The sequence below is a fragment of the Oppia nitens genome, unplaced genomic scaffold (assembly GCF_028296485.1).
Source record: "Oppia nitens isolate AA-2021 unplaced genomic scaffold, nextdenovo-longstitch-racon4-pilon3 scaffold26_pilon_pilon_pilon, whole genome shotgun sequence".
Taxonomy (NCBI): Eukaryota; Metazoa; Arthropoda; class Arachnida; order Sarcoptiformes; family Oppiidae; genus Oppia; species Oppia nitens.
In genome coordinates, this window is record NW_026533206.1 from 194,697 (window position 1) to 338,875 (window position 144,179).

Consider the following 144,179-nt stretch of genomic DNA (forward strand, 5'->3'; position numbering starts at 1 on the left):
ACCACCCCCACCATTACTACCACCATTACGACCATAATTATTGCTAAGTTGTCTATAGGATTGTCTAGTTAGTTTATAGTTTATTGAATAAATTTGACTTGATTTTATATCCAATCGTTTAGCACCCGGCTGATAGTTCTGGTAGACTAACTCCCTGGGCGTATGTATGTATAATGTTAGCGATTTACCAAATAATCTATTATTATTACTAAAATATATTATGTATAGACTATCATAGTTAAGTGTATCCAATTTGATCCGGTACATTTTATCATCAGCATTATCATAATCATCATCGATTTGTGATAGCCATTGTGAACTAATTGTCCAGCATAATCTCCATCTACTAATAGCCAATCTATAGGGTGCTAATCGATTGCAACGTTTATCTAGCTGCTTATTATTATTACCTTGAGCAAACATTATACAATGATTATTATTATTATTATCAATATTATTATTATGGGTAGCATTGCCAACATCAGCAAACAATGGTATAACAAATTGCAATTGCTGATACAATGTATACATTGAATTAAATCTATCATAATCAAATATTGATGATAAATTATCATTATTATTATTATTATTATTATTATTATTAGTTAAAAATTTAGCATGCACATCCGATTGAATCATATATTSCTTATCTGTACATATAGTCAATGCCGGTATTTTTGTATTGGATTCAAATCKGACATTAGTATTGGTATCGTAACTGAAATATATTGAACTAATCTGCCATGATTGATATAGAAAACCACCTAGACACATTAGTTGAATTACTAAATTAATCAAGTTTAGTTTCATTATTAGCTAATAGTAATTTTATTATCGTAAAAATTTTTGTATAATTTTTAAAATTKTTATTATTTTTTTTAACAACAATAAAACTATTTTATAACATTAGATATTGATTTAAATATAAAATATTTATTATTGTTTGTTTTGTTTTGAAATGATTTATATAAAAATATTATGTACTAAATGTTGTAAATGTTAACATTTACATAAAATATTTTTTTTTAATTATAATATGTTTTTTATTTAAGTTTATAAGTTTAATAAATTATCATATTTTATTGTTTTCTAGAATTTTCAATTATATAAAAAACTAATAGTTTTTCATTATTATTATTATTATTATTATTACTATTTCAATTAATTTACATTTTAATAATAATAAAAATCATTTTTTGACATTAAATAAAACTAAAAATGTTTTATGTAAATTATATTTTATAATTGTTTGATTAAAATATACTATAAATGTTGATAATATATTATAAACATAATATTACTTAATAAAAAAACAAAYATATAGAAATAAAAACATTTAAATAATATAAAATCAAATTTTATTGATTAAAATTATAATATTTTTATTATAATTATATTTATTTTGATAACAAATAATAATGATTCGTAAAATAATTAGATAAAAATATAAATTAACAAAATATTATTAATAATTTAAGAAATAACTAACGAATTCTAGTTAATATATAAAATTACATTTTAATTAATTAAAATATATTTTTAAACAAAATTAATTAATTAGTTAAAAATTTTCATATTTAACGATTATTAGACATTATTTGACAAAGTAAACAATTTTTGATTATTATTATTATTAGTAGTAGTAGTATTAGTAGATTTTGATAATGATAATTTTAGTTTATAGACTATGCTAAAATTTGGACAATAGTTTACAACTAATCTATTATCGGAAAATTTACCAAAAAATTTTAGCAGTAATTTTGTAACCATTAACAACGATATACCAAAATACAGACTAAGTAGTGAACCAATAAAACACAGRTACTCTTCAAACGTTAGCCGAACGGTTAGCTCGTATTGGGTTTCGGGTTCAGTTGGTGTCCGAATTTGAATGTGATAACCATTAGACAATGAATCGTACGATTCTTTACGATAGTATACGGAATAATAATTTTGAATACATTCATCAATTGATTGACATTGTTCATGACATTTATGTTTAATCAAGGTAACATTTAAATAAAATTGCTGTCCAAATTTTAGCTGGCTACTATTACTACCATAGAAATTACTRCTTAGTGMCGATTGCCATAGATAACGTTCCGGATAAGTTGAATTCAATTGAATCCATTGTCTGATATAACATTGTTGTTGACATTGTAATCTGGTCATCCTAGTCGTACATTGCCAATCGTAAAGTTGTTTATAGGATACTGAGGTACGTTTATAWGTAACATAAGTTGCATAGCTATTGTTCATATGAATATAAAATGCACCCGGCTGATGGCTTCGATAGATTAGCTCCCGGGGCCAGTGTATGTATAATGTTAGTGATTGTTGTTGGAAAATACGTTTATCATATATGTACAGTGCGTATACATTGCTAGACTCAATTGGTCTKGGTGCTAATCTATTTAAATCATCTAGTTCATTATTATTATTATTACCATTATCATCTAGCATTATCAACCATTGTGAACYAATTGTCCAGCATAAATTCATAGTATCAATGGCCACTCTATAGGGTGATATAGTAGTATTGCAACGTTTAGTATATCCATTATTATTATTATTATTATTATGCCAATTGATTGTTGAGTTATTAGTTTACAATAACTAATATTATTAAATGTTTTAAATAGTTTCAATTGTTCCCATAATGTATAGATTTGATTGAATTTCCAATCATCAAATTGATTACTAGTTTCATAACTATTGTTATCATATCTAACATTAAATTTACCAAGTACATTTTTGTCTAATAAATTACCTTTCGATGTACATAAAGTTAGTGCCGGTATTTTAGCATTTAATTCAAATCGGACATTAGTATTGGTATCGTARCTAAAATATATTGAACTAATCTGCCATGATTGATATAGAAAACCACCTAGACACATTAGTTGAATTACTAAATTGATCAAGTTTAGTTTCATTATTATTATTTTAAATTTAATAAAAATAATGTTATTATTTTAACAACAAAAAGTTAATACAACTATTTTAACTATCTAATATAATTTTTATTATAACATTAAATATATTTATATATATATATAAATATTTATATAATTGAAATAATTATATATTTTTTTGCTAACATAACATTAAAAGTTTAATAATAATAATAATGTTAAAATATTAACATAAATATTATTAACTAAATGTTTCAATTGTGCAACATTTACATAAACCTATGGTATATATATAATAATATGGTTTTTTATATTTATGCAAATAATATAATCTATATTATTATAATTTATTTAATCAATATTATACAATATAAGTTTTTATAGATTTTCTTATATATATTTATATATTTAGTGTACAATGTTTTTGTGTAATACAAACATTAAAAATCAATTTTTTTGTGTTTAATTAGTTTTGTTTTATTTGAAATTTTGAATTAATATATTTTTTTATAGTTAATTTACATACAAAACTAATAATTTTTAATATATATATACATCAAATTATTTGCTATTAAAATAATTAATTTTATTTATTTATTTTTATTATAGAACTATTAATAAAAAAACATTAAACTACTATTATTTTATAAAWATAAAATATAATTATTTATTTAAAAAAACAATACAATTAAAATGATTATCATATTTGATATACAGTATTATGTATTTGAAAAACATAACAAAAAGATAAAATAATATTTTTTTTTAATATTGCAAGGGAAGTGGGGTTAYCACGGGTATATTTTTACTGTGAACACTATGAGTATTTACTAAATCGTGATGTAAACCCTACTATTGCTCAAAGATTAAGCCCTTACGTTGCCCTGCACGTACCAGCATTATTACTATAACGGTATGTGGCTTAAGGAGCGAGCGGATCTCCTATCACTGGTTGTGTGCAGAGCTATATGTGTTGATTTGGGTAGTATACAGTCGACCGACTGTTTTAGTCTATGCTGGTCCTTGCATAAACTATCCGTATAATACTACCGTACGGTACTGAACAAATCAGCGTGCCTATTCAGGTTAGTAGGTCTGGACAGGTCAGTGGGCCTACCCTGGTCAGTAGGTCATCCGAGTCACTGGGTCAACCCGGGTCAGTGAACCTAACCTGGTCACTGGGTCAACCCGGGTCACTGGACCTAACCGGGTCACTGTGTCAACCCGGGTCACTGGGTCAACCCGGGTCATTAGGCCTAACCGGGTCACTGGGCCAAACCGGCCACCGGGCCTAACCGGGTCAGTGGGCCTAATTGGGTCACTGGGCCTAATTGGGTCACTGGGCCTAACTGGGTCACTGGGTCAACCGGGTCATTAGGCCTAACCGGGTCAGTGGGCCTAACCGGGTCAGTGGGTCTAACCGGGTCAGTGGGCCTAACCTGTTATAGTCCAATGGTTGGCCAGTTGGTCAGTCTGACAGTAGACTAATGTGTCTAGTCACTTATTACTATATCTGAGCTAACCTATCATTGCGCTTACTTTTGCATACCATATAATAGGTTACCCAATAATAAGGTTTACTCAACGTCGTCACGTGTCAACACTAGTCTTTGGTCGGACCGGTCAGATCCTACCGTGTAGCGGACACAGTACCGGAGTTCCCCTCTAAATAGTATTCGCTTACGTAATTAGTGGTCGACTTCCATCGGCGCGGCGTTCGATAGCTGTCCATTATGTTAACTGTAGCCTGTAGAACCGTTGGGCCTGTAGTGAACCCATATGTGATCCATAATGTCATCCGCGACGTAATCCATGGTTTATTTCCATGACTCAATCCATAATTTTATCCATGATGTAATCGTGGTCAGCTTCCATCAGTATAACATCTATAATGTAATTCATGATGCAATCCAAGTCCACCAGCCGCGACGAGTAAGTAATACACACAAAGTAATATGCAAATACTTTATTTCTTCTTAGAGTCAGTTATACACTGTAGCACTCCAAGAGAACTCTAGGGAGAGAACTCTCGAAAGAGATCTCCAAAGAGAACTCCGAAGAGAACTGATTTGGTGTCTGAGAGACACCTCTATTTATACTAAAGTGTACGTGAGAAATAATCAGGTCGTATGACATTGTTTGTTGGTCATGAGTCAGCTTTAATCCCTGGGCGTAAACTATTCATTTTTCTGTATAACATTTCAATACATTATTTTAACTGTGAAATACAGAGTAAAAATAAAATAAAACTTTGCTTAAAAGTAGGAGTTTACTATTCACTGTTCTGTATAACATTTCAATGCATTATTTTAACAGTGAAATACTAAATAAAAATAAAATAAAACTTTACTTAAAAGTAGGAGTTTACTATTCACTGTTCTATATAACATTTCAATGCATTTTAAGATTGAATTGTAGATTTTAGCATTAAATAAACCTTGGTTTGCAAATATAATTATTTAAATAAAAATAAAACTAAGAGTTGTGTTAAATTCACTTAAGTAATAATTATTATTTTAAAACATTAATCAGTATAATATTGAAATGGCCTTGACTACCTATAACACTATAAATTATATAATTTAATTTTTACACTTTTTAGATTAAAAATCTAATTTATAAACTAATAATTGAATTTTAAATTTTTAAAACATTTTTTGTTGTTTATATTATTATTATAATTATTATTAGTTGATAAATACAAACAATCTTATAATAATATTAGTAATAGTATTAATGATATTATTGTTTTTATTTATGAATTAATTTAGATTTAAATTGAAAATTTTAAATAAGTAATCATAGAAACTATTTTTTTAAWAAAAAAATATAATTAGAATATTAAACAAAATTTTTATACATAAAATTATTGAAATATTTTTTATAAACTATTTATGTATTTATCATATTATTTATTAAGTTATTCAATTTAATTATATAATAACATTTATTACTTAATAATAAAATAATTTTTTATAGTTATTKTACATTAATATTGTTATTAATTTTATTATTATTATTATTAGACAATACAAACAATCTTATATTATATCTATTGTTAATGTTATTTATATTATTATTATTATTAGTAGTAGTAGTAGTAGTAGTAGTAGTAGTAATATTGTTTTTATTCATAATAATTTGCGTTATTAGTTAGCATTGACTTGATTTTTATATAAATATTAGTTGAATATTTAGCAAAAAATTTCACAAAAATATTTGTTAATAAAATTATTGAAAATATTCTCGATTAATTTATAAAATAATTAAAAATTAACCATTAAATAAACATATAATAAAAATATTAATAAATATTAATAGAGATTATTTTATTTATTCAATACATTTAAAAACAWATATTTCATTAATAAACATTAAAAGTATTTATTTCAAAATAAAACATATATAATTAAAACGATTAAATTATTTGAAATATAATATACTTAAAAAAAACACAATAATAAATTTTACTAATAGTGTATTTATGTTGACTATAATAGTAGCATAATAATTAATTAAAAAATTAATTAATAAAATTATTTTTWAAAAAAATTATTTTTTGTTATTTATAAAATTATTTTTTTATTTGTTAATACAAACAATTTTATATTATTATTATTATTAATAGTTGTATTTTTGTTACTATGAACCCCCCCCCCCCCCCCCCCCCCCCCCCCCCCCCCCCCCCCCCCCCCCTTTTTTTTTTTTTTTTTTTTTTTTTTTTTTTTTTTTTTTTTTTTTTTTAAGTTGAGATTGTAATTGAAAATTATTATTAGTAATCATTGACGCGATTTTTACATAAATATTAGTTGAATATTTAGAAAAAAAAATTTACCAAAATATTTGTCAAAAAAATTATTGAAAAACCAAAATACAGACCAAGTAGTGAACCAATAAAACACAGATACTCTTCAAACGWTAGGCGCACTGTTAGCTCGTATAGGGTTTCCGGTTCGGCCGGTATTTTAATATAAATAGGATAATAATTATTATCATGGTAAATTTTCGATTTTTGTCGATGATCTATAGAATAATAATATCGTATACATACCGAAATTTTTTTACATTCATCAAAACAATTGACATTTATTTTGGTTGCATTATAAGTAAATGAGAAAAATTTAAGTTGACCAGTTGAATTTGTTTTAGCTGTATATGATAGCGATGATTGCCATAAATATGTCGATGGATATTGACCTGGATGATCTGCCATAAATTTATTAGTAAAACATTGTTGTTGACATTGTTTGTTGGTCATCCTATCCGAACAGTACTTTCCATGATGACCACCACCACCATTGGTATGTAATTGTTTTGATGACAACGTTGATTGTCTATAGCTAATTACACTTGACTGGCTATTAGTCATATTGATTACTATTGAACCGGGTTTGATAGCTCCGGTAGATTAGCTCACTGGGCGAATGTATATACAATGATAGTGATTGGCCATAAAATCTACTTTTATCTAACAATAACAATGTGTACAGTGATTGTAAATCAATTGTTGTTTCAGCTATTAATCTATAATTTGTATCCGGTTCATTTAGCCATTGTGAACCAATTGTCCAGCATATTGTCATCGAATCAATGGCCACTCTAATTGTTGATATATTATTGCAAAGTTGATTAGTTGCCAGTTTTGTATTAACTGTACAATAGCTTAAATTATCAAACGGTATTATCGATGCTAATTGTTCACTTAATGTAAGCCGGTTAAATTTTAAATGACTAAATCGAGTAAAATTTTTATAATCACCAGTACCATTTATATTTTTTGCAACCATATAACTAATTAAAAATTTAGCATGATCATTTTTGCTTATCATATGCTGTTTATCCGTACACAGTGTCAGTGCCGGTAGTTTTGTATTGGATTCAAATCGGACATTATTATTGGTATCGTAACTGAAATATATTGAACTAATTTCAAACGATTGATATAGAAAACCACCTAGACACATTAGTTGAATTAATAAGTTAACCAAGTTTAATTTCATAATTGTCAGTAGTATTGTTATTTCATTAAGTAATATTTTTTAAACGAATATTTTTAACTTAATAGATATAAATTTGTTATTTTATTAAACAATGATTTTAAAAAAAAAAATATATATTTTAAAACATTTAATATTTCGATCTAAAATATTTGCAAAATATATTTAAAGTATATATATATTTATAATTTTATAAATATTTTACAATATTAATATTGATTATCTAATTATTTCTTAATAAATTTATAAATTTAATTCATTTATTTTTAGTATAGAACTATTAAAAACACATTAAACTACTATTATTTTATTGATAAAAAATATAATTATTTATATCAAAAAAAACAATATAATTATAATGAAATATAATGTACTTGAAAAGCTTTAAACTTTATCTAATTAAAAAAAAATTAAAATACTATTATTTTAATTATTTATTTCAAAAAAAGCAATATATTTAAAATTTATTTGAAAAACATAATAAAAAACAATAATTTATATAATTAAATTTTTAATATTTTATATTAATACATCTAATTTACAAACTATTATAACTAAGTAAAATAGTTGACTTTAATAAATTACTTAAATTGTTTTAAATTTTTAAAAAAATCATTTTTGTTTATTTATTATTATTAATTAATAATACAAAAAATCTTATATTATATGAAGTAGTAGTTATAATATATTGTTTTTATTATTAATAACTTAGATTTAAATTAAAAATTATTATTAGTAATCATTTGATCCGATTTTTAAATAAATATAATTATAATATTAACAAAAAATATTTTTACATAAAATTATTGAATAATTTTAATTATTTATTTATCAAATTATTTATTAAGTTAGTAAATATAATTATACTGACATTTATTACTTAATAATAAAATAATTTTGTTATAGTTATTGTACATTAATATTGTTATTAATTTTATTAGTATTATTATTAGACAATACAAACAATCTTATATTATATCTATTGTTAATGTTATTTATATTATTATTATTAGTAGTAGTAGTAATATTAGTTTTATTCATAATAATTTGCGATATTATTTGATAGTTATTAGTTAGCATTGACTTGATTTTTATATAAATATTAGTTGAATATTTAGCAAAAAATTTTACGAAAATATTTGTCAAAAAAATTATTGAAAAACCAAAATACAGACCAAGTAGTGAACCAATAAAACATACGTATTCTTCAAACGTTAGGCGCACTGTTAGCTCGTATAGGGTTTCCGGTTCCTYAGGTATATTAACAAATATAACATATTTATTACCTTGATAATTTCTAGATTCTTGTCGATAATATAGGGAATAACTATTTCTAATACATTCCCAAATTGTTTTACATTTATCAAAACAATTGCTATTAATTTCGATAATATTATCAATTATTGGTAAAAATTTTAATTGTCCAGTTGAATTATTTTTAAATGAATATATAGATGATTGCCATAAATGAGTCATTGGAAATTCATCTGGATGATTGGCTAATAATTTATTAATAAAACATTGTTTGATGACATTGTTTGTTGGTCATCCTATCCGTACAATAGTTTCCACGATAGCCTTCAATGTTATGTAATTGTTTCGATGACAACGTTGATTGTCTATAGCTAACTACACTTGATTGTCTATCAAACATATTGATTACTATGGAACCTGGTTGATATAGGGAATAACTATTTCTAATACATTCCCAAATTGTTTTACATTTATCAAAGCAATAGTGATTTATTTCGGTAGAATTATAAATAAATGGGAAAAATTTAAGTTGTCCAGTTGAATTTGTTTTAAATGAATTTAGTGATGATTACCATAAATATGTCATTGGAAATTGACCTGGATGATCGGCTACTAGTTTATCAATAAAACATTGTTGTTGACATTGAATGTTGGTCATCCTATCGGAACAGTAGTGTCTACCGCTACCAGCAACACCGGTATGTAATTGTTTTTAATGACAATGTTGTTTGTCTATAGCTGACTACACTTAATTGGCCATATTGGCCATATTGATTACTATGGAACCTGATTGATAGCTCTGGTAGATTAGCTCCCTGGGCGAGTGTACATACAATGATACTGATTTATCATGAAATTTATGTTTATCATACAATAACAATGTGTACAACGATTGTAAGTCAGCTGCCATCACTGTAGTAAATCTATAATTTGCATCCGGTTCATTTAGCCATTGTGAACCAATTGTCCAGCATATATTCAGTCATATCAATGGCCACTCTAATCTGGGATATATTATCGCAACGTTGTTTTTTCAATAAAAAAATTTGATTTACTATTAACTGTACATTAGCTAAACGTATTAAACGATCTAAATTGGGCCAATTGTTCACTTAATTCAAGCTGGCTAAATTTTTATATGATTAAATAGTGTTAAATTTCTATAAATACTACTACCGGTAATACCGCTATGGCTATATACAGTATAAATTTTTGAAAATTTATCATACACATTTTTGTTTAGTATAGCCTGTTTATCCGTACATAGTGTCAGTGCCGGTAGTTTAGTGTTTAATATTAACCACCTAGACACATTAGTTGAATCATGAAATTGACTAGGTTAAGTTTCATTTTGTTATAGTAATCTTAGTTTAAGAATATTTTATTTTTAAAAATAAAATTTTAACTCAATACATATAAAGTTTTATTTTACAAAACAATAATTTATTTACAACAAAAAAATTATTAATATATTATTATACAGTATTTCGAAAATATACTATTTTTATTAATATTTTACAATATTAATATTGATTAAATAATTAGGATACATTAAATTTGTTAATTTTAGTAATTTATTTCTATTCTAGAAATATTAAAAAAAACATTAAAATCCAATTATTTTATTAATAAACAACTTAATTATTTAATTCAGAAAAAAAAAACATAATTATTTAAGCAATATAATTAAAATGATTAAATATTTTATTGTTAATAAATATTTCAAAAAATAATTTTATTAATGTTTTTATATTTTTTTTGTTGCATAATTAGACGTTTACTACATTTAATATTAATTATTAGACTATATCTAAATTATAAGTAATCAATAATAAATAACCATTTTTTATAAATATATTTTTAAATTACTGTAGATTAGTATTGGTATCGTAACTGAAATATATTGAACTAATTTTCAATGATTGATATAGAAAACCACCTAGACACATTAGTTGAATTATGAAATTGACTAGGTTAAGTTTAATTTTTGTTAATATTATTTTTTAATTTATTAAATTAGTATAGTTTAAGAATATTTTTATTTAAATAAAATTTTTAGGTTATATAATTTTATCACTCAACTAATTATTAATATTTAATTATAAGATAATATTTTTATCAAATTTTACACAATATTTATATTAATTATTTAAATAAATATATTTTAAAAATTTCTATAAAAATAATAATTTTTTGCTAAACTTAAAGTTATCTATAAATATAATTATGTTGTTTTTAATATGTTACGCCTATTTATCACACATAGACATATAACAACTCAATAAAGGTTATAAAATAAATTAATTTTTATTGTTATATTAAAATATTTTTATTAAATTTTGAAATATTTTTATTAAATAATTTTGAAATATTTGCTAATAACAATGAACAATAAATCTGAATAATTATTCAAAAAAATAATTATTTAATAAAAAATAAATAAATTAATATAAATAATTAATTAATAAAAATTTTGTTGCTAATTTTATTAGACAATACAAACAATCCTATATTATATTTATTGCCACTGTTATTATTATTATTAGTTGTTGTAGTTGTATAACTAGTATAAGTATTAATAGTTATGTGTTAAAAATAAATATTTATTTGATATTTTAACTTTTATTACAAATTATAATATAATTATGATAAAATAATTTATCTATTATTTTAGATTAATTTTGTTGTTAATTTTATTATTATTATTATGCTTATTATTAGACAATACAAACAATTTTATTTTATTTGTATTGTTACTGTTATTATTATTATTATTATTATTAGTAGTAGTAGTAGTAGTAGTAGTAGTAATAATAGTTTGCGATTTTAAATGAAATTTATTAATTATAATCAATGGACTTATATAAGTCAGATATAATTGATTTGAATTTTTTGATAAATATTTTACCAAAATATTTGTACAAAAAACTAATGAAAAACCAAAATACAGACCAAGTAGTGAACCAATAAAACACAGATACTCTTCAAACGATAGGCGCACTGTTAGCTCGTATAGGGTTTCCGGTTCCTGTGGTATATTAATAAATATAACATATTGATTACCTTGATAATTTCTAGATTCTTGTCGATGATATTTAGTATAACTATTTTGTATACATTCCCAAATTGTTTTACATTTATCAAAACAATAATGATTGATTTCGGTAGCATTATAAATAAATGGGAAAAATTTAAGTTGTCCAGTTGAATTTGTTTTAAATGAATATAGAGATGATTGCCATAAATATGTCATTGGAAATTGACCTGGATGATCGGCTACTAGTTTATCAATAAAACATTTTTGTTGACACTGAATGTTGGTCATCCTATCGGAACAGTAGTGTCCACCACCACTACCACCACCAGCACCGGTATGTAATTGTTTTGATGACAACGTTGATTGTCTATAGCTAACAACACTTGATTGGCTATTAGTCATATTGATAACTATGGAACCGGTTTGATAGCTATGATAGATTAGCTCCCTGGGCGAGTGTATATACAATGATACTGATTGGCCATAAAATCTACTTTTATCTAACAATAACAATGTATACAAATATTGCAAATCAACTGTTGTACCCGTAGTTAACCGATAATTTGCATCCGGTTCATTTAGCCATTGTGAACCAATTGTCCAGCATATATTTATTGAATCAATGGCCACTTTAATCAGTGATATATGATTGCAACGTTGTTTTGTTGCCAACATTGTTTAAACTGTACAATAGGTTAAATTATCAAACGATACCATCATAGTTAACTGTTCACTTAATGAAAGCTGGCTAAATTTTAAATAACTAAATAAGGTTAAATTTTTATAATACCTTGAACCATTTACATATTTGATTGTCGATTGATAAACATTTGAAAATTTAGCATACACATTTTTGGTTATCATATGATGTTTATCCGTACACAGTGTCAGTGCCGGTAGTTTTGTATTGGATTCAAATCGGACATTAGTATTGGTATCGTAACTGAAATATATTGAACTAATTTTCAATGATTGATATAGAAAACCACCTAGACACATTAGTTGAATTATGAAATTAACTAGATTTAGTTTCATTTTTACTATTAATTTATTTAATAATAATATTTAAAAAATATTTTAATATTTCAACTTAATAGATATAAATTTTTATTTTATTAAACAATAATTTTCTAAATATTTATTTTTCATCTACAATATTTGCAAAATAAATTTAAAATGTAGATATATATTATATATATAAATTAATAATATTAATATTTATTATCTAATTATTTGTTATTAAATTTATTTAAATTAATTCATTTTAATTTTTATTATAGAACTATTAAAAAAAACTACTATTATTTTATTGATAAACAAAATAATTAGTTAATTCAAAAAATACAATATAATTAAAATGATTAAAATATATTTGAAATATAATGTACTTGAAAAACTTAATACAAAATTAAAATAATAATTGACTTTTTTAAAAAAAAACTTTTCTGGCTATTTATATAATTATTTTTTATTTGTTAATACAAACAATTTTATATTAGTAGTAATAGTAGTAGTAGTAGTAGTAATATTAGTAGCAGTATTGTTGTTATTATGAATAACTTTAGGTTTTATTTTGAAATTATTAGTAAGTTTTACATAAAAATTAGTTGAATATTTAGCAAAAAATTTTACCAAAATATTTGTTAATAATATTATTGAAAAACCAAAATACAGACCAAGTAGTGAACCAATAAAACACAGATACTCTTCAAACGATAGGCGCACTGTTAGCTCGTATAGGGTTTCCGGTTCAGTGGGTATTTTAATATAAATAGRATAATAATTATCACCATGGTAAGTTTTCGGTTCCTGTCGATGATCTATTGAGTAATAATTTTGAATACATTCCCAAATTGTTTTACATTTATCAAAACAATAGCGATTTATTTTGGTTGCATTATAAGTAAATGAAAAAAATTTAAGTTTTCCAATTGAATTTGTTAATGAATATAGTGATGATTGCCATAAATATGTCGGTGGAAATTGACCTGGATTATCGGCTATAAAATTATCAATAAAACATTGTTGTTGACATTGATTGTTTGTCATCCTATCGGAACAGTACTTTCCATGACCACCACCACCACCAGCACTGGTATGTAATTGTTTCGATGACAACGTTGATTGTCTATAGCTAACTACACTTGACTGGCTATTAGTCATTTTGATTACAAAAGAACCGGGTTGATAGTTACGGTAGATTATCTCCCTGGGCGAGTGTATATACAATGATACTGATTGGTCATAAAATTTACTTTTATCATACAATGCCAATGTATATAATGTTTGAAAGTAATTTGTCGTCCCTGTAATTAATCTATAATTATCATCYGGTTCATTTAGCCATTGTGAACCAATTGTCCAGCATATTTTCATCGTATCAATAGCCACTCTAATTGTTGATATATTACCACAACGTTTAGTTGTTATACGATCGGGATTACTATTAACTATACAATAGCTTAATGTTTCAAACGGTAATATCAATAGTAACTGTTCCCATAATGTAACTTGGTTAAATTTTACCAGATTAAATATAGTTACATTGACTAATCCTCTACTATCGTTAATCAATCTGGTAATCGTATGAATATCTGAAAATTTTGTATACAAATTTTCGGGTATCATATACTGTTTATACGTACACAGTGTCAGTGCCGGTAGTTTTGTATTGGATTCAAATCGGACATTAGTATTGGTATCGTAACTAAAATATATTGAACTAATTTTCAATGATTGATATAGAAAACCACCTAGACAAATTAGTTGAATTATGAAATTAACCAAGTTTACTTTCATAACTAAATTAGTAATATTGGTATTTTATTAAATAAAAATACTTTTAAATTTGTTACTTAATATATATATATATATATATATATATATATATATATATATATTACTAAACAATATTTTTTTACACATTACTATCATATAAGTGCATTAAAATGTTTTATTAACTTTTACACAGTATTTTTATTGATTAATTAATTAATAAACTTTTTTAGATGTTTTATTTTTGCTAAAAAAATCAATTATTTTAATCATAAACAAAATAATTATTTTAATTATTATAGCATTGTAATTGTTTTAGCAATATAATTAATTGAAATAAMTTATTGGAAAAATAYTGTACGCAAAAAACATTTTTGATATAATTATCAATTTTTGGATAAAAATCTAACATTAAATATATTTTATAAAATAAAGTTATAAACTATTATAACTACAGTATATAATAATAGTTRAATTTAACTAATTTTTAATCATTTTTGTTTTTTATATTTGTTATATTTGCAGAAAATAAATAAACTTAAAAATAAATTATTACTWTATTTTATTGTTTTTAAACAATWAAYGATAAATATACTGTTAAAATGTATATAAGTTATAAYATAGGATAAGTTATTACAGTATCAATAATATATTAATAATTTTTATACACATTTAATATATATATATATATATTTAAATAAAATTTAAATTAATATTAATTAAATAGATAATATTTTATAATTTATTTATTATTAAAAAAATATAAAAAATAATATAATAATAAATTTTACTRAAAGTGTATTTATGCTAACTTATTATAATATAATAGCATAATAATTGACTTAAATTAATTAATACAATTATTTTTTAAATGATTAAATAGTRTAAAATTTTTATAACTCCCAGTACCATTTACATTTTTTTGCAACTGTATAATTAATTAAAAAATCTAGCATGATCATTTTTGTTTATCGTATACTGTTTATCTGTATACAATGTTAATGCCGGTAATTTTGTATTGGTATCGTAGCTAAAATATATTGAACTAATTTTCAATCATTGATATAGAAAACCACCTAGACACATTAATTGAATTAATAAATTAACTATGTTTAGTTTCATTTTTATTATTATTTTATTTAATTAAGTTAATAATATTATTTAATTTTTTTTAAATATTTGTAACTAAATAAATATAAGTTTTTATTTTATTAAACAATGATTTTATCAAATATATATTTTAAAACCATTAATATTTTGATCTACAGTATTTACAAAATATATTTTAGATATATATATATATATATATTATTTTAAATCTAATAATATTAATATTGAATATCCAATTATATATTATTAAATTTAATAATTTAATTTATTTTAATTTTTATTATAGAACTATTAAAAAAACATTAAAATACTATTATTCCAATTATTTATATGAAAAAACAATTTAATTAAATTTATATATAATGTACTTAAAAAAACTTTATATTATTAAAACTTTTATATATAAAATCTAATTTATATACTATTCAGGGTTGCAAAAGGTTTTTGATCTATGGGGGGGGGTATAGGGGGTAAAATGTTTTCATATTTTTCGTCGATCTTCACATTATAAATTATAACTATTAATATAATATTTTTATTAAGTTTAACAAAATATTTATATTTAATTATCAGAAAATAATCATTATTTTATTAATTCAATTGATTTTATTTTAGAAGCATTAGAATTATTTTATCAATTTAATTAAAACGATTACATTATTTAAAATATAATGTACTTAAAAWAATATATAATAAAAATATTTTACTAATATTATATTAAAAATTTTGACATGAATTTAAAAAAAACATTTATGTTATTTATATTATATAATTAATTTTTATTTGATAATACAAATAATTTTATATTATTAATATTATTGTTAGTATTATGAATAACTTGAGATTGTATTTGGAAATTATTAGTAATTTTTTGATAAATATAATTTGAATATTTAGCAAAAAATTTTACCAAAATATTTGTTAATACAATTAGTGAAAAACCAAAATACAGACCAAGTAGTGAACCAATAAAACACAGATACTCTTCAAACGTTAGGCGCACTGTTAGCTCGTATAGAGTTTCCGGTTCAGCCGGTATTTTAATATAAATAGGATAATAATTAGTACCATGCTCATTTTTCGACTGCTGTCGATGATCTATTGAATAATAATTTTGAATACATTCCCAAATTGTTTTACATTTATGAAAACAATAGTGATCTATTTGGCTAACATTGTAATCAAATGGGAAAAATTTAACTTGTCCAGTTGAATTTGTTTTATATGAATATAACGATGATTGCCATAAATATGTCGGTGGAAATTGACCTGGATGATCGTCAATGAATTTATCAATAAAACATTGTTGTTGACATTGTTTGTTGGTCATCCTATCGGAACAGTAGTGTCCACCACCACCAGCACTGGTATGTAATTGTTTTGATGACAACGTTGATTGTCTATAGCTAACTACACTTGACTGGCTATTAGTCATTTTGATTACTATGGAACCGGTTTGATAGCTCTGGTAGATTAGCTCCCTGGGCGAGTGTATAGACAATGATAATTGTTGGCCATGAAATTGACTTTTATCATACAATGCCAATGTATACAATGATTGCAAAAAAATTGACGTACCCGTAGTTAATCTATAATTTTCATCTGGTTCATTTAGCCATTGTGAACCAATTGTCCAGCATATATTCATCGAATCAATGGCCACTCTAATTGTTGATATATTATCGCAACGTTGATTTATTATTAGTTTAGGATTACTATTAACTATACAATAGTTTAATTTATAAAATKTTAAACTAGAATCTAACTGTTCCTTTAATGTAACTTGGTTAAATTTTACCAGATTAAATATAGTTAGATTGACTAATCCTCCACTACCATTAAAATATCTGGGTACCGTATGAATATCTGAAAATTTAGCATGCACATTTTTATCAATCATACTCTCTTTAAACGTACACAGTGTTAGTGCCGGTAGTTTTGTATTGGATTCAAATCGGACATTAGTATTGGTATCGTAACTRAAATATATTGAACTAATCTTCAATGATTGATATAGAAAACCACCTAGACACATTAATTGAATTAATAAGTTAAYCAAATTTAGTTTCATAATTTTGTAGTATTATTGTTATTGTTATTTAATTAAATATTTTAATTTAATATATATTTTTAAATTTGTAACTCAATAGATATAAGTGTTTATTTTATTAATTRAATATTTGTATACACATTAACTATATTTAGTTTCATTATTGTCAGTAATATTGTTATTTTATTTGATAATATTTTTAATGTTAATAAACAAAAAAATGTTTTTAATATATGTAACACAATAGATATATGTTTTTATTTTATTAAACAATTATTTTTAAAATATATAGTTGATTTAACAAATTATCTAGGTTTAGTTTCATAATTTTGTAGTATTATTTTTATTTTAAAATTTGTTACTTAATATATTTATTTTACAAAATTACAATATTTTTTCACTTTTTTTTAAATATAAATTTTCAATATTATATTCTACATTATTCACATATAAATGCAATAATATTTTTATACTATTATAATACTATTATAATACTTTTACAAAATATTTTTATTTATTAATTTAGATAATTGATATTAAATATATTTTGTTTTGCAAAAAAAAACAATTATTTTAATCATAAACAAAATAATTATTTTAATTAATATGGCATTATAAGTATTTTATCAATATAATTAATAGAAATAAATTAYTGGAAAAATATTGTACTCTTAAAAAACATAATAATAAYTTTTTAAAATGTTTTTATAATTTTGATATAAWTATCAATTTTTTATGATAAAAATCTAACATTAAATATATTTTATAAAATAAAGTTATAAACTATTATAACTATTATTATAATAATTGAATTTAARTAATTATTAGACATTTTGTTATTTATATTTGTTATTATTATTAATATTATTATTTGATAATACAAACAATTTTATATTATTATTATTATKATTGATAACTTGWGATTGTARTTGAAAATTATTAGTAATCATTGAACCGATTTTTACAAAAATATAATTTGAATATTTAGCTAAAAATTTTACYAAAATATTTGTACAAAAAATTATTGTAAAACCAAAATACAGACCAAGTAGTGAACCAATAAAACACAGATACTCTTCAAACGTTAGTCGGACTGTTAGCTCGTATAGGGTTTCCGGTTCAGCAGGTATTTGAATATTGATAGTATAATAATTACCACCTTGATAATTTTTTGATTCCTGTCGATGATATATGGAATAATAATTTTGAATACATTCCCAAATTGTTTTACATTTATGAAAACAATAGCGATTTATTTGGCTAACATTGTAATCAAGTTTGAAAAATTTAAATTGTCCAGTTGAATTTGTTTTAACTGAATTAAGCGATGATTGCCATAAATATGTCGGTGGAAATTTACCTGGATAATCGGCTAATAATTTTTGAATAAAACAATGTTGTTGACATTGTTTGTTGGTCATCCTATCCGTACAGTAATGTCCACCAATGTTATGCAATTGTTTTGATGATAACTGTGTTTGTCTATAGCTGACTATACTTAATAAATTATTGATCATTTTGATGGCTATAGAACCTGATTGATAGCTCTGGTAGATTAGCTCACTGGGCGAGTGTACATACAATGATAGTGATTGGCCATGAAATCTACTTTTATCGTACAATAACAGTGTGTACAATGCTTGTAAATCAACTGTACCGGGTGATAATTTATAATTATCATCTGGTTCATTTAGCCATTGTGAACCAATTGTCCAGCATATATTTATTGAATCAATGGCCACTCTAATCTGGGATATATTATCGCATTGTTTATTTGTTTCCAGTTTTGTATTAACTGTACATAAGATTAGCGTATCAAACGGTACCATCAAAGCTAACTGTTCACTTAATTTGAGCCGGTTAAATTTTATTGGATTGAATTGTGTTAAATTTTTATAACTCCTGGTACCATTTACAAATTTGCTTACAGTATAAACTTTTGAAAAATTAGCATGCACATTTTTGCTAATCATACGCTGTTTATACGTACATAGTGTTAGTGCCGGTAGTTTTGTATTGGATTCAAATCGGACATTAGTATTGGTATCGTAACTGAAATATATTGAACTAATTTTCAATGATTGATATAGAAAACCACCTAGACACATTAGTTGAATTAATAAGTTAACCAAGTTTAATTTCATAATTATATTTAATTAATTTGTTGTTATATTTGATTACCAAAAAATATATAATTAAATATTTTAGTTAAACTTATTTATTGTTTTGAAAATATTTTTATATTAAAATAATTTCCAGATAAAAATTTTCAATTAATTTATTTGTAATGTACAATGTTTTTTTTTGCTTTATTTTTATTATTWARATAAATAAATTATTAATATTACAATTATTATATACTGTATAAAACTAAGAAATAAATTTTTCTTAATTTATTTATTTAAACATTTAATTAATCAAATAATGTCTTGTTTATATTAAAATAATAGTAAATAATATAATAAATAATAAATATTTAAAAAACACATTAAATTGATTAATAATTTAACTATATTTAGTTGCATGTTTATTTATTTAKTTAATTTTATAACTTTATTGAATATTTAATAYAAAAATATGTATTTTATAAGTTATTGTATTTATATCTTTTAACATTTATTTTAATGTATTTATTTTAATGTAAATACAATTTTTCATTGATTAATTTAATACAATKTATTATAAMYTTTATGATATTATAWTAATTTTATTTATTTTTATMTWATTTWTYATTAATACTAAATATTTAATTAAATAGTTATAATAAGTTTACATTAAAGTAAATTATAAAACTTAATTACATAACAAAAAATWAATTTTTWTTGTCTTTTAAMATCAAAACAAACTWAAAACTAAAATWTTATATTAAAAATTTTAGAAACAATATTAAATAAACTTTCAATAAGTTATAGTTTAATAGTTGTATTTAAATTTTGATATATTTTTAWATAAATATTTTAATRTTTTGCTAATATAAATGTAATAAATAAAATTCWTTTAAAATAAATATTTTTTGTATTATGTATTTATTTAAACACAAATAATTGATTACTTAATGAATTTTATAATTTAATATTTTAAATATATWAATTTTAAGTATTTTTTATAAAAAATAATTTTTCAAAAAATCAATACTAAATTATTRGYATTACGAATTAGTATATGTATAAAAAAATATTGTATTATTGATGATATTGAATAACAAATACAAAAATCTATTAAATTATTGATTATTAAAAAAACAATTATTAAGACATTAATAAAAAAAATCTGTTATTAAATTTTTTTAAGTACAGTACATTCAATTTTATTGAAATAAAATTATTATTAGTATATATATATAAATATATATATATAATTTATATATATAAAATAATTACAATTCTCTTAAATATCATTATTAATAATGATGTTGTTTACTAAATAATAATAATAATTAAAATTTTTATTATTATCAAATAATATATAACTAATTATTAGTTATTTAGCAATAGATATTTCAAATAAATTTTGCACTGTATATATATATATATATATATAATTATTTATATATATATATATATATATATATATATATATATATATATAATGAGATTTATATATTATATAAATAGCATATATCATATTTATTTTGCAAAATAAAAAAGATTGATAAAAATAAAAATATATTTTTAATAACTGTCTAAAAAAAAGTAGTTAAATAATAGTTTTCTATATATATATATATATATATATATATATATATATATATAWATATATATATTAATTAAAAATGAAAATTAACAAGTTCAATTTATTAACATTTTCAATGTGTCTAGGTGGTTTTCTATATCAATCATGGAAAATTAGTACAAAATATTTCAGTTACGATACCAATACTAATGTCCGATTTGAATCGACMKCACTATTGCCAGCTTTGACATTGTGTACACAAAAACAGCGACTAATTAATAATACATTTTACGTAAAATTCTTGAATAACATCACTACAAAAAATTCAAATAATAAATTAGCTAGTAAATTTAATCTAACAAAATTTAACCAGCTAACATTATCCGAACAATTATTATTATTTCAACCAATCAATCAATTAGCTAGCTGCTATGTACAGGCAGCAACTATAGCTAATATATCAGGTGAACAACATTGTGATTGGTTAGTACCGTATAGGATGGCCATTGACAGCCATAGTCTATGCTGGACAATCAATTCCCAGTGGCTAGACGAACCAGCTAGCCAATAYAAAATCAATTCAAATATTAAAGAATCAATATTGTATCTAGTACATATTTTGGATCGTAACCGATTCGGKGATATGTCGATGAAATTTTTCCTGCATTCACCCAGGAAAATTATCTACTATTCCAGCCAAAAAGGTGCACTACGTTTGAATATGAATACATCGAACGTACTTTATGTACGCTACAAACGATCAGTTATGTCCAAGAAAATGTTGCATGCTAAAAAATGTTCGAATAAAATTACCAAGCTAGAATGTCAACGTCATTGTCAAATCGAACAATTTATCCGGGATAAATCTAGTTATCCATCTAGTCTATTATGGCAATCCTGTATTTTTCATCCAAATAAAACTGGTCATCTTAAATTTAGAAATTATTTTCACGATGATAATGATAATAATTCGAATAATTCGAATAACAATAATATTCGAAATTATTGTTCGACTAAATGTTCGAATTTAGTCGAATGTACACAAAATTTCTATTCGATTGACTATCGAACCGATAACCAGAATAATATGTTCGAAAACTTGTTTGCAATTCGTATACAAACCCCCAGCGAACCGGACACTGTCTACGAGCTAACTGTGCGCTTAACCGTTGAAGAGTATCTGTGTTTTATTGGTTCACTGCTTGGACTGTATTTTGGTTTTTCGTTGACATTATGTTCAAAAAATCTGGACAAACTATTTTCGTCGACAAATTTCACTACTACTACTACTAMWAATAATATTACTAAAAATCGAATAACTAACCTGGCTTATTTGGGACCATTTATCAAAAATATAATCAAGGTTGATTTAGTTGCGCAATCAACAAATAAGTCAAAATCAAACAAAAAATTGTTTACACAATCAGACAATCAATTTAATTTATGTCCAAAACATTAAAAAATTTATAGATTTTTTAAGCAATGCTAATATAAAAAATACATATAAAAATAAATTATAAATATTTAGTTTTAACTAATTATAATTATAGATAAAATATTTTTTTTAATTGATTTATTATACTGTACTGTATTTTACTAATAAAAATAATAATACTTATCGATTGAAATGTTTTTTATGAAAAAGTTATTTTATTCATCTAAAGTCATTTATTTGGTCAATAAATAAATATTAATTGAAAAATAACAAATAATTACAATTAAAACAAAAATAAATTTAATTATAATAATAATCGAATAACTATTATACAATTTGTCAAAAAATAATTTAATTAGAAAAAATAAATTATAATAAATAAAAATAATTATTAGTATTTTTTAACATAAATAATTTATTAATAAAATTATATATATATTGTTTATTTTGCAAAAAAAAATGATTTATATATTGATTTTTTAAATAGTAAATAAACTATAAAATAATATTTAATTAAATTATCATTATTATTTTAAATTTTATTTTATTTAAATAAAAGATTTTAATCTATTCTAAATATTTCAAAATAATTTTGAAATTTTTAAAAAATTAATATATAATGTATATGTATTTATATAATGCATAAATTTATACTAAATAATTGATTTAATTTACTATTTTTATATAAACTAAAACAAAAGTCAAGTAACTATAGTAACATTTTATTATTTTATAAACATATTGTCTAAAAAAATTATTTATTTTATATATTTATATMTTTTCAACTATTAAATTATTTATTAACTGTTTTAACTGTAAAACAAAATTTTATATAAGTATAATTATTTACTAATATTATTGTTTTTTAAAAAATTATATTTTAATATATCTATAAAATTAATTTACTAATATATTAATGACTTATGAAAAAATAATATATATATATATATATATAATTTATTTTAAATTTTATTTTCTATTTAATTATCGATTAGACTGCTATTTCTAAATAAACAAAAAACAAATTTAATATTTAATAAACATATAATTTATTATTAATATAAAATACAATATAAAAAATATATATAAATAATAATATATTATATTAAATATTTTTCTAAAGTAATTTGTAATTTATATAATAATGATTATAAATACAATTAATTAATTTGTATAAAAAACTAATAATATATAAGTGAAAATAACATATGTTATATTATAACTTATATACATTTTAACAGTATATTTATCGTTATGTAACTGTAGTTATAAGTGTTTATAACTTTATTTTATTAAATATATTTAATTTTTATTTTATCAAATTTAATATTATTTTTTTTTTTGAGTACAATATTTTTCCAATAATTTATTTCAATAAATTTTATTGGTAAAACAATTACAATGGTATAATAATTAAATCAATTATTTTGTTTATGATTAAAATAATTGATTATTTTAACCAAAAAAAATATCTAAAATTAATTAATCAATAAAAATACTATGTAAAAGTTAATAAAAACATAATAATGCATTTATATGTGAGTAATGTGTAACAAAATATTCATAATTTATTTATTTTTTAAAAAAATAAAAAAATGTTATTTAGTAATATATATATATATATTTATTAAGTAACAAATTTAAAAGTATTTTTATTTAATAACAATAACAAGTAATTTAATAAACTAGTTATAATACTAACAAAAATGAAACTTAACCTAGTTAATTTCATAATTCAACTAATGTGTATACAAATATTTAACTAATAAAATAAACACTTATATCTATTGAGTTAGAAATATACTTTAAATTATTAAAATATTATTAAATAAAATAACAATAATACTTTAAAATTATGAAACTAAATTTGGTTAACCTATTAATTCAATTAATGTGTCTAGGTGGTTTTCTATATCAATCATTGAAAATTAGTTCAATATATTTTAGTTACGATACCAATACTAATGTCCGATTTGAATCCAATACAAAACTACCGGCACTGACACTGTGTACTTTGAAACAGCATATGATATCCGAAAATTTGCAAGCTAAATTTTTAGATATTCATACGGTACCTAGATTAATTAACGGTACTATAGGATATATCAATGTAACTGTATTTAATCTGGTAAAATTTAACCAAGCTACATTAGAGGAACAGTTACCATTGATAATACCGTTTGATACGTTAAGCTATTGTATAGTTAATAGTAATCCTAATAATCGTATAACAGTTAAACGTTGTGGTAATATATCAACAATTAGAGTGGCCATTGGTTTAATGAAAATATGCTGGACTATTGGTTCACAATGGCTAAATGAACCGGATGATAATTATAGATTAATTACAGGTACGACAGATATATTTGAATCATTGTATACATTGGCATTGTATGATAAAAGTAAATTTTTTGGCCAATCAGTATCATTGTATATACACTCGCCCAGGGAGCTAATCTACCGTAACTATCAACCCGGTTCATTTGTAATCAAAATGAGTAATAGCCATTCAAGTGTAATTAGCTATAGACAATCAACGTTGTCATCATCGAAACAATTACATACCAGTGCTGGTGGTAGTGGTCTTGGAAAGTACTGTTCCGATAGGATGACCAACAAACAATGTCAACAACAATGTTTTATTGATAATTTCATAGCCGATAATCCAGGTCAATTTCCACCATCATATATATGGCAATCATCACTATCATATTCATTAACAAATTCATATGGAAAACATAAATTTTTTTCATCTACTTATAATGCAACCAAAATAAATCAGTATTGTTTTGATAAATGTAAAACAATTTGGGAATGTATTCAAAATTATTATTCAATAGATCATCGACAGGAACCGAAAATCTACCATGATAATTTTTATCCTATTTATATTAAAATACCGGCTGAACCGGAAACCCTATACGAGCTAACATTGCGCCTATCGTTTGAAGAGTACGTATGTTTTATTGGTTCACTACTTGGTCTGTATTTTGGTTTTTCATTAGTTTTATTAACAAATATTTTGGTAAAATATTTTGCTAAATATTCAACTAATATTTATGTAAAATTTACTAATAATTTTCAACTAAAATCTCAAGTTATTCAGAATAATAATAATAATAATAATAAATTGTTTGTATTATCAAATAAAAAAATAATTATATAAATATAAAAAAATATTTTTATTAATTAATTTAAGTCAATTATTATTATACTTTAGTATAGTTAGCTTAAAGACAAACTATAGATAAATATTTTTCTAAAATATTAAAATTTTATTTTTAAAAAATTACTAAAATCTCAAGTTATTCGGAATAATAATAATAATAATATAAAATTGTTTGTATTATCAAAATAATAAATGTTAATATTATTATAATTATATCAAAATTATTCGTAAGATATTTTTATTATATTTTATAAGTACATTACTAAAAAATATTAATAAAATTGATAAATATATTCAGTATATTGTATTTATTTTATTAGATTATTATATTAAAAAATAATTTGCTGATATGTTTTTTTTTGTTTTTATGATAACTAGGCTTAACATATAAAAATAAATTAATATAATTAAAATATATTTATATAAATATTCAAAAAAAAAAATTAATTATCAAATGAAAGGTAATAATCTTTATGCCTATATATGATCAATATTTTAGAAAAACTAATTAATCTGATATTTAAATATTTAATATAACATAAATAAAATTACATTATAATATAAAAACATTATTAAAGGCGTTTTTATATAATAAATAGGTGTAAACTATTTTTTAAAAATAATATTTTACAAACAAAAAATAAGTTTATTTACATATATCAGACAATAATGAAAATATATAAATTATTAATATAATTTACAAGTTTATTACTGTTAATCGCTATTGCTTCAACAAACAACTAAATTAATAATTTAATAACAATAAATAAAATAACTATGAAACTAAACCTGATCAATTTATTAATTCAACTAATGTGTCTAGGTGGTTTTCTATATCAATCGTGGCTGATTAGTTCAATATATTTTAGTTACGATACCAATACTAATGTCCGATTTGAATCCAATACAAAACTACCGGCACTGACACTGTGTACTATGAAACAGCATATGATATCAGAAAATTTGCAAGCTAAATTTTTAGATATTTATACGATTACCAGATTAATTAACAATAGTAAAAGATATGTCAATGTWACTGTATTTAATCTTGAAAAATTTAACCAAGTTACATTAAATGAACATTTACCATTGATAGTACCGTTTGATACATTAAGCTATTGTGTAGTTTATAGTAATCCCGATCGTATAACAACTAAACATTGCAATAATATATCAACAATTAGAGTGGCCATTGGCTCAATGAAAATATGCTGGACAATTGGTTCACAATGGACTAAATGAACCAGATACAAATTATAGATTAATTACAGGGACGACAAATTACTTTCAAACATTGTATACGTTGGCATTGTATGATAAAAGTAAATTTTATGGCCAATCATTATCATTGTATGTACACTCGCCCAGTGAGCTAATCTACCAGAACTATCAACCCGGTTCTATTGAAATCAAAATGAGTAACAGCCAGTCAAGTTTAATTAGCTATAGACAATCAACGTTATCATTATCGAAACAATTACATACCGGTGCTGGTGGATATGGAAAGTACTGTACGGATAGGATGACCAACAAACAATGTCAACATGAATGTTTTATTGATAAATTCATAGCCGATAATCCAGGTCAATTTCCACCATCATATTTATGGCAATCATCACTATATTCACTAACACATTCAACTGGACAACTTAAAATTTTCTCATTTACTTATAATACAACCAAAATAAATCAGTATTGTTTTGATAAATGTAAAACAATTTGGGAATGTATTCAAAATTATTATTCAATAGATCATCGACAGCAGTCGAAAAATGAGCATGGTACTAATTATTATCCTATTTATATTAAAATACCGGCTGAACCGGAAACTCTATACGAGCTAACAGTGCGCCTAACGTTTGAAGAGTATCTGTGTTTTATTGGTTCACTACTTGGTCTGTATTTTTTTTCATTAGTTTTATTAACAAATATTTTAGTAAAATTTTTTACTAAATTTTCAAATTATATTTATGTAAAACTTACTAATAATTTTTAATYACAATCTCAAGTTATTCATAATAATAATAATAATATAAAATTGTTTGTATTATCAAATAAAAAATAATTATATAATGTAAATAACAAAAAAAAWGTTTTTTTTTTAAATAAAAGATTTTATTAAATCAATTATTATGCCACTGTATATTATAGTTGACATAAATACAATTTATATTTAATATTAGTGTATTATATAAAAATATTATTTGTAAAATTTATTATTGTGTTTTAATATAACAGTTTTAATTATATTGATAAAATGTTTATCAATAAAATATTAGTAGTTTAATGATTTTTAATAGTTCTATAAGAAAAGTAAATGAAATAAATTAATAAATTTAATAACAAATAATTACATAATCAATATTTTTATTTTAAAATGAATAATAAAATTTTTATTTTTAATATAATATATAAAGTATAATCGTTTTTATAAATATCGTTTACAGATATTGTAGATAAMAAATTATTATATGTTTTAGAATATTTATTTTTGAAAAAAAAATCATTATTTAATAAAATAAAAACTAAAATAATATGTTTTCTTTTTAAAATAATCGTATCTAAAAATAAATTGAATTAAATTAATAAATTTAATAGTTAATATTAATATTATAAAATGTTAATAAAATGATTATATTCGAAATTTTCAAAATACTGTAGAATAAAATATTAAAAAATTATTTTTTTATATTAAAAAGAATTTAGATGATTTCTAAAATAAACTCGAAATAATATTGATAATGAATAATATATAATTGTTTAGAGTGGCCATTGATACGATGACAATATGCTGGACAATTGATTTACAATGGCTAAATGAACCGGATCATAATTATAGATTAACTACAGGTACGACAAGTTTCTTGCAATCATTGTATACATTGGCATTGTATGATAAAAGTAAATTTTATGGCCAATCAGTATCATTGTATGTACACTCGCCCAGGGAGCTAATCTACCAGAGCTATCAAAAATGTTCTATTTTAATCAAAATGAAAAATAGCCAGTCAAGTGTAATTAGCTATAGACAATCAACGTTGTCATCAAAACAATTACATACCGGTGCTGTTGGTGGTCATGGAAAGTACTGTTCCGATAGGATGACCAACATTCAGTGTCAACAAAAATGTTTTATTGATAAATTCATTGTCGATCATCCAGGTCAGCTTCCATCGACATATTTATGGCAATCAACGTTATATTCATATAAAACAAATTCAACTGGACAACTTAAATTTTTCAAATTTGATTACAATGTTAGCCAAATAAATCACTATTGTTTTCATAAATGTCAAACAGTTTGGGGATGTATTCAAAATTATTATTCCATAGATCATCGACAGGAGTCAAAAAATTATCAAGGTAGTAATTATTATACTATCAATATTCAAATACCTGCCGAACCCGAAACCCTATACGAGCTAACAGTGCGCCTATCATTTGAAGAGTATCTATGTTTTATTGGTTCACTACTTGGACTGTATTTTGGTTTTTCATTAGTTTTATTTACAAATATTTTGGTAAAATTTTTTGCTAAATATTCAACTAATATTTTTGTAAAAATCAGTTCAATGATTACTAATAATTTTCAATTGCAATCTCAAGTTATCAATAATAATAATAATAATATAAAATTGTTTGTATTATCAAATAATAATAACAAATATAAATAACAAAAATGATTAGTATTTACTTAAATTCAATTAATAATAGTTTATTACTTTCTTTTATAAAATATATTTAATGTTAGATTTTAATCTAAATAATTGATAATTATATCAAAATTATAAAAACATAAGAAAAATTTATTATTCTGTTTTTTTTTTGAGTACAATTTTTATCAAATAATTTATTTTATATTAATTATATTGATAAAATAATTACAATGATATATTAATTAAAATAATTATTTTATTTATGATTAAATTTGATTGCAAAATAAAATATATTTAATGTCAATTATCTAAATTAATTAATACAATTTTATTGTAAAAGTTAATTTTAAAAAAAATATTATTTCATTTATATATGAATTATTTATAGAAAAAAAAAGTGAAAAAATATTGTTTTTTAAAATAAATGTAACAAATTTACAAATAAAAATATTATTATTTAATGAAATAGCAATAATACTGACAATATATATATATTATCAATAAAATAATAGTAGTTTAATGTGTTTTTAACATTTATATAATAATATTAATAAATTTAATAACAAATAATTAGATAATCAATATTAATATTGTAAAAAGTTAATATATTTATTATATTTAAAATAATATATATATATATATACATTTAAAATTTATTTTGCAAATATTTATTTGATAAAATCATTGTTTAATAAAAATAATAACTTATATCTATTGAGTTACAAATATTAAAATATTCTTTTAAAAAATATTATTTAATAAAATAACAATAATACTAAAAAATATTAATATTTTTTTTGTAAAAGTAAAAAAATATATTGTTCATTAAAATATATATACTAAGTAACAAATTTAAAAGTATTTTAATAAAATAATAATAATACTGTCAATTATGAAATTAAACTTGGTTAATTTAGTAATTCAATTAATGTGTCTAGGTGGTTTTCTATATCAATCATGGCAGATTAGTTCAATATATTTTAGTTACGATACCAATACTAATGTCCGATTTGAATCCAATACAAAACTACCGGCACTGACACTGTGTACGTTCAAAGAGAGTATGATAGCTGCTAAAAATTTGCTGGCTAAATTTACAGATATTCATACGSTAACCAAATATATAAACGGTAGTGGTGGAGGACAGGTCAATGTAACTATATTTAATCGTCGAAAATTTAACCAAGTTACATTAAAGGAACAGTTAGCTTCGATGATTGGACTGGATAAATTAATTCATTGTATAGTTACTAGTAATACTAAACTTAAAACAAAATGCTATCATATATCAACAATTAGAGTGGCCATTGATTCAATAAATATATGCTGGACAATTGGTTCACAATGGTTAGTAAATGATAACCAAAGTGAACCGGATGATTTTAATAGATTAGCACCGTCACCATTTGACTCGTCCACTGTATACAGACTGTATATATATGATAAACGTATTTTCTATCAACAATCACTAACCATGTACGTACACTGGCCCGGGAGCTAATCTATCGGAGCTATCAGCCGGGTGCGTTTCGTATTAATATGAACAATAGTTACGCAACTTATGTTTACTATAAACGAACCTCACTGTCCCAGAAACAGCTTTACGGTTGGCAATGTTCCAATAGGATGACCAGATTGCAATGTCGACAGCAATGTTATATCAATCAATGGATTGAATTGAATTCAACTTATCCGGAACGTTATCTATGGCAATCATCATTAAATAATTTTAATGAAAATAGTAGCCAGCTAAAATTTGGTGAGCAATTTAATTTAAACGATACACTAATTATACATAAATGTCAACAACAATGTAAATCAATTGCTGAATGTTTGCAAAATTATTATTCAATAAACTATCGAAAAGAATCGTACGATTCATTGTCTAATGGTTATCACATTCATATTCGGACACCAACTGAACCGGAAACACAATACGAGCTAACAGTGCGCCTAACGTTTGAAGAGTACGTATGTTTTATTGGTTCACTACTTGGTCTGTATTTTGGTTTTTCGCTAATATTATGTACAAAATTAATTGAAAAATTTTTTGCTAAATTTTCGTCTAATAATAGATTAATTGTAAACTATTGTCCAAATTTTAAAACAAATTATTTTTTTAAATTATTAATTTCAAGGGCTACTACTACTACTACTACTACTACTACTAATAATAATAATAATGAAAAATTGTTTACTTTGTCAAATAATATTAAAAAATCAGTAAAAGTGGAAAATATAAACAAATCAATTAATTTTAGTTGAAATTATTATATTTAAGAAAGTCATCTACATATATATATATATATAWATATATATATATWWATATATATATTACAAAAAATAATTTCAATATTTTTATTTTTTAAATTCAATTTTTCAATTGAAAATCTAATTACTAATTTCTTTAATTAACAATAATATATTTTTTATTTTTAGCTTATTGACTGAATATTTTAGTAAATTTTTTTCTAAATATTCAAATAACAATTATATAAAAATCGCTTCAATCATTACTAATAACTTTCAAATAATATCGAAAATTATTAATAATAATAACAATATTACAACTATTAATATTAATAATATTAATCATAGATATAATATGATTGTTTTTATTGTTTAATACTAATAAAATAAATAACAATATTAATGTACAATAACTTAAAAAATTTATTTATAATTAAGTAATAAATGTCAATATAATTAAATTTAATAACTTAATAAATAATGTACTAAATAACTAAATAATTAAAATATTTCAATAATTTTATGTACAAATATTTTTGTAAATATTCTAATTATATTTATTTTAAAAACCAGTTTAATGATTACTAATAATAATTATCAATTTAAATCTCAAGTTATAAATAATAAATACAAAATAACTACTACTAGTAATTATACTCATAGATTGTATGTATTATTAACTTATAATAATAGAAAATTAAAAATAATTTTAGTAATTTATTAAAGTCAACTATTTTACTTAGCTATGATAGTTTCTAAATTAGATTTTTTAAATCTAAAAGTTTAAAAATTTAATTATATAAATTATATTAAAATAAATTATTTTTTATTAAGTATTTCAAATACATTATAAAAAATATAGTAATCATTTTAGTTAAATTGCTTTTTTGAAATAAATAATTGAAATAAAAGTATTTTAATGTTTTTTATTAATTAGATAAAGTTTAAAGTTTTTCAARTACATTATATATCATTTTAATTATATTAATTTTTTGAATTATATTATTATATTTTGTTTATCAATAAAATAATAGTAGTTTAATAGTTCTATACCTAAAAATAAATGAATTAAATTAATAAATTTAATAACAAATAATTAGATAATCAATATTAATATTGTAAAATATTTATAAAAKTATTATATTTAAAATAATATATATATATAAATATATTTTAAATATATTTTTGCAAATATTGTAGATCAAAATATTAAATGTTTTAATTTATATATTTAAAAAAAATATCAATGTTTAATTAAATAAAAACTTATATTTATATATTGAGTAAATAAATTATTATTAATTAACAATAATAATACTGTAATACTACTGACAATTATGAAACTAAACCTGGTTAATTTCATAATTCAATTAATGTGTCTAGGTGGTTTTCTATATCAATCATGGCAGATTAGTTCAATATATTTCAGTTACGATACCAATACTAATGTCCGATTTGAATCCAATACAAAATTGCCGGCACTGACACTGTGTACTGATAAACAGTATATGATAAGCAAAAATGATCATGCTAAATTTTTAATTGTCTTTAAAGTTGAAAAAAATATTAATGGTACTGGGGGTTATAAAAAATTTATGACACGATTTAGTCATTTAAAATTTAACCGGCTAACATTAAGTAAACAGTTAGCTATGATGGTATCGTTTGATAATTTAAGCTATTGTACAGTTAATACAAAACTGGCAACAAATCAACGTTGCAATCATATATCCAGGACTAGAGTGGCCATTGATTCGATGAATATATGCTGGACAATTGGTTCACAATGGCTAAATGAACCGGATGATAATTATAAATTGACTACAGGGACAACAGTTGATTTGCAAACATTGTACACATTATCATTGTACGATAAAAGTAGATTTTACGGTCAATCAGTATCATTGTATATACACTCGCCCAGAGAGCTAATCTATCGGAGCTATCAAACCGGTTCCATAGTAATCAATATGACTAATAGCCAATCAAGTGTAGTTAGCTATAGACAATCAACGTTGTCGTCAAAACAATTACATACCGGTAGTGGTGGACACTACTGTTCAGATAGGATGACCAACATTCAATGTCAACAACAATGTTACATTGATAAATTATTAGTCGATCATCCAGGTCAATTTCCACCGACATATTTATGGCAATCATCACTTGATTCATTGAAAAATTCAACTGGACAATTTAAAATTTTTCCATTTATTTATAATAACTCTACCGAAATAACTCGCTATTGTTTTCATAAATGTAAAACAATTTGGGAATGTATTAGAAATAGTTATTCCGTATATCATCGACAAGAGTCTAGAAATTATCAAGGTAATTATCAATATATTATATTTATTAATATACCACAGGAACCGGAAACCCTATACGAGCTAACAGTGCGCCTAACGTTTGAAGAGTATCTGTGTTTTATTGGTTCACTACTTGGTCTGTATTTTGGTTTCTCGTTGATTATGTTTACAGAATCTATTGGCAAATTTCTGGCGAAATTTCTTAAAATTAAGTTTATTACCTACAATTTTCAGTTGACAATGCTATCTCCTACTACTACTACTACTACTACTACTACTACTACTACTACTACTACTACTACTACTACTACTACTACTACTACTACTACTACTACTACTACTACTACTAATAATAATAATAATAATAATAATAATAATAATAATAATAATAACAAGTTGTTTACAATGTCTAATAAAATAAATAATTTAATTACAACAACAAGAGTAGTCGTCGACAACAATAAATTTATTGGTAAAAAGTCAATCAATTCAAATACAAACATCGGCTGCGAAACCAAAAACCCTATACGAGCTAACAGTGCGCCTAACGTTTGAAGAGTATCTGTGTTTTATTTGTTTCACTAATTGGACTGTATTTTGGTTTTTCTGTAATTTTTTTGTACAAATATTTTCGTAAAATTTTTATCAAAAATATTCAAATCAATTATATCTGACTTTTATAAGTCCATTGATGATAATTAATAAGTTTCAATCACTAACACAAATTTTTACTACTAATTGTAATAATAATATTAACTACATTAGCCATAAACATAATATAAGATTGTTTGTATTGTCTAATAAAAATAATAATAATACTACTATTAATAATAAAAATAAAATTAATAATAAAAATTAACAAAAAATATTAATGTACTGTAATTTAAAAAATATATTAAAAACTGCTAATTTATTATAAACTAAATAGTTAACATCATTTATAATTTTATCATTTAAATATAGTCTAATAATTAATTTTCAATGTAGTAAACATCTAATTGTGCATGATAATTAATTATATTATATAATATTTTAAAAAATTATAATAAAAATAATAAAACTATTTTTGAATTATTTATTAACAATAAAATATTTAATCATTTTAATTATATTGATTAAATAATTATAATGTTTTTTTTGAATAAAATAATTAAGTTATTTATAAATAAAATAATTGTATTTTAATGTTTTTTTTAATAGTTTTATAATAAAAATAAAATAAATTAAATTAACAAATTTAATGTTACCTAATTAAATAATCAATATTAATATTGTAAAATGTATATATTGCAAATACAGTAAAATAAAATTTTAATAATTTATTACATAATATATGAAAAAATTAGTGTTTTGTAAAATAAGCTATAAATAATAGTACTATAAAAATGAAGTTGAACTTGATCAATTTGTTAATTCAATTAATGTGTCTAGGTGGTTTAATATTATTCTATAATACTACATTATATGCTATTAATATATTAATAGTATTTGTAGTATTAATGTTACAAATAATCTAATTGAGCATCATAATTTAATTATATAGTGTAATGGTTTTTAAAAATAATTAATAACATTATTAAAAATTATTTTGAAATGATTATTAATAATAAAATTTTTTTATTTACTTAATATCAATAAATAGTTATAATACACTCATTTTTAACAAATATTTTAAAATCTATTAAAAAAGTATTTTAATATAACATCAAAATTAAATATATTTTATAAAACTTTTAGTTGTGTTAGTTGTTAGATATGTTTGTATAATAAAAGTTTAAATTTTTTTCAAGTACATTATATAGCAAATAAATTAATCATTTTTAATTATATTGTTTTTTTGAATTAGCTAATTTAATTAGTTTAATGTTTTTTTTATTAATAGTTCTATAATAGAAATAAATGTATAAAATTTAATAACAAATTATTAGATAATTACATAGGAAAAATGAGTATGTTAAATTTACAAATATTTATACACTAACCAAATATATTAACGGTAGTGAAGGATATATATAAAAATATGTTATTAATTTTTTTATTAAGTACAGTACACTTCAATTATTATTGAATTATTGAATTAGTATTGAAATAAAATTATTATTATATATATATAAAAAAATAATTACAATGCTCTTAATACTTATTATGATAATGATTTTGTTGTTTACTAAAAAAATAATAATAATAATAATAATTAAAATTATTTTTATTATCAAATAATTCAACTAATTATTAATTATTAATCAATAGATATTTCAAATAATTTTGCAATAATTATTAATGTTTTATTTAATATATTATAATTTTGTAGTTTAAAACAGTTATTAAATAAAATTAAATCGCAAAATAACTAAACTGTTTAAAATAAAAATATATTTATATTAACTGTATATAAAAAAGCTTATAATATAAGTTTTATATATATATATATATTTGCAAATAAAAATGAAAATTAACAAGATTAATTTATTAACATTTTCAATGTGTCTAGGTGGTTTTCTATATCAATCATGGAAAATTAGTTCAATATATTTTAGTTACGATACCAATACTAATGTCCGATTTGAATCCAATACAAAACTACCGGCACTGACACTGTGTACGTATAAACAGCATATGATTAGGAAAAATGAGTATGCTAAATTTTYAAMTGTTCATACGRTAACCAACTATGTAAATGGTACTAGGTGGTATGAAAATTTAACWCAATTTAGTCACATAAAATTTAACCAGCTTACAYTRAGTGAACAGTTAGCWTCGATGGTGCCGTTTGATAAYMTAACCTATTGTACAGTTAATTGTAAATCAAATTTTTTAACAAAACAACATTGCGATAATATATCCMCGATTAGAGTGGCCATTGATATGATMAAAATATGCTGGACAATTGGTTCACAATGGCTAAATGAACCGGATGCAAATTATAGATTTACTACAGGGACAACAGTTGATTTGCAATCGTTGTACACATTGTTATTGGATGATAAATCTAGATTTTATGGCCAATCCGTATCATTGTATGTACACTCGCCCAGKGAGCTAATCTATCATAGCTATCAAACCGGTTCCATAGTAATCAATATGACTAATAGCCAATCGAGTGTAGTTAGCTATAGACAATCAACGTTGTCGTCAAAACAATTRCATACCGGTGCTGGTGGTGGTGGTGGTGGCGATGGACACTACTGTTCCGATAGGATGACCAACATTCAGTGTCAACAACAATGTTATATTGATAAATTATTAACWGATCATCCTGGTCAATTTCCAATGACATATTTATGGCAATCATCATTAAATTTATCATCTGTAAATTCAACTGGGCAACTTAAAATTTTCCCATTTATTTACAATGCAACCGAAATAAATCTGTATTGTTTTGATAAATGTAAAACAATTTGGGAATGTATACGACATAGTTATTCCCTATATCATCGACAAGAATCAAGAAATTATCAAGGTAATATGTATTCAATATTTATTAATATACCACAGGAACCGGAAACCCTATACGAGCTAACAGTGCGCCTATCGTTTGAAGAGTATCTGTGTTTTATTGGTTCACTACTTGGCCTGTATTTTGGGTTTTCATTGATTTTTTGTACAAATATTTTAGTCAAATATTTGTCWAAATATWCAAATCAATTATATMTGACTTWTATAAGTCCATTGATGATAATTAATAATTTTCATTTACAATCGCAAACWATTACTACAACAACTACTACTACTACTACTACTACTACTACTAATAATAATAATAATAATAATAATAATAATGACAATAGAAATAAAATTMGATTGTTTGTATTGTCTAATAATTATAGTAATATTACTAAAATTAACAACAAAATTAATGTAAAATAATWAAAAAAWTWWTTTTATCATAMTTATATTWTAATATATAATAAATATCAATAATATTTAATAAATATTTATTTTTAACATATAACTACTACTACTACTACCWATACTATTAYATTAGATACTATAATATTAATTKCACAAATAATCTAATTGAGCATGCTAATWTAATTATATAGTGTAATATWTTTAAAATTWATAGATAACATTATTAAAAATATTTTGAACTAATTATTAATAATAAAACTTTTTATTTTCTAAATATCAATTATAATAGTGTTAATACACCYATTAATTCAATAAATATTTCAAAACCTAATAATAAAAATTAATTTTAATATAATATTAAAATTAAATTTATTATATTTTATAAACATTATYGTGTYSTTAGATGTGTATGAATAACAAATAGGCGTAACATATAAAAACAAAATAATAAAAAAATATATTTAAGTTATAGATAATTAAGTTTTTCTAAAAAAAATCAAATATAATAATTTAAATAATTATATTAAAAATTGTGCAAAATTTGATAAAAATATTATGTTTAATAAAATATTAATCATTTATGAATATTTAAGTGATTTTTTTTATTTAACAAAAAATATTCTTAARCTRTAATTATTTAATAAACTAWAAGYTATAATACTTAACAAAAATGAAAATTAACCTAGCTAATTTCATAATTCAACTAATGTGTCTAGGTGGTTTTCTATATCAATCATTGAAAATTAGTTCAATATATTTTAGTTACGATTCAAATACCAGTGTCCGATTAGAGTCAAACACAAAACTACCGGCACTGACACTGTGTACGGATAAACATCATATGATACCCAATGATGATATGTTAACTAAATTTTCAACAGTTTATAGGATAGCCAACTATAATAATAATAACGGTAGTGTAGATGGACGTGGATATAAAAATCTAACTATATTTAATTATGCTAAATTTGATCAGCTTCAATTAGTTGATCAGTTAGCATTGATGTTGCCATTTGATACTATAGCCTATTGTWYWGTTAATAGATATACAAAATCAATAACAAATAAACGTTGCGATAATATATCACTGATTAGAGTGGCTATTGATTCAATAAATATATGCTGGACAATTGGTTCACAATGGCTAAATGAACCGGATACATATTATAGATTTACTACTACTGGGAGGACAGTCGACTTGCAATCATTGTATASRTTGGTATTGTATGATAAATAAGATTTTCTGGCCAATCAGTATCATTGTATGTACACTCGCCCAGGGAGYTAATCTACCAGAGCTATYATCCCGGTTCCATAGTAATCAAAATGACTAGTAATCAGTCAAGTATAGTAAGCTATAGACAAACACAGTTATCATCAAAACAATTACATACCAGTGGTGGTGGTGGTSRTGGAMAKTACTGTTCCGATAGKATGACCAACAAACAGTGTCGACAGCAATGTTTTATTGATAAATACATAGCCGATCATCCAGGTCAATTTCCATCGACATATTTATGGCAATCATCACTATATACATTTAAAACAAATTCAACTGGACAATTTAAATTTCTACCATTAACTTATAATGCAACCAAAATAAATCTCAATTGTTTTCATCAATGTAAAACAATTTGGGAATGTRTTGAAAATTATTATTACATATATCATCGACATGAATCTAAAAATGATCATGGTAATATGTATCCTATATTTATGAAAATACCTGCTGAACCGGAAACCCTATAYGAGCTAACAGTGCGCCTAACGTTTGAAGAGTACGTATGTTTTATTGGTTCACTAYTTGGACTGTATTTTGGTTTTTCATTAGTTTTTTGTACAAATATTTTAGTAAAATATTTGTCAAAATATTCAAATCAATTATATCTCACTTATATAAGTCCATTGATGATAATTAATAAWTTTCATTTACAAACTATTATTACTTCTACTAATAATAATAGTAATAATAAAGACAATGACAATAGAAATAATATAAGATTGTTTKTATTATCYAATAATAATCATTATAATCATTATAAAATTAATGTAAAATAATTTTTAAAAAATCTGTTTAACATATAGTTATATTATAATATATATAATAGAAGTCAAAATATTAAATTTAATTAACTAATTTAATTTTTTTTAAWTAWTTAGAAARTTWTTGGATTTTAATTAAGGTTGTAAATTATAAACACCTTTAATTTCAACTATTTTRTATTTATCAATTTTTATTAAATTTTTACTAAATAATTATATTTTTTTTAAAAAAAATATAAATATCMTAATTAATATTGTTACACCCATTATTTCAACAAATATTTTTAAAAACCAGTCCAAACCAAATGGTGATGGCTATCATTCCCGTAGGGGATGTCTAGCCAATTGCAAGACTATGAAAACTATGCATTTATTGGGTGTCTATCCGTCCGACTATTTGGCTTACGATAGGAATCTGGATATTAATTTTGGGAAACTGTATATTGACTATAATTTAGATGATGAGAACCAGTACACTAAGATTAACTCCCAGTGCCTGGACTGGTGTAGCCAATCGCCCGATTGTCTAAACTATTACTATAATCTAGTATTTAAACTAAATATTATTTTTTAAATATTATAAAAAATTTATAAATCAGTTCATATCAAACAACATATGTTAGATAAATATTATAAAAATATACGAATATATAGAGTTATTTAAGTACAGGTTAACATACAGGAATATAATATTTAATATACAGGAAAATACAGGTGAAAATAATATATTTTATACTATTATACAGGTTTACTAATAAATTGGGTGGTCAGTCTAATAGTGATACCAATTACCCGAACCGTACACACAATTTAATAATAATGTATCCATCGATGCCTACCGTAACCTATAGACAGTCACCTAAACTATATTTGACTGAATTTTTGTGTCTATTGGCCAGCATATCGAGTCTATGGTTTGGCCTATCAATGATGTTGACCATTGAAACCGGCTTTAAATTTGTTGTCAATAGATTTGTTAGTATTAAAATAAAACCAAAATTAATTATCAATAATAATAATAATAACAATCTTAATACTAATAATATTAATGATATTAAAAATATTAATAAAATTAATAATATTAATAACAATAGTATTGATAATGAATCAGTTTTTACATTGGTTTCTATCTAATATTTTTTTCTATAATTTTTTTAATAAATATTTTATTAGATTTAATTAGATTTAATACTTAACTTTAAGTAAATAATAGATAAAACGTTGTATTTGATATTAAAATAAGTTTATTGTTTATGTGTTATTATTATTGAAAAAACTGTTAAAAATAAATCAATAAATGTTAAGATAGTTAAGATATAATAATTTTATTTAAATAATTAATAAAAACTTTTATCGATTGATGTAATATTATTTCAAGTTAATTATGTTTTTGTTAATTACCTAATAATATTAAAGATTTTAATAAAAACATAACAATGTTTATCAATAGTCAACTTTAATTAACTTATTATTATTATTATTCAGCATATTGTAATAGTAGAAATATCTTTAATATAAAGTTAAAAAATAAAATAAAATACAATTTACTTATAAAATAAGTAAATATACAAATAAAATATAAAACCAATATTTTTTAAAAAAAATTTTGAACGACTAACTTATATTTAGAAATAAATAATTTACCAAAAAAAAAAAATAATGATAATATCAAACAAATGCTGTTMAAAAATATATAAATAATTATATAAATAAAAAAATTTAAAAAAATTAATGCATTTTTTATTTAAAAAAAATAATTTTCTATTTTTTTAAACAATCAAATTTAGTCTTAACAGTTTAATTTTAAGATATAATAAATTTTAAGTTACTTTATTATTCAATCATGCTAAATATATATATATATATATATATATATATATATRCTTAATGTATCAAGATACAATTAAGTTTTATTTAGCATTTGATTTATTTAGTCACAATGATTATCACTATTGCAGTGTCGGTTAAACCAGTTTTTCTTGCAATCATTATCGCTAAGACATAGCTTATGGTTGGCCGGTAGGCACCGGTAGTCGCGGCACTTGAAATAAACACCYAAATGATAGCAATTGATATCGTCATAGCATTCAGCGTTGAGGCCACCGGCCGGGTATGACCCGGTTATCTGGCAATAGCCATGATGGCAGTGGTAGCTATCATGGCCRACCCGACATTCATCATCATATCTACATGGTATGTCGGCCCTTACCACTACTACTACAATAGATACCATTAGTACTAATACAAGCACTGGTATGTTTGAAATTAATTTATAATTTGATAAATTTGTGTACATTTTGTATGTGTGTGTTTTACTAGTAGTAATACTTTTGTAAATTAATAAAATTAATTAATACAACTAATTAAATATATACACACACACACACAATGTTTTCATACAATTATATTATTTTTTACAACAACAACAATAAATACTTTAATGTTGTTTTATAAAAAAAATTATTTAACTAAAATTTATAGATAAGTTTACTAGTATAGTTATTTGAATTGAATTGAAAATACTAATGATAAAAAAATAATAATAATAATGTATTTATTATATATTCAATATTTTTCTAAAAGTTATGTATATTAAGTTTTTTGAAAATATTTATATATTAATCATGATTATTAATTATTTTTTTAATTKTTGCTAAATATTTTTGTTTYGATTGCACCGGTAGCTGKCAATGCTAAATATGACATTCATGATGGTATGTCTACTTTTATTACTACTACTACAATAGATACAAGTATTATTATTATTATTATTAGTAGTAGTAGTATTAATGGCACCTGGATGCTAATGGTAATTTTATAATATGATAATAATTATACAATCATTTTGTGTATATATWTTTTTAATTAAAATGATTAAAATTTATGAAATTTTAAAACTATAGAATTGATTTTTATGATAAATTAATTTTTTCTTTAAAAAAAATAATTATTTACTAAATTAAAATCAACTAATTATTATTAATAATAATTTAAATGTTAACTTAATGTTGTTAAGTTTCTAAGCATTTATTTGTATTTTTTTTTTTAATAAAGTTATGCTAGCAATAAATATTTATCTATTAATGATGATTATTGATTTTTAAAAATTAAATTATCAAATATTCAAACTATTTATTAATTTGCAATTTAATATTTAATGTTTTTTTATAATACATAAAAATTAGCTAGTATAATAGAAAAAATTTAATAATTAATATTCAACTTTATTTAAATACAAGTTTAAAAATGTAAAAATGTTATCTATATATATATATATATAGTTAATCTCCCATACAAACACGTTTTTTAAACCTAGATTAATTGTACTCTAAATTATCATCATTAATATATAAATATTTATTGCTAGCATAACTTTATAAAAAATAAATTATAAATAAATGTCTAGATACTTAACAAAATTAAATTAACATTTAAGTTATTAATAATAATAATAATAATTAGTAGATTTTAATTAGCAAATAATTAGAGATTTTTTTAAAGAAAAAATTAATTTATCATAAAATTTAATTATAAATATAGAAAAATATTTTTTTTAAAAAGTTTAATTGTTAATAATAATTTCAAAATATTTTAAAATGCTGATGATATATAAATATATATATATATAAATACAGTACAATATACTGTATATATTTATCAATTTTATATTTTTAGTAAATAATTAATTTTATGTTACTATTGTTTTTCCACCCATTATTAATGGGAAAATATTTCAAAATCTTCTAATTAAATATAAAAAATTAATGATTATTATTATTGTTATATAATATATAAAAATAATTTGCTGATATTTTTATTTGTGCATGTATTGATAAATAGGCGTAACTTATTAAAAAAATACAATATAATTAAAATATATTTATATAAACCATTCATAGAAATAATTAATTGCTTAATAAATTGTAATAAACCTAAATGCTATGATAAATGTTTTTTTTTTTGAAAAAATCTAATTAAATATGATATTTAATATATCATTAATAATATTACATAATAATAATAATAATAATATGAAAAACATTATTAAAGGCGTTTTTATATATAATAAATAGATGTAAACTATTTTATCAAAAAAAAAACAAAAAATATTTTACAAACAAAAAAAAGTTTATCTAAAATATTATAATTTATTAAACATATTATTCAATAAACATTATAGCATTAGGTTTAACATATATATATATATTATAACTAATACAGTATATTATATAAAAATAATAAAAAATCTTAAACTATAATTATTTTAATAAACTAGAAATAATACTACGAAACAAAATGAAATTAAACTTGATCAATTTCATAATTCAACTAATGTGTCTAGGTGGTTTTCTATATCAATCATGGCAGATTAGTTCAATATATTTTAGTTACGATACCAATACTACCGTACGATTGGAAACAACAACAAAACTACCTGGGCTAACACTATGTACTGATAAACAATATATGATTGGCAACAAAAATGATCTTGATAGATTTTCAATTATAACAATGTTACCAAATGGTTCAGGTGGTGGTGGTTATCAAAATCTATCAACATTTAATCTATTGAAATTTAATCATCAATTTTCAACATTTGTGTTAAAATTAGCAATTTTTATTTGATAATCTTATGTATTGTTTGGTTAATTTAGATCCTAAATCTATGATAAATCAACGTTGCGATAATATATCCATAGTTAGAGTGGCCATTGACTCGATTAATATATGCTGGACAATTGGTACACAATGGTTAGATGAACCGGATGAAAAATTTTTGCTCGGAAAATTTTCTCAAATGCAAAAATTTTCAATTTTGCAACAATCATTTTCAATTTTTATTTAAAGCAATGTTATTTCTATGCCAATCATTAACAATGTATTATTGAGCTCAGGTAGGTTTTAGGGACAGGCTATCAATGGTGTCTATACATCTAAAATGATTAATAGACAGTCAACTATAGTTAGCTATCGTCAAACAACATTGTCATCAAAACAAATACAAAACTATTTTGGACACTATTGTTTTAAAATTTTCAATTTTTATTTACAACAATGTATAATTGATAGTACTTTAAGCGATTATCCAGGTCAATTTCCATTGACAAATCTATGGCAATCATCACTGTATACAATTAATAATTCAACTAGACACTTTAGATTTTTACCTTTTTAATTACACCAATACCACCAATCAAATAATACACAATTATTGTTTTCATCAATGTAAATTTTCAATTTGTATTAAAATTATTTAAATATATATATATTTTTCGAAAAGTTTAGTCGAATTAATGTGTCATTGGTAATTCACATATTTTACATATTAATTATGTAGTATTTGTATAAACAAATTAAGTCTCATTCAAATTACGTTTGTAAATATCTTTTAAATTAGTAAAAGACTTGGTCTGTATTTTGGTTTTTCTGTAATTATTATATAAAAATAATAATTATCTTAAACTATAATTATTTTAATAAACTAGAAATAATACAATGATAACTAAAAATGAAATTAAATTTAATAATATTCATAATTCAAATAATGTGTCTAGGTGGTTTATACATATCAATATAAGATTAGTTCAATATATTTTAGTTACGATAATAAAATAATAATGTAATAATGGAAACAACAACAAAACTAATAATAATAATATGTACTGATAAAATATATGATTAATAACAAAAATGATCATGATAGATTTTCAATTATAACAATGTTACCAATAAATGGTTCAGGAGGTGGTTATCAAAATCTATCAACATTTAATCTATTGAAATTTAATCACCAACTAACATTATGGGAACAGTTAGCTATGAYRATACCGTTTGATAATCTTATATATTGTTTAGTTAATTTAGATCCTAAATCTATGATAAATCAACTATTTATAATATATCGTAATATTAACTTCAAATAATACGATTAATATATCTGGATAAATTTTTACACAATATTTTAGATGAACCGGATGCAAATTATAGGCTAACTAATATGGATACAACAGCGGGGACAGTTGACTATTTGCAACAATCATTGTATACGTTGACAGTCAATGATAAAACAAGATTTCCTGGCCAATCATTAACAATGTATATACACTCGCCCAGTGAGTTAATCTACCAGAGCTATCATCCAGGTGCCATCGAAATACGTATGTATAATAGCCAGTCAACTGTAGTTAGCTATCGTCAAACAACATTGTCGTCAAAACAATTACAAAACTATAGTAGTGGTGGACACTATTGTACGGATAGGATGACCAACAAACAATGTCGACAACAATGTTTAATTAATAAATCGATAGCCGATTATCCAGGCCAATTTCCATTGTCGAACAAAACCACAATCATCACTGTATACAATTACTAATTCAACTAGATACTTTAAATTTTTACCATTTAATTACACCAATACCACCAATCAAATAATACATAAAAATTGTTTTGATAAATGTAAAACAGTTAGGGAATGTATACAAAATTATTATTTTCTATATCATCATCCATTAGAAACTATAAAAACTTATCATGGTAATTATCATACTATACATATTCAAATACCTCAGGAACCGGAAACCCTATACGAGCTAACAGTGCGCCTAACCGTTGAAGAGTATCTATGTTTTATTGGTTCACTACTTGGTCTGTATTTTGGTTTTTCTGTAATCTTATTGAAAAATATTTTTGAAAATTTTTTTACAAAATATTCAATCGATAATTATCTACGAATCGGTTGGTCAATGATAACTAATACTAATTTTCAATTACTATTTAATAATATTTATAATAAAAATAAAATAACTACTGTTAATAATACTAATAATATAAGTTTGTTTATATTATCAACTAATAATAATAATAATAATAATAATAATAATAATAATAATATTTCTACTAATTAATTAAAGTTTACTGTATTATGATACTAGTAGTTTATATATATATTATTTTACCATAATTTATTTAAAAATTTAAATATATAAATATATAGTTTTTAAATATTCAATTAAAGTATAACTTTTTATGCAATCATTAATATTGATAAACATTGTTWKGTTTTTATTAAAATAAAAATTAATATTTTAATAAACAAAAAAGAACAATTTATAATATTATTCGTAATTAAATTGAAATAATATTACATTTATCGATAAATCCCGGTGTACCGACTATCCCATTGAACGTGGCTATCATTCCCATAGGGGATGTATAGCTCAATGTAAGTCCAGAAGTTTAGAATTAGGTTCTACCGAACAATTAGGTGTCTATCCGTTTAATTAATTATTTAATAAAATTATTATCTTAAATATCTTAACATTTATTGATTAATTTTATATAACAGTTTTTTTCAATAATACTGTAATAACACATAAACAATAAAATTATTTTAATTATTAAATATAACTTTTTATCTAAATAATAATAATAATAATAATAATAAACTCTTTATTTATACACGAATTGTATTCAACTAATGCTGATCTACCATACAACCGTGTTTTATATAAGAATTTATTTGTGCTCCTGTATTATATATAGCCTTTAAAGCATTAAATGTCGCACTAAACATTGCTACCTCCAGGGACGCGAACCCACGACCCTTCGATCTTGGGCTCGATTCCCTACGCCTCAACCCACTACACCACAGGCGGCTATCAAATAAAAAATAATATGATTAAATTAATATTAATAATAATTTATTTTAATATTTTAACACAAAATTAGCATATTTATTAAAATTAAGTAGTAACTTAAATTTAAATAATTATTTTTTTACATTGCTGTTATTTTTGATAATAAAATATAACATTTGCAAAAAATGAGCATAAATAATTTTTTATGTAAATTTTTAAGCATAAAACATATACAATATATAAATATAATATTTTTTATATATAATATTTAATACATATAAAATATGTATATTTATATACAATATATATATAATATAAATATTATATAAATATAAAATTGTATAAAATTTTGTATAGATTTTATATATAAAATAATAATAATATATAATAAATATTAAAATAAATATTAAAATAAAATATTAAAATAAATATTATAATAAATATATTAATAATTACAATATTGTATATTTTGTTATATCTTAAATAATAAATTTTAGTATTATTATTTTTTTGTATATAAAATAATAATAATAATACAATGATTAGTATTAAAAATCTAAATGCAAAATTGATAATTAAATTATCATGCACAATTGGTTGTTTGGTACATTTGATTCAAGTTATTCAACTGTATTTAATGTAYGAAATAGTAACCGATATTAACTATGAATGGCAATCATMGATACAGTTGCCTGCGRTTAGTCTATGTATGGATAAATCAAAGCTATTCAGGAACAGGGAGTCTATACCGGAAACAATAGTGAATGACATKAATTTGTGGATCAATACAAATATGACAATTGATGAACAATTTAGCCGATTGTTGACACCCCAGGAGATACTGATTATTGGTGATAACAATCCCGAATGTTTAGTACGAAAATCATTGTATTTTAYGRCTAATAATACTAGTCGTAATAGAAAAGTCAGGGAACAGGAGCTGATTGRATGCAATAATATATCTGAAATTAGATACGGTTTGGAATGGKATGCCTATTGTCTGACATTGTTTGGCCAGTTAGCTGATGATRATGATAATGGTGGCCAACAATCAGTTAGCGACGACAATAGCAGCCGATACATTGTTTCAAACCGACCGGCCAAACATCCAACTGCCGAAAAACAGGCATTAGTAGGACGGGGGGGGGGGGGGGGGGGGGGGGGGGGGGGGGGGGGGGGGGGGGGGGGGGGGGGGGGGGGGGGGGGGGGGGGGGGGGGGGGGGGGGGGGGGGGGGGGGGGGGGGGGGGGGGGGGGGGGGGGGGGGGGGGGGGGGGGGGGGGGGGGGGGGGGGGGGGGGGGGGGGGGGGGGGGGGGGGGGGGGGGGGGGGGGGGGGGGGGGGGGGGTTCTAATCTATCGCTTGTAAAAAGTACAGATCTGGCCGTACATATACATCCGGGTAATAGACGATTGGAAASTACCSTAAATCCCGATTCACAGACAATTGAAMTAAAATATTTGACAACAATTRTCAAATATCGGCAAACAATTGTCMAACTATTGCCKGYACCCTATAGATCCCGGTGTACYGACTATCCCATTGAACGTGGCTATCATTCCCATAGKGGWTGTATAGCTCAATGTAAGTCCCAGAAGTTTAYYGAWCAATTWGGTGTCTATCCGTCYGACTATTTAGCTTATAATAGGAAACTGGATCTAATGTTTGATAATAGTCAAGCTGTTGATGATGATGATGATGATGATGACAATCATACTATACTCAATGATATACAACTGTACGACCAGATTAACTACCAGTGCCTGGACTGGTGTACACAATCGCCAGATTGTCTAAACAATTTCTACAGTCTAGTAAATAAATTAGAGGATGGCCTACAATCACAGTCAACTGGGGATCAGGTGGCTAGTCATACAACATCGACAACAACAACAACAACAACAAACAGGACAMTGGATTTTACAGTAGACTTTCCATTGATGCCTACCGTAACCTATCGACAATCGGCTAAACTTTGTTTAACTGAATTTCTATGTCTAATGGCTAGTCTGGTTAGTCTATGGTTTGGCCTATCGGTGATCATTATATGCGAAACYGGTTACGATTTTCTGGTCAAACAAACTAAACAAATCAAACAAAATTATTTCGCTAAAAATACACAAAATTTGAAAATTAAAAATATTGTTTATAAAATTAGTTACCATAAGTAAACAGATAAATAATCTTTATAAAATTTTTTGATTAATTAATTGATATAACCATTTTGATAACCATAAACTAATAATTGATACCTTTTTATRCAATCAATTAATATTGATAATAACATTGTTGTKTTTTTATAAAAATTAATTATTTAATAAACAAAAAACAAATCTATAATATTATTYGTAATTAAAAAAAAACATAATTAACTTCAAATAGTACTACATTTATCGATAAAWGTTTTAATTAATTATTTTAATAAAATTATTATCTCATAAATATCTTAACATTTATTGWTTTATTTTATTTAACTGTTTTTGTTCAATAATGATAATTATTATAACACATAAACAATAAAATTATTTTATTTAACAAATACAACTTTTTATCTATTATTTATTTATTAAAGTTAAGTATTAAAGTTAATTAAATATAATAAAATTATTTATTTAAAAAAAACAAAATTTCAAWAYATTTATTAGATAGAAACCAATGTYGAAAMTGATGTTTTATCAATACTATTGTCATTAATGTATTATTATTATTAGTATTAGGATTGTTGTCATTATTATTATTGATAATTAATTTAGGTTTTATTTTAATACTAACAAAATTATTGACAACAAATTTAAGGCCGGTTTCAATGGTCAACGTCATTGATAGGCCAAACCATAGACTCGATACGCTGGCCATTAGACACAGGAATTCAGTCAAATATAGTTTAGGTGACTGTCTATAGGTTACGGTAGGCATAGTTGGATACAATATCATTAAATTGTGTGTACGGTTCGGGTAATTGGTATAACCATTATTATTAGTAGTAGTAGTTTTGTCTAACATATGTTTTCCGACTGATTGTAGTTTAAATACTAGATTATAGTAATAGTTTAAACAATCGGGCGATTGGCTACACCAGTCCAGGCACTGGGAGTTGATCTCAGCATACAGTTCCTCATCATCTAAATTATAGTCAGCATCCAGTTTCTCGAACCTAATATCCAGATTCCTATCGTAAGCCAAATAGTCGGACGGATAGACACCTAATAGGCGCTGAGTTTTACTAGTCCTACAATTGGCCAGACATCCCCTACGGGAATGATAGCCATCACCATTATTACGTTTGGACTGATAGTCCAAACACATGGATCTGTACGGTAGGGGTAACAGTTGGACAATGGTTTGCTGATACTCTAGTTCTGTCCAATTGTAGYTMAWTATGTCTAGACTATTGTAGCCAACAGTTGTTATAGTTTCCAATCGTCTACTATCTGGATGTATAGTCAACTCTAGTTCACTGATGGATGTCATAAACTGWTGGTTAAACATAACAGTAACCATTGGTCCTTCATTGGCCCTATTAATTGGTTTGTCAATAATTATATGACTGTCCACCACATGTGATGACTGGCCAAACAATGTTATACAATAATCTTGTAAACCGATAGCATAGCTAATCGATGATATATTAGCGCATCCTATCATCATATTATGTCTATTACTACTACWACTGTTTGATTGTGTCCATTGATTTTCGGCCGACCGATACTCACGTGGTTTACGTACMGTACAGTTATCGCTTGGTATCAACTCATCGGGTGTCCGTAGTAACCGAAACTGTCTACTAATAGTCATATTATTATTATTATTATCACTACTACTACTACTACTACTACTACTAGTAGTAGTAGTAGTAGTATTGATCAACTTGGGGTCATCCATATAGGCTGTCCTAAATAATTTGGATTTATCCAGACATAGACTAATAGCTGGCAATCGTATGGATGATTGCCATTCATAGTTAACATCAGTTATAATTTCATACATTAAATATAGTCTAATCAATGACGATAAATGTATTAAACAGCCAATTGTGCATGATAATTTTATTAAATGATCAGGTTGCTTGATTAATTTCAWAATTGACAACATTTTTATTTAGATTGTATACAGACAGTATATATATATGTAGATATATGCACATAGTATATACATATGTATATAATACTAATCAYAATAAATATAAAAACATAATTAAATAAAATAAAATTAATATTTAATAATAATAAAAACCATCATCAACAAAAATACAATATTAAAATCAATTAATTTTATTGATTGCACTATAATTAAAATAATTTATAAATAAAACAATTTTATGCAATAGTACTGTATATATATATAKATATAAWAAAAACAGTTATTAATGTAAAAATTATTAAATCAATGAGCGGTTAAATTGTTTACATGTTTTGTTACTTATTATTATATATTGTTTTGTTTTACTAACAGTTATATATATATAAAAAAAAATAATTATTATTTTTATTTTGTAACATTTTTACATTAATTAGAAACATATTATTGAAACAAATTGTAAACAAAATTATAAAAATACAATAAAATATTACTATTATTTTTTTATATTAAATTTAATGATGTTAAACACTATTATTATTATTACTATTAGTATTTTATGTTTTAGTATTTTATGTAAAAAATTATTTTTAAAAAATTATTTACAAAACTATACTTATTGACAAAATTTTAATTAATAAATAAATTAAATATAACAATTTATTAATATATATATATATATATTTAATAATAGTAGCATGAGAAAAAAATATTAATATTTTTATTTTTATAAAATTTCATTTAAAACTAATTAATTCAATAATAAACTAAAATAATGATTTATTTAAAAAAAATATTTTATTTATAAATCTAATTAAAATACTTTAAAATTATTGATAATTTATTTAATATTAAAAAAATATTTTTATATAACAAAATAGCTGTTATGAAAACTTACTATTATATGACTTAAATTTAAATACTAATATTTTTACATTGTTGTTATTTTTTGATTATTTATTATTATTATGAATTATTTTTTATGCATATTTTTTATGCATATTTTTTTAAGTATAAAGCATATATAATATATATTCAATATAATATTTTAGATATATAATATAAACTTTATATAAATATAAAATAAAATTTTTTATATATTTTATAATATAAATATAATGAAAATAATAATAATAATAATAATATTAATAATTTTTAATAAAATATAGTATGGCCTATAACTAATTTTTGTTATTTTAAATTTTATGTATTTATCTATAAAAATATTATTATTATTATAGATATTTAATAAATTTCTAAAATCAAACAATTGATTACACAAAATATTTATTATTAATCTAATTATTTTTTTAATATAAAAATAATAATAATAATAATAATATAAAATATAATCATTTTACAGAAACTGTTTATTTTTATAAAAATAATTAAATACTAAATTGATGTTAAATTATCTATAATATTAATTTTACATATATGTGTGAATTAATTAAAAGTAATATAAATAAGTTAATATATGATTGAATTAATTATAATAAAAAATACAATATAGTAAWATAACAAACAAGTTGTTATAGAAACTAGGTTATTTCTTTCAAAAAAATAAATAAATAAATAATTTAACTAATAATTAGAATATTTATTAATATTTATTTATGAATTATATTTAAATAAATTATATTTGTATTATAGTTAGTTTTTGTTTTTAATAAATAATAAAAATATATATATATATATATATATATCAAAATTATAATTATTCAATAATAAGTATTTTATATTAGACTTACAATCAGTACCAGTATATACAGTATATAATTTTTTTTTAATAATAATAATAGTAATAAATTATAATATTATTGTTAATAATCTAATTTTTTTATCTGTCTATTGTATTGTATATTATGTTTATCATAATTATACTGTATATAYTAAATAATAAAAATTGGATATCATTTTTATTTTATTTTAATAGTTTATATAATTGTTTTTCCAAAAAAAATTTTTATATAAATAAAATGATTATTAGTATTARAAATCTAAATGCAAAATTGATAATTAAATATTATATAAAATATTATAATAAATATATTATATAAAATATTATAATAAATATTTTAATAAATATATTAATAATTACAATATTGTACATTTGTGATAGTTAATTTTGTTATATCTTAAATAATAAATTTTAGTGTTATTATTTTTTTAGAAAATAAAATTTAGATAATTATTTATTTTGTATATAAAATAATACTACAATGATTATTAGTATTAAAAATATAAATGCAAAATTGATAATTAAATTATCATGCACAATTGGTTGTCTGGTACATTTGATACAAGTTATTCAAYTRTATTTRATGTAYGAAATCGTAACCGATATTAACTATGAATGGCAATCAACGATACAGTTGCCAGCGRTTAGTCTATGTATGGAAAAGMGACASTTATTCAGGAACAGGGAGTCTATACCGGAATCGATGAAAACAAATGGCTATGAATGGGATTTATKGATCAATACAAATATGACTATTGGTCAGCAATTTAGTCAATTATGGACACCCGAGGATATCTGATGACGACTGGCAAMGATAACWATCCTAAATGTTTAGTACGAAAATCATTGTATTTTATGACTACTACTACTACTACTACTACTACTACTAGTAGTAGTAGTAGTAGTAGTAGTAGTAGTAATAGAAATGTTAGGAAACAATTGGATGACATAATGATTGATTGCAATAATATATCGATAATTAAATACGGTATGGATAGCTATTTCTATTGTTTGACATTGTTTGGCCAGTTAGCTGATGATGATRATGWYAACGGCCAACAATCAGATAGTAGTGGCAGTACWAGCAGTAGCCGATACACTGTTACAAACCGACCGGCCAAACATGCRAACAGAGAMAWACTGGAATTAGTCAGACTGTCGCWTAATCTGACGCTTATGGATACAGATTTGACTGTATATATACATCCCGGTTATAGGCGATTGAAAGTCAACTKTATATCCAGGCGCTCAGTCAATTGAAYTAAAATATTGGACAACAAMTGTCGAATATCAGCAAACRGTTGTCCAACTATTGCCCGCACCCTACAGATCCCGRTGTATCGACTATCCCGTTGAACGTGGCTATCATTCCCATAGGGGATGTATAGCCMAATGTAAGACCCAGAAGTTTACCGAACTATTAGGTRTCTATCCGTACGACTATTTAGCCTATAATAGGAAACTGGATCTAATGTTTGATAATAGCACTGATGATAATKATGATGATGATGATGCTGACTATGATGTACTACTGAAACAACGACAACAACTGTACGACCAGATTAACTACCAGTGCCTGGACTGGTGTACACAATCGCCWGATTGTCGAAACGATTACTACAATCTGGTTAATAAACTACAGGATCGCCTACTATCAGAGTTAACTGATGATGATGTGGTTATAAATTCAACACTTATAACAAACAGTACACTAAGTTTTATAGTAMTGTTCCCAACAATGCCTACCGTAACCTATCGACAATCGGCTAAACTTTCTTTAACTGAATTCCTCTGTCTAATGGCTAGTCTGGTTAGTCTATGGTATGGCCTATCGGTAATTATTATCTGCGAAACCGGTTACGATTTTCTGGTCAAACAAACTAAACTATTCAAACAAAATTATTTCACTAAAAATACACAAAATCAGAAAATTAAAAATATAAATAAAATTATTTATAAAATTAGTTACCATAAGTAAACTATAAATGTTTTTTTTATTAATTAATTTATAAATATATATTAAGAATTTATTTAAAATAATTAAAATTTATTATAATAATATTTGAATGTTTTTTTTATTAAATAATTTTTATTTATATATTAATTATGTATAAACATTTTGATTTTAATTAAAAAACATTTTTGTGTGATTAGTTTTATCTATTATTTTTAGTTTTATTATATTTTAATTTTAAATAAATCAATATAGAAAATAACAAATAAGTTGTTATAGAAACTAGTTTATTAAAAATAAATTAATTTAACTCAAAATYWGCATATTTATAATMTTAWGTTATATAATTAATTTTATTTTAAATAAACARATATTTTTTTAGATGTTTTCTATAATATAAATATTTATTTCATTGTAATATATTATTATTAAGTTATTACGAAAATTAATACGAAAATTATTAATAAAACTAATATTAATCATAAAATTTATTACAATAACTAAACTAAATCATTAAAATGTTTTTTTGATTTATATATACTGTATATTTTAATAATATTTTTAAAATAAAAAATAAATAATTATAATTAAATTGTTTAATTTATATATTGGTTATGTATAATCATGATTTTAGTTTTAAAAATGTTATGTCAATTTTTTTTATTATTATTATTATATTTAATAAATATATAACAATTTATTGATTAATAAAAATTATCTTTATTAAAACAAATATTTTTTAGACTATGTTTTCTATAATATCAATATAAAAACTATTAATATATTATATAATGTATCAATGTAAATATTTATTTTATTGTAATATATTATTATAAAGTTATATACAGTATATATATATATATATATATATATATATAAATATATGATTTAATTATTAGAAAAMATATATCTKAAAATAACAAACAAGTTGTTATAGAAACTAGGTTATTTWTTGAAAAAAAATAATTTAACTAAAAAATTTGCATATTTATAATATTAAGTTTTTTTTGCTACAAACATAATATAAAGTATATATATTAATAAAAATAATAATAAATATATTAATAAATTAATGATACTATTGTTAATAATGTATTTTATTTTGTTTATTGTATATATTTTTTTAATTGCATCATAATTGTATATTTTGTTTATATATACAATATATATATACTGTATAGAAATAAATATTAGATAATAAAGTTGGATATAATTTTTTATTAAAAATTTTTTTTTTCCAATAATTTATATAAATACAATGATAATTAGTATTAAAAATCTAAATGCAAAATTGATAATTAAATTATCATGCACAATTGGTTGTTTGATACATTTAATACAAATTATTCAATTGTATTTGATGTACGAAATCGTAACCGATATTAACTATGAATGGCAATCATCTGTACAGTTGCCTGCGATTAGTCTATGTATGGATAAGCAACTGTTATTCAGGAACAGGGAGTCTATACCGGAAACACCAACACCAACATCAACAACAACTGTCGATGACTTGGTTTTATGGATCAATACAAATATGACAATTGGTCAGCAATTTCAGCAATTATGGACACCCGTGGAACTCCTGATGATGACTGGCAAAGATGATGACAATCCTGAATGTTTAGTACGAAAATCATTGTATTTTATGACTACTACTACTACTACTAGTAGTAGTAGTAGTAGTAGTAGTAGTAGTAATAGAAAAGTTAGGAAACAAAAAGATGATGACATAATGATTGATTGCAATAATATATCGATGATTAGCTACGGTATTGATTGGGATCTCTATTGTTTGACATTGTTTGGCCAGTTAGCTGATGGCGGCCAACAATCGGATGGAGGAATCGGCAGTAGTAGTAGTAGTAGTAGTAGTATGAGTAGCCGATACACTGTTTCAAACCGACCGGCCAAACATACAAACACTGAACAATTGGCATTAGTTAAACTGAAATCTACAAATCCATTGCTTATGGATACAGATCTGACTGTATATATACGTCCCGGTTATAGACGATTGGAAACAACTGTATATCCAGGCKCACAGTCAATTGAACTAAAATATTTAAAAACAACTGTCGAATATCAGCAATCGGTTGTCCAACTATTGCCCGCACCCTACAGATCCCGGTGTATCGACTATCCCGTTGAACGTGGCTATCATTCCCATAGGGGATGTATAGCCAAATGTAAGACCCAGAAGTTTACCGAACTATTAGGTGTCTATCCTTCAGACTATTTAGCCTACAATAGTAGGAAACTAATAGATCTAATGTTTGATAATAGTACTGATGATGATGTTATTGATGAACAACAACAACTGTACGACCAGATTAACTACCAGTGCCTGGACTGGTGTACACAATCGCCTGATTGTCGAAACGATTACTACAATCTGGTTGATAAACTACAGGATGGCCCCCTACAGTCCCTACAGTCGACTAATGATGTGCTATTAAATTCAACACTTATAACAAACAGGACAATGGATTTTATAGTACTGTTCCCAACTATGCCTACCGTAACCTATCGACAATCGGCTAAACTTTGTTTAACTGAATTTCTATGTCTAATGGCTAGTCTAGTGAGTCTATGGTTTGGTCTATCGGTAATGGTTATCGGCGAAACCGGTTACGATTTTCTGGTCAAACAAACTAAACTATTCAAACAAAATTATTTTACTAAAAATACACAAAATCAGAAAATTAAAAATATTAAAAATATTTATAAAATTAGTTACCATAAGTAAACTATAAATAATCTTTTTAAAGTTTTTTGATTAAATAATTAATTTATATTTATAATTAATAAATTATTTGAAATAATTAAAATTTATTATAATTATATTCTAATGTTTTTTTTTAATTAAACTACAAATATATATATATATATTATTATAATTAAATTTTAATGTTTTATTTTGTTAAATGATTTTTATTTTTGAAATATATATATATAATAGTTATGTATAAACATGTTTATTTTAATTAAACAACTTTTTTGTGTGATTTTTTTTTAAAAATATAGAAAATWACAAACAAGTTGTTATAGAAACTARSTTATTWTAAAAAATAATCATTTAACTCAAAATTAGCATATTTATAATATTAAGTTATWACTAATTTCTATATTTTTATTATTGTCAAAATTTTTTTAATAATAAAATTTTAACATATAGTAAATAAAATCATTAAATTATAATACAATAATTTATATTCGGCTACAAACAGTAAATAAATATATTAATATAATTAAAAAAATAATAATAAATTTATTAATAAATTATGATAAATATATTTRTTAATAATGTATTTTAGTTTGTCTATTGTATATACTGTATATATATATTTATTAACATAATTGTATATTTTATTTATAGCAATATATATATATTTATATTAGATAATAAAGTTAGATATCATTTTTTTTTAAAAAAAAAATATATATAATTAAKATATTTAGAAATAGTTTTCACTAATTTTATAAATACAATGATATTAATTAGTATTAAAAATCTAAATGCAAAATTGATAATTAAATTATCATGCACAATTGGCTGTTTGGTACATTTAATACAAATTATTCAATTGTATTTAATGTACGAAATAGTAACCGATATTAACTATGAATGGCAATCATCGGTACAGTTGCCTGCGATTAGCCTATGTATGGATAAGTCTAAGCTATTCAGGAACAGGGAGTCTATACCGGAAACAATAACAACTGTCGATGACTTGGATTTGTGGATCAATACAAATATGACAATTGATGAACAATTTCGCCAATTGTTAACACCCGATGAGATACTGATGATTGGCAACGATAACAGTCCTAAATGTTTAGTAAGAAAATCATTGTATTTTATGACTACTACTASTARTAGTAGTAGTAGTAATAGAAATGTTAGGAAACAAGMGGATRASMTAATGATTGATTGCAWTAATATATCGATGATTAGCTACGGTATCGATTGGGATACCTATTGTYTGACATTGTTTGGCCAGTTAGCTGCTGATGATAATAATGRCRGCCAACAATCAGATAGCCAGTCGATACATTGTTTCAAACAGACCGGCCAAACATTCAAACAGAGAWCAACTGGCATTAGTAGAACTGTCGSTTAATCTATCGCTTATGTATACAAATCTGTATGTAMTCATACATCCGGGTWATAGACGATTGGAAACTATACTATATCCGGGCTCACAGWTAATTSAAMTAAAATATTCGGAAACTGATGTCGAATATCAGCAATCGGTTGTCCAACTATTGCCCGCACCCTACAGATCCCGGTGTATCGACTATCYCATTGAACGTGGCTATCATTCCCRTAGGGGWTGTATAGCCCAATGTAAGTCMCAAAAGTTTATCCAGCTATTAGGTGTCTATCCTGTCGAATATTTAGCCTACAATAGGAATCTGGATCTAATGTTTGATAATATTACTRATGATGATGATGATGATGATGATGATGCTGATATACTAGTKAAACARCGACTMCAKCGACAACAACTGTACGACCAGATTAACTACCAGTGCCTGGACTGGTGTACACAATCGCCWGATTGTCGAAACGATTACTACAATCTGGTTGATAAACTACAGGATGGCCTACAGTCMCAGTCGACTGATRRTSTGGTTAGACATTTACCACTAACAACAATGCAAACAACAAACAGGACACTGGATTTTACAGTAGACTTTCCATTGATGCCTACCGTAACCTATCGACAATCGGCTAAACTTTGTTTAACTGAATTTCTATGTCTAATGGCTAGTCTAGTGAGTCTATGGTTTGGCCTATCGGTTATGATTATCAGTGAAACGAGTTATGATTTTATTGTCAAATTTATCCGAAAAACTAAACAAAATAATACGATTATTATTAATAAAAATAATATTAATCATAAAATTTATTACAATAATTAAACTATATTTTTGTAATAAAACTTAATTAAATTATTTAATTTCTATATATTAGTTATGTATAATCATGTTTTTTTTAATTTAATTTAATTTATTTTTTTTATTTAAAATATTCATGTGAATTTTAATTATTATTATATTTAATAAATATTAACAATTGATTGCTTAATAAAAAATTAAAAAAGTTTTCTTTAATAAACATATTTTGTTAGATGTTTTCTATTATATCAAAAAATAATCAATATTAATATGTTATATGTAATTTATCAATGTAAATATTTATTTTATTGTAATTTATATATATATACATATGATTTAATTATTAGAAAACAATATAGAAAATAACAAACAAGTTGTTATAGAAACTAGGTTATTTTTGAATAATTTTTTTTGTGCACATAAATAATTATTTAACTAAAATAAAATATTTTTTGTATTATTTATTAAATGTTTTATATATTATAATTTTTAATAAATAAATTATCTTAAATGCTAATTAAATAAATTGTAATATACAGTCCAATAATAGTTTACACTAGAAATACAATATAAATATTAATATTAAAATATATAAATATTTATATTGTATTGCAAAAAAATTTATTAATTATATAATAAAACTTATATTAAGTTAAATTTTTTTGTCTATAATATTATTTTTTTAATTATTATTATTATTACATAAAATAAATTATTAAACAAATAAAAATAATAATTCTAACAATTTTGTTTTATTATAATTTAACTAGCTTACACAACTTTAAACAGTATAAATTAATTATTTAAAAAAACTTGTAAAATAGTGAAAAAAAATAAATTACTAATTAAATCTAAACTTACTAAATAATAAATTAAATAAAAATAATAAATTATTTAAAAAAAAACAATAAACAAACTATTGATTTTAATTTAATAATTTAATTTATTATTAATAATACAATTATATTGATTTTTTGTTTTTGTTAGTATTTATATTTATGAATTACATTATTATATTTATATTTATTATTATTATTACTATKATTACAATTATTATTAACATTTTTAATGAAAAACTTTCCAAACATTTGAGTATTTTTCATAAACATTATGACATTTTSATAGCCTGTTTGCATGATTAACATCAATGATAGGCCAAACCATAGRCTCAATARGCTGGCCATTAAACAGAGRAATTCCGWAAAATATAGTTTCGGTARCTGTCTATAGGTTATGGTTGGCATCGACGGRTAGAGTATCATAAAAAATTGTGTCCTATTGTCTATTAGTTGATAATTGGCATCATTAGCWCCATTAGCTCTACTACTACTACCGGGTACTACATTAGTGGCTGACGACTTGGACTCCCATTTSCCATACTGTAGCTTATGTACCAAATTATAGTAATCGGTGCGACAGTCGGGCGATTGTGCTGTACACCAGTCCTGRCAGTCGGTGTCAATCTGTTGGTATAGGTGCTTATCATCAGCATCGACATCATCGTCATCATAAWGTTTAGCAAACTTRACAGTCAGGTTCCGATTGTAGGCTAAATAATCTGAGGGATAGATAGCTAATAGTTTCWRAAACATCCGGGTCTTACACTGGGCTAGACATCCCTGTAGTGAATGATAGCCTCTGTCCTGGAAATAGTCAGTACAACGGGAACGATAGGGTCGGGGCAACAGTCGGACAACTGTTTGCTGATACTCGATGGCTGTAAAGTCGTATTTCATGTCCAGTGTATTGAAGCCGACACTTGTAGGTGTTTCCAGTTGCCGATGGCCGGGATGTATGTGTACTATCAGATCCGTACCCATCGATACATTGTATAGCATTGCCAGATAGTCGGCACTACCCACATGTTTAGCCGGTTTATTATCCATAGTATACAGACTGTCTGGTTGTCCATCAAATAGTTGTTGTCGACTACCAAACAATGTCAGACAATAATACTCGGATCCGATACCGTATCTTAACTGAGATATATTACTACATCCGATCAGATCCTGTTCCTCTAATTTAATACCAGTCCTATTATTATTATTATTATTATTATTACTATTAGTAGTTTGTTGTGTAAAATAYTGTGATTTTCGTACAAAACACTTGTTGTCACCAATCAGTTCATCTAATGTTAATAATGCCTGAAATTGTTGATCGATAGTCATRTTTGAATTSATCCACATTTCCAGCTCATCCATAGTAGTAGTAGTGKTGTTGTTGTTGGCCTATATTGACGGCTATCCCTTAATAACTTAGATTTATCCAGACATAGACTAATAGCTGGCAATCGTATGGATGATTGCCATTCATAGTTAACATCAGTTATGATTTCATACATTAAATATAGTCTAAAAATTTGTATTAAATGTACAATAAAACCAATTGTGCATGATAACTTTATTATATGTTTAGCTGTCAAATTTTTACTGATAATTGAAAACATTTTTTTTTAATAAATTTAATTAAAACTTTTTAATATGATTTTTTTTAAATATATATATATATTCTATATATATAAAAAATGTTTTTGTTTTTGTTTAAAAAATTAAAATTTTTCAAATGTATTGCTAACTATACTATTAAATATTACACTGATTTAAGTAATAAAAAACAATGAAAATTTCATTATAAAGTTTAATACAATTTATTAAATTAACATTTTATGATAATTTATTTTTTTATAGTATTATTATAATATACTTTTAGTCCTATCATAAGTTTTAATATATATATATATATATATTTACATATAAAACATTTAATAAATATAGTACAACAACTTTTAATATTTTAATTAAATAATTATTTATGTGCATAAAATAAATATAAAATAAATTAGGGTTTAAAAATAACCTTGTTTCTATAACAACATTGTTTGTTATTTTCTCTATTGTTTTTATTTAAATAATTAAAACATATATTCACCTAATATTATATTGATTACATATATATTACATATATATATATATTACATAATACTGTATATTGTAATAGTTTTTTGTTTGATATTTGTGTTTATATAATATATATGTTTATTGAATAAAATAATAATAATAATTGAAAATTTACACTAAATATAACATAAAAACGATAATTAAATTTTATATATTTTTTTAAATTTAAAATTTAATTTTTATGATAATAATAATTATTATTTATTTGTTAATAATGTTTAATTATTTAATTAATATTTATTATTTGTTATAAATTAAGATTATGTTTTTTTTAAAAATGTCTAAAAAATATTTTAGTTTCTATAACAACTATTATTTTATAATTTTCAATTACCGGTAGTTCAAAAAATTAATAAAAAAGATTAAAATAAAATAAGATTATATAAAACTTTTTTAAAAATTGTAAAAATATTTTATTATTTTAAATTTTTTAAATTTAACAACATATTCAATAGTCTATTTGTTGGAAAAAAATGTAGTTTATTTTTTAATTAAAATTATTATTGAATATTTACTATAAAATTAGAACTAAAGTTATAATTTTTTAATTATTTGTATATTAATTAATATATTAATTGTTAAATTTTTCATGAACACTATTTACTTTTTATTTAGTAAAATATTATTAAAATTTAAGTTAGTAATATTCGTAATAATAATACTGTAGTAAACTAATAAATAGTTAAATAAATATTTGATATTTGAAATAAATAAAAAATCAATAATCATGATTAATATACTAAAATTTTCTAAATTATAAAAAAATTATACTAGCATAACTTAGAAAAATATATTGCATACACAACATGTAAACTATTTTATTTTAAGTAGTATTTTCAACTTAATATTAAATAAATATTGTACACAGTATATAAGCAAGCTCAATTAATTTTTAATTTTTAGTAAAGAGTAATTTTCTATATTTTTTTTGTTTGTTTGATTTTAATTTAAATWAAATTGTTTTAAACATAGTTTTAGTAATTTATTAATAATAATATTAATAAAACACACACACACACACAAAATGTATACAAATTTATCATATTTGAAATTAATTTCTAGCATACCAGTGCTTGTATTAGTACTAATGGTATCTATTGTAGTAGTAGTGGTAAGGGCCGACATACCATGTAGATATGATGATGAATGTCAGGTCGGCACCGATAGCTACCGGTGCCAACATGGCTATTGCCAGATAACCGGGTCATACCCGGGTGGTGACAGCGCTGAATGCTATGACGATATCAATTGCTATCATTTAGGTGTTTACTTCAAGTGCCGCAACTACCGGTGCCTACCGGCCAACCATAAGCTATGTCTAAGCGATAATGATTGCAAGAAAAATTGGTTTCACCGACACTGTAGTCATAATCATTGTAGACATCATCATCATTAGACAATTAATAATACAATAAATACTAATTAATTAAGAAAAATTATCTTCATACTTTAATTATATATTTTTWAAAATTTGTATTTTGTTTTAAAAATTAAAAATGAACTTTTTTTTGCTTTCAAATTGATTGTAATGTAAAAATAAATATATTACATTAGTAAATTAAATTTTTAAATTATCTATATTTATAAAAGTAAGAATATTTAGTATATTATAATAATTTAAATGTATTTATTTACTGTATTACTACAAAATAAAAATTTATTTTCAATTATATAAAGTTTTTAATGTATAAAAAACATAAATTTTTAAAAATCAATTTACATTTATAATATATTAATAAATATGTAGCAATAAAAATAATTGCTATTTTATATATATATATTAATATATATTAAAATATATAATTATTAATATTGCTAAACAAATATTTTATTTYTATATATATGTAAATAATAGAGATATATAATAAATCAAAATATATTTTATTTATTTATTTATATTACAATATAATTAAATAAACAAAAAAAATATTTTATTTACACAAAAAAAGTAATTAATTTCTTAGTATACTATATATTAGAAACAAAAATCATTTTTTTTTGTTTCTGAAAATTTTTAGTTTATTAATATATATAAAATTAAACTATTAAACAATGTTGATTACTAAAATTAACTTGGTAAAATATCTAACAAAATTAGCATGTACAATTGGCTGTATTGTACATTTAGCTAATATTATTATCTTATATCTTGATTACGAAATAATCAGTGATGTTAGCTATGAATGGATACCMCAGACAATAGATTTGCCGGCATTGACACTGTGTTTGAATAAATGTCAACAATTTAATGATAAAATTGGCGACAATTTTCCAGACATTGGGGAACAGGAGGACAATCAGGAATTGGATGAAAAAATGTATAAGCAATTAGTCGACTGGTTTAATACCAATATGACAATTAGTGAACAATTCAATTCAATGGTTAGACCCGATGAACTACTTGGCCATAAATGTCTAGTACGTAAACCACTGTATTTCAAAACTAATAGTGATTACCGATTAGAGGACAGGTATGTCCGATGCGATAGACTATCGCCTATTGTCTATTCGATTGATTCATATTCCTATTGTATAACATTGTTCGGGCAATTCAGTGATGAACCTATTAGCCGGTATACTATACAAAACAAACCGGCCAAACGTTCAACAGTTGACTAYYTGTTAACCCTTACGAATACATCACTGGGCGATGAACTGACAGTACACTTGCATTCGAGGGACAGGCGTCTGGAAAATCCGGAATTGAAAAATTTCATTAATCTAAACATCAATTATCGGGAAATTATATTCGAATACAGGAAAACTGTTGTCAGTCTACTACCCGGACCGTATAAGACCCGGTGCATTAACTACCGGCACCATCACCATCACCACCATCATAAAAACTATCAAGGTACTAATCAAGGTTATCATTCACACCTAGGTTGTCTAGCCCAATGTAAAGTACCGAAACTAATCCAACTGACCAATAGATATCCGGATGATTATCTAGCGTACGACCAGAATCTAACTGTCCTATTTAATAATTACCAAGATTACTATAATAATTATAATAAAACATTTCAGGATAGTATCAATCAGATTAGTATCCAATGCACCGATTGGTGCAGTCAGTCGCCCGATTGTTATCAGGAATCCTATGACTTTATACACGTACAACACGACGGGGAATGGCCTACAGTCAGCGGTCACGTGACCACAAACAACAACAACACTAATCAAACCCAGACTATTAGCGTCCGATTTCCGTCGAGTCCGACAAAAATCTATAGACAAACACCTAAATTATATTTTGTCGAATTTCTCTGTCTAATAGCCAGTATTGTTAGCCTATGGTTCGGCTTTTCCGTAATGTTTATATCGGACTCCGGGTTCGCTCTAATGGTTAATATGAGTAAATATTGGCGACCACTGTATGATTGTAGTAATTATTGTTGTAAATGTAATAATGCTAATAATAATAATAATAATAATAAGGTTAAAACTAAAATTATTTTTGTTAACAATCGTAATAGAATTTTTAATTATAAAATATAATATACTGTATAATTAAATGTTGGAATAAATAGTAATAGTTTTTTTTAATTATTAGTTTTTAGTTAAATTATAAAAAATAATAATTTGAATTTTTTAAATTATTTATTTTAATAATTTTAAATGGTTATTATTAAATAAATATTAAATTTTTAAAAATAATTTGTTTTATTTATTTATTATTATAACATATTTATTTAAAACTTATTTATAAAGTTTACAGTAAACAATTTATTTATTTTTTTTGAAAAATAACTAATATTAATAACATTTTTTAAAAAAATAATTTTACTAATTATTCAGATATATAACAATGTTTTGTTAATTGATATATAATAATAAATTAAAATAAACTTAACTAAAAGTCTATTAATATTCATTAAACTATTTTTGTCTTCTAAATAATTAAATATTAGTGACTATATTTTTAGTATTTATTATAAAACTAAAACTATAAAATCTTATTTAATGTAAATTTCTTATTTTATTAGATATTGTAAACAATTTGTTGCTATTATTATTATTATTATTAGTTAGCGTTGTAAAATGAAAATTATTGGTAATAAATTGTATATTTAGAAATTTTCCCAGAAACATGCCAATAGATTTTGTACAAATAATCAATGAAAAACCAAAATACAGACCAAGTAGTGAACCAATAAAACATACGTACTCTTCAAACGATAGGCGCACTGTTAGCTCGTAAAGGGTTTCCGGTTCTACCGGTGCTTTAATTAAGATCACGTGTTGTCTATTCATTGATGATGATGTAGTAGATGGCGATTGATCTGAATCTTGTCGATAGTTTATTGAGAAATAATTTTTAATACATTTGTCAACATTTTCACAATGTTTAGCGCATTCATCAATTAATTCGGTATCATTATGATAATGATTATTGATTTTTAGCCGGCTTATATTTATATTATTATTATTATTATTTAAATTGTACATGCTAGATTGCCATAGATAACGATTAGGGTAGGTCAAATTATCCCGGATCCATTCATCAATATAGCATTGCTTGAGACACTGGTTGTTGGACATACTATCCGAACATTTTGATGGTCGTCCACCATAACCATTGAGCTGTTTATAGGATACTGATGTACGCTTATAGCTTATATAGCTTATCATGGTATTATTCATTGTTAATCTCAGTGTACCTGGCTGATAATCTTCATAGACTAACTCACTGGGCGATAGTATACTAAGTTTTAGGGTTTTACTGGAAAATCTAGTTTTATCAAATATTAACAAACCGTACAAATAATCCAATTCAATTGTCCCCGATTCTAACGTATATAATCTATCCGGCTCATTCAGCCACTGTGAGCCAATTGTCCAGCATATGTGTGTCAAACCAATGGCCAGCCTATACGGTACTAGACTATTACATGGTTGATTAGCTTGTTTATTTGTACGGCCGCTATGTTTGATAACATTACAGTAAATAATTGTATCTAATGGTCTAATCAATTGTAATTGTTCCCCTAATGTATAGGCCTGATTTAATTTACTATAATCTATGTTGGTGGTATCATTTTTATAATCTAGTTGTTGTCGATGATTGTCCGTAAACATCACTAAACATTTGCACCTTATTATCCGTACACAGTGTCAATGCCGGCAAATATACAGCCGTTACAAATTTAACCATAGTATTTGAATCGTAACTAAAATATATTGAACTAATTTTCCATGATTGATATAGAAAACCACCTAGACACATTAGTTGAATTATGAAATTTATTAAGTTTAGTTTCATTTTTTTTAAAAAAAGTATTATTTATTGTTTTATGATTTAATTATACTTTTAAGTATTTTTTTAATAAAAACAACTTTTATTTATATTTTTTAGCTAATAATAATAATAATAATAATAATTGATTTTGTAATTATATTATTTACAACATAAAAAGCATTAAAATTATATATTGATATATAATATTTTGCAATAGTAGTATTGATTTTTTTTTTGTTAATAATCGTAAAACAATTATTTAAAAAAAAAACATTTAAAATAATTATTTTTTATAATTAAAAATAATTAGCTAAAATATTTAATAGTGCACAATTTTTTTTTAATTAATACTTAATGTAAAAACTAATGATTAAATGTAATAATTAGTTTATATTATTTAGTAAACAACATCATTATTTAAATAAAATAGCAATAAATCAATATTTTATCAATATTTATTATCAAAAAWATATATAAATAACAATTATTATATATAATTTCCAACATACTAAACATTAATAATAAAATATTGATATATTACTAGACTAAATATATATATTATTACTACATTACTGTATATTACTATAATACATATATAACTAGTTATCAAAAAATTAAAATATTAATATATTTTATTGATATATRTAACTATGAAAACAGTTTTGTTAGTTTATTATTATTATTATAATTATTAGTACTAATTAATTTAATTAWTTTAATTTTTATTTTAAAAWCTAYGATATTATTTTACATTYATCACAAATTTTTWAAAAATATTTTATTTTATGATTTTATTTAATGTAAATTTCTTATTATATTAGACATTGTAAACAACTTATTATTATTATTATTAGTTKTAKTAGTAGTAGTAGTARTAGTAGTAGGAGCTAGCATTGTCAACTGAAAATTKWAGGTAATAAATTKWATTTTTAGAAATTTTGCCAGAAATTTKCCAATAGATTTTGTACACATAATCAATGAGAAACCAAAATACAGTCCAAGTAGTGAACCAATAAAACATACGTACTCTTCAAACGTTAGGCGCACTGTTAGCTCGTAYWGGGTTTCCGGTTCTAYCGGTGCTTTAATTATCAAAAAGTGTTGACTATTCATCGATGATTTAGTAGTTAGCAATTGATCTGATTCTTGTCGATAGTCTATTGAGAAATAATTTTTAATACATTCGTCCACTGGTTGACAATGTTTAGCACATCGACTAATTAGTTSATTATCATTATAATGTAAATTATTGAATTTTAGCTGGCTTATATTTGTTAATTTATAGATGGATGATTGCCATAGATAACGATCAGGGTAGGTCAAATTCACCCGGATCCATTCATCAATATAGCATTGCTGGCGACACTGGTTGTTGGTCATCCTATCGGAACATTTTGATGGTCGTCCACCATAACCATTGAGCTGCCTGTAGGACACTGATGTACGCTTATAGCTTATATAGCTCATCCAGTTATTATTCATATTTAATTCATATGTACCTGCTTGTTGATAATCATGATAGACTAGCTCACTGGTCGAATGTAGACTAATTTTTAGCATTTTATTTGAAAATCTAGTTTTATTAAATATTAATAGACTGTACAAAACAACCAAATCAACTGTTTCAGCTTTATTAGCTAACATATATAAATGTTACGCAACTTATATTTTATTATTATTTGTAATATTATTTATTATTTTAATACAATTGTAAATGTTGTACGCATGGTATGTACAACATATATATTTTTATTATTGTATATTTTAATATAAAAGTAATTGTAATATTATGACATATTGTCATTAGTATGGGTTTCAATGTTTTAATCAGTTAATAGAGTTTATATTTAATTGTAATTTAAGATTTGTTATTGTTAATAATAAATAATTGTTATTTTTGGGGAAATATTTTGTTTATTTTATTAATATTAATTAATGTTTTTAAGAATATTTTTATAGATTTAAAGATATGGCAAGAAACCGTGTTTTTTCTAACACATGGTGGAGGTTTGTGGTCGGTTCCTGTCCTCCCGTACCGAGCGAGTGGCCATATAGAGGTATATTTAATTTATTCCTAATTAATGGGAAGGGAAGTTGGGAAGTAATGGGAAGATTAATAATAATCTAAATACAATGAGTAAATACTAATGTCCATATAATAGTGTAATCCAAACGAATTTAAAAATTAATATTTAAAATTTTTATACAATTTTATTTGTGAAATATGTTATCAGGATTGATTTAATATAAGTTTATATTTAAATAAAATGATTAAAAATAATAATCATTAATAAATAATAAGGTTATGAGTATAAATATAAAGTAAAATGTGTAATAAAATTATTTTAATTAATATTATGTAAAGATAAATTATGATTAATATTATATAATATCTATTATTAAGTAATTGAGTAATTGTGTTTTAAACTAAAAATAATGCGTAATTTAATTAAATATTATATTATTATGTGTGAAAAATAATTTTCAATGTAATATAATCTAAAATATTTTGAAATAATTTAATATTTAATCAGTAATATGATAAATATGCTATTTTTAAATTATAAATTAAAAACATTTATATGATTATTTAATTAAATTTTATAATATAAATCTAAAATATGATAATAAATTTAATACACATAATTAATATTATGAATAGTTTATTAAAATATAAACAGAAAAATTTATTTATAAAAAAAAATTTAAAGTAGATTTAAAGTGAATTTTGAAACAGTATGAGATAATTATTGATATCTAGTTAAAGTATTTAAATAAAAAATGATATATATATTCAGAATATTATTTTTATTAATATTTAAGTAAAATTGTTAGATATTTTATATTAGTTTGATAATAAAATAAAAGTATATAAATATTAGATATTGTATTTATAAGTAATATCATTATTTAATTTTATTATTTTAAAAGAAAATAGTAAATATAGGCGAAATTATTAAAATATGATATATATATATTCGTAATTTAAGATTTTATTTAAAAATAAGTTGATGTCAATATATTTTATTCATTTAAATAAATTATTGAATATACAGTTATATGAAATATAATATTAAAAATTAAGTTTAATACAATTGTGTTTTATTATATTATATATATTTTTAGTTTAAGTAATTATAAAAAAACTACAAAATAGTTTTAAATTCATGCAAAAATAATTTAATTAATTAATTGATATATAAAATTTAACTATTACAGAAAATTAGATTATTTGTGAAAATGTATAGAGATTAATAAAGAAAATAAAAATATAAATTATATAATTATTTTAATATTATATTAAGTTAAGATTTTATAAAAAGACAAATATATACAGTAAATGTAATATAAAACTGTAAAAAAATATTAATAATGCATTAAATGGTATAAATTACTAAAAATTTAATAAAATCTTGTTATGAAAGTTATATAAGTGTCAATGAACTTTAATTTAAATATTGAGTTACTTATTAAATAATTAATAAGCATTTTTATTATATATTTTAAATGATATATTCAAAATAAATACTTGATTTTATATTTATTTTTAAGGTTGTGTCAATATCATAATTAATCACATATTATTAACAATATAAATATGTTAACTTAAGTGTATTTAAATGTGTTAAATTGTATTATGAAAATAAAAAAATTAACTAATTATAATTAACAAGTTATAAATATTATGTGTTGAAAAATAAGTTAATTTTAAACTCAATAAATGGTATATATTATATATTATGTTATAAAAATATTATAATAAAAAAAATTGTAAAATTAATTGTTGTTAAAAATGTAATGCAATTGCAATGTATTGATAAATGTACATTTATATTAATGTTTTATGTATTGATATATGTTTTATTAAGTGTTTTTAAAATTAAATTAATGAAAATAATTTATGATTACCCCACATTTGGGCCATGTTATATTGGCCGGGTTTATTAAATAAATTTTTAATAAAAAGTACTTTTCCCCTAATTTGATATTTACCGGTAAATAGTTTTATTGTTAAACAATTTGATATAATTTGTGCACATTTGTTGATTCTATTGAAAAATGATATAATTCATTTGTATTTTTATTGATAACCGGTTATCTCATTGATGTTATTGTGGATAATTTTGATATTATCTTTTTAATATGAATATTCATTGAAAAAAATATTTAAATGAAAGTTATTATTCCCCTTGTTGATTTTATTATTTAATACTGTTGAGTATTAAATTGGTGATTTTTATTTGCACATTTTTCTATGAAATTTTGATTATTCAATTTTTATTGATAATAATTTGATGTTTATTATGTATTTTGAACTTTTTAATTAAAATGTACATGTACAATTTTGAAATAATTTGATGATTAAATGAAATACAGTACTGTAATAATTTTGGGAAATATTGATGAATGGGGAATTTTATAATTAAGGAATAATTTATTTTTAAGGGGAGTTATAAATATGAAAATGAACTTTGCTTAATTTAATAATTTAAATTAAGTTGACTATTATTTTTAAATAAAAAATGTGTTATTATTCAGTTATGTAAAGATATTACTGAGACATAAATTATTTAATTTTTAATAATGATAAACTGATAATTATACTGATAAATGATTTCAATTTATTAGCGGTGTAAATAAATTGAAACAATATTATAGGAAATAAATGTTTAAAAAAAACATTTTTAAATAATATGTGTTATGATTTAAATATATGTATGACATATGATATCTATAACATTAAAATTTAAAATAATCAATTTATAATAATATATATTATATATTGATAAATTATAATAATTAAATTTTTTTAAATAACAAATATTATTATGTTTATTTTATAAAAATTTCTAATTATAGTTTTAGTATYAGTTACTGTTTAATTAATTTAAAAAAAACTAGGATTGAWTAWTATATTAWTAATAATATAAATATTACATTWTATTTATGTTATTATTTAWGATCATWAWTGTAATTAATTTTATGAAATATTTTTGAWATATATTAATATTKATAATTATGATAATAYAATTATTTGTTCAAATATATTTAATTTCTATCTAATTARTYTAAATTTTAAATTAGTTTATAWTTTATATAATAATAATTATAATAATATTTTTTAATAGTTAATTAAGTTAATAATGATTATTAATACAAAAAATCTGATATCAAAGTAAAATATTATAAAATATTTATAAAAAATATTTTAACCTTGAGAAATATTAAAAAATTGTATTTTATTTATTTTGGTAAACAGTTTATTCTGTTGAAAATTATTAWAGTAATAATTTGATTAATTATTATTAATCAATATAGTTTTAATTATATATAGTTTTAAATTCAATAATTATAAATTGTTTGCTGAAATAAATATTGCTTTATGYATTAAATTTTATTAWTATTTTTATTATTTTAATTTATGTAATGTTAWRATTGTATTTTTATATTAATATTGTTWYAAAAAACTAAAAAGTTAAAAAATAAGAAAAAAAAATATTTAATTGTTTTTGTACTTGTATAGAGTATATTTGTTAAAAATTATTAATATCATTTTGTATTCATTAAAAAATTATACAAAATATATCATATTGTTATATAAATCATAGATAATAGTAAGTGTTGTAACTGATAATTTGTTATATTTTTTATTTTATATATATTGTCAAGATAAAAATTATGTTTAATTATTGATTATGTAATAATTAGTAATTACATTTCAATTGTGTACAGTAATTGTTTTAAATTGTAAACTKTTTAAATTTTATTTAATATTTAACATAAAATTTGTTCAAAATAACCTTGTTAATTTATAAATTTGTCTTTTAAAAATTGTTAAATGAGTGTAATTTTATAAATATAAATATATAATTAATGCTTGTATTCTAATGGTTTTATTATTTGTAAACTTATGATTTTATAAAATTATGTTATTTTTCAAAATGTTATTAAATCTATTTTAGTGTTAAACATTTATATATTTTTAATTATTATGTTAATCATAATTTAATTATTTATTAATTTTTATTGTTATATAAATGTTTATTATAATTATATTGATAATGTTTTTATTATTTTATATTATTTATATTAACTTGTTAATGGAGATAATTTGTAAAACATATATATTTATTTATAAATATTATAATTTAAATATTTTATTCAAATGATATTGTTATATAGTATTTACAGTAAAGGTATTTTTTATATTGATAAATATATTTCAAATATTTGTATTTTTAATTAATTTTATTAATTGTAAAACATATTTACATTATAAATTTGTTATTTAAATAATTTATTTTAAAGTTTTAATATTAATTATATTATATTATTTTTGTATTAAATGTTATTTCAAATAATGTTTGGGGAAGGGAAGTGTTACGCAACTTATATTTTATTATTATTTGTAATATTATTTATTATTTTAATACAATTGTAAATGTTGTACGCATGGTATGTACAACATATATATTTTTATTATTGTATATTTTAATATAAAAGTAATTGTAATATTATGACATATTGTCATTAGTATGGGTTTCAATGTTTTAATCAGTTAATAGAGTTTATATTTAATTGTAATTTAAGATTTGTTATTGTTAATAATAAATAATTGTTATTTTTGGGGAAATATTTTGTTTATTTTATTAATATTAATTAATGTTTTTAAGAATATTTTTATAGATTTAAAGATATGGCAAGAAAAAAAGTTTTTTGTAACATAAATTATCCGGCTCATTCAGCCACTGTGATGAAATTGTCCAGCATATATGTGCCAAACCAATGCCCTGCCTATACGGTACTAGACTATTACATGGCTGATTAGCTTGTTTATCTGTACTGCCRCTAAGATTKATAACATTACAGTAAATAATTGTATCCAATGGTACCAACAATTGTAATTGTTCACCTARTGTATAGGCCTGGTTTAATTTAGTATAATCTATGTTGGTGGTATSATTTTTATAATCATACCCCATCCTCCCGCCGCTAGCATCTCTAGTTGTTGTCGATGATTGTCCGTAAACATCACTAAACATTTGCACCTTATTATCCGTACACAGTGTCAATGCCGGCAAATATACAGCCGTTACAAATTTAACCATAGTATTTGAATCGTAACTAAAATATATTGAACTAATTTTCCATGATTGATATAGAAAACCACCTAGACACATTAATTGAATTATGAAATTACAAATGTTTAGTTTCATAGTTATATTGTATAGTTATATATASTTATTTGATATTTTTAATAATTTATATTTAAAAAAAAATTTAAATTATWTTAGTTATATTTTAATTAGTTACACATTTTAATTTCACAAAAACAAACAATATTTGTTGACCTTAAATTATAATGAAAATTGTTTTTTTTGTGAAATTATTAAATGAAAATGTTTATTTTATATAATAAATAAATTAATAAACTTATATTCATAATTAATTCAATGACGTATAAATTGTACTAGTTGAATTAACAAATTAATCAATGTTAATTTTATTTTTTTATAAAAGTATTATTTCATGTTTTATAAATTAATTATACTTTTAAGTATAAAAACAACTTTGTGTTATATTTTTTTAGCTACTAATAACAATTGATTTTGTAATTATATTATATACAACATAAATAGTATTAAACATATATATATATATATATATATATATATATATATATATATATATATATATATATATATATATAATTATAGAATAAACTAAATTCAATAAAAAATATTTTCCAATAATATTATTGATTTTTTACAATATTAATCGTAAAACAATTACTTTTTAAGAAAAAAAACAATAAATAAAAATAATTATCTAAAATAATTAATATTTTAACTATTTTTTTAAATACTTAATGTAAAAAACTAGTACTAGATTTATATAATTATTTTCTATATTTTTTTAATAAATAATATCATTAGTGCATCAATAACATTGTAATTATTTTTATTAAATTATATTAATTAATGTATACTGAATGAAAAACAAATTACAATTAATCAATATTTTAATAATATATTTTTTATAAATAATAATAATTATTATATATACAGTATATATAATTTGCAATATACTAAACATTAATAATAAAATTATTATTAAAATTATAAAAATATATATCATTTTATTTGTTAATAATAAATTAAGAAATTCTATTATTTTTAAATTAAATAATTTATCATTATCAATTAATTTTATAAAAAGCTTATTTTATAATTTTGACTGTTAATAGTTGACTAGAGTTTTTTTTTGAAAAAAATAAAATAATAAATAAATAAATTTTAATTTAAAACATTATTATCAAAACGTAAAAACAAATAATTGGTCTGAAAGTAAAATCACATTATTTTCAATTGAATTTTATTGTATAATATTATTGTAATAATTGATCAATGAAAACAATTGCAATATTTTATTTGTTTTTGAAAATTAAATTAGATTAATTAGTCTAATAAAATATAAATAATTATAATATTATTCTTTTAAACTAAGTATAAATAACAATAGAAAAATTTGTTAATTATTAAACATAAATTTGATTATTTATTAGGAAACTTTTTAAATTTTATTTAATGTAAATTTTTTATTTTATTAGACATTGTTGACAACTTGTTATTATTATTATTATTATTATTATTATTATTAGTAGTAGTAGTAGTAGTAGTAGTAGTAGTAGTAGTAATAGTAGTAGGAGCTAGCATTGTTAACTGAATATAGTAGTTAATAAATTTAATTTTTAAAAAACCAAAATATTTGTTAATAAAATTAGTGAAAAACCAAAATACAGACCAAGTAGTGAACCAATAAAACATACGTACTCTTCAAACGATAGGCGCACTGTTAGCTCGTATAGGGTTTCCGGTTCTACCGGTGCTTTAATTATGATCTGGTGTTGACTATTCATTGATGATGTAGTAGTTAGCGATTGATGTGATTCTTGTCGATAGTTTACGGAGAAATAATTTTTAATACATTCATCCAATTTTTTACATTGATTAGTTGACTAATTAGTTTATAATCAGTATAATGTAAATTATTGAATTTTAGCTTGCTTATATTATTAGTTAAATTGTACATAGATGATTGCCATAGATATGGATTAGGGTAGGTCATATTCTCATGTATCCAATTATCTATATAACATTGTTGGCGACACTGTTTGTTGGTTATCATATCCCAACATTTTGATGGTCGTCCACCATAACCATTGAGCTGCCTGTAGAACACTGTTGTACGCTTATAGTTTATATAACTTACCCAGGTATATATGGTAAGTGTACCTGGCTGATAATCTTCATAGACTAACTCCCTGGGCGACAGTATACTAATCGTTAGGGTTTTACTGGAAAATCTAGTTTCATCCAATATAAACAAACTGTACGAATAATCCAAGTCAACTGTCCCCGATTCTATCGTATATAATTTATCCGGCTCATTCAGCCACTATGAGCCTGATGTCCAGCATAACTGTGTTGAACCAATGGCCAGCCTATAGCGTAGTAATCTATTGCATGGCTGATGAGCTATTGAACTACCATGGTCACTTTGTTTTATAACATTACATTGGATAATGCTATTTAATGGTACAATCAATTGTAATTGTTCCTTGAGTGTATAGACCTGGTTTAATTTCCAATAAATTATGTAGGTAACATTTTTATAATCATACCCCCTCCCGCTATCATCTCTAGTTGTCGATGATGGTCGTCGGCTGTGAACATCTCTAAAACATTTTTACCTTATCTTTCGTACACAGTGTAAGTGCCGGTAGATTTAGAGCCGTTACAAAATTCAACATTAGTATTTAAATCATAGCTAAAATATATTGAACTAATCTGCCATGATTGATATAGAAAACCACCTAGACACATTAGTTGAATCAATAAATTAATCAAATTTAATTTCATATTATTAGGTATTATTTATGTGTTTTATATAAATTTACTAAACGTTTCAATTATTTTTATAATAATATGAATTAAAAGAATTTAAAAATTATTTATAACATAGAAAAAACATTAAAATTTAATATATATTATTATAGTATAAAATGAATTTAATAAAATATTATGAAATAGTATTTTTTATTTATTTTTTTAATATTCATAAAATAAGTTTTTTGAAAAAACATTTAAGATAATAAATTTAATAAATAGAAATAATTATCTAAAATGATTAATATTACACAATTTTTAAAAAATACTTAATGTAAAAACTATTTTTATATTTTTTAGTATACAATATCATTATTTTATTAAAATTGAATTTTAATTGTTTTATTTAATTAAATTTATTAAATAATATCTTGAATGAAAAACATATTACAATAAATCAATATTTATTATGAAAAAAATATAATAATTATTAAAATAATTAGCTTAAAAAATTGAAATTATAATAAATAAGTTTCGACATTATAAACATTATTAATAAAATATACTTTTATTAATTATTTAAATTTAAAAAATTTATTATTTTATTTGTTAATAAATAAATTAATTAATTTTATTATTTTTAAATTAATTAATTTATAATTATCAATATTGTTAATATATAATATAATTTATAATTAATTTTCAAAGATTGATATAGAAAATCAGCCTTGATACATTAGTTAAATAACAAAATAAACTAGATATCAAAAAATTAAAATATATTTTATTTTTAAATATAAATATTACTATGACAACAAGATATTATTTTACATTTATAACAAATTTGTTTAAATATTTTTTTTTGAAAACTAATTTAGATTACTCAGTCTAATAAAATATAAATAGTTATAATATTATTTTTAAATCAAATTTTAAATAACCATATAAAAATTATTGATTATAAAACATAAATTAGATTTTATTTAATGAAAATTTTATTAGACATTGTAAATAACTTATTATTATTATTAGAAGTAGTAGTAGTAGTAGAGGCTAGCATTGTCAACTTAAAATTGTTGGTAATAAATTGAATTTTTAGAAATTTTCCCAAAAACATGCCAATAGATTTTGTACACATAATCAATGAGAAACCAAAATACAGACCAAGTAGTGAACCAATAAAACATACGTACTCTTCAAACGTTAGGCGCACTGTTAGCTCGTATAGGGTTTCCGGTTCTACCGGTGCTTTAATTATGATCTGGTGTTGACTATTCATTGATGATTTTGTAGTTAGCGTTGGATCTGAATATTGTCTATAGTTTATTGAAAAATAATTTCTAATACATTCGTCCACTGGTTGACAATGTTTAGCGCATCGACTGATTAGTTGATTATCATTATAATGTAAATTATTGAATTTTAGCTTGCTTATATTATTTAGCTTGTACATTGATGATTGCCATAGATAACGATTAGGGTATGTTGAATTATCCTTGATCCATTCATCAATATAACATTGCTGTCGACACTGTTTGTTGGTCATCCTATCCGAACATTTTGATTGTCGTCCACCATAACCATTGAGCTGTTTATAGGACATTGATGTACGCTTATAGCTTATATAACTTATCCAGGTATTATTCATATTTAATCTCAATGTACCTGGCTGATAATAATCATAGACTAACTCCCTTGGCGTGTGTACACTAAGTGTTAAGGTTTTATTGGGAAATCTAGTTTTATTAAATATTAATAGACTGTACAAAACATTTAGGTCGACTGTAACTGTACCTGTTGTTAGCCTATATAGATTATCCGGTTCATTCAGCCATTGTGAGCCAATTGTCCAGCATATCTGTACACTGCCAATGGCCAGCCTATAGGGTACTAAGCTATAGCAGGGCTGATGATTAACACTACCGTTAAGTTTGATAACATTACAATGGCATAGGCTATCAAATGGTTCAGTTAATTGTAATTGCTCCCACATGGTAAATATCTGGTTTAATTTCTGATAATTTATGTAGGTAACATTTTTATAGCTACCACCACCGCTACCATCTCTAATAGTCCATGTTTCCAACATGCTAGTAAATTTATAATGATAATGATGGTGAACATCTCTAAACATTTTCCACTTATTATTAGTATTATCCGTACACAGTGTCAGTGCCGGCAAATTTATTGTCGACGATTCAAATCGTACGTTAGTATTGGTATCGTAACTGAAATATATTGAATTAATTTTCAATGATTGATATAGAAAACCACCTAGACACATTAGTTGAAATTATTAAATTACAAATGTTTAATTTCATAGTTAGTTACTGTATATATTTAATGGTTAATAGGTTTATATTTATTTTATTTTAATAATTACACATTTTTTTAATTATAAAAATTATTTTTTCATATGAAATATAAAGAAAATTGAGTTTTTTTCTGTTTATATTATATGTATAAAATATTTTTAATCTTGTATATATTGATTATAAATTTTTATTTTAATATATTCTTAATGGTATAAATAATTTTAATGCAGTTAGTAATGTTTTTTTTTATTTTTTTAAATGCAAATGTTAATTTATTTTATTATATTATAAATTATTCAAAATCTTAAATATTGTATATTTTATTTTGTTATGCTATGACATTGATTTGTTATATTATTACTAATAAAATAATATATTAATAAATTTTAAATATTAGTTTATTAACTAGTAAATACTAATTAATTAGTTAAAGTTATTTTAGTTTATTATCTTTATATTTTAGTTTTATTTTAATTTGTTACACATTTTAATCATAAAAAATTATTTGTTGACATTAAATAAAATGAATATTTTTTTATTTTTGTGTAAATATTAAATGTAATGTTATAATATAACTAATATATATATAAAATTTATGCAATAAATAAATTAATAAACTTATATTCATAATTAATTCAATGACGTATAAAAAATTATTTTAAACTTATATTTTAATTTATTGTTAATATAATTTGAATACAGTTTTTATGTATTGCTATAATATTGATTTGTTATTTTATAACTAATAAAAAATCTTTTAATAAATTAAAATATTAGTTTGAAATATAACTTTAATAATAATTTAGTAAATACTAATTAATTTACTATTAAATTAAAATATTTTAGTTTATAAATTATAACAACAATAATAATAACATTATTCAAAAACAATGTATTTATTTTAATTTATTAACAAATTGTTTTCATCATCGATAGGCTAATAGTAGTAATAGTAATCAATTGTTTACTATGTTTGTAAATGCTATTAATTTACGTATAATTAAAAAATAAGATTCAAAAACCACTTTTGTTTTTATTTTATTTTTGTTGAAACCTAGACTTTAGAAAAATTAAACACTTTTTAGCACAAGTTTAATGTTTATAAATTAATTATATATATATATAATATATAGAAATTTATTGATAAAATAATAATGCACATTTATAATTTATAACAAATAAAATTAATTAAATAATTATTATGTTTAAAAATAAGTATTTTATTTTATAAAATTTTAATAATTCTAATGGTTTTTTTTAATTTTAATATAAGTAGATTGTTTGCTTACGTTTTTTTCTGTAAATAAATATATTTAATTAAAACAATGTTTTTGCAATGTCAACAATTAATTTTCATGATTAAATATGTAAATTAATATAATAAATAAATAAAAAAAAACTATTATTTAGATTAGTTTTTATTTCTAATATACAGTTGATGTATATATAGTTATATAATTTTAGAAAAATTTTAGAAAACATTTAATATAATTTATTAAACTATTAAACAATAGACTAATATAGAAATTTTTTTATTTTAAAGATATATATATATATTATATATATATATACAGTATATATATATATCTTACAAGTTATATATTAATACAACTATTAAACATAAATAAAAATAAATATGAAATTAAACTTAATCAATTTGTTAATTCAACTAATGTGTCTAGGTAGTTTTCTATATCAATCATGGAAAATTAGTTCAATATATTTTAGCTACGATACCAATACCAGTGTCCGATTTGAATCGGCATCAAAATTACCAGCACTTACACTGTGTACGGATTATAAGGCAAAACTGTTTAGAGATGTTCAACAACAACAACAACAATTTGATTCAAAATTTACGAAAATTTTCAAGACTACTAGTAATGGTACAAAAAAAATCAAAAATTACTTAGATTTCCATAAATTAAACCAGGTATTTACATTGTGGGAACAATTGCAATTAATTGAACCATTGGATAACATTAGCCATTGTAATGTTATCAAATCAAATGTTGATAGTTTACAAAAATATCATACCTGTAGTAATATAGTACCCTATAGGGTGGCCATTAGTGTTGTATCTATGTGCTGGACAATTAGTTCACAATGGTTAAATGAACCTGATAGATTATATAGGTTAAATACTACTACTACTATAGGGACAGTTGACTTGGGTGCTATGTACAGTTTGTCTATATTGGATAAAATGATGTTTCCCAGTAAATCGCTAACATTGACTGTACACTCGCCCAGGGAGTTAGTCTATCAATATTATCATCAGCCAGGTACAGTTAAACTAAATATGAATAATACTTGGATAACCTACATAAGATATAAGCCTACAGCACTGTCCTACAGACAGCTCAATGGTTATGGTGGACGACCATCAAAATGTTCGGATAGGATGACCAACAAACAGTGTCGCCAGCAATGTTATATTGATGAATGGATCAAGGATAATTTAACATACCCTAATCGTTATCTATGGCAATCCAGCATGTACAATTTATCAAATATAAGCAAGCTAAAATTTGACAATAATAATCCTTATAATAATGATAACGAATTATTAAGCGGATGCTCTAAACATTGTCAACACGTGGATGAATGTGTTAAAAATTATTATTCAATTAACTATCGACAAGATTCCTATCAATCGTTAMCAGATTTATCAGCGATAAATAGGCGACATATGATTGTAGTTAAAGCACCGGTAGAACCGGAAACCCTATACGAGCTAACAGTGCGCCTAACGTTTGAAGAGTACGTATGTTTTATTGGTTCACTACTTGGTCTGTATTTTGGTTTCTCATTGATTATGTGTACAAAATCTATTGGCATGTTTTTGGGAAAATTTCTAAAAATACAATTTATTACCAACATTCAGTTGACAATGCTAGCTAATTATAATAATATTAATTACAAAAACAATAACAAGTTGTTTACAATGTCTAATAAAATGAGAAATTTTTATTAAATAATTAACTTATAAGTTCTATAACTTGTGTTCAAAAAATTCATAATTAATTKTAATTCAATAACAATGTAATAACTATTAATTTATTCATCAATTGTTTTAAAAAATTAATGTATAGTTATTTTAGTTTAAATAAATTATTTTAATTTTAATTACATATATTTTTAACTTTTATATTATAATTTCTAAATAGTTATATGTTATTTAAATAAATAAAAATTATATATTATTTTTTTTGTGTAAATCTAATATTAAAATTAAAAAATTGATAAATTTTTTTATATATATATAATTAAATAAAATTATTTTTATTGCATTTATTTTCAAAAAAAACTTGAAAAGTTTTGTTTACTGAAATCTATAATGGCTTTTTGAGTCTGTCTGTCTGTCTGTCTGTCTGTAGCATTTTTTTTGCGAATTTTGAAATTCTGATTTCAGATTCGGTTAGAGGACTACTAATAATGAATTGAAAAGTTGCATCAAAATTTTGATATCTCTTCGGGAACATAAAAAAAATGGCGGCCAAAATTAAGAAATTTTTAAGAAATTTTTTTTAGGTATAGATTTGTATAAAGCATCAAAAACAAGCATAAGAAATATGCATTAAAATTTTGATATCTCTTCGGGAACAGAAAAAATGGCGGATTTGAGAAATATTTTCATGAAATCACCTTTATTTTTACTGTTTTAGATACAAATATTGACTTATATAATAAACTGAGCATATTGTATAAAAATATTGCGTCAACATTAATATTGAGTCAACATTAATATTGCATCAATATTTGATAAATATAAATAAAGTGAAAATATTATTTAACGTCTCAGTTCTAGTAGAGCCATCGAATAGACAACATGTAAGTAAATTAATAATTAAATTATATATTTAAATTATATTTATAATTATTTAATAAAATTTATTTTTATTTTCTGTTTGTTATTTTAATAACTACGTCAACATTAATATTGCGTCATTATTTAATATTGTGTCAACATTATTATTGCGTCAACATTTAATATTGCGTCACTAATAAATATTGCGTCATTATTTAATATTGAGTCAACATTATTAATGCGTCACTATTTAATATTGCGTCAACATTTAATATTGCGTCACTATTTAATATTGCGTCAACATTTAATATTGCGTCAACATTTAATATTGCGTCACTATTTAATATTGCGTCAACATTTAATATTGCGTCACTATTTAATATTGCGTCAACATTTAATATTGCGTCAACATTTAATATTGCGTCATTATTTAATATTGCGTCATTATTTAATATTGAATCAACATTATTATTGCGTCACTATTTAATATTGCGTCAACATTTAATATTGCATCAACATTTAATATTGCGTTACATTTAATATTGCATCACTATTTAATATTGAGTCAACATTATTATTGCGTCACTATTTAATATTGCGTCAATATTTAATATTGCGTCACTATTTAATATTGCGTCATTATTTAATATTGCGTCATTATTTAATATTGAAGAAACATTATTATTGCGTCACTATTTAATATTGCGTCAACATTTAATATTGCGTCAACATTTAATATTGCGTCATTATTTAATATTGCGTCATTATTTAATATTGAATCAACATTATTATTGCGTCACTATTTAATATTGCGTCAACATTTAATATTGCATCAACATTTAATATTGCGTTACATTTAATATTGCATCACTATTTAATATTGAGTCAACATTATTATTGCGTCACTATTTAATATTGCGTCAATATTTAATATTGCGTCACTATTTAATATTGCGTCATTATTTAATATTGCGTCATTATTTAATATTGAAGCAACATTATTATTGCGTCACTATTTAATATTGCGTCAACATTTAATATTGCGTCAACATTTAATATTGCGTCAACATTTAATATTGCGTCATTATTTAATATTGAATCAACATTATTATTGCGTCACTATTCAATATTGCGTCAACATTTAATATTGCGTTACATTTAATATTGCATCACTATTTAATATTGAGTCAACATTATTATTGCGTCACTATTTAATATTGCGTCAATATTTAATATTGCGTCACTATTTAATATTGCGTCATTATTTAATATTGCGTCATTATTTAATATTGAAGCAACATTATTATTGCGTCACTATTTAATATTGAGTCAACATTATTATTGCGTCACTATTTAATATTGCGTCAACATTTAATATTGCGTAATTATTTAATATTTTGTCAACATTTAATATTGCGTCAACATTTAATATTGTGTCAACATTTAATATTATAAATAAAGAGAAATTATTATTTCAAGTCTCATTTCGAGTTGAGCCGTCAAAGAGACAACATGTAAGTCTTACTTATTTTATTATTACACTTAATAATTAATATTATATTTAAAATAATTATTAAAAATTACTATTATTTGTTATTTCATTAAACTGATAATAGTGTCAACATTAATATTGCCTCAACATTAATATTGCGTCAACATTAATATTGCGTCAACATTAATATTGGATCATTGTATAATATTGAATCAACATTAATATTGCGTCTACATTAATATTGGATCATTGTATAATATTGAATCAACATTCAATATTATTATAAATAAAGTGAAATTATTATTTCAAGTTTCATTTCGAGTTGAGCCGTCAAAGAGACAACATGTAAGTCTTACTTATTTTAATTATTAAAAATTACTTTTATTTGTTATTTCATTAAACTGATGTGTCAACATTAATATTGCGTCAACTTTAATATTGCATCAACATTAATATTGCGTCAACATTAATATTGGATCATTGTTTAATATTGCATCAACATTCAATATTATTATAAATAAAGTGAAATTATTATTTCAAGTCTCAGTTCGAGTTGTGCCGTCAAAGAGACAACATGTAAGTCTTTCTTATTTTAATATTACAGTTAATAATTAATATTATACTTAAAATAATTATTAAAAATTACTTTTATTTGTTATTTCATTAAACTGATAATAGTGTCAACATTAATATTGCGTCAACATTAATATTGGATCATTGTATAATATTGAATCAACATTAATATTGCGTCTACATTAATATTGGATCATTGTATAATATTGAATCAACATTCAATATTATTATAAATAAAGTGAAATTATTATTTCAAGTCTCATTTCGAGTTGAGCCGTCAAAGAGACAACATGTAAGTCTTACTTAATTTAATATTACAGTTAATAATTAATATTATACTTAAAATAATTATTAAAAATTACTTTTATTTGTTATTTCATTAAACTGATAAGTGTCAACATTAATATTGCGTCAACATTAATATTGCATCAACATTAATATTGCGTCAACATTTAATATTGCGTCAAAGTTTAATATTGTATCAACATTTACTATTGTGTCAACAGTTAATATTGTGTCAACATTTAATATTGCGTCAACATTTAATATTATAAATAAAGAGAAATTATTATTTCAAGTCTCAGTTCGAGTTGTGCCGTCAAAGAGACAACATGTAAGTCTTTCTTATTTTAATATTACAGTTAATAATTAATATTATACTTAAAATAATTATTAAAAATTACTTTTATTTGTTATTTCATTAAACTGATAATAGTGTCAACATTAATATTGCGTCAACATTAATATTGGATCATTGTATAATATTGAATCAACATTAATATTGCGTTTACATTAATATTGGATCATTGTATAATATTGAATCAACATTCAATATTATTATAAATAAAGTGAAATTATTATTTCAAGTCTCATTTCGAGTTGAGCCGTCAAAGAGACAACATGTAAGTCTTACTTATTTTAATATTACAGTTAATAATTAATATTATACTTAAAATAATTATCAAAAATTACTTTTATTTGTTATTTCATTAAACTGATAAGTGTCAACATTAATATTGCGTCAACATTAATATTGCATCAACATTAATATTGCGTCAACATTTAATATTGCGTCAACGTTTAATATTGTATCAACATTTACTATTGTGTCAACATTTAATATTGTGTCAACATTTAATATTGCGTCAACATTTAATATTATAAATAAAGAGAAATTATTATTTCAAGTCTCATTTCGAGTTGAGCCGTCAAAGAGACAACATGTAAGTCTTACTTATTTTATTATTACACTTAATAATTAATATTATATTTAAAATAATTATTAAAAATTACTATTATTTGTTATTTCATTAAACTGATAATAGTGTCAACATTAATATTGCGTCAACATTAATATTGGATCATTGTATAATATTGAATCAACATTAATATTGCGTTTACATTAATATTGGATCATTGTATAATATTGAATCAACATTCAATATTATTATAAATAAAGTGAAATTATTATTTCAAGTCTCATTTCGAGTTGAGCCGTCAAAGAGACAACATGTAAGTCTTACTTATTTTAATATTACAGTTAATAATTAATATTATACTTAAAATAATTATCAAAAATTACTTTTATTTGTTATTTCATTAAACTGATAAGTGTCAACATTAATATTGCGTCAACATTAATATTGCATCAACATTAATATTGCGTCAACATTTAATATTGCGTCAACGTTTAATATTGTATCAACATTTACTATTGTGTCAACATTTAATATTGTGTCAACATTTAATATTGCGTCAACATTTAATATTATAAATAAAGAGAAATTATTATTTCAAGTCTCATTTCGAGTTGAGCCGTCAAAGAGACAACATGTAAGTCTTACTTATTTTATTATTACACTTAATAATTAATATTATATTTAAAATAATTATTAAAAATTACTATTATTTGTTATTTCATTAAACTGATAATAGTGTCAACATTAATATTGCGTCAACATTAATATTGGATCATTGTATAATATTGAATCAACATTAATATTGCGTCTACATTAATATTGGATCATTGTATAATATTGAATCAACATTCAATATTATTATAAATAAAGTGAAATTATTATTTCAAGTCTCATTTCGAGTTGAGCCGTCAAAGAGACAACATGTAAGTCTTACTTATTTTAATATTACAGTTAATAATTAATATTATATTTAAAATAATTATTAAAAATTACTTTTATTTGTTATTTCACTAAACTGATGTGTCAACATTAATATTGCGTCAACTTTAATATTGCATCAACATTAATATTGCGTCAACATTAATATTGGATCATTGTTTAATATTGCATCAACATTCAATATTATTATAAATAAAGTGAAATTATTATTTCAAGTCTCAGTTCGAGTTGAGCCGTCAAAGAGAAAACATGTAAGTAAAGCTTATTTTATTATTAGTGTTAATAATTAATATTATATTTAAAATAATTATTATCTGCTATTTGTTTTATTTATTTGTTTATTAATTATTGCGAAAATAATAATATTGCGTCACTAATTTATAGTGGGTTTACATTAATATTGCGTCAACATTAATATTGCGTCTCTATTTAATGTTGCGACAATATTAATATTAACATTTAATATTATCTATAAAGTTATTTTGACTTTTTCTTATACATAATATATTTATTTTATATTAAAATATTTAAAGTTAATTACAAATAAATATTTTAGTAGATTCAAAATCATGTCTGATTCTGAAAACGAAGATTACTTAGATTCGAAAAAGCGAAAAAATCAGCTGATAGACAGAGAATAGCTGATAAAAGACTTAAAGATAAAGAATCACGTGATCGTGAAAAAGAAGCCGACAAACAAAGAAAAGCTGATAAACGTCTAAAAGATAAAGAATCACGTGATCGTGAAAAAGAAGCCGACAAACAAAGAAAAGCTGATAAACGTCTCAAAGATAAAGAATCACGTGATCGTGAAAAAGAAGCCGACAAACAAAGAAAAGCTGATAAACGTCTAAAAGATAAAGAATCACGTGATCGTGAAAAAGAAGCCGACAAACAAAGAAAAGCTGATAAACGTCTCAAAGATAAAGAATCACGTGATCGTGAAAAAGAAGCCGAAAAACATAGAAAAGCTGAAAAACGTTTCAAAGATAAAGAATTTCGTGATCGTGAAAAAGTAGCCGACAAACATAGAAAAGCTGATAAACGACTTCAAAATAAAAAGACACGTGATCTTGAAAAAGAAGTCAAAAAACTAATTAAAGTAAAAAATCAAAATAATTCTAATTTTAAGAAATTTGAAGATGCAAAGCTATTAGGTCCTACTGAAATCTGTTCGTGTTGTGGATGTTTATGGTTTATCACACAAATTCGTTCTTTCAACATAGTTAACTTCACAAAATTGAATGACAATGAGAAAGCACAAATCGATTTCTTTAATTTAAAAGAAAATTGTCATTTTTGCAATACATGTTATCAAGATATATTAAAGTCTAAAATTCCTCGATTATCTTTATCTCATGGACTGATGTTTCCAGAAATACCAGAATGTCTTAATAGTCTCAATGATTTAGAAGAAAGAATGGTGTCCGCAAGAATAATATTTGAAACAATATTACATTTACCAAAAGGTGGACAGTATAAAATGAAAGGAAATGTAGTTAACGTTCCAGTAGATCCAAATGCAATGCTTCCATTATTACCAAGAATTGACGATGAATTGCACATTATAAGAGTACAATTAAAAAGACGTATTAATGATCCACCTCGATTGGATAACAAAGACTTGTATAAAACTGTTAGACCACACGAATTAAAGCAAGCACTTAATTTTTTAATTAAACAAAGTGCCTATATAAATGCTGGTGTTAAACTAAAACATGACTGGTATAAACGATTTCCCAAAGAGTTTTCTCAAATAAATGAATCAGAAGAAGATAAACTAACTAATAATATTATTAATGATGACGATGATATTGTTGGATGTTTAGATACACTTTTGGATAGTGATGATCCACAAGTTGGAGTAGCATATGCTCCTGGAGAAGGAAAAAAGCCTTTAAATATTTTGATTGACATTAATGCTGCATCGTTGGCTTTTCCTAAGCTTTTTGCTGGCCAAGAGCGTCCGTTAATTACTAAAACTATGAAATTTTCAGTAGCAGATTACGCAAAATCAGAATTAAGAAGACATGATCGCCGTTGTGCTGAAAATATTCCTTATCTTTTTTTTACATTTAAACGAAAGCAATGGAATGAGGCTATAAGTGCTACAAATATTTTTAAAAGAAAAATAAAAGGACAAGCGGAATGGTCAGTTAATGATGCGTTGGACAGCACAAAAGTTAATAAAGCTATTGCATCAGACAAGGCATTTAAAAGCATGTCCAAACTTAGGACAAGTCCTTCTTATTGGGAACAAAAGCGTGACGAAACCATAGCAATGATAAGGCAACTTGGATTGCCAACTTTATTTTTCACTTTATCCGCAGCCGAATCATCTTGGGATGAACTACTTGTAATTTTAAGTAAAGTTTTAAATAATATGTCAATAACATTAGAAGAAGCAAATAATCTTCAAAGAGACGAAAAGTTATCATTAATAAGACGTGATCCTGTGACGTCAAGCAGATATTTTGAACACAGATATCGAAATTTTTTCAATCTAATTATAAAACCTGGAGTAGCATTTGGAAATAAACGTGTTATCGAAAGTTATTATAGAGTTGAATTTCAACATAGAGGTTCGCCGCATATACACGGTCTTCTTTGGCTATCTGATGCACCAAAATATGACAAAAATAATGATAAAAGCAATGATGATGTTATTAATTTTATTGATGAAATCACATCAACATCTACAACAGCTTATTACGAAACGGATGATGAAGAAGATACACAATGCGTTGATGAGGATACAACAAATCTCATTAATACGGTGCAAATACATCGACATAAAGATAATTGTCTTAAAGTAAAGAACACGTGTCGTTATCGATTTCCTATGCCGCCAATGGATGAAACAAAAATATTAAAACCATTGGATGAAAATGTTTTAGATAAAGACCAAAAAAAACATAAAGACAACTGTAGTTCTATTCAAAAATTAATACAATCATTTGATGAAAAAGAAAACAAAAATATAATTAACTATATGTCTTTTGACGATTTTCTTAAAATGACCAAATTGTCATATACCGATTACATTGATGCCATCAGATCTTCAATCAAACGCGAAGAAATATTTTTAAAACGTTTACCTAATGCAGTCAATATCAACGCATATAATCAAATTTGGCTTAAATTATGGAGGGCTAATATAGATATACAATATTGTCTACATCCATATGCTTGTGTTAAATATTTATGTGCCTATATAAGTAAATCTATGCGTGGGATGTCGTTGTTATTAAAGCAAGCATCAGAAGAAGCAAAGAAAGGTAATAAAACAATTCAAGAACAAGTACGACATTTAGCCAACACTTTAGTTAATGGAACAGAAATATCAGCTCAAGAAGCGGTATATCACGCTTTAAGTATGGATATTTCTCGAATGTCAAGAGTAACAATGTTTATAAATAATGGCCCACCAAATGAAAGATTTCAAATGTTGAAATCCCGTAAAGATTTAGAAGAACTGCCAGGTGACTCAAAAGATATATCAATTAAGGGTCTTTTAGATCATTATATGGCGAGACCAGTGATAATTGATATAGTTAATAATTTGTGTTTAGCTGAATTTGCTGCGTCATATAATTATTGCAAATCAATATCTTCTAAATTACTCGAATCAAATAAAATTGACTTTGACTTCGACGATGAAGAAACTAACGATGAAAGCGATATAAAAACTTCATTACCAAACATTATAATTCTTCAAAATAATATGGGATTTATGAAAAAAAGACAAAAAATGAAAATCATTCGCTACAAAAAATATAATAAACAAAATGATTCGAATAATTATTATCGTTCAATGGTAATGTTGTTTTTTCCTTGGATTGATGAAGAAAAAGATCTTAAAGATGACAAATGCAAAGATTTATATGAATCTAATATCGATACAATTAAAGCAAATTTGAAACTATTTGATCCACAATTATTAGAAACTGAATTATTTAACGCCATTAATGCTAATGATAAAGAAAACGATGCAAACGATATAAATGAAAATTCTAATGATGAAATTTCAAAAGATCATGAAATTTTAAATATTAGATCACCTATTGCTAATATTTTTGATGAAACAGACGAATCAAAAGAAAGCACATCCAAATCTTATATTGATAAAATCACTGTTCCAAAAATAATAGATGAAGATGAGTATAGAAAAATGATGAGATCATTAAATATTGAGCAACGCAACATTACAATGGATATTCTACATCGATTTAAAACAGGCAAAACGCCATTTAATATAATATTAATGGGATCTGCTGGTGTTGGTAAAAGTCATGTGCTTAAATGCATTTATCAGTCAATAATTCGCTTTATAAACACAATACAAGGAACAGATTTGGATTCAATCAAAATATTGATAACTGCATACACGGGAAAAGCAGCATGGAATGTTGATGGAATAACATTACATGCAGCATTAGCTTTTCCACATCAGCAAATATCTGGTGGAAATTTGAATAAATTGTCTGCCGATACTTCAAATACAATGCGCTGTAAATTAAAAGATTTAAAACTATTAGTTATAGACGAAATAAGTCTTTGCAGTAATAAAATATTTAACTGGATCGACAAAAGACTAAAAGAAATATTTCAAAATACTTTACCATTCGGTGGAATTTCCATACTATTAATTGGAGATCTTCATCAAGCAAAACCAGTTGGTGGTGGATGGCCATTTAAAGAAGCAAAAGATGGATATAACGCTATAATCGGTCCTTATTTATGGAGAAAATTCAAATCATATGAATTATCAATAGTGATGAGACAAAAAAATGACATTTATTTTGTTGATTGTTTGAATAGACTTGCAAATGCTGCATTAATTGAAAATGACATTAAATTACTTAAGTCTCGATTTAATGTGGACGATTCTTGCAAAAATAAATCAGTTTGTCTATATTATACTAATAATGAAGTTGCATTGCATAATACAAAAGCGATCGAAGATAAAGTGGGTGAATTACTTAGTAATAAAGCTATTGATGACATAAGAGGATACCGGGATATAAATGAGAGACAAAAAATTATTGACAAAATTGAAAAATTGACATATCAGGATACAAATGGCTTAATGAACAATATAAGTTTCAAAATAGGATTAAAATACATGATTACATGTAATGTTGATGTCTCTGATGGTTTATTTAATGGTGCATTTGGGACATTAATGAGAATTGATAAAGACAAATATACATCAAATATCAATACAATATGGTTACAATTTCCTAAAAATTCTGGATTAGAAATTCGCCGAAAGTACATGGAATATATTAAACAAAATTTTATTCCAAACAATTGGACACCAATAGAACCAATAAAAAAAGATTTCCAAATGGGTGGCTTTCTTAATGTTCACGTAACACGTTTACAATTTCCACTTGTGTGTTGTGAATCCATGACAATACATAAAAGTCAAGGATCAACATTTGAACAAGTTATTGTTAATTTAACAAAACATTTACCTCGAGAGTTAATTTATACAGCATGTTCTCGAGTTACATCAATTAATGGATTATACCTGGATGGAGATTTTAAATTAATTGAAAATCTAAAGCCAAGACAAAGTGATATGGAAATTTTCAATGAAATACAAAGATTACAATCAGAAGCAAGACTTCAAATGATAATTAAACCTTTAGAATGCTCAATACGAAAAGATTATGCTATTACTTATTTAAATGTTCAGTCAATCAGAAAAAACATTTTAGATTTACAATATGATGACAACATATTGGCATCTGATTTGTTAATTTTAGTGGAGACACGGTCAAAATGTCAATACAACTTATTACCTAATATTGGACAAATGTCAGCAATAAGTCATGTTTACTCTGAAAATTCTACAATTGCAATTGGAGGCGTTGCAATATATGCTAAAAACTCTAACAACGTATCAGCTATATGCTCATTAATTGATAGCAATGAAAAATCTAATTGGCATTATGAAATCTCTTGTGTCAAATTTAATAATATTGCAGTTGTTGGAGTTTATTTATCATCTCGTCTTCCATTTGATACACTCAAAAGTTTACTAAACAACATTGAAAATAAGACATCTAATTTTGTTCATATAATACTATGTGGCGATTTCAATATAGATTACTGTTCGAAAAACGGACAGACATTACTTAATTTAACTATGAAAACATTTAATTTGAGATCATTAATACCAGAAAATGTCTTTACAACTAATTATCGAAGTCAAATTGATTATATTTTTACAAATAATTGGAATGATAAAATTTATCAATATGACTTTTATGGTAGCTATCATATACCATTTTGGATTGATGTTTCCATTGACGTATCTATAACTGACATAAGTTCTCAATCAAGTGACTCATCAACTAAACAAGAAAATGATTTGATAAAGCCATTAGCAAAACAAAGCAAAATTTCTGAAACAATGTCAGAAATTCTTTTAGATGACATTAAAGAGTCTTCAGTTACAATTACAAAACTATCTCAAGAAACAATTCAAGATTATTTGAAAGTGAAAGATTCAAAAGTATCTGCTAAAAAGTTATCACAAGAAGATATAGAAAAGTACACGCAATTACAAGATCATCAAATTTCAAATATTTGGCTTTCAAAGACATACAACAATTATCTACATGAAGATCTTATAACAAGTGATTTACGATTACTTGATGGATCAGAAAACAATGGATGGCTAAACGATTCTCTAATTACAAATGGAATGGCTGTTATTTTTAACAATCAAGCTAATAATAATAACTTACTTAATTTTCAAACTTCTTATCGTTTTCAACAAAATTATCCATATTTAAAACCTAAGTATTATTTCACTAATGTTGGACAAGAATTACACCAGATTGTTAACACTGGTAACCATTGGATTTACATCAATGTTCAATATACATCATCAACAACAATTACATGTAATGTTTATGATTCGGTTAACACATTAACTGTTAGCGAATTAATTGTACGCGTCGCAAGTGCACATATAAGACAACTCGACATAACACCTCAATTAAAATATCAATTTTGGCGAGTAACAAAACAGCCAAATTCTAATGATTGTGGTGTTTATGCTTTAATGAATATGGCATTAAATATTTCTGGTATTAATCCAAGTTCAATAAGACAAACTGAAAATAGTTTCAATTTGCGTCAAAGATTACAAAGATGGTATGAATCTGGACAAATTTCATTGCCAATTACTCGAAATACCGAAGCAAAATCCAAATACATAACAATACCAACTCTACATTGTTTGTGTTCGAAAACATTTAATAATAATATGATTCGCTGTACACAATGTGGTGAAAGATTTCATCAAAATTGTCAGCAGGATAATAACACAACACAAAGCAATTTTGTTTGCACAAAATGTGTTGAACCAAATCAAGATATTTACGATGTATTGTAAATCATAAATCTATATATAACTATTATATCCTTTTTTAAATATACTTTTGTATTTAATATTTGATGTTTAAAATAAAATTAAAATTTTATATAAATGTGGTTTATTTTTTATAAATGACAATTAATTTGCGAACATAATATTTTATACCGTCAAGTTTTTTTTCTGATAATGCTTTCTAGCATTCTTAACTGGTTTTATTTTGTTAGTTATATGTCTTGTTTTATCATATTATATATAAATTATATTATGTCGTTTAACTGTATCGTTGCTATTAATATGTTTTTTTTAATATATATATTTGTCTAATTTAGCTTAACACCAATGACAATTTAAAAGTTTATTTCAAATCTAATATATATATATATATATATATATTTGTAATTTAATAATCGATAATTATTTTGCTAAGTTATAGAATATTATTATTTTGTTGTTTGTTAAAATACATTTATAAATTTTAATATTTTATTTTTAATTATTTTTTTATTATTAACGTTAGTTAATTGATTGCCATACTATTTAACAGTCCCCACAATAATTAAACGTTAGACAAATATTTTTGTTGGCTGCTATCGATTATCATTATATCCAATAAAATTGTCGATTATTTCTCTCTCTCTCTCTCTCTCTCTCTCTCTCTCATAGTCTCTAGACTTTCACAATAATTTATTTTTATAAAAACCATTATAAATATGGTATTAGCGAATAAAGTGAATGAATGAATTCAGACGAGAGATGGGAGAGAGAGAGAGAGAGAGAGATAAAGATAAAAATTATGATTAATTGTTATATTGGCTATGAATTTATAGATAGATAGACATATCATATATATATTTATATATATATGAGTGAACAACAAAAAAATTACTAAATGAAACACACTTGAGATAAATTGTTCACAAATATGTACTCAATATATATAGACATATATACTGTATATAAGCATTATCTGTCAATTTGATGACAATTATTAATTATTATTTTCAGATATTTATATACAACAAAACTTTTTTTTTATTATATATCATATTATATACTGTACTATAAATATACGATTAAAATTTGATATAACATAAACTTTGCTTTTCCAAAAAAAAATAATCATCAATTTATGGTTTATTACCTTTAAATTTAATATATCACTCATCCTATATATTGATATATATTTTGGTGGCTCATGATCTAGAGTTTATATACAGTATATGTGTTTCAATATTTCAATAAAATAATTGCTTAACAATATATTATATCCCAGTTTTTTAAAACTATAATAAAAATTATATTGAATACCTTAAGTATACATATATTGTTATATTTAAATTATATTAACTATTATTTTAATTATTATCTATCAGTGCTCGTCTCCGAGCGATGACGCTATAATGTTATCGTCGACGTGCGGCACATCCCTGCGGGCCAGCTCACAGTCGCCTCCCGTGTCGTTGTCGCCGACCGAAGCCATCACCAGTGGTTGCGGTGGCAGTGATTTGACAACAAATACAACATTGATAGACAACTGTCTGKATAGTAGTTGTCCGGAGTCGTCGTCGACGTTGTGCGGTATCAAACACACGACTAACTGTCCATTTATGACAACACTGTCTATTGCGGGAACGGGAACACTAGTAGGTCACCAACAAAAAGGCATATTAAAGCACAATAAATGGTCGTCCAATACTAGGGGAGAGGGAGCCGGACAATGTCCACAGGTTTGATTATAATAATAATTCAATTATAAATAATTGTTTATTTTTTAATTACTGTAAATATAAATTGAATAAAAATAAAATTAAAAAAAATAAATTTAAAAAATACTAATTGTATTTAGATTATATATATACAGTAAATAGATATCATAGTACAGTATACTTCAAATAATATAGTATATACTTTAAATAATCATTAAAAATATAATTATTACAGTATTTTTTCAAAACAATATTTTTTAGGTTCAAAAGTGTTGCTGCAATTCGTGTCATTACACAACAAGAGTACCGGAGCTACGATATGACCCAATCGGTGTCGAGTCCTGTGACGGCTATGATAATGACACGTAAAACTCGGGGGTTTGTCGTCGTCGATGTTGTTATTGTTTTAGATATATATAGACATTGTTGGGCACAATGGAGGGCTAAACACAGCTAAAATCAATTTCCTTTTTTTTATTTGTTTAAAACAATATTTTTGACTTTTTTAAGATACATTATTAACCAATTATTAAGTTATATGTTATATTACTTTCAATTTAATTTATCCAATAATTTTGATAAAAATATGTCGATTGTTAAAACATAAATTTAATTTTATATATATCGTATATATTTTTTAACTATACTGTAATGTCAACAATAATAATTTTGATAAACAATTTAAAAAATTTTTAAATAAAAAATTATTCAGATATTTTGTATATTTTTTAAAAAAAATATTATATAAATTGCTGGTTAATTATTTCTAAAAATTTTCAATTATAAATGTATAAAATTTTATTTAATTAAAAATTATTCAATTGTCTTATAAAATTATATAATTTTTTAGAATTTAAATAATAATTATGATTATAAAAAAAAAGTTTATTGACTCTCTCTCTCTCTCTTTCTCTCTCTCTCTCTCTCTCTCTATTAATAGTTAAATATCTATTTTATGATTTGTTATATATTTTATTGATATTTTCAATATTTATTTTTATATTTATTTTTTTTAAATTATTAACTTCGATCGTGGTTAGCACAGATTACAGCTTACACACACACACACACACACACTCACACAGAACACACAGAGAGATGAGAGAGAGAGTATATATATATATATATATATATATATATATATAGAGAGAGAGAGAGATATATATATATATATATATATATATATATATATATATATATATATGTAAAACTTTTAGTCCGCAAACTCCAAGAATATTCTGTACTTCCATATGATTATTACAGGGCATTGAATGGCAAAACCAGAGTTTCCTTCACACACATACACACAAACATAACTGTCCTTATCATCAGTAAGTGTCTCTTTGAACACACATAGACATAGACATACCAGTAGTTGTATTGCTGTCAAATCTGTATCTCTATTCGCTATATTGTTACTATCGTTTATATTTATATATATACAGTATATATATTTATATTGATATATTATAAATCGTAAAGTTTTTTTTGCGTTATGTTTTGGTAGTATTTATATAGTATTTTGATTGTTAAAGTTAATAATAGCACCGACACATGTTTTTTTGGTGCCATCATGTGTGTGAAAACTATATGTGTATGTGTGTGTAGGTGTCAATGTGTCTTATATTGAGTCTCATACAAACTGTTATACCGTATCTCTCATCTCTCAACTAAAATTCAATAAAACAACTGTTATATAATATATATATAGACAGTATATGTGTGTTATTTGCTAAACTTGTGTCGATAGTAATAGAAATAAATATATATATATAATCGTTGAATTAACTGTCGATATATGTTTTGATTTACACAAATAGCAAAAAAATATATATATTTAATCATTTGTTTACTCTATATTTATATGTGTGTGTGAAAGTGTATTACCTTTATATGTTAAGGTATTAGTTTTATACTGTTTGCTTATAATTGTATTTTTTTTTGGGWCTTTTAAAATCAAACAGTTTTTTCTCATTAACGACTGTGTGAAACAAAACAAAAATTAATTAAATTACAAATTACTGTCGGTGTTTGCATTCAATTTGGTTTTGTTTGAAATAAAAAATATATAGGTATAAAGTTTAATGAATTATTTCATATATATACTGTATAATATACAGTGTATATATTGTAAAAAATWTATATATATAATGTTGTAACTATAAAATGTGGKTATAATATATAATAAGTTAATMTGTTTTAATAATTCAACAGTTTTAATTGCATAATATTAATATATTGTTATTATTATATATATATATATTTATATAATTTTATTGTTATGAATAACTAAAAACTTGTATTCAATTTTAAAAAAACACATTTCTATAATAATAATAATATCATAACAAATAATGTCATTATTATTTATGTGCTTAATTGCATCCATTGTGTTTGTTCATTGCATAGAAAATTATATCAGGGTAAGTTATTATTTGATTTTATTTATTATAAATGTATAAATTTATATTTATAATAGCATAGATAATAATGTATTACTATTAATATATTTATAATATAACACATACACATACATACAATGAATAGGCCATATGTAACCAAAAACACAACAGTGCATATAATAATCTCTATTGACTTATCATTTATATTCCGTTCCCATCCCGACACCCATCCATCCCTATCACTACTATCCCTGTATATCAATGACACACTATACTCCAACTCTCAATGCAATTATGTTTGTTTAAAATATTGAATCACTAAACAGAAATTAAAATTGATTTTTTTTTGGTAATATATATATATATATATATATATATTCTATAGTATCTAAAAAAAGCATAGTTAGATATTATTGATATAAATTCATTTAAATTTAATATAAACCAACTTTATATATATAACATTTCATTAATTTTTAGTATTATATAGAGTTTTTTTATATTAGTTTATATTACTGGATGATACTTGAAATTTAAAATAAAATTTATATATATATATTTTATTTTAAAATTATATAAACTAAACTTTTAAATAGTATTTTTTTATTATTTTTAGACACACACTTAAAAAATTCATATATTAAACAGAAATTAAAATTGATATAAAATCAAAAAAATATTTTTATTTAATAATAATAACCAGTTAAGAATGCTAGAAAGCATTATCAGAAAAAAAACTTGACGGTATAAAATATTATGTTCGCAAATTAATTGTCATTTATAAGTAAACCACATTTATATAAAATTTTAATTTTAATTTTATTTTAAACATCAAATATTAAATACAAAAGTATATTTAAAATAAGGATATAATAAATGTTATATATAGATTTATGGTTTACAATACATCGTAAATATCTTGATTTGGTTCAACACATTTTGTGCAAACAAAATTGCTTTGTGTTGTGTTATTATCCTGCTGACAATTTTGATGAAATCTTTCACCACATTGTGTACAGCGAATCATATTATTATTAAATGTTTTCGAACACAAACAATGTAGAGTTGGTATTGTTATGTATTTGGATTTGGCTTCGGTATTTCGTGTAATTGGCAATGAAATTTGTCCTGATTCATACCATCTTTGTAATCTTTGACGCAAATTGAAACTATTTTCAGTTAGTCTTATTGAACTTGGATTAATACCAGAAATATTTAATGCCATATTCATTAAAGCATAAACACCACAATCATTAGAATTTGGCTGTTTTGTTACTCGCCAAAATTGATATTTTAATTGAGGTGTTATGTCGAGTTGTCTTATATGTGCACTTGCGACGCGTACAATTAATTCGCTTACAGATAATGCGTTAACCGAATCATAAACATTACATGTAATTGTTGTTGATGATGTATATTGAATATTGATGTAAATCCAATGATTACCAGTGTTAACAATATGGTGTAATTCTTGTCCAACATTAGTGAAATAATACTTAGGTTTTAAATATAGATAATTTTGTTGAAAACGATAAGAAGTTTGAAAATTAAGTAAGTTATTATTATTTGCTTGATTGCTAAAAATGACAGCCATTCCATTTGTAATTAGAGAATCGTTTAGCCATCCACTGTTTTCTGATCCATCAAGTAATCCTAAATCACTTGTTACAAGATCTTCATGTAGATAAGTATTTTTTGCCTTTGAAAGCCAAATATTATTTGGTAATTGATGATCTTGTAATTGCGTGTGCTTTTCTATATCTTCTTGTGATAGTCTTAAAGCAGTTATTTTAGAATCTTTCACTTTTAAATAATCTTCAATTGTTTCTTGAGATAATTTAGTTAGTACAACTGAAGATTCTTTAATATCATCTAATCGGTTGTCTTTAAATGTAGCAGCAAAATGACTTTGTTGTGATATTGGTTTTAATGTATTATTAAGATCGTTTTCTTCATTATTTGATGAGTAACTTGATTGAGAACTAACGTCAGTAACACATTCGCTATCGCAAACATCAATCCAAAATGGTATGTGATAGCTTCCATAAAAGTCATACTGATAAATTTTATCATTTTTATTACTTGTAAAAATATAATCAATTTGATTTCTATAATTAGTTGTAACTATATCATCTGATATTAAATATGTCCAATTATATGTTTTATTAGTTAAATTAACTAATGTTTGTCCGCTTTTAGTAGAATAATCAACATTGAAATCGCCACATATTATAATATGTTGAAAATTTGATGTCTTATTAGAAATGTTATTAAGTATATTTTTGAGAGTATCAAATGGAAGACCAGATGATAAATACACACCAACAACTGCAATGTTATAAAATTTGACAAAAGAGATTTCATAATGCCAAGTGGGTTTGTCATTACTATCCATGACAGAGCAAACAAATGCTGCATTAATAGACTTCTTAGCATATATAGCAACGCCTCCATTTGCAATTGTAGAATTTTCTAAGTAAACATGGCTTATAGCTGACAGTTCACCAATATTAGGTAATAAATTGTATTGACTTTTTATTCTTGTTTCTACTAAAATTAGCAAATCAGATGCCAATATGTTGTCATCACTTTGTAAATCTAAATGATTTTTTCTAAATGACTGAACATTTAAGTAAGTAATTGAATAATCATTTTGTACTGATAGAGATAAAGGTTTAATTAATAATTGAAGTTTTGCTTCAGTTTGTAATCTTTGTATTTCATTGAAGATTTCTCTATCACTTTGTTTTGGCTTCAAATTTTCAATTAATTTAAAATCTCCATCCAAGTATAATCCATTAATTGATGTTACTCGAGAACATGCAGTATAAATTAATTCTCGAGGCAAATGTTTAGTTAAATTAACAATAACTCGTTCAAATGTTGACCCCTGACTTTTATGTATTGTCATAGCTTCACAACACACTAATGGAAACTGTGTACGAGTTACGTTTACATTAAGAAATCCACCAATTTGAAAATCTTTCTTTATTGGTACAATCGGTGTCCAAGTCTCTGGAATAAAATTTAGTTTAATATATTCTTTGTACTTTCGGCGAATTTCAAATCCAGAATTTTTTGGAAATTGTATCCATATTGTTTTAATATTTGCAGTATATTTATCTTTATCTATTCTCATTAAAGTACCATAAGCTCCATTAAATAAACCATCAGAGACATCAACATTGCATGTAATCATATATTTTAATCCAATTTTAAAATTTATATTACTCATTAACCCATTTGTATCTTGATATGTCATTTTTTCAATTTTTTCAATAATTTTTTGTCTGTCACTTATATTTTTATATCCTTTTATATCATCAATAGCTTTATTATCAATTAATTCGCCAACTTTTTCTTCGACTGCTTTTGAATTATGTAATGCTACCTCATTATTAGTATAATATAAACAAACTGATTCATTTTTGAAAGAATCTTTAACATTATAGCGAGATTTAAGTAAATTGATGTCACTTTCAGTTAAGGCAGATTTTGCAAGTCTATTCAAACAATCAACAAAATCAATGTCATTTTTTTGTCTCATCACTATTGATAATTCATATGATCTGAATTCTCTCCATAAATAAGGACCGATTATTGCGTTATATCCATCTTTTGATTCTTTAAATGGCCACCCACCACCAACTGGTTTTGCTTGATGAAGATCTCCAATCAACAGTATTGAAATTCCACCAAATGGCAATGTATTTTGAAATATTTCTTTTAGTCTTTTGTCGATCCAATTAAATATTTTATTACTGCAAAGACTTATTTCGTCTATAACTAATAGTTTTAAATCTTTTAGTTTACAGCGCATTGTATTTGATGTATCGGCAGACAATTTATTCAAATTTCCACCAGATATCTGTTGATGGGGAAAAGCTAACGCAGCATGTAATGTTATTCCATCAACATTCCATGCTGCTTTTCCAGTGTATGCTGTTATCAATATTTTAATTGAATCCAAATTTGTTCCAGGTATAGTGTTTATAAAACGAAGTAATGATTGATAAATACATTTGAGCACATGGCTTTTACCAACTCCAGCGGATCCCATTAATATTATATTAAATGGAATTTTTCCCGTTTTAAAGCGATGTAGAATATCCATAGTAATGTTGCGTTGTTCTATATTTAATGATCTCATCATTTTTCTATATTCTTCTTCATCAATTATTTTTGGAACAGATATCCTTTCAATATAAGATTTGGATATGTTTTCATTTGACTTGTCAGATTCATCAAAAATGTTAGCAATAGGAGATCTAATATTTAAAATTTCATGTTCTTTAGAAATTTCTTCTTCCTTAGAATTTTCATTTATATCGTTTTCATCATTTTCTTTTTCATTATCATTGATGGCGTCAAATAATTCTGTTTCTAATAATTGTGGATCAAATAGTTTTAAATTTTCTTTTATTATTTCGATATTGGATTCGTATAATTCTTTGCATTTGTCTTCTTGAAGATCATTTTCTTCATCATTCCAATGAAAAAACAACATTACCATTGAACGATAATAATTAATTGGATCATTTTGTTTATTATATTTTTTGTAGCGAATGATTTTCATTTTTTGTCTTTTTTTCATAAATCCCATTTTATTATCAAGGACTATAATATTTGGCAATGAACTTTTGACATCACTTTCCTCGTTAGATTCATCATCGTCAAAGTCAATTTTATCTGATTCGAGAATTTTTGAAGATATTGACTTGCAATAGTTATATGATGCTGCAAATTCAGCTAAACACAAATTATTTACTCGATCAATAATAACTGGTCTTGCCATATAATGATCTATAAGTCCTTTTATTGATATATCTTTCGAATCACTTGGCAATTCTTCTAAATCTTTTCGGGATTTCAATATTTGAAATCTTTCATTTGGGGGGCCATTATTAATAAATATTGTAACTCTTGACATTCGAGAAATATCCATACTCAATGCGTGATAAACAGCTTCTTGAGCCGATATTTCTGTTCCATTAACTAAAGTGTTGGCTAAATGACGTACTTGTTCTTGAATTGTTTTGTTTCCTTTCTTTGCTTCTTCTGATGCTTGTTTTAATAATAGCGACATTCCACGCATAGATTTACTTATATAGGCACATAGATATTTAACACACGCATATGGATGAAGGCAATATTGTATATCAATATTAGCACGCCATAATTTAAACCAAATTAGATTGTATGCGTTAATATTAACCGCATTTGGTTGACGTTTTAAAAATATCTCTTCGCGTTTGATAGAAGATCTGATGGCATCAATATAATCTGAATGTGACAATTTGGTCATTTTAAGAAAATCGTCAAATGACATATAATTAACAATATTTTTGTTTTCTTTTTCATCAAATGAATTTAACAATTTTTGAATAGAATCAAAGTTGTCTTTATGTTTCTTTTTGTCTTTATCTAAAACATTTTCATCCAATGGTTTCAATATTTTTGTTTTATTCATTGGCGGCATAGGAAATCGATAACGACACGTATTCTTTACTTTAAGACAATTTTCTTTATGTCGATGTATTTGCAACGAATTAATAAGATTTGTTGTGTCTTCATCAACACATTGTGTATCTTCTTCGTCATCTGTATCATAATATGCTGTTGTTGATGTCGATGTGATTTCATCAATAAAGTTTATTACATCTACTTCGCTGTTAACATTATTTTTATCATATTTTGGGGCATCAGATAACCAAAGAAGTCCGTGAATGTGTGGCGAACCTCTATGTTGAAATTCAACACGATAATAACTTTCGATAACACGTTTATTTCCAAAAGCTACTCCAGGTTTTATTATTAGATTGAAAAAATTTCGATATCTGTGTTCAAAATATCTGCTTGAAGTCACTGGGTCTCGCCTTATTAATAATAACTTTTCTTCTCTTTGAAGATTGTTAGCTTCTTCTAATGTTAATGACATATTATTTAAAACTTTGCTTAAAATAACCAGTAGTTCATCCCAAGATGATTCAGCAGCGGATAAAGTAAAAAATAAAGTAGGCAATCCAAGTTGTCGTATCATTGCTATGGTTTCGTCACGTTTTTGTTCCCAATAAGATGGACTTGTTCTAAGTTTCGACATGCTTTTAAATGCCTTGTCTGATGCAATAGCTTGATTAACTTTAGTGCTGTCTAGCGCATCATTAACTGACCATTCAGATTGTCCTTTTATTTTTCGTTTAAAAATATTTGTTGCACTTATAGCCTCATTCCATTGTTTTCGTTTAAATGTAAAAAAAAGATATGGAATATTTTCAGCACATCGGCGATCATATCTTCTTAATTCTGATTTTGCGAAATCTGCGACTGAAAATCGCATAGTTTTGGTAATTAATGGGCGTTCTTGTCCGGCAAATAGTTTAGGAAATGCCAATGAAGCTGCATTAATATCAATCAAAATATTTAAAGGCTTTTTTCCTTCCCCAGGAGCGTATGCTACTCCAACTTGTGGATCTTCACTATCCCAAAGAGTATCTAAGCATCCAACATTATCAGATTCGTCATCATTAATGATAGCAGTCTTTGTGTCTTCTTCTAATTCATTTATTTGAGAAAAGTCTTTGGGAAATCGTTTATACCAGTCTTGTTTTAGTTTAACACCAGCATTTATATAGGCACTTTGTTTAATCAAAAAATTAAGTGCTATCTTTAACTCGTGAGGTCTAACAGTTTTATACAAGTCTTTGTTATCTAATCGTGAAGGATCACTTATTCGTCTTTTTAATTGTACTCTTATAATGTGCAATTCATCGTCAATTCTTGGCAATAATGGAAGCATTGAATTTGGATCTACTGGAACGTTTACAACGTTTCCTTTCATTTTATACTGACCACCTCTTGGTAAATGTAATATTGTTTCGAATATTATTCGTGCGGACACCATCCTTTCTTCTAAGTCATTAAGACTATTAAGACATTCTGGTATTTCTGGAAACATCAATCCATGAGATAAAGATAATCGAGGAATTTTTGCTTTTAATATGTCTTGATAACAGGTATTGCAAAATTGACAATTTTCTTTTAAATTAAAGAAATCGATTTGTGTTTTCTCATTGTCATTCAATTTTATGAAATTAATAATGTTAATAGGACGAATTTGAGTTTTAAACCATAAACATCCACAACAAGAACAGATTTCTGTCGGACCATATAACTTTGCTTCTTCAAATTTTTTGATATTTGTATGATTTTGTTTTATTTCTTTAATTTGTTTTTTAACATCTTTTTCACGATCACGTGTCTCTTTATCTTTAAAACGTTTATCAGCCATTCTTTGTTTATTGGCTTCTCTTTCACGATCACGTGTTTCTTTATCTTTAAGACGTTTTTCAGCCATCCTTTGTTTATTGGCTTCTTTTTCACGATCACGTGTTTCTTTATCTTTTAGACGTTTTTTCCTTTGTTTATTGGCTTCTTTTTCACGATCACGTGTTTCTTTTTCTTTAAGACGTTTTTCAGCCATCCTTAATTTATTTGCTTCTTTTTCACGATCACGTGTTTCTTTATCTTTAAGACGTTTTTCAGCCATCCTTACTTTATTTGCTTCTTTTTCACGATCACGTGATTTTTTATCTTTAAGACGTTTTTCAGCAATTCTTTTTTTATCTGCCGAATTTTTTCGCTTTTTTTTAACGACATCTTCGTTTCCTGAATCAGACATGATTTTTTATCTAAAAAATATTTATTTGAAATTAATTGTTTTAATGTGACCAAATATTTAATGTTGACGCAATTAATAATTTAGCACAAAAAACAAAAATTAAATATTTATTTAAATATTATTTTATTAGCACTAATTCACTGTAATTATAAAATTAATTAGACTTACATGTTGTCTCTTCGATGTCTCGACTCGAACTGAAAATTGAAATTAATTTTTCTCTATTTATAGTGATATTAAATGTTGACGCAATATTTAACGTTGACCCAATATTTAATGTTGACCAAATATTTAATGTTGACGTAATTAATTATTTAACAAACAAAACAAAAATTAAATATTTAAATATTATTATATTAGCACTTATTCACTGTAATTATAAAATAAATTAGACTTACATGTTGTCTCTTCGATGTCTCGACGAACTGAAAATTGAAATTAATTTTTGTCTCTATTTATAGTGATATTAAATGTTGACGCAATATTTAACGTTGACCCAATATTTAAACCTCTATTTATAGTGATATTATTTAATGTTGACCCAAATTTAATGTTATTTAATGTTGACCAAATATTTAATGTTGACGTAATTAATTATTTAACAAACAAAACAAAAATTAAATATTTAAATATTATTATATTAGCACTTATTCACTGTAATTATAAAATAAATTAGACTTACATGTTGTCTCTTCGGTGTATCGACTCGAACTGAAAATTGAAATTAATTTTTGTCTATTTATAGTGATATTAAATGTTGACGCAATATTTAATGTTGACGTAATATTAATGTTGACGTAATTAATTATTTAACACAAAACAAAAATTAAATATTCATTTAAATATTATTATATTAGCACTTATTCACTGTAATTATAAAATAAATTATACTTACATGTTGTCTCTTCGATGTCTCGACTCGAACTGAAAATTGAAATTAATTTTTGTCTCTATTTATAGTGATATTAAATGTTGACGCAATATTTAACGTTGACCCAATATTTAATGTTGACGTAATTAATTATTTAACACAAAACAAAAATTAAATATTTATTTAAATATTATTATATTAGCACTTATTCACTGTAATTATAAAATAAATTAGACTTACATGTTGTCTCTTCGGTGTCTCGACTCGAACTGAAAATTGAAATTAATTTTTGTCTATTTATAGTGATATTAAATGTTGACGCAATATTTAATGTTGACGTAATATTAATGTTGACGTAATTAATTATTTAACACAAAACAAAAATTAAATATTCATTTAAATATTATTATATTAGCACTTATTCACTGTAATTATAAAATAAATTATACTTACATGTTGTCTCTTCGATGTCTCGACTCGAACTGAAAATTGAAATTAATTTTTGTCTCTATTTATAGTGATATTAAATGTTGACGCAATATTTAACGTTGACCCAATATTTAATGTTGACCAAATATTTAATGTTGACGTAATTAATTATTTAACACAAAACAAAAATTAAATATTTATTTAAATATTATTATATTAGCACTTATTCACTGTAATTATAAAATAAATTAGACTTACATGTTGACTCAATAATTATTTATATAATATAAATGTTGACTCAATAATTATTTATATAATATAAATGTTCTATTTATAATTATTTCTCAATAATTATTTATAATATAAATGTTGACTCAATAATTTATATAATATAAATGTTGACTCAATAATATAAATGTTGACTCAATAATTATTTATATAATATAAATGTTGACTCAATAATTATTTATATAATATAAATGTTGACTCAATAATTATTTATATAATATAAATGTTGACTCAATAATTTATATAATATATATATATAAATGTTGACTCAATAATTATTTATATAATATAAATGTTGACTCAATAATTATTTATATAATATAAATGTTGACTCAATAATTATTTATATAATATAAATGTTGACTCAATAATTATTTATATAATATAAATGTTGACTCAATAATTATTTATATAATATAAATGTTGACTCAATAATTATTTATATAATATAAATGTTATCAATAATTATTTATATATTATAAATGTTGACTCAATAATTATTTATATATATAAATGTTGACTCAATAATTATTTATATAATATAAATGTTGACTCAATAATTTTTATATAATATAAATATTGACTCAATATTATTTATATATTATAAATATATAATATAAATGTTATATCAATAATTATTTATATAATTATATAAATATTGACTCAATAATTATTTATATATTATAAATATGACTCAATAATTATATATAATATAAATGTTGACTCAATAATTATTTATATATTATAAATGTTGACTCAATAATTATTTATATATTATAAATGTTGACTCAATAATTATTTATATATTATAAATGTTGACTCAATAAATATAATATTATGTTGACTCAATATATATATTATAAATGTTGACTCAATAATTATTTATATAATATAAATATTGACTCAATAATTATTTATATAATATAAATATTGACTCAATAATTATTTATATATTATAAATGTTGACTCAATAATTATTTATATATTATAAATGTTGACTCAATAATTATTTATATAATATAATAATTATTTATATAATATAAATGTTGACTCAATAATTATTTATATAAATCAATAATTATTTATATAATATAATATTGACTATTTATATAATTATATATAATTATAAATGTTGACAATCATATAAATATTGATTTATATATTGACTCAATAAATATAAATAATTGACTCAATAATTATTTATATATTATAAATATTGACTCAATAATTAATTATTTATATATATATAAATATTGACTCAATAATTATTTATATAATAAATATTTATAATTATTTATATATTATAAATATTGACTCAATAATTATTGACTATAATTATTTATATATTATAAATATTGACTCAATAATTATTTATATATTATAAAATTGACTCAATAATTATTTATATATTATAAATATTGACTCAATAATTATTTATATATTATAAATATTGACTCAATAATTATTTATATATTATAAATATTACTCAATAATTATTTATATATATATAATATAAATTGACTCAATAATTATTTATATATATAAATATTGACTCAATAATTATTTATATATTATAAATATTGACTCAATATTATTTATATATTATAAATATTGACTCAATAATTATTTATATATTATAAATATTGACTCAATAATTATTTATATATTATAAATATTGACTCAATAATTATTTATATATTATTATTTATATATTATAAATATTGACTTATATATTATAAATATTGACTCAATATATTTATATATTATAAATATTGACTCAATAATTATTATATATATTATAAATATTGACTCAATAATTATTTATATATTATAAATATTGACTCAATAATTATTTATATATTATAAATATTGACTCAATAATTATTTATATATTATAAATATTGACTCAATAATTATTTATATATTATAAATATTGACTCAATAATTATTTATATATTATAAATATTGACTCAATAATTATTTATATATTATAAATATTGACTCAATAATTATTTATATATTATTTATATATTATAAATATTGACTCAATAATTATTTATATATTATAAATAACTATAATTATTTATATAATATAAATATTGACTCAATAATTATTTATATAATAAATATTGACTCAATAATTATTTATATAATATAAATTGACTCAATAAATATTTATATAATATAAATATTGACTCAATAATTATTTATATATTATAAATGTTGACTCAATAATTATTTATATATTATAAATATTGACTCAATAATTATTTATATAATATAAATATTGACTCAATAATTATTTATATATTATAAATATTAAGTATAACAAAATGAACAGGTAAAATCATACTTTTGCCGCCATTATTATTTAAAATAAAATAATAATTTTGATCTATTATATCTTATTTTTGATGCTCTTCTTTGATAGAATTCTAAACGTTAAAATTTTTACCTAATTTTTTACTTTACTTTGGCCGCCATTTTCTCTATGTTCCCGAAGAGATATCAAAATTTTAATGCATATTTTTATGCTTACTTTTGATGCTCTATTCAAATCTATACTTCAAATCTATACTTAAAAAAATTTTCTTAAAATTTTCTTTACTTTGGCCGCCATTTTGTCTATGTTCCCGAAGAGATATCAAAATTTTAATGCAACTTTTCAATACATTATTAGTAGTCCTCTAACCGAATCTGAAGTCAGAATTTCAAAATTCGCAAAAAAAAAAAAATGCACACACACACACACACACACACACACACACACAAAAAAGGCTCGTATAGATTTCAGAAAACAAAACTTTTCAAGTTTTTTCAAGGGAAAAAATAAATTCCCACCAATTTTCAATAAAATTAATGTTAATATTTTAAACATTATATTAAAATGTGTTAGTTATGTGCTTTAAAAATAATAATTATGATATTAAATAAATATTACATAAATAAAGTTGGGGCACTCCACAAAGGAAAAAAAGTTCCCTAATAAATTCCCACCAATTTTCAAAAAAATAATTAAATATATTTTATTTTTTAGCTCTTTATAAATGAATATATATATTATTTCATATTAAAATTCGAAAACAAATTTTTAGCATAAATTTTAAAATAATTATATTTTAATATTTTTAAACTTTTTATTAAAATTTGTTAGTTATGGTTGAATATGAAGTACTATCTAAAAAAATATTCTTAAATTAGTTATTTAGTTATTTAATAATTATTTCTCACATTATTATTAAGACGTTATAATAAACACTATATCACTAAGTACTATAATACTAAGATAAAGTACTATATCATTAATTTTATAATCAATTTTATAACTAAATAATTGTATTTTTAATTAATTATCATAATTATAGTTATATATTTATGCATTTCTTTATTTTTTATATTTTTGTAAAAATGAATATTTTAGACAACATTTTGAGTATTGAGAATTAAGTTGGGAATATTTTTATTAGTTAATTTATAGATAATTTAGTTGAAATTTATTAAGAATTTATAAGGAATTAATGAGAATATAGTGGGAATTTATAAGAAATTAGTGGGAATTTAGAATCTATATTAAAATGTGTTAGTTATGGTTCAATTTAAAATACTATAATAAGATATATTCTTAAATTAAATTAATTATTTAGAACTAATTAATAATTATTTCTGACAATTTTATTTTTCTTATTATTATTAAAACGTTATAATAAATACAGTACTATATCATTAATTTTTTAATTGATAACTATTTTTTTAAAACAATAATATTTTTATTTAATAATTATTATTATAATAGTTGTATATATATATTTATGCAATTCTTAATATTTAGAAAATATTTTGAGTATTGAGAAATTAAGCTGAGAATATTTTTATTAGTTAATTTATTGGGAATTTATAGGGAATTTTTTTGGGAATTTAGAGAATTTATTGGGAATTTATAGGGAATTTACAGGGAATTTATAGTGAATTTAGTGTGAATTTAGTGGGAATTTAGTGGGAATTTATTGGGAATTTATTGGGAATTTAATGGGAATTTACTCAAAATTGGCAAAAATTGTCGTCTAAAAATGCAATAAAAAATGTTCACCCCACCCTATACCCCCCCCCCAAGCTTTTTCGAAAATTTTGCCATTTTACCTCCCCCTATACCCCCCCTGAAATCGAAAACCTTTAGCAACCCTGATATATATATATATTGTATTTATATATAGTAAAAATATTGATAACCTAACAAACTAAAAAACAATAGTTATAATACTAACAAACAAAAATCTAGAAATAAATTAAAATGATTTATTTATTTAAACGRTATATCATATACCTATATGATATATGATAATTATAAACATTTTATTGTTGGTATTATACAGTATTTACTTTATAAGTTATATATATATAATAATATATATTTTTAGAATGGATTTTGAGTATTAATTATTGATTTATTATTATTTTTGTTGAGTTTTTTTTATATGTAAGCCATTCATCACTACTACTACTAAGTAAAAGTCCACCAAAAGAAACGGCAATTTATTGTATAGTTATATATAAAAACTGTTTTACTTATAGTAGTACTGTATATATAACGGTATATATTATATACTATATAAGTGTTTGTGTCGTTTAATAGGCAAGTGATTAAACTATAGTTTTTTTTTTGTTGATCACTGCATTCATTGTGTTGTRTGTGTGTGTGTGTGTGTGTGTGTGTGTGTGTTTAGAGAGAGAGAGAGAGAGAGAGAGAGAGAGAGAGAGAGCTGAGTTAACTATGCTCTTTAACAATAGTAATACACTTTTTATGGTTATCCATCTCTAGGATTTCCACCTCTCTCCTCTCTCTCTCTCTCTCTCTCTTATTAAATGCATACCCTTACTATATATACATTAACTACCAGTGCATGATATCATCCAAGTAGTGACCGATCATTAATCAATCGATCATTTGTCAAATTGCGGACTAATTTCCAGTTTGTTGTCCAGTATTTTCTGTTAGCATCAGCTCTATCTCTCTCTCTCTCTCTCTCTCTCTCTCTCTCTTTTCTCTCTTTCTTTYTCAACCCATTCTCATAGATATACAGAGTATTTGTTTGTGTCTATCAATTAATATAACTGTCGTTCCCGTTATCTGTCTATTCAATTGAATATAAATATATAAGGATATGGAGAGAGAGAGAGAGAGAGAGAGAGAGAGAGAGAGAGAGAGATGACTGAAATACCAAAAAATACAAAGCWMTGTCAAAACTTCCGGCGCTTATAATMCTTTAATTTGATGGCCARCTATTGCTTGCTTGAGCTGAGATAGAGGTTAGCGCACATTTAGCTATGTTAGAAACACACACAYACWCACACATACCATCCACTGTCTAACATMTAATWTYATATATATTCTGACTGACAGCACATTACACACCATACCATAYCATAACTAACTATRCCATCACTTATAGAGCATATGGAGYACARGATCGTTGTGACAGTAATACTGACAWCAATATTGTCACAAATGTTTAACCAATTCATGGGTKACGGCGTYGGCGGCCATCRCCTCCTACTACAACAGGTCATGGCCTATGACTTACAGGAACTGCCGCTAAGTCCTAGACAAGTGACAACCAAATACGGTATACTCCGKGGTGTTATCATACCATTGAGGACATCATCACCRCCRCCGTCATCATCAGTGCCACCGTTATCGTCATCATCATCGCAATCATTGMCAACACTCGCACCTGTRGAAGCATTTTTAGGTGTTGCCTATGCGGCGCCACCACTAAAAACCTTAAGATTTATGCCACCGGTAACACTATCCAAATGGAAAGGTGTACGACTGGCCACCCGATTCTCTCCTGTATGTATGCAACGCATACCAGACGTACGCAATATAACCGAAGCCCTGAGGACGATGTCGGCTACACGTGTCGACTATATCCGTCGGTTACAACCATTTGTGGCCAACCAGAGTGAGGATTGTCTCTATCTGAACATCTATATACCGCACACACCTACGATATCAGGTCAGTCAGTCAGCTCTCATTCATTCATACATTACATTCCCTCCAATAGACATTTGGCTATCGATTTAATGCGTTTAATGCATACAATTGCTAAATATTATTATTATTATTAGATAAGGCATACATAATCTATAACTACTATATATATATTGTCAGCCAAGAGGCTGACAATTAGATTAAATGATGGTTTGATTTAATATTAATTATAACGATTACATGTAGTGATTCAGTTGAGGGACAAAACGTTACTCAAGGGTGGAAAGGGATGTGATGTCTCTATATTCGGTGTGACTGTCTGTATGTGAGTGATACAGTCGACATCTGGTCGACAATTCCCCGACCGCGAAGACCAGCGTCTATACGGCGCGGACGAATATGAACGTTTGCCAACTTGTACGGCCAAATGAACGGTCTGTGAACGCATGAAACGAATCCATCCGCTGATGGATTGATGGGCGGCGTTGAGAATCTGTTCATAATGCGATGACTTCGGTGTTGTCTTGATTGATGGCGATATGTGACCAAACGATTTGATGACGTGAACGACATGTCGTTACGTCTACTATCGGGAGTCACACGTGAATGATGTGACGCTTTCTGATGCGCCGTTTGTTTTGAACAATTTCTTGTCGTATATGAATATGTATGATATATCGACGTTTACATCGTTGTCTACGTCTTGAGAGGTGGTGTCGGCGATTTCTCGTCCATTAGTGATAGTGTCTATCGCCCGATAGATGTCGAGGACAGTAGGTGTCACAATAGGACGATATGTTACGGTTGTAGATTCGGGTTTAGGTGTCGACCGAATCGGTTGTGAGATTTGAACACAAATCGTGATGTCTTTGTATGTTGAGCTGTCCGATGACGAGCTTTCGGTGATAGTGTCCGTTGATTGACCGGCATCGCCGTCAGTGTGGTAATGCAGAGCCGAAGCGATGAGACGCTCCTTTTCGATGGCTCCGATGGTGAGTAACGTGGTTATGCGGTGCCACTCCTTTATTGAGTCTTTGGCTGCATAAGGAATCGATGCCGTGGATGGTATGCGTTTGAGTGTCATGTCGTTATTACGAGCGACCGATAAGTGCGGTAAAACTGGACCGTCGGTTGTGCGAAACCGTGAGACCCGTGCGGCGACGGTCTCATTGTGGTGGCCGCTTACGTCTTCGTCCGCGCTGTCTTCGGTGTTTGTCGTATTGATAACGTTGCGGATGACACGTTTGCTACGAAGTGAGGCCCGTATGCGCTCAGCACGTGTTGGGCACCTCGTACTGTATCTGTACGGCATTTTCGATGATTCACGGTTTTTGTCGATGAAATCAACTACAGTAATGCGTTATCCTGCCGACTGCGCCAATAATGTCAGCCAAGAGGCCGACAATTAGATTAAATGATGGTTTGATTTAATATTAATTATAACGATTACATGTAGTGATTCAGTTGAGGGACAAAACGTTACTCAAGGGTGGAAAGGGATGTGATGTCTCTATATTCGGTGTGACTGTCTGTATGTGAGTGATACAGTCGACATCTGGTCGACAATATATATATATATATATTGGTATAAATTTTTATATGAATATATAGTGTATGCACTGCATAAGCTTATATACCATTTTATCATACATAAGCCACAACAACAACAAATTGATCATGTTTTCGCTATATTTGCAATAACTATATATATATATATAAACAATCTAATAATATAAATAATAATAATATAAATATTTCTATACATATATGCAATTTAAATAAATAWATATATAAATACAAACATACAGTATATTATWCATAGATTTATAAATATAAGCAATCTTTGCTTTTTTATTATCATTTTGCTTATTCAATCAATTTTCAATACTAACTATCCTTATATATGGTATTATAAAATTGTTGTTGCAATAAAAATATATATATATATATATTGTTGTATTTTCAGAGTAATAATAATAATAATATAAAATAACCTAACATTTCTTTAGATAAATATTATTTTTTTAAAACATCTTATAAAATGTATTCAACAACAAAAAATATACAAATATATGAAATATTGAAATATGTATTTATTTTTCTATTGATATTATAAATATTATTAATATTTTTTAGGAAATATATATCTATMTMTCTTTTTTAGGTTTATATAATATATAATTTTTATGTTAAGTTTATGTAAATGTTTGCTGCAATATATCTCTTACTACTCACAATAATGTTGTTATGAAAAATCAACTTAAATATTATATGTTTAATACCACCAAATATTATATATATATATATTGATATTTTTGTTGTTGTGTTAATATAYAGTATACTATATGTCTGTGTATTTGTTGTAATGTTTGTTTGAAAATATATGCATATTTTATACCTATTATAACCTAAACTCACTATAATACTGTATATACTGTATATATTAAAACTTAAAATATACATTAATATTAATATTTTACTATATTTGTAAATATTTGTAAATATATATATTATTTGTTAATACTAGTATTTACTGTGTGTGTGTACTGTACTTATGGTAGACACCAAATGTTTGAACAAAATTTTTAAACAAAATTTCTAATGATGATATCAAAATATTTATAAAAAAAACAGTACAGTATATTATATTTAAATTTATTTCATATTTATATATTACAGATATATTTGACATTTAAAATATTATAATATTTTAATCTATTTTTTTGTTATCTCATACAATATTTTAAGCTTTTATTTGCATATAATTACATTTATCTGTAAACTGATAGTCCARTAGTAGAGCACATAATACACACACATTTACTATATAGTAATCATTGATATACTGTATCAGTAAATATAGAAAATAGTAGAAATAAAATGGTTTTTATTCATTATATATATATCAGAGAATATATACTTTAATATACTRTTAAATTATTCATTATTTTTATCGATTTCTGTTTTTCCTAATGTAAGAAATCCTCTCATTTTGTTTTGTTTTAYTTTRWATGTTATATAAGTTTTGTATCRTTTATTCAATATTATGTAAAACARAGAGAGAGAGAGAGAGAGAGAGAGAGAGAGAGAGAGAGAGAGAGAGAGAGAGAGAGAGAGAGAGAGAGAGAGAGAGAGAGAGAGAGAGAGAGAGAGAGAGAGAGAGAGAGAGAGAGAGAGAGAGAGAGAGAGAGAGAGAGAGAGAGAGAGAGAGAGAGAGAGAGATTTATTTAAATTGTTGCTCATTATTTAGATTTTTTTCAAATATACATTATATATACAATATATATAGATATATATATATATATATATTGTAAACTATTGAGTGAACAAATCAATGAGTTTGTAGACTATTTTATGTGAATAACTTTTATTGTTTTTTTTGTTTGTTAAATAAAACAAATAATATATATATATATAATTTATATAATATAGACATTTTACATTAAATTTTTTCAATTATTATTTTATATTTCCTATAAGTATAATTTATATATATATATATTTAAAGTATATATGCATATATAGAATAATAATTTATATCTTAGTAGTGGTTTTTAAATCTAGTAAATTAAATTTAAATATTATTATTATTATTTTAGTATAATTTTCTAAATGGTAATTTTCATATATWTATATAGTCTAAATTACTTTATTAAATATRTAAAGTTTATTTAGTATATATAGTAATTTTATTTATATATATATATTGATTTGATGATAAAATTGCATTTGGTAATACTATAATAATATAATAATAGGAGTATTTTATTTTTTGTAATTTAAAAAAAATGTATTTATAAATAATTTTTATAATCATATATTAAGTCTGTAATAACATTAGTATGTGTATGTGTGTCGATATGTATAACAATATGTGTATACAATATATACTTGTATTTGTTTTATTTATTTTTTGGATTACAATATTGTGTTTGTGTTTTAAAATGAAAGTTTTTGGTTTATTTAATATCTTTAAAAACTAAATTTTATATAATATATTGTATATATATTTATATAGACTAAAAGTTTATAGATATAGAGTATATATATATATATATCTTGTTTTTCCCAAAACAATTGATAAATGATTGAGAAGTGATGTCTCATACACTTTCCTACTCAATAATATCAGTCTATATTTGATATGATATGTTATTGCACTCAATGATTGGTATATATATTTTTTCGGCCMTAAACTTAAATGTATAGTAATGTATTTTATATATATCTATGTATACAGTATATATATATATATATATATATATAAACTTTTATATACAATACATTACACCAATACTTATGGATAGCATTTTTTGTAAAGATATAAACATTTATCTCTCATCTATCAATTTGTTGCAAACTTATTGGGATTTATTTTTTGATACTTGTTTTACGATTTCTATATTATTATTATTTTTATTATATACTCTACAACTATTGATATTTTTCTATGACTATTACTAATTGAATACAGTATAATATTTTTAATAGAAATTTTTTGATGTACGAAAATTTAGTGACCAAATTAGTGGATAAATGATTTATAAAACAAAAATATTTTTTAAAAAAATAATTAAATATAAATTTAAGAGTTTCAAATCAAACTGTGTGTGTGTGTTAGGGACTGTTGTTATAATTTACAAAAATAAAAAATAATAGACAATAATCACACATTTTTTACAGTTAGAAATAATATTATTTTATACAGTGTTATATATATATATATATTAAAATAATATAATATAACAACATGTAATAGATATATATTATTATTATCATTAATATTTATATAATTAATTCGGATTTATAGTTGGCTGAGAATTGATATTTAAATATCTTTAATATATATATATATACAGTATATATATAATTTAAATATTAAAATAATAATATTATAATTTAATAATACATATAATTTTACTAATTTTTTATTTTCATAAATTTTTGGATTATATAAAAGTTTAATATAAATATAATGTTAAGAAATTAATGATTATATAATGTTAATTTATAAATGTTATTTTGAATAGTTTATTTTGAATATATATATATATATATATATATAAATAACATAAATCTAACATAAATATGAAATTGTTTTTAAAACAAATATTATATATTTAATTTATGTTTAAAAACATATAATTTATTTTAAWAAAAAAAAATAAATTAAGATATAATTTATTGTAATAAACTAGAAAATAATCCATTAAATATAATTATATCATAATTTTTATTGATTAAAAACTGAATTTTTATTTTACAAATTTCAAAAAGTTATATACACTATAAAATAAATTAAAACTATCAATTATACTTTTTTGTATTACTTTTAATAATACTGTATTATTATAAACTAAATTATTGTAAAAAGATTTTTAAAAATAGTATTCTCGTATTTATTAATATATGAAAACAATTTATTAATAGTTTTATAATATAATGTACTTCTATTAGTACATTATATTATCTCAGATGATAATTGTTAATATTGTTGAATGACATTAGTATTGTTATTGTGTGTATATTATGTATAATAATAATAATAATAATAAAAAATGTGTGTCACGATTGTTGTGTCAAAAATAATAGGGAAAGTCATCTTAAATCAGTTAATATATAAAAATAGCTAATAGATAGTAGTGATTGATTGACAGTCTCTATTTATCAGTATAATCTATARTACACTTTATATGCAACTGTATCTGAAAGCTAACAGTGCCCTCATATCATACCAAACACACCATTTATATGATTATATCATATAATATATATATATAGTATATATATGTTGTATAGATGATTGWGTAGTTTGAATATACAATAGTTTTAATATATAGTATTATAATATGTATTAATATTATTATTATTAAACAAATCATAAGTTAAATGTGATTTTGTTATTATTATTATTTTGTTRTTCATTCATAAGCAAATGTTTTTAATATGATCTGTACATTGATAAGGAAAACGTGTTACAGATATTCATACAGTGTATATACTGAATATACATATCTATTGAAAACCTTTAATATCTCTGTCAAAACCATTATGGCTTGAAATATATGGATATATATTATATGTGTATTATAAATATGATTTCATCATTAATATTATAATAAAATAGCGATAAGAGATATTCAATGTATATTCAATCAGCGATTTACATGATATTTAYTATATATTTATGATATATATGTTAACTTATATCATATACAGTTTATTTTATATTAATACTATATAAAAGTATTAGTGTAGATATATCTGTGATTATTAAGTATATTTGTGACTGATATTAATAATTATAATAATAAGATAATAATTTATRTRWTTATCTAACATATGATTAKTCCTTACAAATAAAAAATATTATACTAAATCTAGGGTTAAAATAATTTTTTTTGTTAWTMKATWTTATTGAATCATTAAATATAGTATTTTTTGTAAATTGATTGATTGCCAATTACTATTAAATTTAAAATAAATCTACAAAAAAAAYTACATTTAATTAAAAATTAGTAAATATTTTTTGATAAAAACAAATATTTAAAAAATATTAATCACAAACATATGATATACTGTATTATTCATTTAATATATATAAATTTTTAATTATTTTGTATATAATAATATTAAAATTATTAAATTTAATGTTAATTGAATGAGTGTATAAAGCACAGTGTATATAAAATTTATTGATATTTTTATTATTTTAAGATCTTTATCTATATACCAGTAGATAACAAAATAAAATATATAATATTTTACATTATATACTAAATTTTTGTAATAATAACATAATCTTAAGACATGGTTATTGATTTACAATATATCATATATATTGAAAAAGTATATAAATTTATATATTTTTTTATAAATAATATATAAGTGTATTGTGTTATATTGTTATCGGCTTTTGTTTTTATTTGCTGTTAAGCTAATGAACGAAACGTCAAAAAAAAATAATAGAAATGACATAATATATACATACAAATAATAATTCCCATACAATCTGTAAARTACTTYACGTATKTTTCAATACGTATCTTAATTTTARACTTCAAAATCTCTCTCTCTCTCTCTCTCTCTCTCTCTCTCTCTCTGTCTGTCTGTCTRTCTMTCTMTCTCTCTCTCTCTTTCCATTTACACACACAAACATAGACTCACTCACTATTTAGTGGTCACAACAAAGCTGTACACCATTTTTCATCCAAACCTTTCYWACAATAAAAATAACATAAACACTCAAAACAAGTGGAAAATTGTGGATTTAACTGCAAATRTCATTCTCTCTCTCTCTCTCTCTCTCTCTCTCTCTCTCTCTCTCTCTCTCTTTCTTTCTTTCTTGACCATCATWTMTAAGCTGGCATTTATTCAATACASACTGTAAACAATTGTATGGACAAACCAATAGATATATTGAGAGAGAGAGAGAGAGAGAGAGAGAGAGAGAGAGAGAGAGAGAGAGAGAGAGAGAGAGAGAGAGCACAAATGCAATAACATATTARGCATAAAACTTTTGGYATACACTTTAGGTCAATGTTTTTGTGTGCACTTAATCTCCAGAAAAACATTATTATTATTATATTATAGATGAGAGAGAGAGAGAGAGAGAGAGAGAGAGAGAGAGAGAGAGAGAGAGAGAGAGAGAGAGAGAAGTATACTATTTTCTCCATTTATTTAACGAATAGAAAAAAACAGAAATAAATAAAAGAAATCTATAAATAATTATATAATACTCATAATAAATGCAAGTCATTAGTGATGTTTGCCATTAGATTTTGACTAAACGCTATCCATATTTATTATTATAAYAAWAATACCATTTTTTTGCTTTCTTATTATTTATGTATATWTATATAATRTATATACAGTATATTCATATGTAWGTAATCTTTTATATTTATAGGTCAATGACTATTGAATTATTAATWATAAATACAAACCTAAATAAATCTAAATATCTAATGAATATATTTTATASATTTCTWTAATATTTATGGYAATTATGAGTTCCAGCCATTAACTGGACTTACATAACAATTGTTCAACAATTATTAAAAATTACAATTTATATATAAAAATTATATACATTATATATAATTTGATCTTTAAAATATTTTTATTAATTATTACATTACATAATAAACTATAGTTATAAATAAGATTATTAATAATATATAATTTWTTACTYAATTAACTATTAATTTATTGATTCATTGAATTATCCATTTTATTATAAAATTTAATGATAACAAACCAGTAAAATAAAWTTTWTTATAACATCACTAGTTGTAKTGATAATACTGTATATAWTGAGTAACAAAATTATCATAACTAATTGAATAGGCATTCATTTAGATTTTTATTTTTTTTTGTATATATAATTWTGACTATTTTATYAATAATAATACTACAGTAAACTTATTATTATTATTAGMAGTATTGATAAATACTKAATATATATATATATATTAAACTGTTTATATGAAAATATTTTTGCATAAATTATTCAACTCAATAGTGTCGTTGAACTAAATTATATAACTTTTTTCTCTCTCTCTCTCTCTCTCTCTCTCTCTCTCTCTCTCTCTCTCTCTCTCTCTCTCTCTCTCTCTYTCTTTCTTTTTTCTATTTCTTTTTGAAGTTTTATTTTAATGATTATTCATTCATTAAATACATTGATTAGAAAAAAATACATTTTGTTAATGTTGTTTGAGACGAGAGAAAGAGAGAGAAAAAAATTCAATATTTGCTTAATTGATTTCAACATAAACTATAGTTTAACACTAAGAGTCTATACTAYTGGAAAATAGTTASTTAAGGTTACTATAAATGGATATATGGATGATTTGGTTGGATAGGGAGTAGGGGGTAATGGTATAACTTTAATATAWAATATAAATAGAGAGAGAGAGAGAGAGAGAGAGAGAGGTTTTTTATAATATTTATTATCCAAAAACTTTTCAATACAAATTTTATGTGTATTTTTAATCTCTGCTTTAAATTTATTATTTAGTTATTTTTTGACTAACATTTAKAAACTTTCTATAAAAACTCTAGAGTTAAATGTATAGGAAAATAAAAAACATTTATTACTATAAGACAAGTTTATACTGTATAACACAAATAATATATATATATATATATAAAATAAAAACAWAAAAAATCAATAACTTATTGAAAAATAGTGTTTTGTTGTTGTTGTTTATGTTTTTTGTTTTTGATTCAATACATTCAATGTTTAATTTTTACTGAGATTTTTATTAACAGTTAYTATTATATATATTTTATTTTTTAATTCCCTATTGAAATTTSGTGTTATATAACTAACAATATATAATATATATAAATATATATAAATAAAAATAAGTTATAAATTTATATTGAATTATATAATTTATAGTAAATTAAATTAAATCAAATTTTGTCTCAAGTGTTAAATACTGTGTGTTTGAGTGCAGTTTTTTAATATTTATTTTATCAATAAAATACAGTTTTATATATACAGAGTTATCAATTGTTTATTAAATTAAATTATCTATAATACACTTTTTTCTCACTATTTATTTATAATTATATTTATTATTATATTTTTACAGTATATTCAGGATATCACATTATAASATATATATTATACACTTTTATAGTTGTAATTAAATAAATAACAGGGTACTATTAAATATATCAAATTTATTTACTAATTTTATTTATTTATTATTTTTTTATACTAGTCTAATACAAATTAATACTTAATATATTTTTTAGAGTACAGAGTATTAAATTTTTCAACTAATAGTAGAAATTTTTGTTTTGTAATATTRTTATTATTAAAAAATTTCTAAATCTAAATTTGGATTAACTATATATTATTTATTAGATTAGAAAATGTTTTGTCAATAAAAATATTTAATTTGATATTTATTATATATATATAAAGTTTGTTTGTTTTTTCCTTTTATATCAATATATATAGTTGTTAGTATTTATTACCAAGATTAATTTATATGACCTCATAGTCTATTTTTTATTTTTTATTGTATTACAACTATTTTCTTTATATGATTTATATTTTTTTCTAATAAGATTGATATTATTAAATGACATACTGCACACACACACAAACACATACATACTCATTCACTCACTCACTCACTCACTCACTCACTCWCTCTCTCTCTCTCTCTCTCTCTCTCTCTCTCTCTCTCTTTCTATTCAATTGGATAGCCAGAGGCTAATAACGATTTCAGATAAATATACTATACTATATATATATATATATAACTAATATAAGTAATAAAATGTATATACAGTATAAATATATTAAATATAATTTATAGATATATTCTGTATTTTATTATTACTATATTAATATATGATATAAAATATTTTTTTTCGGCGCATAAAACTGTATATAAAGGAGTTTTCAAATTTTTTTTATCACTATTTGCATAACAAATTAAAAATTACTTAAAAAATTTATATATTATTTTGAATTTTTCAATTATTTTTTATGTATAAACATATATATTAAGACATTTTTTTGTGTAAGTATCATCAATATTAATATTATGATTAGTTTATAATCTTTGATAATTTTATTATGAAAAATGAAAAATTTATGGGAAATATTTTTTATTATGATTATATCATATTATTTTGATATAACTTTTTTTTAGTTATAATGTGATAGAAATTTTAAGAAAAAAATTTTGAACCTTATATTTAAATATTTTATTTGATTTTAACAAATGTATKGTACATATGTACATAAAGATTTTTATTAGATTTTTTTGTTGAAAACTTTTTTTTAAATATATATAAAAAAATTTATTTGTCAATTGAATGCAATTTATTTTGGGGCATATAATTTAATATAATATTTTTTATATTATTATTATTAAATAATGTTTATGACATGTTTCACGGTTTATAGCTATATATTGTATTATATCATATTATAAATTTAMAAAAAAAATTAACAATTCATTAGAAATTATGTGAATTTTAATTTCAATAATAGATTTATTTGTATCTATTATTATGTAATATTTCTATTATGAAATAATATTTTAGTTTTTTTTATAGTAAATACTTTATTTAACCAAATATTATATTCAGTATTTTTTATATCTATTGTATGTGTATTTTATTATTTTTTTGTTACTCTTATTATTATTAAAAAAAATTATTATAAATGAGAAAAAAATGGTTGCAATTATGTATATATAAATCTATCCTATTGTTATACTATCATATTTTTTTTGTGGTTATAATATATGCATTTGATATATAGATTTGATGTATATTTCATATAACAAAAAAACAATTTACGATTATTTATTATAATATTCTGTGAATAATATATTATAATAATAATAATAATTTATGATATTTTTATTTAAGATATAAAAAACTGGTGCTGAATAAAAATACAAATAAAATAAAAACGTTTTTTTCAGATTGAAATTAATTATCATTTATAATTGATTTTCTTATTTTGCATTTTATATATATAATATATATATATATATATATATATTCATCTTATATAATGTATGTTTAATCTTATATACGTTTTTCTATATATTATTACAACGATTTTCATTTTGTTTGCTTAGAGAGAGAGAGAGAGAGAGAGAGAGAGAGAGAGAGAAACAATCAAAGAAATGCATTTATTTTTTTGTTTTTGTTTCTCCAGAAAATTTATATTATATGCAAATGTCTTAATTTAAAATTACTATTTAAATAATAAGATAATATATATATAATGATAATATCGGGGATTAAACATTTTTAATTAGTATTAGTGCAGTGGAAAAATTTTAATAATATTATTATTTTTATGTATTAAATGCTTAAATCTAAATGATTAAATAAATAAATAAATAGTATATATTTATAGTAAGTATTTATTATTGTTATTATATATAAAGTTATATAAAAATTATTTAAATATTTATTATCTATGATTTTTAATTTATTAATATTATGAATATGAGTTTTATTATTATTTTATTTATTTTTTAATTTAAGAATATTAAAAATAGTATTACCGTCATTATTAACTTATATTTTATCAAATAATCTTATATTTATTAAGAATTTTGATTTTTTAATGGTATAATTTTACAATATATTAATATTATAATAAAGTACTTTGAAATTAAAAGCTTTAAACTTTAAAAAGTTATTTAGTATACTATAATATAAAATTTTTCAAACAATAAATACTATATAATAATAATTAATTAAATTGTTGCACAAAATTTATGGTATACAGTTTATTATATTGTTTAAACTTTATATATATACTGTACATAATTTACTATAAAATAATATTAATATRTAAAAAGATACACTTATTGAATACACACACACAATGTATTGTTTATGTTTGTTATATAATATACTGAATATAATACTGTATGTAATATATATTAAGTAAACACTAAAATATAATAATATTTTTTTAAAAGTGAAGATTAATCTCAGCTTTTAATTTTTATAATACAGTATTATATATATTGATATATATTAAACAAATAAGCCTTTTATTTAATATTCAATATACTGTTAATATATATATAATTTTTTGTTGAGTACCTATTATTTTCAGTACAATCACACAATTCAAAGAGGATTTTCGTCAATAACAACAACAAAACGCTTTGTGTTTTAGTATAAAAACTATTTATATATATCATATATATATATATATATATATATATATATTAAAACCGTTGATTGAAAGCTTATACTTTAATTATTTTTCTCACACATTATTATTATTATTATTGTAGATATAGACAGTCACCCRCTCTCTAACTATACAGTACTGTATATAATGTACTTATTATATGAGATGATGATGAAAATGTCTATAAATTATTGAGTGCTGAGTGGGTAAGTAAGTGAGTGCTGAGTGGGTGAGTAAGTGAGTGACTGACTGTGAGTGAGATAATGATTGTGTTTTGTATGGTATGGTATGTGTACTGTCAGAGACAGACAACCAATTGAACGGATAGTATTGGTATAGTATTACTATATATTGTTTTTAATGAAATGAGTGACAAAAGTGTTTTAACAAAAAAAAAATATTTATCCATAAAATAATAATTTATTGATTAAATTATTAATGAAATTTTTGTTGTTAATACACTGCATATATGTATTAACTATGTATTAGTATTTCTATAACGTATGAAAAGTTTTTTATAATTTAATTTAATTTTCTAATTTTTCTAATTATTATTTAACTATTTGTAACACTTAGAACAAAATTTTTATCATTATCAATATATTTATTATTTTAACAAAATTAATTTAGATTATTTAGTTTAGATATTTGCGAAAATACAAAAAGATATTTATTTATTTATTTTTATTGAAAAACCAGTTAACACCCAGTTATGTATATTTTGTGTGTATATATTAATTATTATTATTATTAGTTGCTGTCAAATAGCAAATAGCCGCTGATTAAGAGGATTCACTGGAGTAAAGTGTGATGAAAAATATWWTATATATATATATATATCAGTGATTAAGATATACAGTATATGACAGTCTATAAACTACAAGATATGTCATATAAATTAGAGGTCGGAATCGGAGCATATTTTAGAAACCGGAACCGTTTAACATTAACCGAACCGTAGTTACGTCACATAGTTATAAAAAAAATATCTAAATTTTATTTTTATATAAAAACATTCAGTCGAATAATTAGATAAAAGTATAAATTAATGTAATAATAGTAACAAGTTTTAATAATAATAATAATAATTTATATTATAGTTTATGATAATTATAACATAAAATAATTTTAATGACAGAAACATTTAATTAGTAAACGCTTTTATCACAACTGAAACCCTTACGAAAATAGAACAGTATTTTAAAACCTAAACCGAAATTTAGGAACCGAACCGATCTATCCGTTGAGTTCCGATCTCTAATATAAATAATATATATATACCGTATATATATATATATATATATATATATATATATATATATATATATATATAAAAAAATGCWTTTAACAAAGTTGTCAACATTTATTTTATATATATATCTTTTAATTAATTTTCTCTCCCATTGAGATTAAAAACTACATTATTTGTTAGTGTAATACATAAATAATTTACTGAAATTACTAGATTAGACTATATTTTTTTTTTATTATTGCAATTGTGTTYAAATTTTTTTATTTTTAAAATAATAATTTTATATTAAAAAACATATTTTTAAAATTTGTAAATTTATTTGTTATTGTTATGTATTTAATAATTAATTAAATTAATGCATAAACAGAATATTCTGTATTAATAAATATATAGWTAAATAATATAATTCAATATATAAATGTTTGATTMATTATATTTGATTTGTTGTTGAGATTTACTGAAACTCTCTCTCTCTCTCTCTCTCTCTCTCTCTCTCTCTCTCTCTCTCTCTCTCTCTCTCTCTCTCTCTCTCTCTCTCTCTCACACACACACACACACACACTCACTCTCCTATTATCACACAATGTATTATATTTCAATTGACATTTTATACTGTATTTGTGTTATACARTATATATAAAGTTTAGTAGATAAGCATATATTTTACTGTATACCAGAATATTCCAGTATATATATACTGTATATAAAGTGTAAATAGTATCCAATAGTAAACAGTATACTGTATACTGGGAACCGGTAGATAGTTTATACAAACAAAAGAGTGCATTTTGTTRTGTATGTATATATATATGTGTATTTGAATCAATTTTGTTATTTAATTTGCAAACATAAAAGGCTTATTCCCTTTTATTAGGGTTTTCTTTCTAATACCCAAAACCATAGATTCAATGTTTCTCTTTTAAAAAAATAATTCTAAGACTGTTTACTATACAATATATATTGATAAAACTSTATATAGATTTAGTACTACATGTATCGTATTATATGAATGTCTCAAAGTTATTATTATTTTGTGTTTGGCATATATATACTGTTATTCAATTCATATATATATACTCACAAACACACACATCAATAAAAAACAAATTTTATTCATTYATTGTATTAATAGTATAAAAAACTAAKAGAGAGAGAGAGAGAGAGGGAGAGGGAGAGAGAGAGAGAGAGAGAGAAGGGAGGGAGAGAGAGATTTCAATCAATACTTCACATATATATATATATACTTTATTTAGATATTTATATACAGTATATATTATATAAGAAAAGTAAAAATGCAATAAAAATAAACTTAAGTTTTATTTAGACTACCATTTATTGTTTGACTATACTATACGTGTATATATAATATATAAGGAATTGTAAGGAATTTCTAACAATATATTTACATAAATTTGTTTTTTATATGATATACCATATATTTACATAGCGGTATAAACTTCTATATACTAACTAACTAATATATACAATCTATACAAATAATATATAATATTTAAATAAAAAGATATATAAAGTTTATTATTACAAACTATCTATCTTTTAAAGTATTAATGAAAAGTTGTAAACAACTTATTATTATATAGTAGTTAATATTTTTTGTTAATAACTTAATAAATGATATATATATATATTATTTAGATGCTAACTAATAAAATGCTAACTATATATTGATTTGCATAATGTTATTAAGTATTATAATAACGGGTGGTTTTCTTATTGCATTTAAATTACAATATAAATTATATATATATATATTAAAGACAACAATGTATTGTAGTATTGTTTKTKTAATTTACGTTATCTACCAAATAATRTATTAAMTTATTGTATAWTATTATATATTTTGGTTTGTTTGTTATAAAACAACTTACAGTGTATACCAATATTATAAAGTATAAATAACAAACTTAAAGCCTTACTATACTTTATTATACAATTATACAATAGATACTATACAATATATATATACACTATACTGTATATAACAATTCATATGTTTGTATCGTTTWGTTTAATCATTTAATTTACTTCATTAATGAGGAACAGTATAGGAGAGTGTATGGGAGTGAGTGAGTAAAGAGAGAGAGAGAGAGAGAGAGAGAGAGAGAGAGAGAGAGAGAGAGAGAGAGAGAGAGAGAAAGAGAGAGAGAGAGAGCAAATTCAAAGAGACTATACATAAATCTTACTCAAACACATACACACAAAATATATACATACATATACTGTATATATATATATATATATATATATATTTACTGTATAGACAAACACACACACACACACTTAGCATATCTAGTTTACTGTTCATTTAATCAAATATAATGCAATTTTATATTTTTATGACTACAATTTCTATGGGCTAAATAAAAAAATAAATTTATTTTTCATATTATTTATGTAAACATTTTCAAAATTCATGTCATTTTTAATATAAGTTTGAATTATTATTTATGTTTTTTCTTTTTATCTCTTTTATCTCAATACAAACAAAAAATATTGTACACAATTTTGTGGCTTATATTTTATCTGTGTGTATGTTTGTGTGAGTGTGTGTGTATGTATGAGTGTGWGTGTGTGTGTGTGTGTACTGTATTTTTTAAGTGTTTTGTTTGAATAGCAACTGTTTGAATGAATATTTTTCCCCTTTTATATTCATATAAAGCAATGAATATATAGTGGTATTTAATTTCTATAAAATAAAATGCAAAAAATTTTCTGTTTAATTTAATTTATATTATACTCAATTTTTTGTCTGTTTATCTTATTTTGTTTATCTATTTAACATTAAATTGTTACTAAAGTTTCATATATATATATATATATTAAGTTTTTTATTTTACTTTAGACTAATAATAATAATAATAATAAAGTCAAGGAAATTTTATTAATATTTTTTTATAATAATAATAATAAATAACTTTTATATTATTTGTAAAATATATCAAATAAAATTTGATCARTATATTTCTTACTTATAAAAGTTATAACATTTAATATTTACTTTATTATTATTTTTTGACAATAATCAATAAATACTGGGGTCAGACATATATAAGTTAACTATAAATATAATAATACTAATAATAATTGAGATCAATGTGTGACCCGAGAGTTTGTCATAAATATCTATATTATATATTTTTATATGTTATTTATATTGTCTATATATATAAAAAAAGTTAGAGAATTTCATTGATTACTTATAACAATATATTATATGTGTATAAAACCAATATTTTATAGCATATATATATATAAATTATACTGTATGTAGCAATTGATACCAATTTCAATAGATGGCTATATATAAAAATACTACTATTAATAAATAGTGTGGCAATTGTTAGAGTTATAAAATTTAAGTATTGTTAATATTATTTATTTCTACCTTTATTTTTTTATTACAACTTTTTGTTGTTGTTATTGTTATTATGTTTGTACTGTATTTATATCAGTGATAGAGTGAGTGAAAGAGGAAAGAGAGAGAGAGAGAGAGAGAGAGATTGTTCTTAACAATACCATATGGTGTGTAACTGAATATAAAATAGACGTAAATTTTCATTTGTTTTTTAAAAAAAATTATAGATAAGTTTCTCTTTAGGTATTTTATATTTTTGGCTATTGTTGTTGTTGTTGGTTAGGCCCATAAAAATAAATTACAACATTTTTACTGTTTATCTATCTATCAATACAGTAGATACTATATATATATATATATAACTTACATCAAGTTTTTATAGTAGTCTCTCTCGGTTTCTCTCTCTCACTCGATAGCAATGTGTAACATATATATAACAATAATATATATAAATAAAATAAAAAACAAAACAAAACACAATTTTCTAAATAACATTACTTTTACATTTACAATTGCATATGCAATGTGTGTAATGTATGTATATATGTGTGTATATGTTTACAATCAAAGTTATTTTACTATTACTAATACTAAAAATAAATGCCAACCGATTTTGATTGCATTGTTAGTGGTTTTCCTGTCGATTACTACAACTACTACTCCCAAACCCAACCAAAACATATAATGCAGATGTGGTGCTCTTAAAGTTGTTTATATTATTACTATATATATGCAGACATTAATATCAATTGTTGAGATTATTAAGACAATACACAGTATAGTATAATATAGTAAAATACAATTTTTTGTTGTAGATTATCAGTTTACAATTTATTATATTATAGAGTTTACGTAACAAAATGTTTGCAAACAAAATYATTTTTGTTTATTTAATAATTTCGTAAATTATTATAATTAATKATTTTGTTGTTGTTGTTATTATWATTATAAAAGTAATTAAATATAAAARTGATATCACTSTAAATATGCTTTTAGTAAATATTATTAAATTTTTAATATATAATCAATTATTTTAAGAAATTTATGTACATTTTTCTATATATAAATATATATACAGTAAAGTGTCATTTAAGGGGCAAATAATTTGATATTTTTAATAWATTATTGTAAATTATTTTCATATATTAATATAAAATAATATATTCTTATATTAAATTTTTAGAGACTATAATTAAAACGTTATGTTATTATAAATGACATTTTAAAAAACAAATTTATTATTAATAATTTTAATATACGCTATATATATATAATAATTAAGTTGCAAATTTTTAATTGTAAAAAAATTAATATTTTATATGATATGATAAACAGTGAATAGTAACTAAATAACAGACTATAGTATAATAAGTAATATTTGCATAACATTAGGACAAAAATTTTATTAAAAATATATTTGTTATATAAGTGACAATTTTCACTGAAAAACGCAAATCTCATATGAATTAATTTATTTTGTATTTACAAAATAATTTTTATAAATGTTTATAATAGTGTTTATAGTAAGCTATATATAAGTGATTTAAAATTGAATTAAAATTATTAATATAAATTATTCACAYATACTTTTAACATTAAATGTTTAATATATTTACATATATATAAACTGCATTTAGTAAATAACTAAATATTTAATGACAATAGACTTAATTTTAAACTTATTAGTACTATAATTATCAACTTATTATTATTATTATTTATTAGTATATTAATAGTGACTATATTAACAATAATAATAGTATGAGTTTTAGTAAAATTTAAGTTTAAATAAATTTCAATTAGACATAAAATATAGTATATTTTTACTYCAAGTAATTAACRAAATTAAWTTTYAAGTGCTCTTCAWAACAACAAATAGCAGCAAATTTCACTAAATATATTTACATTTAGATTTATATATATATATATATAGTGTTTCATATATTAAATTTACTATTAAAACATACTGTATATACAGTTAGTTGTTTTTAATAACAATTATATACGGTATAAATTTAATTATCAAAATAGCACTCATTAGTTATTAAGTCTATTTATAAATATTTTTTTATTTTGTATGAAAAAGTTGTGTGTATTACTTAATAAATATACAGTATATGATTAACATATTTTTATGAAGTTTTATTTATATTGATATATACTGTATGTAAACTAATTTATAAAAAGAGGTATTTTTGTATGCAGTGTACTGTCTAACATATTGTGTATAAATTAATTATATATATATATATATATATAAATTAAACTAGTTAATTTAATTAAATAAATTAGTAACAATTGTACTGTATTTAATAATAAATTTATGGTATTTATTTTACATATGTGCGTACATATAATTTTTTTATAAAACTAAAACTTTCAACTAAATTATCATTATTATTATTATTATAAAATTTGCTTAATACTTAAGGAGTATATTTTAATTCAATTTTTGTTTGTTGTATAAAGTTTTTTTTGTCATTTATGATAATTTAATTTGTTGTTTTATAATTGATAAAAAATTTTTAATAGTGTTATTAAGTTTGTTAGGATATCTAAATAATATTAAAGTTTTTTTTTCAAATTATTGCATGAATTACCCGGTAATTAGAAATATATATTTATATAAATTTCAATGATATGATATTTTAAAGATATTGTGATTAACAAAAAAATTAATTTATTATTAGTAATAATTTTATTTGTATTATATAATACAGTTTATTATCAAATAATATCAAGTGATAAATCAATTACAGTATATATTTATTTGATTATTAGTGTCAGTCTATAGATTACATACATTTTATATACTGAAACATATTGTTATTATTGCAGAGCATAGCAWTATTTAGTGAAACATAAAATAATAGATTTATAATAATAATAATTAATAATAATAATAATCTAATAATATTTTATTACAACAATAATGTGTTAATGGGTTTATTATAATTAATTAGATTTATCATGTGCATTTTATTATTATTTGATCTCAATTCTAAAGAGTCTATAGTTTTTTTTATTAATAAATTTAATTAATATAAAAATATATTGTTTTATTTCGTTTTTGTTTTGTTTTCAGTCAAAATTAAACTTTAATAAATACTTATAAGTATAATAATTTTTTTTATAAAATTTTTTTTAATTTTTTTTAATTAAAGTATAGTGTTGATTTAATATTTTATATATATAWAGTGTAGTGTATGTTTTTAATGTATTATTATATTTATAATATAAAAGTTTTTTGGATTTTTATCAAAAGTCATCAATTTTTAAAGGGTTTCTTTTTTTTGGCAAATAATAATATTTTTAAAAATGTAATTTAATATAATGATTGTGTGTGTGTTTTTTGTTTTATTTGTAATTTTCAAATATTATTATTATTACYATTTTTTATAAMGYTGTTGATTATTGTTTGCATTAAAAATTTATTGTATTTTACAGTATTTACTGTATATATAAATAATAAATTATAATTTTATTCACTGGTTATTGTTGTTATATTTAACTTTCCAACAATTCAAAACTTATTGCATAATCAAGTGGTATAAAATAAATTTCTATGGCTTCAAAAAAATCATTGACTACTAATACTACTACTAATCATATCCTACTGTATATAAATTTATAACATATATAACGAATATATATATATATATATATAGTAAACAAATATTCAACGATTTATACGATGTGTTATATAATAATATATACTATAATCTAAAGTTTATATATACAGTATATATCTAACGAAACGTTTATTCAATTGCTTTAAAAAATATATGCAATTTAATGTAAAAAACTTATCTTTTTGTTGTTGTGATGATCTCTCTCTCTCTCTCTCTCTCTCTCTCTCTCTCTCTCTCTCTCTCTCTCTCTCTCTCTCTCTCTCTTATATTTATATATATATATATATTTATTATATATATATATAAATATATATTACTACATAGCTTTAGAAATGTAAATTAAGTACCGAAATAGTCAAAAAAATATATTTATTTATTTTCGTAGCAATCAATAAGCAAAAAACATTTGATTTATAAAACTTTTTTTTGGAGATATTTTTATTTAATGATTATTTTTTTGAATTTGAATTATTTATATGTTATACAGTATATGGTATTCTAGTAAATACCGTATTAGTATTAGTAATACTACAGTATTATAGTAGTCAATTATTAGGAGATATGCTTTTAAATACTGTACAATTATTTACATTGTTGTCAACTGTCTAAATGGTTTTTTAGAGAGATATACTAAATAATATATTTTATAATAAATAATATAATTTATAATAATATTTATTATATAAGTTGTAATGTTTTACAGAATTATTATAATTATTTAATAAGAATAATTATGTATTGAATTAATTCATACATTATCTTTAAAAAGACTAACTGATAATTTAAAAATTTATATATTATATTTGGTAACACTAGATTTATATATAAATATATATATGTTATGCAGCACTTATTTGTATGAATGACAGATAATGTTTAAAAGATTTAATTTATTATTAAAGTAATAAATTATAATATATTAACTGTTAGTTTATTAATACAGTATTAATAATAGTAAACACAGATACATATAAATGTTATGCATTTTGCATACAATTGTTAAAAAATAGTGTATAATATTTATTTTTTGAGAATTTTATTATTAAAAAATATAAAACTATTTTTCCGTAATTTAATAAATTTGCATATATTGTTGGTATTAAATATTATATTATATTTTATCAACAACAAAATTATTCAAAATTAAATTAAAAGATTATCAGTATTGATATTAGATTGTATTAATTTATTTTTAATATAAAGGGGTTAGGAATATTTATTAACTTAATTTTAAGTATTTTTTATTGCAATTTACTCAGTTATTAAAAATTAAAATTTATATTTTTTTATTCAATTTTTTTTATTTATTTTTTAATAAAAAATCCTTTATTTGTCTGATATTTTTTTAATAATTTTGATTTATAGTACTTTTTTATTCTTATTTATATTAGAAAAATAGTAAAATTCTTGAATATTGATTTACTTTATATATAATGTATATATATATATATACATAATATATATTTTAGGATAAATTATAGATATTATGTTATCGTTGAAAATATTAAATTAATTTTTAAAGAAAAATTAGTATATCTTTTTAAATCTAAATTAATAAATAAAATAAGAAATAAATAAATGAATATTTTTAATGTCATTCAATTTTATTTATTATTATTATTATTAAATATTCTATATTTTTAATATACTGTATTGTATATAAAAATATATACTTAAGTTAAAAATATATTTTATGGCTTTCAATATATTTTAGATAGAAATTTGAGATATACTATAAAGTGTACTGTACGGTATAATTTAATACATTATTATTTTTTGAAATGCTATAAATAATAATATAATACTGTATATGCTAAATATTACAAATTATCTATAAATACATAATAATAATTGAGTACAATATGCAATGCATATAAATTATATATATTGATATATATATATATATTAATATTAAAGTTAATAAAATAATTTTTAAAAATTTAATGCTTTTTATGTCAAGCAGTTTAATCATGATATTTAGTTTACATAAGTTATTATAAAATATTTATATTTAGAATTTAATCTGAATATATTAAATGTTTTTTCATATATTTTTTGACTATAATTTTCAACGATTTATTATATGGTTTAAGTCAATGAATAACACAAAAAAAACTCTCGATTGAATATAACTATAAATCATATGTTTTATGATTACTTTATGGCATTTTTGTTTAGAAATTTTTATACAATATAATACAATACACAAACTTATTTAAATAATTCTAAGTTTTAATTATATTTAAATTATAAAAAATGTATATACAGTTTGTAAAAATTAATTTGTCAATTTTAATTATTTATACTAGAAATTAATTTAATTAAATAAATAATTATTTAATTTTATTATTCATTAATTATCATATTTTACAATGTGCTTTTTTTACTTATTTATAATTTTATTTTAAAAATTGCTTCAATAATTGTTTATAGAAATCATAAATATTAACATTTATGTAACAATAATAATAATAAAATTTTATAATTAATTATAAAAAACAATTTATCTTTATAATCTTTGTTATACTTTATAAAATTTATTATACTGATGATAAATATTTTTATTTTTAATACTTATATATTAAATATTAATTTTTAGATTTATTTTTAAAATTTATATTATCATTTAATATAATCTTAGTAATACAATTAATTTTTAATAATAAAATTTTATAATAATTTATATACTTTCAATAACATATATCAGTAATTATAAAATAAATTAAATTATTTGAAAAACTTAAAAAATTTACACATATTTGATTTTTTTGTTAAAAAATAGATTATTAAATTGAAATTCATTAAACTCATAAACCCATATATAATCGCATTTATATTTTTGTATTATAAAATTTAGTGAATATTTTTTATGTATTATTTTTTGGTACATGATATTCAGTACACATATATATATTTATATTTATATGAATATAAATGTAAAATAGCTTATTATTTTTTATTTGACCATTTTGATGTGAAAAAAATATAAAAATTACAAAAAAATGCATTATATATTTTAAAGTTTATAAATAAAGACAATGTTTTTCAAACATTTTTTATAGACAATTAARCAATTTATGTGCATTAGTTATATGTATATACTGTAAATTTTGTATTCATATTGTATATACTGTATATTGTGTACTATATATATAAAACAATATATTTTTTATATATATTTAAATTCATATATTATGTATATGTGTGTAATATAATAATGAAATTTAGGTTATGATTTTTTTTTTAAATTTAAAATTTATATTGAAAAACGTGTGTAAGTGTTATRTATATATATATATTWTTTATGTGAAACCATTATGTTGCTTGTTATTAGTATTATTATTATTATGTATTATATATATATATAGAATATATATATATATAAGTTATTTGTGAAAAACATAATATTTTTTTCACATAATATACACATACACTATACAGTTATTTTTTATTTTATTTTTTTGAAATACAATTCTGTYATATAATAAAAACTTCTCRTATTTGTTATACWCTTTTTGGATMAAAAAAAGTSTAGTGTTGTGTATCTCTTATATAATATATATAAACTTATATAACAATATTTTGATAGCTTTTTATGTTTGCTTTTAAATGCCATATAAACTAAAGTAAAGTATATGTAAGTAAACAGTTTTGTTCACAGAATATTCTATATATACATATATATATATATATATATATATATATATATATATCTAAAGTACAATATATCCCTACATAATGTTTGTACTTATATTCAACCAGTATTTTATATATATGTGTGTGTGATGGTTATTTTTCTAACATATAAAAACTATATATATATATATATATATATTATAATTTTTTGGTTGTATAAAAAARTCGTATTGTRTTGACACAGACACACATATAATTTATATTTAAGGATACATTATATATAAAAGATAAGTTATAAACAAATATATTTATATATAAAAAACTGTATATAKRTATATAMATTTTGTTAAGTCTAAAAAATAGATATYATTGACACTTATATATAGTATATTTTTTATCATTTTATATACATTTACAGTTTATATAATAAATAATGGAGTTTTATAATATCAAATATATATATATATTTTATATATATAATGGTATATATAATATATGCAATTTATTTGTGTGTATATATCTCATTATATATATAGATTTCAATAATATATATATATATATATATATATATTTAGTTTTTTATTATAAATATATACTAGTAGATTTATATTATTTCCAGGGTTGCGCATGGGGGTGTAAGTATAAGTCAATCTTACCCCCTTTAGATCTTGATTTCTAGATTTTACGCAACCCTGGCTATTTCAATGCATAGATTTTATTTATATACAATACGGTACTGTAATTAGTTTATTATTAGGCAAATTTTTTCACAATTTATATTTATAATTATATTAGTATTACTATTAATAAGTTATATTTTCTAAGCAAACAAACACAAAATCCTAATCAATTTATTTATTATACTCAATGTRATATATTCAATATATATATATACTGTGTATTTATACAATATTTATCTAATATAATAAYAGTGAAAATAATATTTATATATATATTGTATATATATATATTTATATGTGCAAAATATAATAATATACAATACTGTATAWAATTTATTTTGTGTGTATGATATKATATTATGATGATATTTGTCATCAAATATTAAAGTGATTTTTATATCATATACTATATATTTTTTTTRCCTTAACTTATTACTAGCTCTCATATTATATAAACTTTACAAATAGCTATGGTTTTACTCTATGTGTTGTTGTCTACCGATGCCCTAAATGTACAACATTTCATTAGACTGTATATTAAGGCCCAGACATAGCCATTGGTTATATTAATATAATTGTTTTATTTGTTTTTTGTTTTGTTGGAAATATATTTGYSATATCATTATATAATATTATTAAAGTAAATAAATWGAAAACTATATATAGAGTTAATTAAATTTAATAAAAATCATTATTAATAATAATAATAAAATATAATGCTATAAATGTTTTTAGAAATTGCTTACTACAAAAAATAAATAAAAATGTTTGTCACAAAATTATATATTTATTTATTATAAAAGTAATGTCAATTATAGTGAAAAGCTTAGTGAGTGATTTAGAGAGAGAGAGAGAGAGAGAGAGAGAGAGAGAGAGAGAGAGAGAGGGAGAGAGAGTAATTTGTCAGWTGAAATATGTGCCAAATTTATCAATTTGTGTGYAAATGTTARAAAAATAAACAACAYAATTGATTGACATTYATTAAATTATATAAATAAAGTATACTTTTATATATTTATATATATAATTTTATAAATACAATTGTTGTACATTTAAAAAAAATTACAAAACATATTTTATAWMTATTGTATGTATATATATATATATATGTTATATTAACTGTTAAAGAATATATATATAATATATTTTATATACTGTATATATATATATAATATATATTATRTAGCTTAATGTCAATGTTKTTTTTTAGTTAGTGATGTGCTAAAGCATTAATAGTTACTACTATTACAGTGATTGTACTCTCTTTCTCTCTCTCTCTCTCTCTTGAAGTCAATATATTGTGTAATAGTYATACMGATTGATGTGGAAATGGTTTTTATAACCACAAGAATAATACATATATCTTATATATATATATATATGAAATACAATATATTCTGTATATATATCATTGTGTTCTCAWACATACGGCTATTATAATWATWATAATAATAGAAATAATATATATSTTAGTGWATAKGAGTTCCTGGAAATCTRGATTCTGTATGTMTATATATATATACTGTATGTGTATAACTGTGCCCTTTGGATTATTTATGWCATATCATAACCATACCAAATGTACAGTAGTATTAGTAKAAGTAGTGCACTGGTAGTTCATATTCATATTCAATAACAGTTATGATATTTTTTTTGCTTTTTATATAATATAATAAAGAACTGTACATTTATTCTACTAATAAATTATATATAAACTGTGTATACATAATACTTATAKTAATTATACACAATATTATTATAATATTTACAATTTACTATATATATATAATATTTATAGTTATTTTATTTTATATCAAACAATAAAAATGGATAAATTAATAGATATACAATAGACTTGTCTATACTGTATATTTAATATAAACTAAAATATTTTTCATTTTTACATTTAGTATTTTTTTAAAAATTGTTTAAAATAATTTTTATATGTYTTTAAAAAATTATTTAACCTACAGCATTTTATATTGATTACCTCTATTCAATATTTTTTAAATTTTGTTTTTTAATTTGACTTTACATTTTTTATCATAAAACATATGAATAAATTATTAACAATACAAAATTAATAATAATAATAATAGTACTAATACTAATACAGTAGTAGATAAAGGTGCTGATTGACCTTTGGACCCTTGACCTTTACATGTACATGGTACTGCGCATAAATGACGTCCATTAATTCAATGGGTCTCACACATAAAACGTTGCAATATTTTTTGCCCCCTATCGCGGGTACTCACATAAATTACGACCCAAAAATTTTCGCCCCCTATTTCGGGTACTTACATAAAAAACGTAAAATTTTTCGCCCCCCTTTTAAAATATCTAACGTACCACGTGACCATTTCGATAACCACGTGGTATAACCATCGCGCGATAATTGAATTAAATTTAATTAAATACAACTAAATTAAATTTAATTTAGTTGTATTTAATTTCGTTGAATTTAATTTTGTTGATTTTAATTTAGTTGTATTTAATTTCGTTGAATTTAATTTTGTTGATTTTAATTTAGTTGTATTTAATTTTGTTGAATTTAATTTTATTTAAATTCAGTTTATTAAATTTCAAATAATTTAATAAATAATTTAATATACAATTAGGATTTCATATAAATAAATAATGTAAACATTGGTTTATTTACATTTATACAATGGTTTGTTTACATGTAACCATTGGTTTGTTTACATGTAAACATTGGTTTGTTTACATCTATTCAATGGTTTGTTTACATCTAAACACTTGATTGTTTACATCTATTCAATGGTTTGTTTACATCTAAACACTTGTTTGTTTACATGCAAAAAATAAATAAATTTTACATTTTTTAAAAACTAATAAATTAAATAATCTAAATAAAATGTATAAA